The 114,671-nt window shown below is 35.4% G+C and overlaps 5 protein-coding genes across 9 annotated transcripts; 2 read left to right on the top strand and 3 right to left on the bottom strand.

Moving 5' to 3' along the window:
- Positions 1 to 2,500: 2,500 nt before the first annotated feature.
- Positions 2,501 to 110,531, bottom strand: LOC104895850 (sterol 3-beta-glucosyltransferase UGT80B1). Of its 4 annotated transcripts, none has more exons than XM_010682482.4 (13): positions 109,928 to 110,522; positions 103,141 to 103,328; positions 102,527 to 102,638; positions 101,714 to 101,881; positions 101,092 to 101,155; positions 100,108 to 100,165; positions 99,845 to 100,022; positions 99,553 to 99,683; positions 97,803 to 97,905; positions 97,539 to 97,615; positions 97,119 to 97,166; positions 96,753 to 96,902; positions 96,185 to 96,647 (listed from the first exon to the last, which is right to left on the bottom strand). In XM_010682482.4, exons 1-13 carry the CDS (start codon positions 110,136 to 110,138, stop codon positions 96,450 to 96,452), a joined length of 1,686 nt encoding a protein of 561 aa, XP_010680784.1. In that variant the 5' UTR covers positions 110,139 to 110,522; the 3' UTR covers positions 96,185 to 96,449. The 4 variants fall into 4 exon arrangements, with proteins under 4 accessions (XP_057249252.1, XP_010680784.1, XP_048499970.1 ...); XM_048644013.2 differs by lacking the exon at positions 109,928 to 110,522 and adding an exon at positions 107,435 to 107,765; XM_057393269.1 differs by lacking the exons at positions 96,185 to 96,647; positions 96,753 to 96,902 and adding an exon at positions 2,501 to 2,536 and having other exon boundaries at positions 109,928 to 110,531.
- On the top strand, positions 43,372 to 56,095 carry LOC104895811 (glucose-6-phosphate 1-dehydrogenase 6, cytoplasmic). Its single transcript, XM_010682427.4, has 16 exons — positions 43,372 to 43,643; positions 43,779 to 43,967; positions 44,548 to 44,633; positions 45,293 to 45,359; positions 45,449 to 45,635; positions 46,771 to 46,928; positions 47,009 to 47,077; positions 50,062 to 50,120; positions 50,340 to 50,376; positions 50,787 to 50,858; positions 52,058 to 52,205; positions 52,406 to 52,501; positions 53,015 to 53,085; positions 53,968 to 54,083; positions 55,517 to 55,562; positions 55,668 to 56,095. Exons 2-16 carry the CDS (start codon positions 43,785 to 43,787, stop codon positions 55,833 to 55,835), a joined length of 1,563 nt encoding a protein of 520 aa, XP_010680729.1. The 5' UTR covers positions 43,372 to 43,643; positions 43,779 to 43,784; the 3' UTR covers positions 55,836 to 56,095.
- On the top strand, positions 68,676 to 69,195 carry LOC104895821 (histone H4). The gene has a single exon (XM_010682441.4). The coding sequence runs from the start codon at positions 68,743 to 68,745 to the stop codon at positions 69,052 to 69,054; it is 312 nt and encodes a 103-aa protein (XP_010680743.1). The 5' UTR covers positions 68,676 to 68,742; the 3' UTR covers positions 69,055 to 69,195.
- LOC104895826 (uncharacterized) lies at positions 71,216 to 73,018 on the bottom strand. 2 transcript variants are annotated; one of them, XM_010682452.4, is made up of 2 exons: positions 72,027 to 73,018; positions 71,216 to 71,933 (listed from the first exon to the last, which is right to left on the bottom strand). In XM_010682452.4, exons 1-2 carry the CDS (start codon positions 72,190 to 72,192, stop codon positions 71,320 to 71,322), a joined length of 780 nt encoding a protein of 259 aa, XP_010680754.1. In that variant the 5' UTR covers positions 72,193 to 73,018; the 3' UTR covers positions 71,216 to 71,319. The 2 variants fall into 2 exon arrangements, with proteins under 2 accessions (XP_010680754.1, XP_010680761.1); XM_010682459.4 differs by having other exon boundaries at positions 72,048 to 73,018.
- Positions 78,863 to 81,546, bottom strand: LOC104895841 (early nodulin-like protein 14). Its single transcript, XM_010682471.4, has 4 exons — positions 81,209 to 81,546; positions 80,962 to 81,077; positions 80,442 to 80,837; positions 78,863 to 79,138 (listed from the first exon to the last, which is right to left on the bottom strand). The coding sequence occupies exons 1-4, from the start codon at positions 81,339 to 81,341 to the stop codon at positions 79,058 to 79,060; spliced, it is 726 nt and encodes a 241-aa protein (XP_010680773.1). The 5' UTR covers positions 81,342 to 81,546; the 3' UTR covers positions 78,863 to 79,057.
- Positions 110,532 to 114,671: the final 4,140 nt, after the last annotated feature.

Raw genomic sequence — 114,671 nt, 5'->3', positions numbered from 1 at the left:
TTCTAATTATCAGAATCAATTATTATATAATGTTGATGTTAGGAAAACATACATTCAGACACGTCTAAAAAGATTCAACGTGACTAAGTTTTTCTTGAATATTAATTAGAAAAAGATAGTCAAAATATGTGAAAATTTTCAAATACAAAATCTGTCAACTAAAAAATGAAGTATATCATAATACTTAGACTATATATTAATATTATTATTTAATATAAAATCTTAGGCAATCACGCATATATTTGTCCAGTTACACTAATGGAAAAAAAGCTAACTTATCTAGTTAATTAAAGTCGGCTTAACTGATCCAGAAATATATTTGATCAATTAGGGGTGGAGCAGTAGAAAAAAGTAACTGACTTGTTCATAACTGGATGAGTTAGCACTTAACTGATCCAGTAGGAGCTGAAAACCCGATCAATTATTGTAGTTAACTGATACGATCTTCTTCCATCCATCGGATCAATTGAGTTAAATATGAATTAAAAACATTTCTTCCACCTATAGAATAAAATTCACATATTACACTACCAAAAAAAACCTTATCCGGTTCAACATTAACAAATAGTAAAAATAAAATAACAAACATATTCGAAAATGCTAGTAAATTAGCAAAAACACCAAAAAGATAAACAACATTCAACATCTACAACATTACAAATGAATTAAAAAAAATGGCAGTAAATTAATCTAAACGAAAATGATAGTATATTAACAAAAAAAAAATTATAAATCAATTACAAAACTGCACATTTGGTTTCGCAAATTTCAAATAAATAACAAAAATACAAAATTAATATCAAATAGAAAAAAAGGATGGATAAACCCTAAAGTCGCAAATAAAATGAAAAAGTTTACCAAAAAGTTTTAAAAAGATCCTGACCTTGCAACTAATTAAAACGCGAAAGATAACCCTAAATTTGCAATAATTTCCAACTATATTCACAACCATTTCAACTAATTAACCAACTAAATCTCAAATGAAGTAAAAAATATCCAACCCTAGATCGACGACGAAAATGGTGGTGGCACATGTAGAGGAGAGAGATGGCGGCTTTAACGACAAAGCCATTAGCTGAAGCAACTGAGGAGAGAGTCTGAAGCAACGGAGGAGGGGGAGTGGAGGTTTGCGCAAAAAATGAAAAGAGAGAAGATGAAGGAGGGAGTCTGGATATTTGCACGAAAAACAGCGGAGGAAGAACGATTGAAAAGAAAGAAAGGTTGTGGGATGGGGCGTAAGATGGTAGGGTTTAGGTGGTGGCGGTAGTTGGACTGGTTGAGTGTAGATAGAAGAAGGAATTCCTAACTGATTCAGGCTTAATAATCGGGTCAGTAAACAAAAACAAGCCTGGTTTTTAGGTTAACTGGATCAGTTACCTCATTCTCCATTTTGCACCAAAAAAACGCTTATCTAAAGGATCTCATTTCGTGAGCACCGGATATGTTATTTGTTTCATTTAAGGTTTTCTCCACTAGTATTAGCATCTCATCCTAAATCATAGTGAATATGTTGTCATATATCAAACATTTAAGTCCATAGAAAAACTTTGGTTAGTCCAGATTTATTGGATAAAGATAAGTATCATAATATCCTAGGTTTGCGTGCTCACAGAATACCATCCCTCGATAAACCCCATACCCTACATAAGGGATGAATAATTGAACATATGCATCAGACTCACAACATATCATATATCGTAATACTCAAACTATATGTTGATTATATTATTCAATATATCCTATTCAGTAACACATTCTTTTTTGTTGGTTAGCATGCATGTTTGTCATCCCAGAACATAGTGAATAGGTTCTTACAGTGGCGTATCCAGGAATTCATGAATAGTTGGTCACTACCGACTAGGTTGCACAGAGACGGATACGGCTACGGATTCGGATACGCGTATCCATATAAGATAGTCCATGAATTTTAAAAAAACTACTCAAATCACTAGTAGAATAATTGCTCATTGCTGCGGTGATATTGCTGCGGTTTTACCCATACGCAGCAATATATCACGTAAAAAAAAAAAAGAATATAAAATAAAGATATTGCTGCGGTTTCGGCCAAAAACCGCAGCAATATGATATCAACAGAGAACTTTTTGAAAAAAGTTGACTTTTTGACCAAATCTATTGCTGCGGTTTTTGTGCAAAATCGCAGCAATATATTAAAATAATATTAAAAAATAATATTTCAATATATTGCTGCCGTTTTTTACAATAACCGCAGCAATATTGTTAAAAAAATATTAAAAAAAGGTATAAAAACCGTGCAATCATCCGCTAGGTTTTTTTTTCCAAGAGCCTCTCACATGTTGTTTCTCATCCTTCACCCTCACTCCTCTCACCCGCCGTTTCTCACCCTTCACCCTCATTTCTCACCCTCCACCTTCACCCTCACTGTAACACCCCGATTTTTGAAACAATTTATTATTTACTTTATTAACTATATTATATATTTTAGTTTATTTAATAATTAAATTCATTTATCTTTAGGAATTATTTTGTAAATAATTTATATGCTTATAGTGGGACAAGTTTAGTAAGTAATTTAACTAATAATAATAATGAGAGGAAATATACTCACATATATGTAAGAAGGGGGAAAAGGGAAAAATAAAACAAGAAAAAAAAAAGGAAAGAAAAAAAAAACAAACCGTACAAAAGAACGACATTCAATACGGTGCTTCACCACCGTTCACCATCTTCTTCTCTCAAAATCTTAACATTCTTCCTTCATCACACAACCACCACCGTTGCCGACGACACAACCACAACCGCCACTAGAGGTGACACCATAGAAGTAGGCGGCGCAAGGGAGAGCAAAGGGGGTCGTCGTTGCTGTAATTTGGAGCATTTAGTGCTCGAATTAGGGGCGTTTGCAATTATTTTTCATCCCCAATCTTCTATATTAGTGGGTAAGATGAATTCCTCAACTAATTTAAGTTTTCTTTTAAAATTATGAAGTTAGGGTTTTTAGATTGAAATTGAATTGGGGTTTTCGATTTTTAGAGTTTGGGTGTGGAATTTATTGAGTTGAATGTTCATTCATGAGTTTAATAGTTAGATTAGAATAGTAGGAAGCTTGTTAATGTTCAAGTGAATATAGTGTGCTGTAATTCGTAGAATTACCAGTTAAGTTTCGTGTTTTGCGTTTTTAGGCAATTTACGGGCATTTTTAGCAAAAATACTATTTCACAAAAGTTATTCGTATTGAAATTTTACTCAAGATAGGCTCAAGAGACGCTTAATTTGGACTTCGTAGAAGAAAGTTATGCTCATATTAAGTTTCTGTTCAAATTTCATATTTTAGATAGTTGATTTTAAAACTCTACTTTTTCATATAATTGTTTCATAATGAACTTTTGAGTTGCCATATGAACATATGATTCTTTAATATTGATTTTATATAAAGTAAGATGATTTTGATTAATTTGGTAAGGGTTTTAGTTAGACGGTTTGAGTTAGACGTTAGAACATGAAAGTCATTTATATGGTAAAAGAACATGATATGTTTGTTTGATGTTTTATGTGAAATTAGAAAAGGTTGATGGCTTTGTGAACTAGAGTTAGTTGTATCCAAGTCTTTTACTTACGAAGTACACACATTTATATTGTAGATTCCGGTTTCATTGAGGAGCCGTATTGACTGAGCTAGTTGGTTTGATATAGTTTAAAAGGTAAGATTCCTTACTCAAATCTTTAATAGTTACGAGAAAGGTCTACAAAAGATAAGATTTCAACTAAAACTTTCATATTTACGAGAAAAGATTATAAAGGTATGTATCTCTCTTGAGTTGAGATTGGTTTGAATAGGAGGATGTTCCTCCTAATACGGATAGTTTGTTTTCAAACCTTGAATTATAGAATAGTTACTGAAAAGATTTATGGATATTTTTATGTTTTTAAACTGGTTGGGATTGCCTTTATGGTGTCTCAAGGAATTGGAACTTTGTCGGGATCGTCTCAACATTACAGAATAGTTGGGGGAGTACGTTGATCAATACCTCAAACTTAGATCTTCTGCTACGGATTGACCGTTTGTGGGGTGTACACACTAGGGGTCTTTGTCTAATAGTTACCCGGAGGGCCTAGCTAGCCCAATGGGAAATAAAGTTCGTTCCATTCCATAGATTTATGATTCTAAGATTCTGAAAGAAATTGTTTTAGCAGAGAAAATAGAAAAGTATTTGGTTTGGAAAAGAAATGAAGAAAAATATTTTACAATGTTTTATTTAGTATTGGGGTTGCAAAAGTGAATGATTTGTAGGACATAATTAATGCATCCTACCTACACATGTATTTGGCTTTACAATATTGAATCTTGCTCAGCCTGTTTGGCTGATACTACATGCTTGATATATGCAGGTACGTGAAGGCTTAGAGTCGGGGTATGGGCGGAGAGCAACGTCCACTAGTTTTGCGTAAATAAAGTTATAATAGTTCTGTTCTGGTGCATTTTATATTTTGAGACTTAGGGTTGTAAATATTAATCCACCTAAATCTTTATTCGGTTGGGTTGTAATAGTTTAAAATAAGCTATAATTTAGTTTTGGTACAGGTAGTTCTTCCTTAGCGATTATTCTCGTAATAATCGTAGAATAACACGTTTAGATTTCGAGTAGTTATACAGGAATTTCGTTGTATTTGAAATGGGTGGAGTTGTTGGGAATTTGGATCTTGGATTGCTGATTTGTTGAAACAAGTTTAAAATTCGGACGCCAGTCCTAAATTAAATTTTAGGCATTCCATTTTTCAAAAGGAACTCTGCCGAATTTTCTATAGAATTTCAATATTATTTAATTGAATTAATCACTTGAAATTCAGGGGTGTTATACTCACCCTTCATCTTCGTCTTCGACCATGATGAAACAAGCAATCCGTCGACCTCTCTCTTTTATTGATGACGAATGCGAACCGAGTGATGAATGACGAACGCGAAGCGCGAGTACTGATGATGAATAACGAACGTGAAGCGAGTACTATGAATGATGAACGACAGCGAGAGGCCAGTGGTTGATACGCAAGATCGGTTCACAAAATGCCATTATCACCGTGAATTAGAGGCCGGCTGCAGCTACACCACCACCTTGTCGCATTAACTCAGGTAATTCTTATTTTTTTTGCAATTTGATATCCTATATGTCAGTAATTACTTAGAAGTTTACAATTTGGTGTAATTTTTTTGGGTCAGTAATTTATTGGAAATGAAGGGTTTCATGTTATATTAGTCTGGTTTTCGCAATTTTCGCAGAAAGCGAGAATGTTTTTTTTATTCTTCATTTTTTCGTCCTATTTTATTTCCAGGGTTTTGTTAATTTAATATTTGGGAGCACTGTTTCTAGACTCTGGTTTTTTTATTTATTATAATGTTTATTGTTGATTTATCCATATTGATCTGAGAACTTATAAATGCAGGGAAAGTTTACAAGGAACTTGTTGGAAGTGCATATGATGTAGCACAAAGAAGTGCATATTTTCACTTGAAGAGCAAGAGGCTGTCGAACGCTAACAAGAATGGAGATCTGTTTTTTTTTTCCCCTTTTTGTTCACTTTTTTATCCTTTTTTTAGATTTAGATTTTTTGTTTTTATTTTTGTTTTTGTAGTTTCAGATTTGTTTGTTCAGTATAGTTATCTCATTTTCGTTTGTCCTTGTAATTCGTTTGTATATATCTCAGAATTTTTTTTCAGTCGTTTCATTTTTGTTTTTTTAGTTTTCTTATTGTTGTTTTTTACTTTGTTTAGTTTTCTTTGGTAGTTTCATTTCATTTTCTGGTGGAAGTTTATGATTTTTTGCTATTTTTCTTATTTTTTTCATAGCAAAATGCAAAAAAAAAAAAATTTTTTTGCTTACACTTGTACCTATTGCTGCGGTTTTCCCAAGAAACCGCGAAAATATGTCTATTTATTATTATTTAATTTCGCAACACAACCATTTGTCAATTTCGCATCCTATTCTAATTCCTAAATCACAACACAATCACAATGAAATCCAATTGACAAAAATACAAAAATACACAAATACAAACCCATTTGTCAATTTCGCATCCTAATATAACTCCTAAATCACAGCACAATCGTAATCAAATCTAATTGACAAAAATACATAAATACACAATCATTTGTCAATTTGGCATCCTAATCTAATTTTCAAATCACAACACAATCGTAATGAAATCCTAATGAAATCCAATTGACAAAAATACACAAATACACACACAATTTTTAGCAACAACCCAACAATTTTTCAATGAAGAATAATTGAAGAAGCAATTAAGCGAAGATTAAGAAGGTTGAATTAGAAGAATACCTGAAGATTGAAGTTTGTCGCCCGCTGCCGCCTATAACTAGAAGAGCCGCGTGGGTACAACAAATTAAGGAAATCGAAATTTAAAATTAAGATGCTGCAGAATTTTTATATATGCGAAAAGCAAACACAAGGAAAGCCAACATTCAGTCCAATACCCAACAAACCTCCAGTGCTATTCACGCACAATTAAGATGGAATTTCATCCAATTTCTAGTATAATCTTTTGGGAATTCTCTTATCTTCTTCTCACCTCAAATACTGAATTTGTTTGGGGTATATATTACCCGTATTCTCACGACAAAAACCACACGCATGATTTAGCTAAGAAATACTGAGAGTTGAGCGAGGGTTTGATTGACTTGGACATTCTTTGCGAATAGATCGAACAAAACCCTAACAAAATCAAACAAAAAGAATAGATCAAACAAAACCCTAACAAAATAAAAAAAAAAAAATCAAACAAAATAGATCGAGAAAAATGACAAACTCACCGGCGAGTCGGCGACGAGTCACAAGTCTGAACTGTCGCCTGAAGATCTACGTCGCCGATCTGAACTGCGTCGCCTGAAGTTTTCGTGTTGGATTCGCAAAGGAGAAAGAGAGAGAAAGAGGAACTGGGTGACTGGGTTAGTTCGCGTGTGAGAGAAACGCTTCAAATGAATATTTTTTTTCCGAAATAATAGTTGGTCACGTGACCAACAATGACCCTAAGTAAATTCGCCACTCGGTTCTTAAATATCAAATTTTTACTATCCTTGATGATTGATAAGTAATAAAAAATATCATGACAACTTACTTGAATTAACTTAACCATTATCTAAAGAAAATGTTTATTTAATTAATATGTGCACTATCTTAATAAGGCTATATTAAGTTCACTTTAGAAAATATTCCTTTGTGTTTTTTATCTTTCTCACTTGGAATATTGTCACTATTCCCAATTAGATAGCATCTTCTAAAAATATAGTCATGTGGGTTCTAGTTTGATTGGTCTCTATAGATATACAATTGTGTCTCCCTATTTAGTACCCGATGATGGTGCATATCATATCATCATCCTAATTGGTTCGATCTGAAGGAGAATAATATGAAGAACTAGGTCCAAAACCGTTTTTAAATGCATAAAGCCTATTTATTTGTTCAAAATGATTCTACGCCTAATTTTGTAAGGCCGATTAATTATTCTGCTTATTAATTGTCTTTGAGCTTATTTCTTTTATGGATTCATATTAGTTATTCTTTTTTTTTTTTTCCTAAGCAAGTAAGTGTATATATTAATGCCCAAAACATTACAACCAAAACCAAGCTAACAAGATGCGAACCAACTAGGTTGGACCCCATCAAAAGTTAGCCTAGTAATACATAATACAGCTTCAAACAATTACAGCCACAACATTACAGATTTTCAAACCATTCATGATCTTCTCTAGAAATTTTCTGAGGCATTACACTTTGTATTCTTGCTCTAACACTGATTTTTAATTTTTTCATCAATTGAGTAGGAGTGGGAACCCAATGTTGCCAATAAGCATTATTCCTACTACTCCAAATCAGGTATATCAAACCTGCACATCCAGCAAACATTACCTGCTTTCTAAACTTGGACTTCTTGCTTCTCTGAATAAACTTCACCAGCTATGGAATATGGCTGATGCTTGTATTACAACCTAGCCAACTTTTGAGCTGTTGCAAACATTCACTGCTCAAATGACATTGGAAGAATAAGTGTTGATGAGATTCTGAGTGAGTTGCACAGATCATACATAGCCCATTAGTGTCCAATCCCATGTGTCTCAATTTTTCAGTTGTCCTCAGTTTCTCCTGTATTGCTAGCCAAAAGATAAATCTATGTTTAGGTAGATTTAATCTATTCCATATTGCTGTGTCCCAATACACCTTGAGTTGTTCACCTTTCATCTTCTCATAAACAGTCTTCACTGAATATTTCTGCATTGTACTGAGTTCTCCTTGTGTATAATACTGCTTCATTTGCTCTTTAACATGGCAAATTTTCTTCCAGTACCAGCTTGCACCTGATCTGGGCTTGTAGTCCCACCAATCCACATCTCTAAGATATACAGAATGGATCCATTTTAGCCAAATACTATCTTGCTTACTAGAGATAGCCCAAACATATTTGCCTAAGCTTGCTTGATTCCAAGTGATGACATCTCTGAAGCCAAGACCACCACTATTCTTAGGAGTACAGACCCTCTCCCAAGCAATGAGTCCAGGTTTTTGACTAAAATACTCCTCACTCCATAAGAAAGCTCTACATATTCTGCTTATTTCATGTAGAACTTGCTTAGGTAAAACAAATACCTGAGCCCAATATTGATGAAGACTTAAAAGTACTGAATTAATAAGCTGAGTTCTGGCTGCATAAGACATGTTTCTTGAGCTCCAAACCCTTATTCTGGTCACCATTTTCTCCACAAGTGTTTCACATTGAGCTGCTGTAATTTTCTTTACACAAATAGGAACCCCTAGATACTTGAATGGTAGATTCTGGTAGGTGAATCCAGATGTATCAACAATTCTCCTTATCTCTCTTTCATTCATACCACAAGTATACACTGCTGATTTCTTCACATTGGCTTGTAAACCAGTAGTATCAGAGAACAATGAAAGCTCTTAGAAGAAGGTAACAGGATGGGAAGTCCCCTTTGCAACACATGATTAAATCATCAGCAAAGCACATGTGTGTTAGCTTGATTTCTTTGCATCTGGGATGATAATGAAACTGCTCCAATTCTCCAAGCTTGTTCAAAATCCTTGATAGATATTCCATACACAATACAAAAAGAAGAGGGGAGATTGGATCTCCTTGCCTTAGCCCTCTAGAAGACTTGAAAAAGCCTTTCATCACACCATTTATCATCAATGAAAACTTAGGTGTAGTAACACTTTCCATAATCAGAGATGTAAAACTTGTAGGGAAGCCCAATGTTTCAAGCATTTCTTTCATAAATTCCCAATCAACTGTATCATATGCTTTCTGAATATCAATCTTTAGTAAACAACTAGGTGTATTGTTTTTTCTACCATAGTGCTTAACTAAATCTTGAATGACCATAATATTATGTATGATGTACCTACCATGTACAAAGCCCCCTTGATTCTCCATTATCAAGTCTGGTAACACATGTCTTAGTCTATTACACAACACTTTTGTAATAGCTTTATAGATAGTGTTACAGTAAGAGATAGGTCTGAATTCAGTGACATTTTGAGGACATTTTGTTTTAGGAATTAAGGTAATGACAGTGGTATTTACCTCTTTCAATAGTCTGCCTCCATTCAATGTATCCAGTATATCCTCAATTACATCCTCTCCCACAATTGCCCATGCATCTCTGTAAAAAAAGGTCCCAAAACCATCTGTTCCAGGGGCTTTACTACCTGGAATAGAAAATAAGGTTGTCTTCACCTCCTCAGCAGTGTATGGTGCATTCAAGACTTGCTTATGTTGTTCAGTGAGAACTGGCCCTTCATGTATTAATTGTTGTATTACTGGGGTCCTCCTATCCTGCCTTTCACCAAGTAATTTCTCATAATAAGACAAGAAAGCCTTGGTGACAGCTTCAGGTTCATCATGCCATGCTCCTTGTTCATCATATATGCTATAAATCTGGTTCTGTAACCTTCTTGCTTTAATGCTTTAATGAAACAAAGTTGTGTTTTCATCCCCATCTTTGATCCAGGCTGCCTTTGACTTTTGTGATAAGAATTGAGTGTAAGCCAAATGCTGTGATCTATAGTCCTGCACTGCAGCCAATTCATTAGCAGCTAACTGTGTATCACCAGGGTTAATATGCATTAATTTTTGAGCTTCCATCATTTTCTCATAAGCCTGTAGTTCTCTAGCTTGTATGTCCAGAAAACCCTCCTTGTTCAGTTGCTTCAAGGCAACTTTGATCAACTTCAGTTTCTTCATGATCTTGTACATTTTAGTACCTTGAATATCTTGTCTCCATGCATTCCTTACAATATCTTCATATTTTGCTGAAGACTTCCACATAGTAAAGTATTTGAATGGTTTTTTTCCTCCATGCTCTATAGGATATACCTTTAATATGGCAGGTGAGTGATCAAAATCACCTTCCATCTGAAAGGACACTTATGCAGTTGGATATATGTCCTTCCAAGCTTGATTGGCAAGCATTCTATCAAGCTTGGAAAATACTCTACTACTTCCTTGCTGCTTATTATTCCAGGTATAATAATTACCTGAATACTTGATGTCTTGCATACCACACTTATCCATGCAGCAAATCATGTCATGCATTTCACTTTCTCTAACAGGTGCTCCTATTCTTTCTTCAGTATTCATTACACAATTAAAGTCACCACATAGCATCCAAGGCTTATTAACCTTAATTTTCACCAGATCCTCCCATAACTCCATTCTCCTATCTCTCTCATTAAAAGCATAAATGAAAGTGATATAGAAGCTATTGTCACCATTCATAGGTTGTAGATGACAATGAATGAACTGTTTTGTACATTCACATATTGTGAGATGGAAACTATTAGGTTTCCAAGCCAACAAGATTCTACCTCTATCAATTTTACTTAAGTTAGAAGTAAAACACCACCCATTAAACACTCTTTGATACAACCTCCCTAGATTCTGAGCATTCACCTTTGACTCTAACAGACCCACAACACCTGCAGCAGTCTGGTGAATATAATTTTTCACATCAGCCTGCTTCTTTGTGCTGTTAAGGCCTCGTACGTTCCAACATAAGATTCTATCCATCACGAGAAGAAGGATCTCCCCCTTCTTGTCTCTTATCTGCCTGCTGTTCATTATCATTTTCTGAATTCAAAGGCTGAAAATGATTCTGTGTACTTGTTGTAGTACTCCTGGAATTCCTTACTCTGATTGGTTTCAAAGCCTTTTGAAATCCATCAGGGTCCACATTCTCCTTCACATTCTCATCCACTGCTACTTCTTGTACTGTCCTGGCTTCACTGGTTACCTTCTTCTGTTGAGGTTCCTTCTCCAACAAGGTTATATTCTGTTGAACCTGTTTAGGAGCCCACACTTGCTTCACTTTCTTGTTTTTGCAATCTTGTGTTGAGTGACCTATCCCCTTACACTGCTGGCATTGAGTAGGCCTCCACTCAAAAACAATAGGCACATGAGTGAGTTCGCCTAATTCATTCCAGAAGTTAACATGATCCGGCAACTCCTGCTCAATCTTAACTTCAATGAGAATTCTAGCATACTGCAACTTATCTCTATTTCTCGTTGCTTCATCTCTCTTAATTGGATCACCAATTTGTGAAGCAATCTTATGCAATGACTTTTCTCCCCAATATTTCAAGTTCAATCTTAATTGCACCCATATTGGCACAGTTTTAAGATCTTCCTTCTCAAAATCCATCTCAGGACTCCATTTTTTCATGACAAGAGGTTTTTTATTAAAAAAAATAATGGCCAGCTAACACATTATCTCTAGTATCGATTGCCTTAAATCTGACTAAGAACATACCCTTTCTGACTAGAGCAACCTTATCCACTTGCTGATTCTTCTAAATTCTCCTCAAAAACCCCTCCATTACCTGAATAGGAGGATTTGCCCCTACTACATAGCATAACAAAGCAGAACTCCAATAATCTACTTCCTCTTGAATATCTTCCAGATCAATGTGAATAGGATTCATAGTGAAATTATCCTTCTGCACTCTATTCTCATTCTGACTATGAATTTCAACACAATCCTCATCTACCACATCATGAAATTGCTGTAGTATAGGGATAGAATTACCTCTTACAGGGGACTTATCACAAACAGTTGCTACATATTCCTTCCTGGAATTGTGAATGGATTGTAACCATTCATTGAAGGTATGTCTGATCTCAGATTGCTTCTTCAATTCCTGAATCGATGCTTCCGAAGTCATCGGCTGTCCAATGCCTAATCCAAAATCCAATGCCTCAATACCAAGGATTTCCTCCATTGATCTCGTTCTCAAAGCTTGAGAGTCAGATGAAGGTCCTCTTACTTTCTCCTTACCTTTTCCAGACTTACTTCCTTGAGAATGTCCACTAGCTTTCCTTGCCATGGCAACAATGTGAAACACCGAGAGAAAATGCAGGTAAAAGTTCTCAATCAATGGAGGTTACTGTTCCATTGAATTCTAGTGAGAGGAGAGAGTTTCTCTCACTAAAACGGAATTTGGCTTTGTATCATATTAGTCATTCTTGATAATTAATTCTAATCATTATTTTTTTAACAAGTATTTTTCTTATATAAAGGATTTTATTAAGGTTGGATTTTATCCTCTTGGATAATTGATTTTCTAATTTCAAATAATAATATTTAATAAAGATTGGATTAAAAAATAGAATTCGACTAGATCTACGGATGTGCTTTGCGCATTCCAATGTGTCTGGCGCAGCTTGTAGCTCGTATGCAACTATGAGACCATCAACAAATTTTAGCAGCGCATAGCAGAATATGTTAGCGCACAACCATGTGCTTGAGGCATATTTGAATTAAACATCTAAACTAATCAAACTATAAATATCAAACTAAAAAGGATCTAGGGAAATGGTTATTTATATAGATGCTTAGAAGTTAGATTAAAACAACCATCTATATATGGATTCAACCCTACTATGTTGCTATTAGGCTTTGCAGGAATTATTTTTGACAGTTGTACGACAACCTATCAAATTTTGTCGCCGCTGCCAAGGAGACAATATAGTTTTATTTAGTTTTTATTGTTGGTGAGACTAAATTGTATTTTTTTTTTCCTTTTGTGGATATTTTTTTATAAATTTTTTGTGTCATGGAGTCATGCTATATTGATGATGGGCATGATTCTTTTGCTAGGCAACATAGTAATAATTCTTGGGATTCTCGTGTTTACAATTTTGATACATCACATCAAAATCCTCCCAATTGTGGCATGAGTTCTCCTGAATTACCTCATATGTTGTGAACCCCGTGCATATGCTAGTAATTGTATAGCAATTTCTTCTTTTCCTCAGTATGAGTGAAGCTTTCTGGAAATACTATCATAAACTTGGCGATTATAATGGTCCTAATCCTGGAATTGAACTATGGGATATGTGCTTAGTGATTGATGAGGGTTAAATAAACAGACTAGGATGGTAGTAGAATCTATTTCTAATGGGGAAATACTATTCCAATCGCTTGATTATTGTTGGGATTTAATTGTGTGGCTGGCTAAGAATACTTATGAGTGGGAGATGTCTTCATCTGCTCTTTCACCCCAAGCCTACATGACACCACTTCCTTATTATTCTAATTATCAGTCTAATTCTCATGATAGATCTTCATGTGATGTGACATCAATAAATGGCTTTAACCCCTCCTCCCAATATGAATGTCAATCTGCTCAAAATTTGCGCTCCAAACTGTTTATTTATGATGATGATGAGGGTTGGATGATAAATGAGAGTTATTGGGATAATGAAAAGATTGAGAGAAATACCAAAAATATGGATGTTTTGCAGGAAGAAGAAACCATGGTCGGCATTTCCACTTTTGAGGAAAGTCAAGTCGGTTGTGATGTGATTTATGAGTCTTTATCGGCATTAGCTATTAATTTTGAGTCTCATATTCCATTTTCTCAAACACTTGACCTAGCTCCTTCTTATCCTATAATATTTCCTCCATTTTTCCTCCTTTTTCTCCTTTTGAATGACTTTTATGATCATTTTGTACACTTAGTTTCTTTTCTTCCTTTTGAGTCATACAAAAAGAACAATGTTTTCTCTTGTATATATAACTTCTCCTTTAATTTTTGTTTATATAGTTTTCATAGTTATTTAGAATTAACTTATTTTATTTTCCCTTTCCACTCTTATACTTCCTCCGTTTCACAATATTTGCAACACTTTTGCAATTGCAGACTCCGAGGTAATTTTTCTTAAGGGATGATCAAAGTGTTGGAGAGAGAATTAATTAGGTGGTGGGGACCAAAAGTAAAGGTGGAGTTGGAGGGAGAATTTTGGGACCAACAAATTTTTTATAGGGAAACAAACCCACGTGGGGTAGGGGATTTTTTTTTTTGGTGTCAGTATAAAACTACTTGGAGGGATAATTTTCCTCTAAAACATTTTACCCAAAAGTTGCAGCCATCTTTTTTCATTAGCTGCGTGGGTTTTTGTTTTGGAGGAAAATGTTACCTCTAAAATAGAAAATTTTTGCTGATTAAGCCCAAACTTGTCCAAAAATTAAGGAGGGAAATTTTACCTCCAAAACATAAATTATCCCACCAAATTCCTACATTTGGACATTAAGTTAACAGCCTTATATAAAGACCACCCTAAGGAGGCAGCCATTAATGTTTCACTAACCTTAAAAACCACCAAATGTTTAAAAGGGTGTAATCCAAAAAAATCAATCCCCTTAATTACATAACATTGATGCAATAATCCAGTCACGACCATCCCAAATTCAGCCAAAAAAATGACAAAAAATCATCTTCTTCATTTCCATATCTGCTAGGGGCAAAATGAAGAATCGAGACAGGTTATGGATCAAATGGCTGCATGAATACTATATTAAACAGCAAAACATCCTCCTCATGGCAACAACTAATAGGTTGTCATGGTCCATGAAGAAGGTGCTAGAGAGCAGAGAGATTTTTCATGACCTGCAGGCTACACACATGCTTCAGGCTAATGTGCTTTCAATCAAAAAACTTTATTTGTTAATGCAGGGTGAACATGATCATGTGAGATGGAAGAGAATTGTATGCAACATTAAAGCTAGCCCTAAAGCTTTATTTGTTACTTGGCTTATTCTCCATGATAGATTGGCTACCAAGGACGGGTTATTCTCCTGGGGGATTACAGATGATGACTTATGCCCCCTATGCAATGTTGCTAGTGAGAGTATACACCACTTATTCTTTGACTACCCCTTCTCTCAGAACATATGGACAGTATGCCAGCAACATTTGAAAGTTGTGGTGACCAGAAGAAATTTGGCTGAAGAAATTCAAGTTGTTGCCTTGAGGAGTAAGAGGAAAGGAGCAAAAGCCCAACTATATTGTATGATGTTTGCTGAAGCTATGTACCAGATATATATGGCTCCAAAGAAATGCAAAAGTTTATGGGGGTCTTATGCTGGATGCTAAAGCTAATTTTAGGCAGATTTGTTTTCGTGTTGCTAGTAGGTGTAATGACTGTACTAGACAACTTCTTCTTTGGTAATGGTTTGTGTGTTTATGTGTCTATGCTAGTGAGTAGAGTTAGAAGGGTAAGGCTATTGGTTTGATGCTCCCAGGCCTTTCCTAGAAGGTAAGGGGAGCTCTTTCCTTTGTTCTTGTCCCTTGGTGTTGATAGATTGTACCACTACTCTCTCTTTTTTTGTTATCAATAATAACTTTGAATTGCAAAAAAAAAAATGTAGAATAAACAAGATGATAGGTTCTTCAGTGTTGATCAGTTGTTAGAAGAGGGATGGCATGCTTTTCTTGATGAGACCTCTGATTCAGAAGATGTGGCAGTAGAAATTTAACATGTTGCAATACAAGAAACAACAGAGGTCACAGTGCATAGCCCAACAATCAATGAAAAAATTAACTCCAATGAAGAAAAGACACTTAGTGGAGAAACTGTTTCAACTTCAAAGTGGTGATAAGTTACTTTGGGGTACATAAAGAAAACTTTCTACATAATTTGGGATACACAGAACTACTGTCCACAGACTTTAGAAACTTGCAAAAAATGCGAGAATCAAGATGTTCCACTTGATGTCACCTCAAAGTGAAAAGACAATTGTGGAAGAAAGATCATAAAATATGATGAGGAATGGCTTCAGTCATGTCCCCTAAGCTACAGGTCAGTTGTGAGGGCATTTGCAGGGTACCTTAATGTTTCACCCAGTATTATTTTCAGGCTACTTAAGAAGGGAAAGCTTAGATCACACACTGCCAACAACCACCCAGCCCTCACAGAGGCACATAAGCTTGCTAGGATGAAATGGGTTCTTTCCCACATCATACTTGCCACTGCAACTGAACCAACAATGTTTGAGCCCACTACACTAATGAACCAGCAATGATAGATACCAAATTTCCCATCATGGATCATAGAATGTCATTCATATTGATGAAAAATGGTTTTATTTAAACCCAGACATGCGAAGATTCTACTTACTGCCCAGGGAAGAAGAGCCACACAAATGCACATAGTCAAAGAGGTTCAATATAAAGGCTATGTTTATGGCTGTAATTTCAAGGCCATTGTATGACAAAGAAAGGTCATATGATCCATGATGGGAAATTTGGTATCTATCATTTTGTGGAAAGGGTTGCAGCAAAAAAAAAAAGCAAAAACATAGTTACATGTACTATTGAGACAAAACCAATAGAGAGAATAACCCAAGTGGTCATCAGGGATGTGATTATCAACCAAGTTATACCAACAATCATGAGGAAATGGCCTGCTCATCTCTCAAAAAAAATTATGATACAACAAGATAATGCAAGGCAACACATAAGTCCAACTAATCCAGCTTTCATTGAAGCAGCCACAAGAAATGGGTTTAACATCAAATTGGTATGTCAGCCCCCCAGTCCTCTGATTTAAACATTTTAGACCTAGATTACTTTAATGCTATACAAGCATTGCAGTATAGCTCATTTCCTAAGAACATTGACGAGTTAATTGAAAAAGTGCAAGCATCATATGAGTTCTTTGACCCACAATTATTAAAGTTTACATGGTTACAACTTCAATACTGCATGGTTGAGATTTTACAAGTAAAAGGGGGAAACAACTACAAGAACCCTCACCATGGGAAGATCAAATTAGATAGGTTGGGCTACTACCTAAGAATGTGACAGTGGATCAAGAACTAATTGATGATGCAATGGACTACTTGAATGACAAGGTGATTTTGGTTGAATATAATCCAATGGAGTTTTTTTTGAAGTGGATGCAGACTAACGGGTGTATGTGCAATGGTGTGATGCATAGAAGAAGAAGTACATGTAAGTTTTTTATTTTCACTGCTACACTACATGGTTGACTATTGCACAAACCTTATTCTTAGTGTGAAATCTGATACGCATTTTTTTTTTTTTTGTAAACTGAAATTGGATGGACAATAACTGTTTGTGTTTTAAAATTGTTTAGGTTGATGCATACTAACTTTTATGTTGTTAATGGTATGCATCCAAATATAGCTAAGGTAAATCTTTTGTATAGATTACAGGTATGCATATCAACCTAGGTTTGTAGATGCAGTCAAGTTTATACGGTGAACTTTATTCAATTTAAGTTTTAAAAAAATGTTTGGTCCACTTTGCTCCTACTTTAATCCATCAGGGATATGGTTCTTTTACTCATTAAAAACAGGATATGTTACCTCAAAAGAGTTAACTCTGGAGCCAATCAGTCCCTGTTTTAAGAGTTAATGAGTCCCTTCATCATTTGGATGTACAGGGGACTAATAACTACAACTCTAACTAAGGCAGGGTGAAACCAAACTCACATCATGGATCATCATTTGACCTGTAATAATCCATCAGGGATAACAAAAATTAACTCATTGAATACAAGGTTTGTTACCTCAACAGAGTAAACTCTGGAGCAATTCAAACCTTGGTTTAGAGTTTTGAGTCACTTCATCATATGGATTGGGTGGCTATAAGGGACTCTAAAGTAGTGCATGCATTAGGGACAATTAAAAGCCAACCATTTATATCATTAGCCAACAACCTTAGCACACAATTCATGGACTCATCACAATTGGGTCAATAATAAAATTAGGAACAGTCAATAATGAACCTTTAACATCATAAGCCAAAAACCCCAGCATACTACAAGCCTTATCCAACACAGTGAGGCACAAAGTTCGGGGAGTCATCACAATTACAGCCACAAATATTAGGGACAGTAGAAACTTAGGCTTTAACAACATAAGCCACAAAGTTCAGGGACTTATCACAAGTAAAGCCATTCATATTAGGGACAATTCAATATAATCAACCTTTTAACAACATAATCCAACATGTTCAACATACTAACACAACCCTAACCCACACAGTGAGGCATAAAGTGCATGGAGTAATCACAATAAAAGCCACAGAAATTAGGGCAAGTAGAAATTGAAATTTTAACCACATAATGAACCTTTTAACAAAATAACCCAACATGTTCAACATACTAACACAACCCTAACCAACACGGTGAGGCATAAAGTTCATGAAGTAATCACAATTAAAGCCACAAATATTAGGGACAGTAAAAACTTAACCTTTAACAACATGATCAACCTTTTAACAACATAATCCAACATGCTCAACATAGTAGTTGGGGACTCATCACAAGTAAATCCTTAACCAACACAGTGAAGCAGAAATTTCAGGGACTCATCATCACAAGTAAAGCCACAAATATTAGGAGTAAGAAATATTATAAAAAGCATTAAAGGAGTAAGAAATCACCAAATTAGGATGTTGTTTGATGTGGGACTCATCACATGTAATGCTTCCTGAATGAAGGGACATAACCCTTCATGAATTGCAACACTGTTGGGTCACATGCATCCTCATCAATTCCACTCCATGGCCCAACCCTATTCTTCCGGGGGCTGCTGTTTTTAACAGGAGGGAGTAGAGTGGCACTCCACTTTATTTCTTCTTTTTATGGCAAAGACGCCAAGGTTAGCTTCCTCTTCAATCTACCTGAGCCCAACAGTGGTTGTAGGGCTGCCAGCGCAAACACAACAACCCTTCTCCCACCATCAACAACAACTCCCTTCCCTTTACCCACAACTAACTCCTTCCTTTTACCCACATCCTCACCCCCCCATTTTCATTAACATGCAGATCTCACTGCAAGTGTAACATCCCGTCCAAAACAAAGAAGAGAAAAGACTAAAAATAAGGAAAATGGAATGAATAAAGGCAGCGGAAATACAAATGGGACGGAGATGCTACTCTATGGAGTAGAACATGAACTATAAATAGAATAAGCCATCATAACCATAAGCCAACTCCAAGGTGAATATATAAAAAGGGAAAATCATGTTCAAAAGTCATGTTCGGCTCAATAGAGACCGACTCTATAGGAATGACATGAGACGGATCGCTGCGATACCTCCGCAACTGCGACACGTGGAACACATCGTGCACCCTCGACAACTCAGGGGGCATAGCCAACCTGTAAGCCACCTCCCCAATCCTCTCGAGAATCTCATAGGGGCCAACATACTTCGGGCTTAACTTGCCTTTTTGCCAAATCTCACCACTCCCTTCATCGTAGATACTTTCAACATCACCTTATCTCCAACGGTGTAAGAAATAGGCTTCCGACGCAAGTATGCATAAGACCTCTGCCTATCTTGAGAAGCCTTCATTCTAGCCTGAATCACCTTTACTTGCTCAACAGTATCTTGGATCAAGTCTGGTCCCAACACTAACGAGTCACTTATGTCGCTCCAACAAGTAGGACTGCGACACTTTCGCCCATACAAGGCCTCATAAGGAGCCATCTGAATGCTAGCATGGTAACTGTTGTTGTAAGAGAACTCCACCAAGTTCAATGACTTCAACCAAGACTCTTGAAATTCCAAAGCACAAGCACGGAGCATATCCTCCAGAGTCTGAATAGTCCTCTCAGTTTGCCCATCCGTAGCAGTGTGGAAAGCGGTACTCAATTTCAACTTAGTACCAAAAGCTTCTTGCAGAGCAATCCAGAAATGAGACAAAAATTTCGGGTCACGATCAGATACTATATCCTTCGGAACACCATGCAATCGAATGATTTCATTAGCATAAGCTTCCGCTAACTCCTTCATAGACCAAGTATTCTTCATCGGAATAAACCGAGCCACCTTAGTCAATCGGTCCACAATCACCCACACAGCACTCTTACCACCAGCAGCTCTTGGAAGACCCATAACAAAGTCCATCGAGATAGAATCAAACTTCCACGCGGGAATTGGTAATGGTTGTAGCAAACCACCTAGTCTTTGATGCTCGATCTTGACCTTTTGACACACCAGACACCTAGCCACAAATTCGGCCACTTCCCTCTTCATGCAAGGCCACCAGAAGTTAGCCTTGAGATCCTTGTAAAGCTTATCACCCCCAGGATGAACAGAGTAGGGAGTACAATGAGCTTCTTCGAGAATCTTCTTCTTAAGCTCTAAGTCATTAGGCACACACCAACGACTCATAAACTTTAGACCTCCCTCGGAATCGACTTCGAAATTTTCGGCTCGACCCTGAGCCTGAGCTACGTGGATCTTTTCCAACTTAGGATCATTTTTCTGCTTCTCTCGCAACTCTTGGAACAAGGCAGGCTCGACACTCATAGCACAGAGAGTTTCTACCGAACCCTGAGGTACCACCTCGATTTCGAGCTTCCGAAATTCATCACATAAGTCTCTCGGCGGAATTCTAACCGCATTAAGAGAATGCTTCGACTTACGGCTGAGAGCGTCCGTAACCACATTAGCTTTGCCCTCATGGTAATCAAGCTGCAGATCGTAATCCTTGATCAGCTCCAACCATCTCCTCTGCCTCATATTCAAATCTCTTTGAGTGAAGATATACTTGAGGCTTTTGTGGTCGGTAAAACCCTACACGAAACCCCATACAGATAGTGACGCCAGATTTTAAGAGCGAACACCACCGCAGCCAACTCCAAATCATGAGTAGGGTAATTCTTTTCATGCACCTTCAACTGCCTGGATGCATACGCCACCACTTTTCCTTGTTGCATAAGAACACAACCCAACCCGAGCTTCGATGCGTCACTATATACTTCGAACCCAACCCCTTCAGTAGGCAAGGTTAGAACAGGAGCGGTAGTGAGACACTTCTTCAATTCTTGGAATGCTTTTTCACACTCTTCGGACCACAGGAACTTGCTCTCCTCCTTCATCAATTTAGTCAACGGCTGAGCTATCCTTGAGAAGTCCTTGAGAAACCTCCAATAGTAATCAGCAAGACCAAGGAAACTCCAGATCTCGGAAACATTTTTAGGACTCTCCCAATCCACCACAGCTCTAACTTTGGAAGGATCCACCATAACTCCATCCTTGCTGATAACATGGCCTAGGAACGACACCTCCTTCAGCCAGAACTCACACTTGGAGAACTTTGCAAACCATTTCTGTTGCCTCAGAATACCCAAGATCAACCTTAGATGCTTCTCATGCTCTTCTTCATTCTTAGAGTACACCAGGATATCGTCGATAAAAACAACTACACACGAATCCAGGAACTCATGGAAAGAGCGGTTCATCTGATCCATGAATACAGCAGGGGCATTAGTAAGACCAAAGGGCATGACAACAAACTCATAGTGCCCATATCTTGTACGGAAAGCGGTCTTAGGAATATCCTCCTTCTTCACCGAAATCTGGTGATAACCTGACCTCAAATCTATCTTTGAGAATACTCTTGCACCCTTTAGCTGGTCAAACAGATCCTCAATGCGGGGCAAGGGATACCGGTTCCGCCTAGTCACCTTGTTCAATTCTCGATAATCGATGCAAAGCCGCATACCCCCATCTTTCTTTTTGACAAACAGAACAGGAGCACCCCACGGCGAGACACTTGGCCTAATAAATCCCTTATCAATCAGTTTTTGCAACTAAGTCTTCAACTCTTGCAACTCGGCAGGCGCCATCCTATACGGGGCCTTTGACAGAGGAGCAGTTGCAGGAGTCAAGTCAATGCTGAACTCAACTTCTCTTTCAGGAGGGATACCCGGTAGCTCATCAGGAAAGACGTCCGGATACTCACGGACAACGGGAATGTCCTCTAATTTCACCTCTTGGGTCAAATCTTTCACCATGCAGAGGAACACTTGCTCCCCTTTTTGACGGAGCCGTTGCATTTTGAGAGCAGATACGATCTTTACTCTCTTCTTCAACACCACTCCACTATAGGAGATACGCTTGCCACACGGACTACGAAGAGTCACTTTTTGATCGCGGCAATGAATCTAAGCACGATACTTGAACAACCAGTCCATGCCCAAAATAACATCAAACTCGACCATGGAGAAAGCCTTGAGATCGGCAGGAAGATCAATACCCAACACAGAGATAGGCACTCCATAATATTCGGCCAAACAAGGGTAATTCTCACAGAAGGTAGAGAAATAAGAGTTCAAATAGGAGAAGTCGAAGTCAATTTAGCTTTCTTGGCAAAAGAATTAGACGCACAAGACACGGAAGCACCAGAATCAAACAACACAGAAGCAGGAACAGAATTAACAAGAAAGGTACCAGAGATGACGTCGGGATGAACATCGGCGTCGGAATGAGTCATACTGTAAACCCGATTCTTTGGCGGAGCAGAATGACTAGGAGGAACAGGGGGCTTAGCCGTAGCCCTCGGATTCTTGGGACACTCATAACTCTTGTGACCCGCTTCCCTACAATAGAAGCAAACAATGGCAGCACCCTCACAATCCTTCCCCGGATGCACGGGCTTCTCACACCTTCGACACTTGGACGAATCAAAACCCTGCCTAGAATTGGAGCCTTGGTATCCACCACGGAAACTCGACGCAAACCTCGGCTTCTTAGCCGGACCAGGAGCAACAGACGGGAAAGGCTTCCTTACAGATGCGGCCTTAACAACTTCTTCCTCTCTCACTGATGCATGAACACTCAGTGCCATCTCATAAGCAGCTTGGAAAGTGGTAACCCCCGAACACAGCACCAGAGTCCTTACCCTCGGATTCATTTTCTTTATATACCTCTTAACCCTCTCATCCTCGGTGGGAATAACAGTACCAGCGAATTTAGACAGCTCTGTGAAGCGGTCGGTGTACTTCTGGATATCCATATTCCCTTGAGTCAGAGATAGAAACTCCTCCTGTTTTTGCCAGCGCAACTCATTAGGGTAGAATCTCTCTTTCAGCTTGGCGGAGAACTGGGTCCACCCAAAACCAGCTGTAGCCATAAACACATCCTTCAACGTACCCCACCAATTATCCGCCTCTTTCTTCAAATAGTAGGTCCCAATAGGTACCATTTCGGCAGCAGAGCAGTTTGTTGCCGTGAAGAGCTTCTCCATCTCCCTTAACCAATTTTCTAGAGTCACAGGGTCAGCAACACCATCATAAGTAGGGGGCCTATGACGGTCAAACCGTTCGAAAGCAGACTGCCCACTACCAGAAGAAACAGCTCTATTAGCCAAAGAGATGAAAGCATTTTCCAGACTTACGCGACGACGACGCGCAGCTTCCTTTCTAGCAGCTAACTGTTGTCGTGGAGGCATACTACAAAACAAAAACTCTCACATTAGTCTATCAAAGTCACATAAGCAAGCATTAAATCGATAAACATAGTAAACAAAATGTTTCCCCAGGTTAGCTTTCCTACCCAGGTAACTCTCATACACTCTAGACTTGAAGCCTAAGACACTAGTAATCCTAGTCACAAGTCTACTCATTCTCTAGGAAGTAGTAGCAACTTAAACAGAGCTTCTGGAACGTTTTGCTCTGATACCAACTATAACATCCCGTCCAAAACAAAGAAGAGCAAAGACTAAAAATAAGGAAAATGGAATGAATAAAGGCAGCGGAAATACAAATGGGACGGAGATGCTACTCTATGGAGTAGAACATGAACTATAAATAGAATAAGCCATCATAAGCATAAGTCAACTCCAAGGTGAATATATAAAAAGGGAAAACGAGGTCCCATACCCTCATCTCCCACAAGTCTCAAAAGAGTCATAAAACCACCAAAGAAATCTCAAAACCGAGTAAAACAACTGAAATCTGTAGTTCCAAAACATAAGTCAAAACTAGAAGTAGCTACTTATAACCAACTAAGTAACTAGTCCTAAATCCAGCTTTGGAATGCTCATCCACTATGACAAGCCCCACTTCTTTGCGCACACGGGTAAAACACACAACCCCGATCCAAAATTATGACCACTCTAAACAGTGTCGCCATCTGCATAAAGATTCAACAATTTTCACAATCAGTGGGGAGTAACTAGCAGTTCTCCCAGCTCATATAGAAACTGATAAGAACTTAAATAATTAGAAACAACATCAGAAATACAATATCAACCACCATACTCGCCCAAAGATACAAACGACCGTTAAAACAACTAGACACTCTACCAATACAACCAAACCCCGTCAACCATGCAACAAATGCGGTCAACGAGCTCAAACATAACAGACCATACCGTCTGTGAGTAGACTCATTGGACCATGCCGCCCAAGGCCTACGTTGCATATTTGAGGAACCATACCTCCCTTTTCGAATAGCTATATTACTACGGATCATACCACCCGTAGGGAACCAATGGACCATACCGCCCAAGGTTAAGTAACCAAATCCTAGGACCATACCACCCTTAGGAATTCAAACTCAAGTTCCTAGAACCACACTATTCTTAGGATTACCTAATGAAGACCTCTAAAACCATACCGTTCCTAGAGTCACACTATCCAACAACGTGAAGCATAAATATCAAGCATACATCAACCAAATCCAACCGTCAATATAAACAAGTTATAAGCGGAACTCAATCAATCTTACCCATCAAGGTTCTATCATGAGTTTGCATAGCCAACACTAACAACCGGCACATTTCAAGACTCATAATCAAGAGCTACCCGTCACAAATGGGCACCTACCCTTAATGAAGCACTTTAATCAACCAAAGATTACTCATACACCCTTAGTATACATACCTAAGACCAACCAAGCCAAGATACACAAGCTGTAAGCCAAAAAGGAAATTAAAACACAGCAGCACGACCCAGGGGACAGACCCTCGTCGCAAGGTGCGACGAGCATCGCTGGTCGCGACAGCCAGCTGTCGTGAGTCGTCGCGAGTCGCGACGAGGCTAGCGAGTCGCGAGCAGCGTTCTGCCGTGGCCTACGAGCTTCGTTCGCTCGCCCACGAAGGCTTCTCCGAGGCTTGCTCCACCCACCCACGCCTATACCAACACCAAGTCTCACCCACACTCACACCAAACACCCTCATACAAGTCCATGACTCATCAACAACCACAACAATAACAACAAACTTCATCAATCACCACAATGACAACCAAGAGTCCAAGACACAAACCAAGGAAATCAACCAAATGAACACCACCATACCACCAAGAGAAAACAACAATTTGACAAGTGCTAACAATAAGGTTATAGTAGAAATTCCAAACACGAAAACAATACCAACAACTAAAGAATCCACATGAAACTTTAACCATACAAACCTCTAAGTTCCACCTAACATGATACTACGTTCTCTAATGCATTTCTAACAACCTAAGTTCAATATCTATACTCTACCGAATTAAAAAAAAACGCTAGTTACCTTTTTCTTGGGAAGATACGCAGTAGAAAACCTCAAATATACTCTAAACACCTTGGGAAAAATCACCACCTTCAACTCCTACGAACACAACACAACAATCTTGATACGTGCTTGAAAACCGATGCAAAGATAACGTGAAACTAAGAAACGTGACTGATTTATGTGTGAGAATAATTGTGGAAGAAGCACAAACTTTTTCCCTCTCTTTCCCTTTGATAGGCGTGTGAAATGAGGATGGCAAAGGGCCAAGAGTTGCTGATTTTATTTTCAGAAATTAAGGTGAAGAGTTTGTGGTTTATGAGGTGCATTAAGGAGGAAAAATGAAGAGGTTGACCTTTTGTTATCGCAACGTTACAAGAGGATCAAATAAGCTGTCCAAAACTCTTCGTATATTATGGCAAAATATCATAAATTTGGACACACACAAAATACAATGTACAAAGCGCTAGTACAATGTACACTCCAGACACCAAGTAAAAACGTTCAAAAATAATATGTACAAGCATATACTTTCAAAACTAAAAATTATCATTACTAACGAAATACAAATACGCACATACTATACTACCACATTATACACTCGGCACACAAAAAAGTACTACATTGTCTGTTTCATAAAAACAATGTGGACAACTGTATTATACGACTAACACAATGCCACATAAATAAAACGCACATTATAACCATTGCACAAAGTCAATTAAAATAATGTAGGTGTAAAAATATATACACATATATATATACTTTCCGAAAATAATTTAGTAGAAATATAATTTATCACATCAGATAATAATAATTAACACACGAAAATTTCAGAGAAATTTCGGGGTGTTACAGCAAGACCTGAGCATATAGGGCCTACGCACTGAGCATCCTTTTTTCTTGTCCTCCACCGCATCATGCATAACTTCATCCTCCACGATTTGTTCTAACTTCACCATCCTCTCTAAAAAACCTAATTTTTCTTCTTCCTCCTCCTCACTATCAATTTGAATAATCTCCCTCTCACTCTCAAAAGACAAATCATCAGAATAATTAAATTCCTCCAAGATCTGATAGTCACTATCCTCTCTCACGTTTTCCGCAGCCAAATTGGGTGGTAACTTGGGCCTTGCCTCCCCCAATTCATACCCCTTCGTATCCTCCAACTGCTCATCCAACGCAAATTAAAGCGCCTTCTTTGCGCTTGGACCCATATGATGTCCTGCACCCCCATACTAAAAAAAACAAGTCCAAGGAGATCTACGCTCGAATGAATCACAGACGTCTTTAATTAACAGCGTCTCCCCATAGTCATCAGTATCGAATAACGCATCAGTCAAGGGACTCAAATTGGGGATGAATTTTTCAGCCATAATCTCAATTGAGTGTTTAAGGAAGAATATTATTGGAGGAGATCTAGGTTTGGGTGTGAGAAAATCTAGGGTCACTGATTTAGGGTTGAAGAACAATGAGGAGAAAATCGGTTTTCGCCCTCATGTTGCACACTACGTATGGATCGGTCGGGTTAGATGCACATCTTCCAATGCTTTCCTTTTTCGTCATTTAATCCATGTATTCACTATTTCGTGTATATTTATAAGGATTTTTTGTCCCAAACTACCTTTAACTTCCAAGCTTTTGCGAGAAACTACCTTTTAAAAAAATAATTGTCCTAAACTACCTTACTTTACAATTTTGTTGTTGACAACTACCTTATGCCGGTTTCTGCCGTTGACTTTTGTTTTTTCAGTTCAAATTTGTGGGAAAAACAAAATTACCCTTGTGGAAATTGAGGAGGGTGATTGTTTCAATTTTAGTTGAAATAGGAGAGGAATTTATTGGTGGTAGAAAGTATCACATAGATATGAGAAATAGAACGCTCGCACACAGGAAAATAGGGGAAGTAAGGTGGGAAAATATGGGTTTGAAGAGGTCAAGTGATATAAGGTGACACTAAAAAACCGGAAAAAACAAAAGTCAACGCCAGAAATTGACATAAGGTAGCGGTGAACAACAAATTGGTAAAAGTAAGATAGTTTGGGATAACAATTTTTTTATAAGGTAGTTTCTCGCAAAAACATGAAAGTTAAAGATAGTTTGGGACAACAAATCCTATTTATAATAGCTATTTTGTTCAATAGGATCGAGGTTTGTTGACATGCCACAATCGAAGTGATCAGTTGTCTTCGTGGACTATAGAATAAGATGATGTTAAACTTCTGCTTGCAAAAACACAATTAAAACATTTATCAACTTGTATGTTTAAGCACGTAAACCTGCCTCTGATTTTAGCTTTCGTTGAGAGATGGCATCCTGAAACAAATTCATTTCACATGCCATTTGGAGAAATGACCATCACTCCTCATGATGTATCTTATATACTCAATGTACCTGTAGTGGATAACCCTCTAATTATTGAGAATACCCGTTTGAAATGACGACAGCTTTTGCAATACTTGGATGCACGTGCTTATCCACTCCATCCAGAGATACGCGATAGAACTGAGAAGGAGACATATTATCGATGCCTCAATGAGTTGATTATTGCTTTGGAGGATTTAATGCCTGAACTCGAAGAAGATCGTCGTCGGAGAAGAGTTAGTCATGCATATGGTCATGGCGTGATAGTAGACATGGTAAGTGATGATTGTATTTTTATTTTCTTAATTTGTCGTTATGAAATTTAGTAGTTTTAAATGTTAGTGTTCGGAGATATATTCTTAAACATGTGTGTTTGATCTTATATATTTCGTTCCATATGTTACCATCTTGAACATTTATTTGGTTGATGTCGCCACCTATAGATTGAAGGTTAGATCTAAATCATGACTTGCAATTATAAGCATGGTATATGCCAAAACATAAGAAACTATTATATATCAAAGTGAAATAAACTAAACAATGAGGGATAACACAAACTTTAAACGCATAAGTGGAGTAACTACGAAAGAAAATGAAATCCTACTACTTAAACCATGCCATGAGAAATGAAACCTATAAATATTTATGTTCTATCTAAAATGTTCCATTGATCAAACCTTTCCCGCAAATTTGTTCTCCAAAAATGAATGTCAAGGTTACAATAATGATCCCATCTAGGATACAGTGTAGGCAACGGAGCACGATCATGCATAAGCAGGACTATAAAGTGACGACCAATAAATCCCAGGTTGATGTGCAACATTGGAGGTTGACTCCCGCGACGATATTCTAAAGGCAAGATTGTAAGACTACCAAAAAGAGTATAACATGTGACAATTTTCTGATACCTAGTTGCAACCACAAACCCATGCTCTAACATACTCAATCACTTATCCTCTAGAGCAAAGGAATTGGGTTGAAAACAGTCAAGCCCACGAAAGGATCTATTAAAACCCATGATGGAACTAAAGAATCATGAAAAAGCCCTCAGTGACTCGGATTGGATAATGGCCATGCAAGATGACCTAATCAGTTTGAAAAAAAGAAAGTATGGTACTTGGAACCACATTCCAAATATCATAAGGTGATCGATATGACTTAAATGGGTGTTTAGGAATAAATTGGATAAATATGAAACTATAGTATGGAACAAAGATCGTCTAATTGTGAAAGGCTACAATCGACGGAAAGATATTGACTAAAAGGAGACTTTTGTTCCTGTTGCAAGGTTAGAATCTATTTAAATTTTAATTACCTTTGTTGCTTTCATGGGTTTTAGGTTGTACCCAATGGACGTCAAGGGTACCTTCCTAAGTGGATACTTAAATGAGGAAGTTTATGTGGAATAACCACCTGAGTTTGAAAATCCTCATTTTCCAAACCATATTTTTAAATTAGACAAGGCTTTATATGGAATTAAGCAAGCCCCTAGAGCTTGGTATGGAATATTGTCTAAGTTCCTACATGAAAATGATTTTTAAAGAGGTCGGGTTGACAAAACATCATTCCTAAAATCCAAAAATATTGATTTACTAATTGTCCAAATCTATGTTGATGACATTGTATTTGGTGTTACTAACGAATCATTATACAAGTATTTTGCATATCTAATGAATAATGGATTCGAAATGAGCATGATGGGTGAGTTAAACTTCTTCCATGGATTAGAAATCAAAAAAAACTGTAAAAGGTAGTTTTGCTTATAAAAATATCACATTAAAGAACTAGTTAATAAGTTTGTTCTTGATAATTCTAAGATCAACCATATACCTATCAAAACCGCAACTAGATTAGATGGAGATTCTATAGGAACAATGGTGGATCAAAAGAAATATAGAGGTATGATTGGTTCCTTGTTAAATCTAACTGCAAGTCGACCATACATTGCTTTTAGTGTTGGTTTTTGTGCTAGGTTTTAATCTGCTTCAAAGGAATCTCACTTAATTGTTGTAATGAGGATCTTTCGGTATTTAAAGGGAACTGATGATCTAATCGTGTTCTATCCAACATGTGACACATTTGAGCTTAAAGGATTTGCATATGCTAACTATGCTAAAGATTTTGTAAATAGAAAAGGCCCTTCATGTATGGTACAGTTCCTAGGTCATAGTTTGGTTTTGTGGAGTACCAAAAAACAAAACATTGTTGCATTATCCACAGCATGAAGCTGACTGTGTTGCTGTTGTAGCATGTTGTTCCCAAATGTTATGGATAAATCAACACCTTCATGACCATGGAATTAAACTTAATTGTGTTCCTATGTATTGCAAATACAAGTGTTATAGGTATTTCTAAGATCTAGTGCATCATCTAGAGTGAAATATATTCACATAAGACACTAATTCTTAAAAGACAATGTTAAAAATTGATTAATAAAGTTGGAATTTTGTCAAACTGGTCGCCAAATTGCTCATATACATCTTTGTGTAGTGATAGATTTGAACAATTAAGATTGGAGCTAGGTCTGTTAAAATTATGTTAATTGTATTTACCATGAACTTCCCCTGTAAATTGAATATTGATATGTGTAAGGTAGAATCGATAAAAGAAAATTTAAGTGGATCCAAGCACAAGTTCACCATGTTCCTAACATGGACATGATCGGATTAGGAACCATTCACTAATGTCTTCTAATATCTCCCTTATTGCCTAATGTGCCACTTGAAATTGTGACTTAAGGTTATGTGCAAAATTTGGTTCCTATTGAAATAAATTGTTGCAGATGTTGTACTTCTTTTTTTTCTGAAAATAATTTTTGTAAGGATATATATTATCATTAAGCTTACAAAATATATATCCTTATCTTAATTCCTTTATTTATTTTGTATCTCACGATTTCACCTAACCGCCAATTTTTATTTCTACCGCCATCTTTTTACATTAAACTGCATGTCTTTTCTTCTTCTTTCATCCCCCTTAGTTCCCATCTTTCTCAAACAACACTTCCTTCCTTATTTCTTTTTGAATCTTACTTCTCTTCCTCCCTTATAAATTCTCCACTTCAATCATGTCAAGAATCAGTGCAAACACCAACCCTAGAACTAATCAACCAATTTTTAATCAAATCCTTCATCCTCTCAACCATCAACTACTCCAATGGACTCCTTAGTCCCTAAACCACCTAACATAACTCAAGACGTTCCTCCACTATATTCTCCAAAAATATCTGAAATTCAGCAAGAACAGGTACGGAGCTACAAGTTGAGGGGGAACCTAAATTGATTCAAAAAGAATACAAGCAAGTTCAATCGGTTTCCACGAAAGGAACAACAAGAAAGTTTCGGGGAAATCATCTCAAGAAAGATACTTCTATCCAACCCAAATACATTCTTGTTATGTGCATCAATCATTCTTGGTGTTGAAAAGAAAAATTCCTTATTGTAGTTAAAACCATATAGAAACGAAATTGGAGAAAACTATATGGGTCTAGTTTTGCAAATGTGTTAATCCTGGAAGCCCTAGATGAATTTTGTGAAAATTTTGAGTTAATTGATTGGTTATGTTCCTTTGAAGTTGAAGATACTGAAATAAGTTTGATGAAGCTAAGCTAGGCTCCTTACTCAATGCTCCTACCACCGGAGTTGATGTTTATTTCAAATACAAACCTGCCTTCCCTTTCACTCACATTATCCAAGATGACCTTGTGTGCAGTTTCAAAGGATCCAAAACGTGTACTACTTTGGATCACAATCTTCTTAGCCACTTTCACAAAATTTTATATAATTTGGTGAAAAAAGTCCCTCTTCCCTAGACAAGCCAAGAGGAAAAAAGTGTTTTTACTTGATATGGTTTATATGCACTGCTTAGAAACCTAAACCCAAATAAACTTCTCTTCCTTTGTGATTCAGCATCTTCACCATGGCATCTCCAACAACACTGTTGTTAGGTTTGGTGCACTCCTGACCGAAATTCTTAAATTCTTTGAGGTACTATTTGGGTAGCTTTGTCTCACAAGGATAAAGTCATGGAAACATAATGAATGCTAAGGCCATTAAATATCTATGCTTATCTTTGGTTAATGGAAGGTCGGACAAGAAATTAAGAAGGGGCTATAAAAGAAAAAATGGAAGAAGAAGAAGAAGAAGAAGAAGAAGAAGAAGAAGAAGAAGAAGAAGAAGAAGAAGAAGAAGAAGAAGAAGAAAAGAAGAAGAAGAAGAAAAGAAGAAGAAGAAAAGAAGAAGAAGAAGAAGAAGAAGAAGAAGAAGAAGAAGAAGAAGAAGAAGAATCGAGTTTCAAAGTTTCTAAAAGAAAGATAACTCCTAAAACTGCTTTGGTTGAGGAAGCATCCAAGAAAAGTCTCCCTAAGGAGAAAAAGGAACATGGTCATGTGGAACCTCAAAAGTAAAGCTAAAGGCTCGTCAAGCAGTTCTTTTCAATGGAGGAAGAAGAAGAAAATTTGGATGAGCTATAAATCCTGGATGTTCCCTCTTCACCTGCCCATGTTGAAAAGAATGATGTGTCTATCCCTCCAATCTCCTCTCCTACTAATATTAATGTTCCTACTGCTGACTATGTTCCCCCCTCTAATGATGTGACATGGTTGATGCTCCCTTATCTTTGCTGAATAAAGTTCATCCCTCTCCTCCTCAAGCACCAATTTTACCTCCAAGCACAACAAGAATGTCACTCCTTTCCCTCCGCCAAAATTAGACGCTAAAAACGCGGAATCGGACGCTAAATTCCATAACCCCCTGTTTCTCTTGCTCCCACAACTATTCTCATTACTACCACCATGACAAAAACAGCTCCCTCCACCAAAATTCCATAACCTGTTCCTAGCACTACTATACCAGAACATGTTTCCACCTATACTACAACAAACCCTCCTACTCCTCATGTCTCTAGAAATACACCTCAACCCTCTCCCTTAAAAACATCCACCTCATACTTACCACCTCTCACTGGTCCTCCTTTTAAGGAATAAGAGACTCTTGTCCCTCCAATTAACCAAACCTACGCAGTAAGCATATTGAGAGAATGGAGTGCCTCTATGAACTTATGTATGACATGGTCCGGAACCAAAGTGTTTTCACCAAGGTATACAAGGAGTCCATACCCAAGCAAATTCGCTTCACATTTAGTTGGCTACTATTTTTAAGGGAACAAACAATGTGATTAACTCCTTCAATAAATTAAACTCTGCGTTAATCCAATTGTACACCAAGGTGAAGATTATAGAAAATGGACATAAAGGACTCGTTCTTGGTGAAGATTATAGAAAGTGGGCTCAATGGACTTGTTCAACAAGTGGTTGCAAATCATGTTGAGGTTTTGGGGAAACTGGAAGAAGTAGTAATGGAGGAAACCCTCACTGAGTATGTTTCTACTTCATAACCCTCATTGGCTCCTTAGAATTTATTTTGTTTCCTCTTGATCATCTCCTTAGGATTTCTCTTTTTTTTTATTTCTTTGTTTTTCTTTTGCTTTTCTTTTGTAAGCACCTGCAGTAATGAATGGAAATGGACTTGTTTTGCATTATATTTGGTTTCTAATTTTCCTAACTTGCAGTTAGATGACTCATATTATAAGGTTGCGGTTTGAGCAAGTTTCATTCCCTACTCTTGCTAATAAAAGTTCCCATACTTTAGTATTGTGCTTGTATTCCTACTTATGCTGACTTACTGTTTCTTTTTGAAGATGAGAAAGGGGAAAATACATAAGGCAAATTATTTTCACAAATTTTTTGCTGGATCATGTGTTTCACTTCTTATTTGTTTTAGTAAAAATCGAAGATGCCTTTATAACTCATAAACTCTTAAGTTTTTTTTTTTTTTTTTGAAGTTTGCATTTGTTGTCATCCTCAAAAAGGGAAAATTGTTGACTCTAAATTTTGAAGATGACATATAACAAAGACAAGCTTAGTTGGACTAATATTCTACAAAGTGTTTATGAGGACGAAACAAGTTTGTCAATGACGATGAATAATTCAAGGAGTATTGGACTTCAGAAGACTTGATGAATCTGCTAGAAGTAGAGTTCGGAAGGTCACCAGGGGATATTAGGAACTTTTATAAGTAACAAGCAATAAACTAGAATGAATTGTTCCTAAGATTAGGAACATAGCAGTTTTTGATCGAAAGAATCAACATTAGTATAAGAGTAGTTAATTGGCACTGTGAAATAAGATGCTCAGGATAAGGTCAGTTATTTAGATTTATCTTTTGGTTTAGATAAAAGTTAATGATTTTCTCTTAAGTACGATTTAATATTTTGTGGAATATAAAAATCTTATCTTTATCTTATTTATGATATATCTCAACTAATTTATTATGAGAATAATTTCTATTTTATCTGATCGGATTTTGATATATATTATTTATTGGGTTTGTTAAAACCGATTTTACCCAAAGATATTTAAATAAAAAAAACTAATTTTAGGCTTTGAAAAGAATTACTTTATTTTTGGGAAAAGATAAGTAATGATGAGTTGCTTAGAGATAATTATTAGAGTTTACTCGTGTAAACTTACTCATCTATAAATAACTCATTTACATATCATTCTAGCATCACTAAGTTCATGTTTAAGAGAGCAAATGTTTTTCGTGTCAATGCTTTTGACTATTCTCATACTTGTTAATGTTCCTAGCCTTGCTGTGAGTTTCACTTAGTGTTTTATTCATTGATTTGTATTAAAAAGAGGATTTTGAGTGAAGTCAAGAAAGAGAAAGTACCAACAGTTGAAGGACTGTTTGTGCGATTAGTGTTACTAGTGGAACGAGAGAAGGAACTCTAGAGAAATAGGTTTACCGAATTGTTGATGTATTAGTAGTGAAAGTTTTATTTAAAATCCCTTAAGGTCGAGGTTTTTACTTCCTATAAGGTCGAGGACGGTTTTCACTACAAGAATCCGCATTTTTAACGACTGGATTTTACCAACCGCTCTATCATCAGTAGGTAATATAAAAGATACCGACTGCTTACACTACCGTAGGTATTTACCTACCGCCTAAAATGATTACCGGCCGTTTAGCGGTAGGTAATTTTTCAGAATAGACGACCACCAACTCTAAACGGGCCCAAGTAAAACTAATAACCCTAAATTCAATAAACTCCTTCGCCTCCCTTATTCTGATCCCATCTATTTTCTTACTGTACTTCTTGTCGTACTCTCCTTTTTAAACACCCTGTTTCTTACTCTCAATCACTTCATCACCTTTTTTTTTATTCTTTGAGAAAATTACTTCATCAATTTCCCTTTCATCTTATTTTCTCTTTTCATTGTTCACTCCTCTAACCCTCATAAACCCATAAGGCAAAAAGATGGAAGAACTGAGCCATGAAACAAAAGTAGAAAAAAGTAGTGACAACAGCACCGACCAACTGACGGCGAGATATTCTCGACCACTTCCTTTAGAAGACAGCAGAATTCGACGAATACATCCAAGACAGAGGAGAATGGTTTTGTTTCCGAAAAATGATGTATACAAGGTTTTCATATGTTGATTTTATGATAGGTTTATATCTAGATTTTAAGAATATTTAATTTTCTTTTTCAGATTTAGGTGATATTGAAATTTGTATATTGTTTTATTCTTTTGCTTTGATTTATTTTTTGTTGGTCTTAACATCACTTGTAATAAGTTTTGTAGATATTATAACTAGAAATCCATACTTTTTTTTGGTTGGATTAAAGATTTATTTACCTTTTTTTTACATAAACTTTAAATTTAACAATTGTATCAATATTCATCTTGATTTTTTTCACTTCGTTGGTGTAACTGCTTGTGCTAAGTTATGAATAATTGTAAATCTTGTTATTTTCGAAGGTAGATACTTAGAATAAACTGCTAATATTATTTGTAGTTTGTTTTAGATTTGTTTGTAATTCCATTAATTGGTTATTTTGAATTTTGAAATTTAAAATTCAAAACTCAAAACAAATCTAAAATTCAAAATTCATTAACTGGTTCTTTTTTTTATTTTTTTTCTCCTGAAATTTACCTACCGCCTAGCGGTAGGTAAATTTCAATATTACCTACTGTTAGATGGTAGGTAATTTTGTTGACCGCTAGACAGTCGATAATCTCGAATTACCGACCAGTAATATACCAATCGAAGCTTGTCGACTTCTTAGTGGTCGGTAATTTAATTACCGACCTTTTTCATTCATTACCGTCTATTTTGTGCGGTCGTTAAAAACGCGGATTCCTGTAGTGTTTCCTTGTTAAATCTCTTGTCTCTCTACTTTAGTTTTCTCGTTGTTCTCTCAATTCCGCGAAAGTTCATCATTGTTCCTAACAATACAAGTCAACCCCCCCCCCCTTCTTGTAGTATTCCTACTTAAATAACTTTGTGAGTTGTCTTATATCGGAAAAAGAGCAGAAAAAATAAAACTTTATAAGCTAGAGGAGCTACTTCTACTATTGCCAATTGATTTTATTATGAAATCTCCTTTAGACTTGTAAATGTGTTGAACTCTCCTCCTCCTTAATGTATTGCCTAGACCAATTTTCAACTTTATCAAATTTATCATTAAGGGTTATTCTTCAAGGTCTTAGAGGTTACTTTATGTTCGTTTACTAAATTAACCAATGTTAATCCCCTACTTCTAATCACTAGTAGAATAAATGTTTATTGTTGTGGTCATTAAGTGGCCTATTGCGGCGGTTTTGGCTGCGCAGCAATTAAGGGCGCAGCAATAGACCAACCTATTGTTGCGGTTCCTAGCGCAGCAATAAGTTTATTTTTTATTAAAAAAAAAAGTACAATGTATTGTTGCGGTTTTGACCAGGAACAACAGCAATAGGTCCTGGTACAGGTAAAAAAAATTTGCAATTTGCAATCAAATTTGAAAGATTAAAACCAGACAACTAACCCATCCATTATCCACCAAATTCGTAGACAAACTGAAGATGAAATGACATATGAATCTCATTAATATATAAAGATAAAAAAACTAGTTACATAAATAATATAATAAAAACAAAAAGAATATAATTACAAAAGGATCAAAAAGTAAATGAAAAAGCAAAAATAAAAAAACAACAGTTACGACTAAATGACTTATTACAAAAAATATATTTAAAAAAATAACAAACTAAAAAATCGAAAAGAAATCCTAAAAAAATCGAAAATAAAAAAAAAAACCCAAACCAACAAGAATCTCGAAAAACTTTTAAACGGCAAAGTGTGAGATCCGGAAAAAGAAAAAAAATTCAGATCTAAGATTGTTCCCTTTAATGGAGATTGGCGACTGAGATTGTATATGAGCGAAGAATTGTCTTCTCCGCCGACAAGGTTAGGGCGAAGAATGATTCGAACGGCCGACAATGTAAAAGAAAGGACGACGGATGTTGTGTGGCGGTTGAAAGTGGCTGGTGAGGACGAAAGATGGAACCAGTTTATCGCACAAGCCTGCTGCTCATATTCTCCATCGGGTTCGCCGTCGCCGTTGATTTCTTGTCGAATGGTGGTTAAAGCATCACGCGATGAGAGGGTCAGAGCATCATTAACCATGAGTGAAAAACAAGGAAAAAAAAGGGTCTTAATCATGATTGGAAAAAAGATCATGTGTTGAATGGGAGTGATTGGGGCAAAAAAAAAAATGCGATGGGGTGAGTGAAATGGTGATCAGGCGTGGGAGTGGGACCCACTGCCTGGTCAGCATTCCACTAATTTTTTTTGCCTCACCCAGCAGCAAAACGCCGCGTTTTGCTGCTGGGTGAGGCAAAAAAAAGAAGCCCGCTGACACGCATGTCAGCGCCAACTGCAGCGTGACATTTGTCATCCACGCCAAATGTCAGCTTCTTATGGGTTTTTTAAAATATAACCGTTGTAAATTTTACAACGGTTATATTTTAAAAAATATAAATCAAAAAAAAAATACCAACGGCTCTATTTTTTCGAGATCTATAAATAGAGACCCATTTTGCTATATTTTGGGCACACTTAATTTTCTCCATCTTCACTAAATTTCTTCTCTTTGTTCTAACTCTTCTTCCATTGCTCTTTATTTTCAAATTCTTATAATTATGGATCCTAATTATCCTAATTATATAAGAAATCAACCCCAAAATTGCTCAAAAAACCAAATGCCTAGGCAACAAAATCGCTTAATTAGCTCTCAAAATCAGTCAAATTATCACCAACCTTCTCAAAATCAATCAAAATATCGTCAACCCTCTCAGATAAATACCAATCAAAGGGGGAAAAATTCTCAAAATGCTTCTCCTCAATATGATAACCTCAACCATGAATCTCCATCTAATGCCAACCTTTCATAATCGTCAACTTGATCCTAATTATGGATTTTCTCAATACCAAGAAGATGCATCTCCGAACAATGATGTTGATGATGATGGTGGTGAATACGAAGAAGGTTGTGATGGTGATGATGTTGGTCAATACCGTGAAGATGATGATTCTGATGGTTTTGATGAATTTGTTAAGGGAACTCAATCATTTTCGCAATTACTATCAGGTAATCGATCTCAGCAACCACCGCAAAGACAACCCGTTCAATCACAAAACCCACTTATCCCAGCCACAAGTTCTTGTGGTAAGAGGGTTTGGAGTGAAGATGAAGATGAACTCCTGATCTCCGCATTTATGAACACGACTCTTGATAAGGTAAGTGGGACGAACCAAAAGAAAAATGTCTTCTGGGGAAAAGTTTGGGAAGCTTTCGAGGCAGGAAGTATAGCACACCCAACAGAAATTGCTCCAAGAAATGCTGATATGTTGAAAGGTCATTGTAGTAGACTTGCCAATATATGGCAGAAATTTGGTGGCAATGCTAATTAAGAGCATTTTATGTATTTCTTTCTTAATTAAGTTTTATGTTTTTCTTCTAGTTAAGTTTTATGCACTTTTTTTCTTAATTAAGTTTGTAATTGTCGCACCAATGTAGCATTTTATGTATTTCGTTCTTAAAATTATTTTTAAAATGCTAATTGTGTCTCATATCATTAAAAACGCTAACTAGTTTCGTATTTAATTACTTAATGAAAACGCTAATTACATATGCTACGTATTAATAAAAGATAGATAACTTGATTATTAAAATGATAATTATAATTTTAAATTTATTAATTTAATTAATTAATAATAAAACGCTAACTAATTCATATCATTAAAAAGTAAATAATAAAAATATTGTATGATGGTGGTTGGGTGATGAGAGAGAAAAAGTAGTTGGATAGGGTCAAAAAGTAAGAGAGAGAGGAAAAAGTAGTTGGGATGATTGAAAAATGGTTCATGGTTAAGGAGATGAGTGAGAATTGATTGTGGGATGTTATTTTTTAGAGAGAGGAAGTTAGAAAGAGAGTGGGATGATTGAGTTTTTCACTCATGAGTAATGGTGCTCTTAGAGGAAGCTGAGAGGGTGAGAGGGTTAGAGGAAGAGAGAAGGAGAGAAACTGATGATGAGAGGGTTAGAGGCGTGAAACTGATTGAGAGGGTTAGAGGAGGAGAGAGAGTGAGAGGGGGAGAGGGAGTGAGGAGTGACACCCTGGCTAGGTAAATGACAGAAGTAAATGGCCCACACCATTTCAATATTAATTCTAAAAGACTATTGTTACAGTTTTTTGTAGGAAACGCAACAATAGGTTCAAATAATATTTTAATATATTGTTGCAGTTCTTGCCAGAAACCGCAGCAATATTGTTTGGTCAAATAATCAAAAAATTTCAAAAAAATGTTGTTGAAACCATATTGTTGTGGTTTTAGGCCAAAACCGCGGCAATATGGTTATTTTATATTTTTCCTTTTCTTTTTACATGATATATTACTGTGTATGGGTAAAACCAAGCAATATCACCGCAGCAATAAGAAATTATTCTACTAGTGAATATATTTTTGTTATTATATTAACTAATGCCAATCCCTAAGTATAAAGTTTTAGTGGTAATTCGTCAAGGTTTTAGAGGTTAATTCGTTAAGTTCATGGGAATTGAACAATGTTGTTTAGTTCGTTATTCATAAGGAAAGTAGAACTTCTCATGAATTTCTACTTACCTGGGGGGGTAAGTAATTTATAGGAAGTAGAAATTCATGGAAGTTCTACTTCCACCATTTCGCAAACGTTTTGTCAACCAAAATCTCATCTTACACTTCCTAGGAAATAGAAATACCAATGATTTTATCGGCCTAACCAAACGATTTCTAAGTTGACATACATATAGAATTAATTTTTGTACATCTAACAATTCTCTAAAGATCTCAGACGCAAAGTGTTAAGGGGTGGTTGTGTGAACTTGTGAAAATAATTGATGATGATTTTAATATAATATTTTTAGATACGAGTGATTTAGAAACTAGCATAGGCGTGTTTTTATTTCGCCTACGTACTCGGGATGAGCATGTATTTGTATTTGGCTACCCCATTATAAAGGTTTTTATATTTGAAATGTTTCAAAGTCGCCAACAAGTCTTTAAAGAAAGACTCATAAACTTAATTGGATATTGAAACTGTAGGGACATCTTAGGTACTTATCCAATGTATATTTTCCCGTCTACACACCATATATGGTCAAAGTGAATCAAATATTGAGTTCGGGAGTGAGGGTACAAACACAGTCAAGAACCATGTTCCCCATTGCTGATCTCTACTTAATATCGATTCATGTCAATGTTTATGCAATAGAATAACCAAATAATGTTTTAAGCACCCTAAAAATATTTAGTATAGGTTGGTTCATGAAACACATAAAAAGACTATTTTTTAGTGGTATGTCATTATGCAATCAATTTACTAGGTACCTAGTAGGTTGTCCAAAATAATCTGATTAATATTAAAATAGTTCCTCAGGTCTTTTATTAGCAAAAATAACATATGGGTGATAAAAATAATAAATCACGATAATCATATAATATGTACTATAAAACGATCAGGTAAGCATATAATTATATATATATATATAAATAAATAAAAAATAAGGAATGATTAGAATACAATAGAACGCTTTTATATTAAAGATCTACATCATAAAAGAAAAGGTTAGTAACTTCAATATAAACATAGGAATTTATTCAAGGACCCTTAGGATTATATCGTGGCTTGGGTCTGTGAGATTGACTACCGTCGGAACGAGCAATCGTGAAGCTTGAAAGTATGAATGTGTATATGTATGTAGATTGATTGTCTTTATGTTTGAAAGTATGAGTTTTTTGTAGGTTGGTTTTGTGTTTCGTAGAGAGGTTCGTAAGGTATTTGTAATATAAAAGTTGAGTGTTATGTGTGAAAATTTGTTCTGAAATCTGTACGAAAATCATGTGTAATTATAGGAAAAACGAAACTGCGCTTCACGCGCCAGCTGCGCCAAGCACAGTTTGACGTGTCACGTGCAAATCCACGTGTCACATGCAAATTGGTGCGCCTGACGCGGCATTCCCACTAGAAAGCATAAATGTGGTATGCGCCTTGAAAAAGATAAGAAAGAAGAACTTGCATCCCACTCTGAGAAGTGCGCTTGACTCAAGACTCTGTGTGAGTCACAAATCCATGTGTTAGGTGCAGATTAGTGCACCTGACACAGGTGGACAATGGTGCGCTTGACACACCAACGTGCGCTAGGTGTAAGCTAATGCGCTGACACGTCTTTGCCAGTTTTTCTTAAAACGCTGTTTTAAAGATTTTCTTTTATATTTTAATTATGAAAATCTGATTTTACGAGATAGAATCCAATTTTTACTATAAAAATATCTTTGAAAATATTTATTTAAAATAATTAATTTTCATTAACAATTAATTGAACTTTTCCAAGGATTGAGCTTAACATGCAATTAATCATCATGAATAATTAATTGAGTTTTAGAATAGGATTTTAATACTTTTCGAAATAGTTTTGGGATGGCGTTTCGGACTTTCTGACCTAGGGTCAGACCAATTAAGACCGTCGTAGGCTTTAACATTGGATCCTTAAATGGGGAGACATGTTATGCAAGACATCATACTTAAGAGTATATTTGAATAAAAATATCTATTTTTTAGAAACTGGTGTATCAACTAAAGACATTCAGGCTATCATGGTGTTTGACAATTAGTTGTTGACATTTTCATTTAGCTGGCTTGACTGACTGCTTTGGTTGGTTATTTGACAAAGTTTATAAAGTGTTTGGTAAAAATCAATGATAAAAGTGTTGATTGTTTAGTGCAAAATGAATGTAAAAGCCAAACGCTAACTAAAAATTAGCTTTTAGCTTTTGCTTGAAAAACTGGCTTCTTAATTATTCAAAAATTCATTAACCATACCTTTTTCTTACTGCTAAATTATATAAATAAAAAAAACAACTAAAAAATCAATAAGAAAAAGCCACTCAAAAACCATTTATCTTGCTAGGAACAGGCCCGGCCCTGGGGTGCCTGTCCAAGACCCCATAAATCTGAAATCCTATAAGTGTGTAATTAAGCATTAGCATTGCAACTAGTTATGTTGGCAAAGATGGTAGATAGTTCTGTGTAGGGAATGTTGAAGTGTAAACGCGGGTTCGAATCTCCATTATGACATTTACCACTTTTTTGTTTCTTAAATGGTCTCGTTTGTTACTTTTATTTATACAACTCCAACTTGCTTCTTTATTTTCCTTTCTACCATCATTTTATTTTATTTTTTTAAGTTAAAAAGAGTATGGTATTATATCTTATATACCTTTAGATTCTAAATTGTTCAAAAATAATGACAGTTTATTAGATTTCTAATATTCATTTTAAGCGTTGCGTGATAAACAGTATTCTATTTATCGATATTTCGATTTTATTCGTTAAGCTATGAGTTTATATGTTTATTACGGACTATTCCATCCGTCCCAATAGTCTGATGACTTTTTTTTGTTTGTTTTATTTCAGTTTGAACAATTTTGTTTTTAAATGGTCCCACTATTATTTATGATTTCTCTCTTTTTTTAATGAACGATATCATCGACTCCTACCACATCTAATTTTTTTCATAAAAATAAAATTTGAGAATCATATTACAACTTATCACCTTAAATTATGTGACCCAGCAAGTGTTTAGATCTTTATAGGACAGAGGAATATTAAATGGATATTAATCATATAAAAAAGAAAAAGGTCTTTTTTTTTTTTAAGAAAGAGTTGCTGGTAAATAATTAATTTTTATCCCATAAACGTGCATATTTTATCAAATTTCTTATACGTTAGGAACCCTTTTTTATTATTGTCATATGCTCAATAATATTCAGGAACAGTCCTAGCTAGGAATTTTAGAATGTGTGATGTTTTGACGAAAAGCAGGAGAGCCACTGTGGACTTTTGAAAATGGACATCACATCCCTCCAACATGCCGGCTTTTGCAAAAAAAGAAAAAAAAAAAAAAAGAACTTCCGTCAAAGTCAAACTTGCTGTCTGCTTTAACCTTCTATCTACCAACAACGTTTGGTGTTAGGTGTGAAGACCGTTCAACAATCACATTTCACCGGACAAAAAAAAAAGAATCATTCCCTCTCGAATATATTTACATAAATGCCACCTTAATTAATTTGCAAATATCACGATTTGATAACTGAACTTTCCAACAACCCCCACATTTCTAAACAAAAACGAAAAAAGAAAGTTGACAAAAATCAACACAATTCGCATTTCCATCATCAAGTTTGAGGAAGAGTGAGAAAAAAAGAATTTGGTCATCAAATTTTGACGATCTTCCAATAAATTTGAAGGTTTGTTTTGCATTAATTTTACTATTACATGTTGAAAGTTTCAATTTTGTAGCATACCCATAAAAATTTGAGTAAGAATTCATAGTTGAGCTAAAAAAAATTAAGATCTGATAAGAATTTGTTTGTGGGTTTTAGCTAAAAATGGCCTCAGGTGATGTTTGGCATATGGAGAAAAGATCAAGTGTGAGAAATGACTCTTTTGGGGATAAAGCAGACACTGAGAGTTCCCTGGAAAGTGGGTCCCTTTCAATTATTGTTCTTGGTGCTTCAGGTGATCTTGCAAAGAAGAAGACTTTTCCTGCTCTATTCAATCTCTATCGTCAGGTTTGATCACCTCGATTTTCGCTTTATGAGATAGTTAATTTAACTTCATTATTGGTGAGGGAATAGTTAAGATTGATATTGATATGTATTGAGCTAAAATTGTGGATATTTTGATAGAGTATAAAACTATTCCTGCTACTTCAACTATCAGCTTAAGCTTTTGGTTGAATTGGTCTTTTGACATATTTCATAGGGTTGATTGGTTTGGATTGCAAAGGTTGAGTTTAAAAGTCGACATTGTTAATGTTGTGATGCAACGAGGTCCAAATTTGACATGGTGTAATGTAGTGTATTATTATGAATGAAGTCATTCAAGTATTCAACTAGATGAGTTAATGGTTTTTTAAAAAAAATTGAAATAACTCATTAAGTTATTGAATATTGGGAGACAATGCCTAAGGATTACCTTTGAGAATTGTATTTATGTTTGGTTACCAAATATGAAAAGCAGAAATACGAGGTTACCAATGAGAATTTTCTTTACAGCATTGACCTTGTATGTAGAAAATGATCCGCTTGATTGTGTATCTTGGAAAGAGACTTTTGAATTAACTTGAATTGTTGATGATGGTATTCTTAGGGATTTCTTCCTCCAAGTGAGGTCCATATATTTGGTTATGCTAGGTCAAAGATGACAGATGATGAATTGAAAGATCGTATTCATGGGTGAGATTTTATGACTTTTGTTGAAGTTTTCTTATAAATGTGGCTTATGTCATGTTAACACAAGGATTTGCATCTTTTCACTTGATGCCTTTGATTTATGGCATGTTTATGCTTAATTTTTTAAAAGTTATCTGAATTGCCTAATGGGCATAAGGGTAGGGTTAATCTACAAGGTTTTAATCGTACAGGATCGATACTCTAAATATTAGACCAATTAGTTTTGTACACGTGCTCTTTTCTCTCTTTCTCTCCTTGCTTTTCTATTGGCCCGCTCTTTACTCACTTGCTTTTGAAACCACAACCACCATAGCCCGACCCTCTATTGACCAGCTAACCCGCCTAATAGCCAGGTTTAATTGCATTATTGCAAGCTGTGAGTGGAAGCTTATTTATGCATTTCAATTCATATCATATTGTAATATATCTCTTTTGTTCTTTTCAATTTATCCTTGATTTTTTTTTTTTTGTTTGAGACTTGTACTGCAATTTCCTTGTGTCAGACGTGAAAGGATTAAAGGGAAACACAAACACATTTTTCTTGTGCATGAACTTGTTCCAACTTCCATCTTCTAAATTTTTAGAAATCATTTTGGATAAATGTCATAGTTCTACTATTACTTACAGTCTTACAGTGAATAGTGCTGTCTTCATGAATCCAGATATCTGGTTCCCTCCAAGAATGCAACCCCAGAGATGTCTGAAGATGTTTCTAACTTTTTGCGTTTGGTTAGTATCACTTCTTAATGATCATTTTGCATCTTGCTTCCTGGTTGAGAACATGTGATTTATGCTTGCTTTCTTGCTTATTGTTCCAGATTCAATATGTGAGTGGCTCGTATGATACTGAAGAGGGTTTTCAATTGCTGGATAAAGAAATTTCCAAGTATGAGTATGAGCAGAATCGTCAAGAAGGAATATCTAGAAGACTCTTTTACCTTGCTCTACCGCCTTCAGTATATCCACCTGTCTGCAGAATGATAAGACGCTACTGTATGAATAAATGTGAGTTCAATGAGTTTTCTGCAGAGTAGTTGTGACTTGCGGTACTGGAAGTATAGTACTGTTGGATTTCCATTATATAACTTCCATAACTAGGAAACAGTAATTCCATTTTGAAGAGTACATATCTAAGAAGTTGGTATTATATGTGACAAAACAACTTTTTGTAACTTGCTATATTTTTTTATGGAAAATGCACAAATGTCTCATTAAAAAACTTGCTAAATTATGTATGCTAACTTAGTAACTTAATGAAAGAAGAGTAATCATAGCTGGTTTCTTGATATTCTTCAGCTATATGCTGTTGCTTTGAGGATATGTTTAAATATTTTCTGATAGGCCGTTTAGGTGATGTGACTCTGGTTTTATTTGCACCCATAATCGAATGTTCCCTTTGAGTTTCATGGGAGATGAATAGTTTTAGAATTTTGACTTAACGATACAGCCAAAGTAGAAAATCACAGAGGTGGTCATGTGTGTGGTGATGGCTGCAATGTCGCGAAATCGACTTGCAATAGATGATAGGAACAGATTTGCCGGCGTGTTTTTTTTTTTTTTTAAGTTCACATCAATGGATTCTTCACCTCAAATTTGCATTTTTCTAGTTTAAGAAGTATTCTCTCAAGTCTCAACATAAGTTCACCAAGCCTGTCATATGATTTGGTCATATATATGGTGAATATATAACTACTTAGAGCATGAATGCGATATTGTATTATATAAATGAAATAGAAACACCTCATGTCATTTTCCAATTTAAAAGCCCGCGTCACTTTCTCTCCCTTTTTTGGTGTGTATTTGTTGCTTTTTGTTACAATGTATGTTTTCCCTTTCCTTTTTTTCCCCAATTTGGACAAGGAACAAATGTAACGAGAAAGGAACATTTTACGCGTTGAGTCATCGTTACATAACAGACAACATGACAAGAAGGGCATGATGTTTATCACACTGTTATTAACGGCATTTCGCAGAACGACAAGATCAAATCCGTTAAACAACGATTTTTTACGTAATATAACGAGCAAGTTTTGATCCGAAAATTCAGACATGCTGCTTGATCAATATTGTGTATTTGATGATAGTCATATTAGTTTGTTGGTGCACTGATCCTTACACTGTTACGACTATCATGTTGCAGCTGAAAATGTTGGATGGACACGGATGGTTGTTGAGAAGCCTTTCGGGAGAGATTTGCAATCAGCAGAACAACTTAGTTCACAAATTGGAGAGTTGTTTAATGAGTCACAGATTTACCGTATTGATCACTACTTGGGAAAAGAGTTGGTTCAGAACTTGGTAATACTGCACGAAGAACTAATCTAATTGTTGCCCACTTCTATATGTTTGGATACTGATATCTCCTTGTGTTTTTGCAGCTTGTAATGCGATTTGCCAATCGCTTTTTTCTTCCCCTTTGGAACAGAGATAATATTGATAATGTACAGGTAATATTGACTTGTTGAAGTTAAGAAACCATTTATTTTTGGGAAATTTTACATGGTGACCCTGTATCTTGGTATCTTCTATATGGTGGAATAAAAAATTTGCATTCTCCCAAATGACCCTATACTAGTGTTTTGATTAGTAATGTGACATTAATTACCTTATTTTCGTTAAATAGTATGGACTCATTAGCTTTTTTCCGTTAGACTCTTGTTCTTCCTCATGAGTCACACCAGACCCTTCACTCTCCTCTTATTCATCTTCTTTCTGCATCGTGTACCACTGCTACTGAAAAATATTATTATATCTCAACTGGATTTTGCGTTAATTCTACTGGTTTCTTTATGAATCTTAATTACCAAACTAAATATCATTTAGCTTTTCAAAGTTTCTTAATTTCACCAACTGTATATTAAGAAGTAAGAAGTAATATCAGACTTGAAGAGAAAGCATTGACTTTGATGGTGGGGTAATGAACGATTTCAAAAAAAGAAAACTCAACTTAAGACCCAGTATTGTATCATGTACTTCCTCCATTCTTTTCTGCGTGCAACGTTTCCCTTATTTGGAAGTTTCTCATTAACCGTAACGTTTCCTTATTTGGTAATATATTCTCTCTACCTCTCTCATGTCATATGGGTCCCACTTTATCTATATCTCACTCCTCTTCACATAGCTTTCTTAAAAAATGTGTCAAAAGGTGATGTTGCAATTAACAATAGAACAAAGGAAGTATACCTATAAAAAAGTAAAAGTAGGATATTAGTGTTTTTCTTTTTCTTGAAATTTCTGTAAAATTATTATGCTTGCAGGTTGCAGCAACATTTGACTTTGGTGCATAGTCTGCCTCATCAATATCTGAAATTAAATGCTAAATTAGCTTGATAACCTGTTTAATTGGGTAATTATCTATTCGAATTTTAAAAGGGAACAGTTAATAAAATCAGGAAAAAAAATAACAATTTTCTCTAGATCTCTCTGAAAAATTGAATTAGGATGATGATGTATTTGTGGGTCAGTCTCATCATGTTGGTTATCGAATGAAATTAATGAAAGAGATAGGAGTTAAAGAGGTATTTCAGTAATTTCAGCTTTTTTAGAGTTTAGCACAACTTAACACATTTATGGTTGTTAATGTCACATTAATCGAATCTGCAATAATACAGGGTCAGTTGGGAGAATGTAAAAAAATTTCTCACACCATGTAGAATTTCTCAAAACATATGGTCACCATGTAGAATTTCCCTCTAACTCTCGAAATACGGGCTAATATCTTCTTTGAGTCAAATGTTTTGCTATACAACAACTACACGATAAAATGGCCTTTTGGTATATAAAGGGAAAATTTCACTGGAGCATGTTTGTTCACAAATATGCTCTCTAGTTAAGCGTGTAAGGCTTTAGATGCTCTACATGTCGCTACTTCAATTGACTAGTAACCCTACTAGAAACCACATTAGCGGATAAACCACTTTCCAGGATCAAAGTACAACTGCAATCTTTGACTAAACAAGTACGAAATAATATCTCCCTTTTCCCATTTCTCTCAATATTGAGATTCTTCTTCCAAACCCCAATCTCCATTCTTATTTCTTCAGGTTGTAGAAACAATGCATTCAAAAACAAAATTTTCTCGGCTTTCAAGTTGTGTTGCAAACACACTTGCTTTTTTTGGTTCTCCTCTTCAATATGTTGTGTAATAAGCAAGTGTTTATGCTGTGAGTAATCATGACCATGTGTGGACATTGAATAGCAATGTGTTCATGCCCTTGACACTGAAGCAGCTTTTATCTTCAAGGGCCTTGTTTCCCTTTTGCAGCATCTTCTTTAGGTGTGAAAGACACACTGTGTTCCTTGTTTAAATTTTCATATCTATGAAAGGGCTTTGAGATCTCACCCTTTGATGGATTATTAGGGTGAAAAAGGTCTAGCCTTTGAAGCTTTTTTCCGCCTTTCAACTTTAGTAGCAAAAACACAATCTTCAGTAATAGAAAACAAAGGTTGTGAATATGTAGTTCAACTTGATTATCAATACTTGGATTCGGCTCTCACAAAAAATTTGAAGTTTCTATTTCTTCCTATAATCACAGGCTGTAGACAATCTTTTAAATTCTGCTACTTAAGTTTTGCAAGGATTACAACCAATGTTACCTAATTTGCGAACTGCTTCAAATTACAGAAGTGATACTAGTTGGGAGATTTTGGGGTTGTTTGAGGGGTTTTTGTTTGGGTGAATATTTGGTGCATAATTCTTGCTAATATAGAACTTTATAGAAATTATATTATATACAAAATTTGTGAATGTAATAAGCTTCTAATAAACCTTTTTTTATGATTCTAACAACAAACATCAGCAATTAAGCACTTCTAATCACTCCAATATACGCCCAAGTTAATCCTAATAATTCAAATAGAATTCTAGTTTTGCAAGGATTACAACATAGCACTGAAAATGTAAAAGAATCTTAACATGCTTTAAACACAAAAAACCCCAAGTAGGATAGTGGACACGTGTATGTAAGCCAACTTTCAAACAAATACAACTCTACTTAGGATATATAAATCCTACATGAAATAGAACTCTATTAAAATTCAAAAATTCGCCATGGAGTCAAGTAAGATAAATCGGCTGTTCAACCACCTTTTTAAGCTTGAATCCCAAGTAAACTCCATGCAAGAGAAGAACCATGCATGCACACACATCAGTTACCCTTTGATTTTAAAACAATTATTATTTCTTAGAACTCTATGAAGATCCTTGAAATTTTTAAATAACTATATTTTTTATTTTTTTTTACTTAACATGTCCTTGTGTCATGTGCTACTTTTATTTTATTTTATGTGTCACCCTATCTTTAAGTTAAACGTTTTCTCATGTTGGACCCTTGCATCCGTACTTGAGTCCAACACCTGTTCCTAAATCTGAGCATCATAGCCTTGGTTTCTTTATGGACATGCTTGTCTAATATTTGCATATTGAACGCAGATTGTCTTTAGAGAGGATTTTGGAACAGATGGTCGAGGTGGCTACTTTGATCAATATGGGTATGCTTTGAAACTTTTTGCTAGTTTGGAGAACTTCCGTACAGTAGAATTTTTGTTTCGTTTCACTTATCGCCAATAGTTATTCCACCCATTATTAAAACTGTCTATATAGTATGATTATCTATTGCTTAATGATCAGAATGTTAATATGGTATGTATACCCTGATTACTTTACTATTCTTATTAGTCACATTAATTAAAAATTTCGTACATTTGCAGAATAATTCGTGACATTATTCAGAACCACCTCTTGCAGGTAAGATTACATATCAGTATGCTGCAAATCAATTACAGCTGCCTTCTTTTTCCCTCTTGATTGTTAATTGTTGGTGTATTCAAAAGGAAGATCAAGCACTATTTAGAAATTAGAAGTGGATACATCCTGAATACTTCCCCATATTTTATTTGGCATATGGCATTTGGCATTTCTTGTCCATTCAATTGTGTAAAACATACCTGAGATACAATCGTCATGTTTTTTCACTTGCATTCTTTAAGCTACTTGAAGCTTCTCCAATGAAAAGAAAACAGAGTTCCTCACTTTAGTTCCTCGTTTTTCTTGTTAATTTCTGGCAGTGAGGGAGGCTGGGCTACTTTGCATTAGTCCAGCACTCCAGCTGCTAGTGTTGATTTCTGGAAACATATATTAAAGTTATTGCCTTTCAGGTTCTCTGTTTAGTTGCCATGGAGAAGCCGGTCTCACTTACACCAGAGTACATTCGTGATGAAAAAGTGAAGGTATATACTTGTACTTCTTCACCATCTAAAAGCTTTTTGCAAAGCATGACCCAGATTTATATGAGATCGCCCCTACTCCCTCCCGTCCATACTTTTTGCTCACTTAATCAACTTTCTTATTGCATACTATCTGCTACTTTCAAATATCGTTATAATGTTACTTGTCATAGATTACAAATAAAAATATTAATAGTCTGTTTTTAGTACTAATGCAATGCCTAAACGTCCTTAGTATGATGATGGCATTACCTTAAGCGAATGAAGTAGTCTTGGCTAAGACCGTTTTCAAACCCAGTTTATATGTGTTTTGTTATCAGTTTAAACATTGTATATGTTAATTTATACTCCCTCCGTCCCAAAATATAGTTCCCATTTCCATTTTGGGTGTCCCAAAATATAGTTCCCATTTCCATATTTAGTTCCACATTTTTCCGTAATTTGTCTAGAAAAATCGTGTCCCATCATTTATTTGCTTCTTGAATTTTGTTTTTTCCTTTGTTTATTGAACCAAAATGTTACAATTAATGCTCTTTTACCAATTATCTTCATTCTCTCTCCTAAAATCATCTTTTTCCATACAACATTTATTTAAATAAACAAAAAATCTTTACTATCCCAACTTGCATAAATTACCGTGAAAAAAGGGAAATGGGAACTATATTTTGGGACGGAGGGAGTACATAGTTGCTATCAGCTTATACATATTTTACAATAGTTTATAAACTGATATGATATATGTATAAACTGGTATGAAATATGTACAAGCTGATTTGAAATATTCATAAACTGATAGCAAATACGTATAAATTGAACGTCTGATGTTAAATATGTGTAAGCTGAGAAATATGCATAAATTGATAACAAATCTTTTCTCTTTATTTATTTATTGTTTTAATTGAAAAGACTATCTAGTTGTATTGATGTTAAGTTACTATCCGAAATAGTAGTTCCTCCATTTTTTAATTGTACCCAAAGGAATGACACATATTTGGGGTAATTGTATAAAGTTGTGATAAACAATTTAAAAAAGAAATCACGTGTGAGGAGAATATGGTACAACTAAATAAAAGCAAATGTAGTAAATTGTTGAGCAATGAACTCTATGAAGCTAGATAATAAATTTAGGTGGACTTCCTCCCTATCTTATTATGTACATGTGGATTTTCTTGTGGTCAGTTTGGTTTTTGTTTGTTTTTAAGGTTCTTCAAGCAGTTGATCCGATTAAGGATGAAGAGGTTGTTCTTGGGCAATATGAAGGCTACAAAGATGATCCAACTGTTCCAGATACCTCAAACACACCAACATTTGCAACCGTGGTTTTGCGGATACACAATGAAAGATGGGAAGGTGTGACTTGTCAAGCTCTTGTTCGTGGTTCCTTTTTAAGAAATTTAGAACTATTGATGTTTCTTTTTGTTGATCGCTTGAAATTCCTATTCATACAACTCCTATAATATAATAAAATCTCGTCACTATCACCCTGATTTGGGAGTCCGTGTCCTCGAGGCTAATTTAAGTCATTTCTCTAAATATCACTATGCATGCAGGTGTTCCATTTATACTAAAGGCAGGGAAAGCATTGAATTCAAGGAAAGCAGAAATTCGGGTTCAGTTCAAGGATGTCCCTGGTGATATATTTAAATGTATGTTGTCTTCCCTGGCAATCGTCTGCCTTTAAAATATTTCCCTATTCTAACGCATCTAACTGCATCATTAGTAAGGGTTTCATGATAATTATTGTTCTATCACACTTAATGTTACATGAATAACATTGTTCTATGACACTATCTAGCAGCTTTTGCAATATATCTATATTTTGTTCTTTCAAAATAGGATCACTAATTTCATTAGTTTGGAAGTGTAATCCTTCACTGTATTGCTACCTTTTAATTTCAAATACTCATTTTGCATGTTTGATGAATCTAAGCTTATTGATCCCTCTCTTATGAACAATGTTACTTTTCATCACCTTCCTGAACAATCTTACTTATTACCCGATCTCTTTGATAGTGTTCTATTAAGTAAGAAGTTAGTATTACTTTACTAGATCTACTTCGTTGGTTGAAGTTTTGAAATCTCAATTTTGGTCTGATATTCTGCAGTGCTCACTGAGATCTCTTATAATATTATTCAATGTTTCTTTTTGTTGTCTTCAGGTAAAAGGCAAGGAAGAAATGAATTTGTGATGCGGCTACAGCCTTCGGAGGCAATCTATATGAAGCTTACGGTATGTGAATTGATGACTCTTCTGTTGTGTATTATTGTTAATAAATTTACGACTGATGAATTGACCACGAACCCTTCAAGTTGGGCTTCACCAGTATTCGAGGGGATGGCTGACGTAAGTACGAGTGACTTTGATGGGCTTCTATCACAGAGTCACCTGTCCATACTGCTTAAGAGTTCCAAACTTCTGCTCAAAATCATTGTCCACCTTTCTCCCTTGCATAAACATGCCTACTTCAACCGTATGCTATTTATTTATGGATTTATTAATAAACTCTGTCCTCTGAGACCTAGGTAAAGAAAATAACGAAATAAGTAGGGACTTTGACGAGATATGAAATGAAAATAATACCTTGCTTATTAGCGAGTAGAGTTTTCTGTTGAGCTCCCACATTGCAAATTGCAATTGCCTTCATTTTGTGGTCTGAAGTACACACTTGGAAGTGAATTCCAGTTTTAAGTTTCATCAAATATTGAGAAATACTATTATCCAAAATACTTCCTGATGAGATAAAATTTAAATGGGCATTTTGTTTACTTAGGTGTTTTCCTGATCAATTGTCACTTATTGTCCTGCTCAGATTGGAAATTCTTGATATTAAACAATCGACATCTTGCATTAAAAAAAAGTTATGAGCTGGAAAATCAAAGGGGACTGACCCATATGAATCTTGATATGGTTTTGGGTTTTTAGATGTGAAGCGTTTACTGACCCATGTGATGTGCTCATGAACATTCTAGGTCTGCAGGAATTAGTCACCCCATCTTTTGACTGTGAATGTTCCTATATTAATCTGTTGTATTTAGAAAAGGTATTACCATCATTCAAAAACTTGACTAAAAGCTCATTCTTGTGGACTAACAAAATTTTCACCCTCAACAGGTGAAACAGCCAGGGTTGGAAATGTCGACTGTACAAAGTGAACTGGATTTGTCATATAAGCAGCGGTATCAGGGAGTCGTTATTCCAGAGGCCTATGAACGTTTGATTCTGGACACGTACGATCTCTCAATCAAAATTAATATACTTACTTCTGTTGGTACTGAACATTCTTGGCTCGAGCACATAAGTTTCATGAACCTTTTAGTGTTTTATTAAGTGCCAATGAAGCAAAAAGTCATGACTTGTCCTACAGTCAGGTGATTAAAATGTGGGTTGAGTGTATACAAGGTTATGAGTGGGGTGTATAGTGGTCTAAAACATGCAGTACACATCAGAAATAGCATAAAAGGTGCTATCTGAAACATAAAGCTTTAAATGTGGAATATTGGTGTATACATATTTTAATATGGAATATGAGTTTCCCTTTAAAACATAACAGCCTTAAATGGTGCTATTTCACAAAACTAGCAATACAAGGTGATATTTTACATTAACAATAGCATAAAAAGTGTTAACAGACAAAAATTCCTAACAAATAACATATTTTGTATTTCTAAGGAGTTCACAAGGCTATTCCTTTAGTCTTTATAAACAGTTCCTCATTCACATTTTTTGTGTTTTCCAAAGTTTAGCTACCTTGATTGCTAGTAGTTGATTGATTTATTAGATACAAATGTTGCTACTTTTGATTTTGAGGTGCCTTAATAAACTAATTGATAGTATATCTGCCTTTTGGCATGATACTTTCTATTTGATTTTAGTATAATAGCACATAACTGTACATGTTAATAGAATACATAAGGTTATAAGGGAATAAAAGTTCTGATCACAGCTATCGTCTTTCTTAGTCCATATGTTTTGCCAATTGAGGAACATATACTCAGGTTAGGCAGAGTATTGGTTTACTTCTTTCATTTCTAGTTATAAGACAGTTTAGCCAAAAAATTCGTTTCAAATTGCCATGTTATGATATCAGGTAGCAAAATCCATCTCTTAGTGGTAATGGTTACCATTCCCTTTTCATTTCATGGCTTGAACCAAACATACAATAAAGATAACAATTAGTGTTACCATTTCCCTCCTCTATTTGATTCCACTCCCTTTCCTTTCCATAGCTTGAAGCCTTGAACCAAACAAGAACTTAAAAGTAGTCTCAAGCCATGATGTTTTAGCATTGAGGAATAAGGTTCATATCTCCATTGTAAGCAAAGATCTTAGGGATTGAGATCGTGGCGATCTTATGGGTGATCCCAATGATCCTGAACTATACTATGGCCATTTCTACTTGGGTACCATTCTTACATCGATCCAAGTCTTCTTGTTATATCTGAAATAGTAGGTTTGTATGGATTGTATGATTCTAAATGCGGGTCGCCAATTTAATAACATTGGCTGAAATTCAATATAAACAATCGTTTAGGGAGGGTCTAGAAAGGCAAGACAGACGCCCTCTTTGTCCCCTTCTATTTCTAGAAGCACGTTTTTTCGAGTAAATTATCACAGTCCTTGCACATTACATTATTGATGATCCTCCTACTTTCATTGACAGAATTAGAGGTGATCAACAGCATTTCGTCCGCAGAGATGAGCTGAAGGCAAGAAAAGCATAAACTTTCACAAAAGCTTGCTTTTTTCTTGATGTTTAGCAAAATATTCAGTGTTTGCCTTAGTGTCTCAACTGATGGCCATTTCTGTTTCAGGCTGCATGGGAGATCTTTACTCCTCTTCTACACAGAATTGACGAGGGACTATTGAAGTCTGTTCCATATAAGCCGGGAACTCGAGGCCCAGCTGAAGCAGATGCCCTACTTGAGAAGGCTGGTTATGTTCAAACTCATGGCTATATCTGGATTCCTCCTACTTTATAGGAATGTGGAAAATCCATAACAAAGAACACAGCTATTGCTGGGATATGTCGGAGTAGCTATGTGCCCATTACCTCGATGATCGCCCACTAGTTCATTACGGTGTATTAATGCAACTACCAATACAATAAGATTTACTTTGGATGAGTTTTCAGTATGAACAGGGCTATTCTTGACATTTATGGGCCTAAGGCGAAATTCAGATAGCCCTTTCTAAGTCAATATTATTATTGTGCAACTATAAGAAGTAACTTTCTATTGTAGCGATTTTGTTATATTGCAAGAGGTTTTAAAAATTCTACCTTTATCCCAAATATTTTTGGTACATATGCTATTACACAAATTATTAGAATAGGTGGTTTATTTTAATATAAAATTAGATGAAATTAATACTGAATTTTTCTAACAAATTTATTAATACTGGCCTTCGGTAATTTTAAGAGAAAAAATAGAATAGGTGGTTTATTTTAATATAAAATTAGATGAAATTAATACTGAATTTTTCTAACAAATTTATTAATACTGGCCTTCAGTAATTTTAAGAGAAAAAATTGACCTCAATCGTTCCAACTTCCAAATATAGTTGATTTAATCGGGATTTGATTTTAATCGGCCAATTCGTATTATCAATCGGGATTTGTGTTGATTCGAGTCAGTGGTGGAACCAGGATCTGATCCACGTGGGTTCGGAGTACTCCGAAGAAACGTACGTAAGATAAATAAAATTATAATTGTTTATGCATTAGCAATTATATAGCACTTATTTAAGCATTAAAACAAAAATTTTTTGATTTTAACACCTTCTAAGTAGTCACTTTTACAGTTTACCACCAACTCATTAAAAATCACCGCCTAACTCGTGCTTCGGGTCAAATTCCGACGAGGAGGTACACATTTTAGGATTAAAAAAGTTTTCCCTTTTTTTACTCTCCCCCCCCCCTCCTTCTTTATCTTTCTTCCTTCCCCATTCTACTTTTCATCTATTACCTTCAATCTCCCTAAACTATTCAATTCTCTCCAGCAACCTCTCTGTTTTTTTTTTATACAGAAAATAAAATTAGGACAAGCCCCCTAATCTGGGGGCCAGCCTAAAACATCCTTACGGATGATAAGAGAGAAATCAACAAAAAAAGGAGGAAACTTGTAAATGAGGTTGTGAGACGCGTGCCCTTCATGAGCCAGGATATCCGCAGCCCAATTTGCTTCCCTGAAACAATGAGAAATAGAAAAAATGTTAAATTTAGAAAGTTCAATACTGGCATCTTTCAATAAGGCATTAATGGCCTAACTCCTAAGGAGGTTTCCAAATTTTTTGCATAACTTTGATAACAGAAAGATTATCGCCTTCTAAAGAAATATAGTTTAAATTAAGAAATCGAGCAGCTTTAATAGCCTCCCAAAGGCATGTAGCTTCAGCTTGAATAATAGAAAATTCATTAGGCAGAGAGTTGCAACCCGCAAGAAGAACGTCACCCAAATGATTTCTAATGACAAAACCAGGTCCGCCCATCTTGATATTTCAAACCATCAAAATTAATTTTAAACACATCCTCATGAAGGGGGACCCAAGCAGCAACCCTTCGAGCTTGGGAATTCATCAAAGAAAAACAATTCGGCTTTCGAGGATCAAGGCATGATTTAGAAGACAAACATAATTGCCACTCCTTAATAAAATTATTAACAAGCACATTAATCTTACGAGCAGTAAAAGAGTCCTACGAAAAGATGACTTTATTACGAGCAAACCACACAAACCACCAGACAACAGCGAGCAAACTAGTCTGGGACTGCCCTAACATAGCAGAACAAATTTCTAAGTTTGCTCGAAAAGAACCCAAGGTTGCATAAATCGGGATTTGGGGCAACCCATAATCCGCATCAAGCTGATGAAGAATATCAAAAACAAAGGGACATTGAAAAAAGAGATGAGAAGCTGATTTCGAAGCACAACTGCATAACTCACATTGTTGAGGAGTGAAAATATGAACTTGTTCTAATCTGACCTTTGTAGGGAGACTATCGTTACAAGCTTTAAAGTTTTTTATTTTGTGAGGAAGATTCGACTTCTAGATCCAATGGTATTCAACTTTCCCTTGGGAACCAGTCTTATAGTCTATAAGTAATTTGGCACCCGACTTTACTGAATAAATACCATCAGGAGACAGAGCCCAAAAAACCTCATCCTCCACATCATTAAGTGAAAGAAAAATCGTAGCTATCTGGGAGCATATATCATCAGGAAGCAGGGATCTCAATAATTGCATATCCCAAGCCTTAGATAACAAGATGAACTCAAAAGCACGAGAAGAACTATTTATAGTTGGGTTTTGAATAATCTATACAAATATATTAAAGAGTTCGTATTGTGTCGGACTCGTCCGACACAATCAGCCCGTCGGACCACTTCACTTGAGTTTCAGGTAGTCTTCATTTTTTTTCAGGTAGTCTTCATTTTTTTTCAGTTAGTCCATTACTTCTTTCAGTTGGTCCATTTTTTTATTTCAGTTGGTCCATTATTTGTTTCAGTTGGTATACATATTACAAAACAAAGTCCAACTGAAACAAAATAAAGTCCAACTGAAACAAAACAAAGTCCAACTGAAACAAAACAAAGTCCAACTGAAACAAAAAAAAAGTCCAACTGAAACAAAACAAAGTCCAACTGAAACAAAACAAAGTCCAACTGAAACAAAACAAAGTCCAACTGAAAATGGAAAATAGGAAAAGAATGAAGACTGAAATTAAGAATTTCATTAAGAAAACTTCTAACCTCAGTCAAGGTCTTCATCATGGCAGGCAATAAGTCCTGAAATCCCTATCAGCGGAGGTTTCAAGACACTGGATGAAGTTAATTACAACATTCAAAGCGACGATTCGAACATCAGAAGAAGAAGATAATTGGTGAGGCAATTGAAGAACACTTGATGAAGTTCCTTAATATAAGGCACCAAAGTGTCGCAAGTTGAAAAAAGCAGACTCTTGCAACTTGGAGGAATGAGATGAAACACTCTGGAACATAAAAGGAAGAAGTTCAGGCCATCCATTGTCAGGAAGAATACCAGAAGCAAGTTCAGATATGGTGTCGCACATAGCTTCTTTGAGACGGTTTTGTCGTCCTCACGATGGTGTGTGGAGGTCTTGGAAGCGCGGTTTTTTATTTGGGTCAGCCCCGTCTGACGGAAACTATTAGGTCAGACGGTCTGACCCAATAGTTTCACTATATTAAAAGGCGTGCAAAAATAAGAAATTGTGCCATGTGGCGCTCTCCCTAGGGAGTTTTAGTTCATGTAATCCATGTACAATAAAAAATTAAGAAATAACATAGTATAGGGTTTGATCCCAAGACCTCAAGTATATATACTAAAGTTCTAACCACTAGGCTAAGTTGTATTTAGTGTTATTATCATAAAGTATTATATTAATAAATGAAATTTTTTCTTACCCGGGGCATAGCCCAGGCCTAATAACTAGTTTTACTTAAAAGGTGAGGCAAGACCCAATTAACATGCCAAAAATTAATTCTTTTACCATTACCAATTTGCCACTGGAGGCTAGATTTGAAGATTGATCTCAAAGACATAAGCTTTTTCCATTGCCAAGAGGAATTTTGTGACACTTTATAAGTCAAGAAATCCCTGTTCTTACAATACCTTTTTTTGCCAAAGTAAGCCAAAGGTTGTTATCATTTCGGAGAAGTTTCGGCAAAAGTTTCATTTCATTAGCAATATTATTAACGCGTGCTTTTCTAAAGCCTGAACCGCTATAAGGTTTTGAGGTACAAATTATATCCCAACCTATCAAATTGGGAGCCTTAGAGTCTGGACCCCTATTCCAAAAGAAATTACGATAGTTACTATCAAGTTTCGATAGAATATTTTTTGGAAGAAGGAAGCTCTGCATTTGATAGTTGGCTTTAGAGGCAAGATTAAGTTGAAGTAAAATGGCTCTCCCTGCTTGAGAGAGAGAGTTAGCTTTCCATTTCGGTAATTGAGCCTGAACTTTATTAACTATAGGCATGAAAGTCTCCTTGGTAACCCGTCGTTCGATAATAGGACAGCCCAAATAACTTTCCAAAGACGAGGAATAAGCCATACCAAGAGGTCCCTGGAAGTCCTCTACTTCAGTTGCAGAGACATTACCCGTACATTTGAAAGCCGATTTATTATAATTAACCAGCTAGCTAGACATAAGACATTATTTATCTAGAATCGAGCGAATAGCCTTAAAGCTAGCCACATTGCCTTAGCAAAAATCATAGTGTCATCTGCAAAGGTAATAAAAGGAACTTTAACCCTCCACTTTCCTATGGAAACTCCCACTAGTTTGCCATTAGATATACTATTATGATGCAGTCGGCGAGCTAATAACTCAGCACATAAAATAAAGAGGTAGGGAGAAAGCGGATCCTCCTGATGAATTCCTCCAAAAGGACAAAATCTTTCCCCTGGAATACCATTTGCCAGAACAGAGAAGGAGACTGAAGATAGACAAGCTCGGATCCAACTAATCCAAGTCGGGCTAAAACCCAGATGACTAAGCATAGCATAAATGAAATCCCATTCCAAACGGTCATACGTTTTTTCCATATCAAGTTAATGGCAATCCAGCCATCCTTGCATGTTTTCTTTCTAAACAAATGGAAAACTTCATGAGCTATCGGAATATTATGTTGAATAAGTCGTTCTTGTTGACCCTTGAGTTTTGAAGATGACCTAACCACAAAAGACATAGTGTATTTTATTTATGTTGTTGCAAGGTTATTCATGCTCGAGCTAAGAGAATATTTGATTGAAGATTAAAGCGGAGAATTAATCAAGATCGAAGTAAAGATGTTCGAGAGATGAAGAATCAAGCATGGAATGAAGATTAGAATACATTAGGGTATTTATTAATCTTCTTGTTAAGGTTGAGTAAAAGCTTTATTAAGTTCGTGGTGAATTCTCAAAGGAACTTGGTTCTGTTCCCATGAAAGGAACAGACCTGGCACTATAGGAACAAGGCTAAGGAACAAGACTTAATAATTAGGGAACAAGACTTAAAACTAATTTAGGAACTTCTAAGTGACTAATATTGTGCGCCTAAGTAATTGTGTGCCCAATATAGTTGTTAGAGTTTTTAGGGATATTTGACTAAGATCCATTATTTTAGGAAGTTAGTTTAAGTTTGTTAGGAAAAGATTTTAAAAAGATTTTCTGATTTTAAATTAACTGATTTTCAAATATTATCTTTTTAAAATATATATTTTATCTTTTATATTTTATTTAAAAGATTTAGTTTTCGAAAAATTATTATTTCCGGTTTTTAAAATGTTTCGGATTTTAAAATTGTAAAACTGTTTTCCGGTTTTATAAAAGATTTTGAAAAAGATATTTTTCCTAAAAACTAGCTAAAGTATTTTATTTATTTATTTCCTAAAATCTAGATTACACGCCTAAGGTTTACTGCTACACGTTTTATGTAGTTAGTGGATTTAGTGGCTTAAGTTAATTATCCTCCAAGTATTTAATTAAATTAAATAAATTTAATTATTCTCCAAGTTTTGCAAAAACCACGTAATGTGTTACTGCTTCTATGAGTTGAAGTAGTGGATTAGTGGATACTTTACATGACATGGAATAATTAATTTAATTTAATTAATTAATTAAACATCATGGAGAACATGTGATAATGGTCTAAGTTAGGGAACATGTTTTGTCTTAATTGTCTATAAATAGGCGCCTAATTCATTTGAGTAAAATGTGTCTGACTTAGTTAATTTGTCCTAAGTTATCTAAAGTGTCAGTGCCTTTTCCTTAAGAGAATTCATACTTACATTAATCGAGTTTATTACTCTTCCATTATTTTATAAAGTGTATTTTTGAGAAAAAGGGTTTGAGTGAACTCTTGTAAGTGTGAGAAAGCTTTGAGTGAAGCAAGAGAAGAGAAAGAGAAAGAGAAAGGAACTTCGAGTGAAGTTTGAGAGAAAACGTCAGTTGTTGGGAACTGTCGTTGGGAACTTGAGTTGAGTGACTTAAGTTGAGAATCGAGAGAAAAGTAATAGGTTGTAATCAAGTTGTTTTGGCCTATTATAGTGGAAAGTTGTTTAAAATCCCTTGTGGTCGAGGTTGTTTCTTCCTACTAGGCCTAGGAAGTTTTTCCTCGTAAAATCTCTCGTGTTCCCATTGTTTGTTCCCAAGTTTACTTTTAATTCCGCAAAAAGTAGAGCTTATTCTCTCACTATAATTCACACCCCCCTCTTATAGTGCTCATATTATACAACAGTTCTAGAACAAAAGCACCTTGCAGAGGATGAATTATTTTCTCAGGACAACTTTCAGTCGATTAGCTAAGATTTTTGCTATAATTTTATATGTAGTAGAGCATATACTAATTGGGCGAAAATGAGAAGTTTTAGCCGGATTTTCTACTTTAGGGATGAGCGCGAGAAAAGTATGATTAATCTCGGTCAAAATTCTTCCAGAATGAAAGAAAGCTCTCATAGCTCAAATAACAGATTGACCAACAAGCGTCCAATACTTTTGAAAGAAGAAGGTAACTGCACTTTTATTTTCGTCATTAGAAACAGTAGCAATAAGATTCCTATTATCCTCCTCAGATATGATGGGGGAAATAAGATCAAAATCTAAATCATTGTCGAAAACACACCTTGAGTCCTTAATGAATCTATCATGAAATTCTTTTGTTAGAATTTGAGAAATCTCATCCGAATTGGAAGTAGATTGTCCAGAAACATCAACAAGCGATTTTATTTGATTTCTATCTCGCCGAATAGCCGCAAAGGCATGATAATATTTTCTATTTTGATCCCCTAAGGAAAGATGTTGATCACGATATTTTTACTTCCAGTAGGTATTTTGGTATGAATAAAGTTTTTGTTTTTTCAATAAAAGTCTCTGTTGTTTTCTTTGGAGAGAAATATTGGCAACATCTAAGAATAGTTGAGATTGGATTCTTTCTAAATCTATATCCACCTTACGTTGTTGAGTGAAAATATTACAAAATCGAGTCTTATTCCAAACTTTAATATTGGATTTGAGCAGCTTTACATTTTTGCATAAACAAAATATATACTCCCTCCGTTTTTTTTTTAGATGTAACATATTGACTTTGGGCACTATTCATCCATTACACTTTGACCACTAATTGTTATTTATAAATAAGAAAAAATATAGTCATGTGGGATCTTGTTTGATTCGTCACGGTATACACTTTCCAAATATATATTTTTTATAATTTTTACTTTTATACAATTGGAGATATTATCAGTCAAAGTTGTACCTCGGCAAATGTGAAAAGTCCAATGTTACATCTAAAAAAACGGAGGGAGTAGGAACCACTAAATCTAGTACACCACGTTTTCTTAATAAGAGTATCAAAATCCTTCCTTTGGCACCACATTTTTTCGAATCGAAAAAAGGAGGCTTTTAAAACATTGGAGATGTCCAAAGAAAGAGAAATTGGACAATGATCCGAGGAGGAGAAAATATGGTTAGTAATCTGAGCATTGGGGAATAAAGATAACCAATCAATACTTGCAAATCCATGATCAAGTTTTTCATAAATATTATCTATACTATGACTTTTCTTTCTCCAAGTAAAAGGAGTGCCCTTAAAAGGAATCTCCTTACAAGAGATTAATGATGTGAAATTTAATAGTCTTTCAAATCTTTTAGAAGGTGTAAGAGCACCCCCTAATCTATTACTAGCCTTACCAATTTCATATAATAATAAAAGGAATGGATAAAGAATTACAATAATCAAGAAGTTCTTTCCAAAATTCGTTTTTAAAAGCGTTATTAGTCGGGGAATAAATAAAGACCACAACGAATTCCTTTAAGGACTTTGTGTACGAAATATGACAAGAAATAAAACGACTACTTTTATACAAAACATCAAGCTTAAAAGGATTTACAATACATGCTTTCCACACAATCCAAAGACCACCCGCCATCCCTATGGTAGGAATATGGTCCAAAAAACTAAATTAAACCCACACTGTTGGGCATAGAGATTTAAGGAAGGAGACTTATATTTTGTCTCACAAATCATGAAAAGACTAATAAAGTTGGCTTTACAAAAGTCCCTAATCTCATCAAAAGCGTTTTTCCTACGACAACCCCGAATGTTCCAACATGCAATCTTCGTTTACAATGGACAAAAAAAAACAGATTACCCATTTTTGATAAAACCGGAGCTGCAGAGATAAGTTTCTAGGCCTCTTCAGGGAAGAGGAGGCACTTTCTTCCTCAACCTTCCTCTTGGATGACTCAGATTGAGAGGTGTGCTCCATAGGGGAACATTGCTCAACACCCAACTGCTCAATCTGTTGGACAATGGAATTATCATAATGGAGAGACTGGAAAGAGTTGTTAGTGAGAGTTTTGATCTCATCATCTTCATTAACAAGCAAATCCAGGAAGAATGCACCACTATCAGTCCTCTCAGCACTGTCATGGGGAGAAATAACTCTAGCAAATTCATCATCACATAGCATATCATCATAGTAAGATTCAGAAAAGTGGTGGGAAGTGTGAAACACTTTGATAGGAGGGAGAGCAGGAACAAAAGCTAGAGCCATGTCCCCCATGTCTCCATCACCATGCTCAATCTGATATGGAACATCCACAGAGGGAGGGAGCACTAAGGACAACCTCATGAGTCCTCATCATCAGAGGAGATCTCAACAGTAGGGGGAGCAATAATAAGCTTGCCCTTACCTCTATCAAGATCAGAATCTGTAACCCCTATTTTCTCACCACCAGCAGGAGAAACCAAGCCAATACCAACAACATTACCAACTGACTTAAGGACCTCAAAGGACTCCTCAATAACAATACCTTTACCAGCTTTCGGAATAGCATTCTCAGGAACAACACTTAAAGGAGGGACAAAATCATCAATGCCTTCAAGGAAGGCATTTGTTTTCTTGGAAGATCAAGAAGATCTAATAGGATTGTGACGTTTTTTAGGAGGCACCACCTTTTTTGCCAACTTACCTATGGCAGCAGTTCTACATGCTTAGCCTGAGCTTGAACTACATAAGCTTGCTCACTATAGATTCAAGATTAGCTTGACCAACTTTAGCTAAATTGTCATAAAGACACTTCTATTTAGGATTTTTCATGAGTCTCACTTTCATATCCTTTTTAGGGAGGTTGAGAGAGGGCAATAACAATCAATAACATAGTCATCAGACCCACATAAAATGCAACTTGAAGAAACGTCTTCATACCAAATCACATAGCCTTGAACAAGGTCACCATGTCTACATACCTCAACAAACTCTAAAAGAGGGGACTTACTATTAACACGGACACAAGCACGAGCAAACCTAATCTTATGCCTAAGCAAAGATCTAGGGTCAAGCTTAATCAAAGCACCAATACCATTAGCTGACAATATACTAGCCACGTAATCAAAGTTAAGTAGCTCAGCAAGGAGTCTATTCGAATCCACAAATCTACCCACTTAATGTCCTCAAGATATGGGTCAAAAGATGAGCGCCAAGGATAGATAACAAATAAATCTCTCTGAACATGCCATGACCTTTCACTCCAAACAAGTGAAAGGTCTCCAAGGTTAGAGAATTTTAACATGAGCCAGCCATTACCCATTTCTAGGTATTCTACCTCCCCCTTATAAATTTCCAGTCAGCTTTGGTACGAGAAATAATAGTATGAGTATCAATAACAAAACTAAGCATTTTACCTATCAGACAAGATTTTGCGAGCTCCATGTTTTACCTGAGAGAGTTCATCCAACACCACATTGGCTGAAACAAACGGAGGCACATGTCTGGCAGTCCTTCCCCTTCAAGCAAAGGATCAGCAGGAGCCTAGTCTCACTAGGAACATCCAAAATATTTTCAGAAGCATTAGGGTTAGTAAACAAAGGATGTGAAGAGAGAACAACTTCCTTGAAAGAGGAAGATTTCTCCATGTTGTGACTTATCAGAATTAAGGAATAACAAAAAGAGTGAAGTGAGAATACCAGAACCAGATAACTGAGACTCTCTTATATAGAGAGGTAAATACTTATCAACCCCACATAATTGGGGGAAGAAATACTGTAACAGGGAGTTCGAACCAACTATAGCAATAAATACAACACCATTATTCAGACGCAATTGTAGAGTCACCTTCACCTGAACACTCATTCAAATACGAAACGACAAAGTAATATACTCCACACCAAGGTCGATTAAATCACTAGCATTAAATGCACCCAAATGGCAAACCCTATAAAGAGATTTTCTTTTGTACTTGAACGAGAGAAAACGAAAATCATGGAGCCTTAGATAATTAGATCTTTGCAAAAAGAGTGAGAAATAGCTCACCCAATCTTGATTAGACTTAACTAAGAGTAGTTGGGTTAATTGATCTGGAGAATTTGAAAGGACGATTTCTATAAATTACCCCTATTTTCTACAACTGTACCCAAAATCAATCAGACACAATTGGAAAGTAACTAATGAGATAATCAAAATTGCATAAATCGCATTCAATGGATTTCCATGATGATGGCTAGGACTGACAAAAGATTTAGGAAAATTATGGTGAATTTTCTGAGAACTCATTCTAGGGTTTTGCGAGTTTAGATGGGGGGATTTTTGGGGGGTCACCTTCGCTCTCTTCTTTTTTCTCTTTCTCTCTCATCTTTTGTTTGGACTTATTTGTTTTGTGAACAACTCACCTCCAACAACCTCTCTGTAAAAATCATCAATTCCTCTTTGATTTTTGTTGATATTCTTTTTTTCTCTCCTCCACCTCACCCAAAATTCCATAACCTCACATCTCTCTGCCACTCTGTCTGATCATCATCAATCCACCTAAAATAACATACCTCCTTCTATTTGTTCCTTGTTCCCATAACTTGCAAGTCATAAATCTTCGGCCTGGGTTGTCAATGGTCCATGATTTCAGTCTAGCAACAAGAATTTCACAGTTGCACTTTTGGTTGTTTGGAGAAGAAGTTTGAGACATTATATGCCTATAATAATGAAGATAAATGAGAACTAGAGCAATCATGATGATAAATAAGACCCTAGATGCCTCAATTTAGACCTAATTTACCCAAAAAATCAATAATCAACAAATGCCCAAAATTTAAAAAGAACCCTAACTACGAAAGTGGGCTGAGAAATCATACCTTTAGCAGTTGCGGATTCTCCAATTTCTCCTTTGATTGAGGTCGAATTTTCCAAAAAATGATAAATCCTAACTTAGTTTGGGCTTCTATCAAAGAATTTTGAAATTTTAGTGGAATTTGGAAGCAAAGTTAGGGTTTTAATTAATGACAAAAAATTAAAAATCGAAGCTCTTGGAAAAAAGGTAAACTAAACTTAAAACAGTAATGTGGGCCCACTATCGGATTCTTCACCGGAACTGAGTCTAGATGGTGATTTTTAGCGAGTTGACAAGTTAAAGGTGGTAAAATTGAAAAAAATGTGGTAATGTGTAAAAGTGACTGCTTATAAGGTGGTAAAAATTTAAAAAAATCCTTCAAAAAATATAGATGTACAAAATGACAATTATTAAATCCTCATTTTTGGAAGAAATATGAATCCAAGTAAATAAGTATTAAATAATTGCAAACTAAAAATTGGAAGGCAAAAAGTTTAAAGATAATATATTGAGTGACAGTCAGACATTAGTTTGGTATCTAAAAACAATTAAGAAAAGAAAACTTGATAATCCAATTTTATTTTTATGTATTGTGATGGTTCTCATAATAACCCAAAACTCTTATTTCTTTTTGGCGTCACAACGTCATTAATACGTTTTGGGTATATTGTATGTAGCAAATTAAAGAGTTCATATTATTTTAGTAAGATAGTACTTGAACTTGGGCGTTTTTAGAATAATAAAAAATTGAGAATATTATAAAATGGGTAAAAGTTGGGTATTTGGGGAAAAAAATTTACAAAGAAAAGAAATTGCTCTCTACAGCCAAAAGAAAGCTAAAATAAAATTTAAAATTAGAGTTCTATTTGAATCAAAATGAAAAAAAAAGTGAAGTTGTATAGAAAGAAAACAAAATGGTAGATGAGAAGGGACAAGGAGACAATAAAAACATAGAAAAAGAAACAAAAACCCCTTCGTGGGAGTTGAACCCGCGTAGAACAAGGACAAAAAATGACCGACCCAAGACGTTGAATAAACCACTAAACCATAGAGCAATACAATGATATAATACGGTGCATAATAGATATATCTAAAATTTTTATCTCGATTTTTTCCGCTAATTTTCTTGTTTTTTCTCCAGATTTTCGTGGGTTCACTTGAAATCATTGAACCCATATTGGACCCGCCCCAATGACCCGAGTTGGCCAGGTCATGATCGAGTATATTCCCTCTCGTCAGGTTCCTAAGTTGGGTCACATCCGAGTCAACGTATATTCGAGTGTACGTTAGACCATTTTCATATCATGTAACCGGTTTCAGGTGACGCTCGTAAGGTTTTATGTGAGTTTTTGCGTAGGTACAACAATAGTCACCCTTGGTTGGATTCAAGTTGATCCATTTAGATAAATGGCTTGAATCTCTGAACTCAAACCCAACCTGTTAAGGTAAAAGGGTTGAGATTTTTAACTTAACCTAACTTTATCATGTACAGCGCCATATAAAAAATTACAAGGGAGTACCTATGAAAAACACAATCTTCAACAATGACCAAAGTAAGAAAACAACCGTAGATAAAAGAAGATGGACGATCCATAGCAACTAACATTATATCACACGGATCGACATCCTCATCCGTTGGATGCAAACAATCCAACGTATTTCATAAACGCGGGACAAACCCCTCCAAAACCAAATCTCAAAAATTTCCCCTTATAAAACCCACCTCTTCTTTCTCCAATCCCACAACAATCAACAATCACAAAACTGAGCAAAAGAGGAGAGAGAAAATGTCAGGAAGAGGAAAGGGAGGCAAGGGTTTAGGAAAGGGTGGTGCAAAGAGACATAGGAAGGTGTTGAGGGACAATATTCAGGGTATCACTAAACCCGCCATTCGTCGATTGGCCAGAAGAGGTGGAGTTAAGAGAATCAGTGGTCTTATTTATGAGGAAACTCGTGGTGTTTTGAAGATCTTCTTGGAAAATGTTATTCGTGATGCTGTTACTTATACTGAACACGCTCGTCGTAAAACTGTCACCGCCATGGATGTTGTCTATGCTCTTAAGAGGCAAGGTCGCACTCTTTACGGTTTCGGTGGTTAATTTATTTTATTTTTAGTGTAGTTTTGTTTCTATATATAGTAGGTTCAGTTGTTTTAGTGGAATTAAAAGAGAATTTTACTCTGTTTGATGTAATTGCAAAATCCATGATGATATCAAATATTAGCTGACTTTTGGTTATCATTTACGAATTATAGACTGATTTTGGTAATTTTATGTTATATTAATCTATGTTAATATGTCTGTTTGAGTTGAACTGTTTATGTTGAGATATTGGTCCTTTGGTGGTTGATTACTTGATTGTAAAGATGAATATATAATTCAAATAGCTATCATGATTTCAGCTACAGAGGATTGGTAAATTTTGATTCTGGATTTGCAGAACTTCATGTCTCGTAGATCCATTTTTTATGTAAAGTGTGAGTAAGATCAACTTCAGTGTATTAATTAGTCTTCACTCTTCACTCTTCACTCTTGTTTAGTAAGCAATGAGAGCCTGAAGCAACAATATGTTATTTGGAAACTCTGATAGGATTGTATTTGTCATTATCTTATTATTGAGCCAGAACCTTAGGGATTTGTTTAGACAAAATCGGGTAGTTTTAAAGTGTGGAACCTTAGAAAAATCAGTGTTCTAACAATTGACAACAATTGACATGGAAAGCAAAATTATACAAAGAAGGAAACTACAAGAGAGTAGTTACATTCCCCTGTAATTAATGGGGTAGTTTTCTGGAACATTAGTATATTCAGTTTCTATCAATTTCACAAAGGATACTACTCTTTTGGGTTAGGTCAAGAACAAGTCAGATGAACTCAGGTATTTGTCAGATCTAATTTGGGTTCGGATGACTTTGTGTTGGGTAGAAGTTGGATTCAATTGGTTACATGCTCAATTTGGATCAGCGCAAGTCAGGTTGCAATACTACCTTCTCAGGTCTGATTGTTTTCCGGTTGATTTTGGGTCAGGTATTAGGGGAGTGTCGCCCTCGAGCCAAACCAGATCTTGGTCGAGTCGGTATTGGATTGACAAATAGGTCGAGTCGGTATTGGATTGACAAATAGGTCGGGTCAGTTTTTAACACCTCCAGTTGGCTTATGGCTGGTGTAAAATGTCAACTTTTGATTATCTTATAACCTACCTAACAAGTTGGGAGTTGAGACCCACCCAACAACACTCGTATATAGTCATTTCTCTGGGGCGGCATAACCTGCTGGCATGGGGTCCAGCCCGTGGACAGGCAGCAGCAGTGCTACTGCTGCCCTTGGTCACTCGTTATGCTGTGGGCTGCTTGCTGCTCGTTGCCATGCTTGCTTGCCTTGTCTCATCGCAAGGCTGTGCTACTTGACACAATGCCTTGTCGTTGTCGCTAACATTCATCGACTTGCGCAAGCACATGAGTGCATGACTAACGCTAGAAGCTACCATCCAACCTTCTATCGTTCATGCTAACAATCTTAGCAGTTAACATACCATTCCTAACTGATGGGATTTGTGGAATAGTGAGTTTAATTTAGGAATTCAGGTTGGTGGAAGAAAACCGTGAAATTCACATCTTTTTGATCTGGGTTGATCAATTTCGATTTCAAGTACAATCAAATTATTGCCTTCATCACACTATAAAAATATTGCTTTCACCGATAGCCTTTTAAATTATTACATATGATTTATTATGTGACATTTATAGTTCATACATGATAATACCAAAACATGGAGTACCAAGGATGTCTTGGCCTAGTGGTTAATATTGAGGTGCTGTGAACGATAGGTCACAGGTTCAAAGACTTTGTAGACTCAAGAGTCACGCCCAAATGAAGAATGCAGTACTACATTCTTGAATCTACAATACTTTACAACTTAGGCTATGTTCAGTTCACCTTATTTTTGCTTATTTCAGATCTAATCAGATCAGATCAGAAAAAATAAGTTCAGATCAGATCAGTTCAGATTATGCTTATATTTAAAAATCACTATATCTTTCATTACATATTAGTAAAAATTATAATAATTGAATATTAATAAAGTACTCATTGAAACGAATCAAACAAGACCTCACATGACTATATTTTTTCATATATATTGAGAAAAATCTAAAAGATAAGATATTGTTATCAGATCAATTCAGATCAGATCAGATCAGAAAAAATAAGTTCAGATCAGATCAGATAAGTTCAGATCAGAAAATTTTAGGTGAACTAAACATAGCCTTAATCAAAATTATAAATGGTGGAGAAACACTGAAGATAACAATTTTTCACCTAGTAACATAAACTTTAAGTTCTAAATGACTTTAGATACACCAATGCTTATTTCCTTTTTGATCTAATCAAACTAACAAGCATCATTACAGAAGATGCAACTAATGTGGATCCAATAAAAAAACAAGGTGCAAATAGCTTACACTTATTATTATTGCTCTCTTCCCCTTCATTTTGATCATCACCTTTCTCTCCTTGTTCTGTTTCACAACCATTTCCTACATTTTCCTCAACTATTTTCTCCTCTTTGATTTTATCAATTGATGATACTTCTTCATCATTAACTTCTTCTTTGTCTCTTTCATGCCGAATTTCCTCTCCTTGATCAACATCTTCACTTAGTTGTTTCTCTTGAAAACTTCCTTCACCAACTTGCTTTTCATCCTTAACTTCTTCAATCCCACCTCCTATGATTATGCCCTGATTTTGCTTCGGCATGTAGATTTTCAATGTCGATTCATCATCATTGTAACCGGCCTTGATCTGATCCAGTAAAACCGCGCTAGGAATTCTGAACACCTTCCTGAAGTCCTTTACACTTGGTTCTTTTTGTTGCAACACCCATCTGTTCATTACCATTTCTTGCACCATCTTCGCACCACTTATTGAAATTAGCGTTCCATCTTCGTTGATGTCAATCATGATATTCTCCTTTTTATAGCCTAAAACAACAAAACAAAAATAGCAGAAAACAACCCATGTCTTAGAATTTACTCATCCTATGCAAAAACAATCACTAGAGTAGAGGTTATTACCATACAGTGTAATACTTCTACCTCTGAGATGAGCAGTAAAAATAAACATCGTTACGGTCTCTCTCCATAGAAAAATCTGGCCAGCTCGATCTTTAGAGATCCGAAAGTCAGTAGAATGAAGATCGTCTAAGGTTTTAGTTGTCATTAGATCAGAATCAAGCTCCATATTTTTTATCTTGCCAAATTTATGGTATATTTTGGTGTGTATCACATGTACATGATTGCAATATAGCAATCCTGTAAACTTCTATTTTAGGAATTCAACATAGAACTAGAGGATGTTTTGAAAGTACTTCTTCTTTTTATCTTAAATATAATGAAAATGTCATTGTTGATATATTCTACTTCCTCCGTTTCAAAATAAGTGCAACATTTCCCATTTTAGGAAATGTCATAATAAGTGCAACATAGCTTAAATTGGAAAGATTTTTTCTTTTTATTTACAGAATTGCCATTACTTAATTCTCCAACAACATAATCAACTTATCATTTACCAACTTAAATAGAACTAATTAATCAACTAATTAATCAACCCACCCAAATGACCCAACCCCTCACTCATCTCAGCCACCCCACCACCCTCTCTCTCTCCTCAACTTAACCCATCACCTCTCTCTCTCCTTAACCCACTCCCACTCTTGTCAACTCAACCCACTAAATCAACACCACCAGCACCAACCTGGCCGACGACACAACCCGCCGACGCCACCGCCAAACCAACACCACCCTACCGGCACCACCACCCTACCGGTATTGCCTTCTATTTTCTAGAATTTTCAACTATCCTCTTCTCTTTCTCTTTCCTCTCCTTCTTTTCCTCCAACTCCTCTCCTTCCCTCACCTTTCCCCAAATTCGACGTTTGATTTCAACACTTCGACGGTAGTGTTAGATCTGGTGGTTTTTTGTTGTTGTGATATGTTGCTACGATGGTGGTGGTGGGTAGAGAGAGAAAATGACGATGGTGGTGGTTGTTGAGGTTGAAATGGCGATTTTGGGGTGGTTTCGAAGGGATGTTGGTGGTTTTGGTGGTTTTGAAGGGGATGATGGTGATTTCGAGGGTGGTTTCGAAAATGATGTTGGTGGTTTTGGGGGGTGGTTTCGAAGGAGATGGTGGTGATTTGGGGGGTGGTTTCGAAGGGGAGTTGTTGGTTTCGGGAGTGGGGGAGGAAAAATGGGTGTTTTCCGGTGGGCAGAGGTGCCAGAGAGGGAAAGAAATCATCTGCTGGTGGTGGTGGCGGCGGCGGCAGAAGCGGCGGTGGCGGTGGCGATGGTCAGTGGTGGTGTTGTTGTGGTGTATGGCAAATGAAAGGGGTTGGTATATAAAATTACTGGATAATTAGGGTAGATATTTTATTCAATTAAGTGGCCTAAACTCTTTGTTATTGTGGTCCCCAACTTTCTCTCTCTAGGAACATTGGTCTGTGTGCCACTTCTCTATGTTGCACTTATTTTGAAACGGAGGTAGTATTTGCATATCACATTGATAAATTAGTAGTTTCTCGAAAGGTGTGTGGAAGTAGAAGGGAAAGGATGTGAAGGAGACAATAGTAGTAGTGAAATTGTAAGCAAGGAATATATGCATTGCTTAAGTTGGCTTTTGTTAAAAACTGAGTTCAAAACATCGGGTTCAATTTGGTTGCCTTGGCGGGAAGACCACGCCTTTTGCTGATGCAAAAATTAAGCTTTTACTCTACTTTTCTTAATTCTCGTTTTTAATATGAGACTTCTTGTAATCGTAGATTAAACACAAGTGAAATTTGAAAATGGTTGCTTTTTGCATAAACTATGAGAACTGAAAAGCCCTAAATATAAAAATATTCTTTTCACCAATGCGAGTAAATTAACGAAGAAGAGCTACAAAGCCTACAATTGAATAGTCCTTTTTGGCCCTTTATACTTATTAGATATTCATGTCTTAGGGATAATTTTAACATATGTTAGTATGTTACTTCGGTCTCCTAAATATTGACACTAATTGGATTTAAGATTTCCAGAACATACGGTGGACTATTAAGGGTCTGTTCTCCCTAACTTATTTTCAGTTCAATTCAGTTCAATTCAGTTCAGTTCAATTCAGTCCAGTTCAGTTCAATTCAGTTCAGATCAGTTCAATTCAGTTCAGACCAGTTCAGTTCAGTTAGCTCTTGACAATACTTTTACTCTCACATATCACATATCATTATTCATTTCATTTCAGTTCAGTTCAGATCAGTTCAGTTCAGTTCAGTTCAATTCAATTCAGTTCAGTTCAGTTCAGTTCAGTTCAGTTCAGCTGTTTTATGCCGAAGAGAACAGGCTCTAAGTTCTTTAATTAGGCATTGATAAAAAAAAATTTAAAATTTTGAAAATCCACTTCCAAACTTAAAAGAATCTCATATGTTGATGTTTTCTCTTAATTAGTCAATAAATATGGTCAAGTGTTTAAAAATCTTGAACTTTTTTTTTTTACCTTCATAAAGGCAAATATGGACATATGGTCAAAACATCCCCATTCATCAAGTAAAGTTATGCCAAAAATCATTTAGGTTTCTTTGTTTGCTCCTCAATCTAGAACGAATATAACTATATTTACTTAGCGGGTAGATTAAAGGCTTCTAATAAACTATTAAAATAAATTTATAATGGTGAATTAGATTTCACTGTACATTAAATTTCATTAGTAATAGGTAAACTACCCAGTGGGTGAACCGAGCTTTTTATCTGTCTAGTACTACAACTTTTATCATACTCTCAGGTATACCATGATCATGGTACATTCGATGCTATATTTTTTTGTTCATTGCTCATTTAAAACATTCAAATAAACAAAATTGGCACAATAGAGAGAGTTCCAAATGAGCAAATAAGCAAATGAGCAAATAAAGTTCTAGCTATACCAGGCACATAATATACCCGAATGTACAATAAATCTCTCTACTACCATTAAACTCAATTTTGATTGTTCTTTCATAGATAATTCGACTTCAAAATAATTCTGCTTAGAGACGACAATCAAAGTTGTATAATATTGCAGCTTACACATGTAGCCTTGCTGATAGACTGATAGCTCCAGTTTTATTTGTTGAACTTACAACCCTCTAGATTGGCCTACTATTAACAATTGAAAAAGGTTTTAAACATGTTTTTATCGAAGGTGTCAATCTTATCATTCTTAAATCTTACTATTTGGGGTGGAATTTTTCCAGTGATGATAGAAAATATTTTTCCTTTTTTGTTTGCAACGATTTGACTTTACTCTATTTGTTTACTTTGACCGCGAATTTGTGACTAACATATAATACAAACTTTAGCATGACGTTGTTGGATTCAGTCGGAACCGAAAATCAATTGCAACGATTCGATAGGTGGCTCATTGGGATAGATTCCATCAACAGTACCCCCTAGATCTCCGACTCATCGTTACTTTAGACGGTGAAGATGTTATTGCCTCTGAATCAATAGTGAGTTATTTACACATGGGTATGGAAAAAATGGCGGAAAACCGAACAATTATACAATATCTTCTTATGTGACACGTTGGGATAAATTTTGATTTCTTTCCATACCTCACAAGTAGCAGCTAGTTCAGGACTCCATTTGCTAATTTCGCGAATGATTGCATTACCCTCGGTAGTAAGATCATACTAGCGAATATAACTTCCTTCCATTTTTCTCTTTCTTTTGAGGGGAATAGGCAATGCATTAAAATCTTTTTTACAATTTTCTTCCATGGCATGCTTCATATGCTGTCTTGTTTAGCACTTCCTCCTTTTTCGATCAAGCTAGGCGCGGCCTAGTATAACCAAAAGAGCTATAAGGTTTGATATATATTTATAAGATTTCAAAATTTTATAATTTTTATGAATAGATCATTAGAGAGATATTGTCAAAATTGTGTATTGGCAAGTATAAAAGTTAAAATATTGCAAGTACAAAACATCGAAGGAAGTATAAATCTTCATGGAAGAAGTTGATGGGTTTTAAAATATACTGCAAGTGCACGGTGTATGTTTAGCAGAAATTGGCAAATACGGGCCGATCCACAGGGAGAGGAGTTCTACATATTTATGCTCAATTATTTAACTACTTCAAGAGAGAAAATTGATTGGAGAATTAATAACTAAACTAGAACACAAAATGATGCTTATACCAATTTAATGATTAGTCCACCATGCTTATACCAATTTAATGACTACAATATAGTTCAGCAATGTTTGGATTGATGTTCGAATAAATAGAGTATTTCGTTAATCCTTGGTCAGGCATTTATAACTCTTAGATTAACATATGCCAGTATGGTCGCTCAACATAATCAAATCTACCTATTGTAACAAGCCTCTAATGAATACGATCTTTCGATTATAATTCTTATTAGCTAAACATAACTCATGATGTTGCGCAATTACGTGAATTAAACAAGCATAACAAATCAATAGGAATTATTCTAATTCAATCCAGATACGAAGAACTTTAAACCACAATCACAAAGGTATAAACATGGCTTCCCTCTCTAAGCCCTAGAAAAAGTCTACTCACTCATGATAATAATAAACTCAATAAGCCCTAGAATTTGATATGTATCTCCAAGTTTATTATGAATTATCGTGTTCTTGATATTGCTAATTAGTTGCTCATGCCATGAAAATAGGTAGTGACTAATGGGGCTTCCCTAATTAGCTAGAGAGAGTAATTAGGGTTCTTATTTGAAAGGTTTTTTTCCCTTGTGAAATTCCCTATGTGATTCCTCTTGGTCTTGATCTTGGATGTTTAGATTATTTAATTGTGAATTCCAATATGTTATTCTAATTTGCTTTGATTTTGGATGTTTAGATTGTTTAATTGTGAATTTCCTTAATCCCCTTGTTCTTTTATCCTTGATTAATTTTCCTCATTTTATTTTTGTCAATTTGAGTTATTGATTTTCTAGTTATTTTAGAATATAGACCTTAGTTTCTAATTATTTCAAAAATAGGTTTAGCTCATTGTAATTGACAATTCATCCTTATTTAGCATCTACTTCCTTGTGGTTCGACCCTTTGCTTGCCTATTATTGGTTAGTTTATGTAACACCCGACCCATACAAAGTCGAGTATATTGTCACCAATGCATGCGCATCCAGGACCAATAATTGTCCTTACTAACACAAGTTCTTCCGGCATATCTTTGTCTCACTTATGCGCACCTTGAGAAACTTCCCATGAGATCACACATCCCAAGACTACTCCCAGCCAAGCACACTTAACTGTTGAGTAGCTAAGGTATTAAACTCCCTAAAAGAAAGATGCATATTGTTGGAATTGATAGCCTGCTAAATCCCTTTAAAGCAATAAAAAAGGGTATTACAGTTTGAATTTATCTTTGAGAGCCACAACGAGCGCATCAGGTACCAGATAGACTTTTGGTACTAACTTACTGTATTTTGGTACCAACAATATGATACCAAATAGAGTCAATTTGGTACAAAATTATACTTTTCTCTATTTCTTTTGATGTACAACACTTTGACTTTTAACTATTCACACACCTCATTTTGACCGTAATTTTTTTTACTTATATATAAAAACAAAAATGATCATAAAAATGTTATTTGATTTGTTTCAATGAATATTTTCATAGTATCAACTTTCTATAACTTTTACAAATACATAATTAGATATACGGATTTTTCACCATATACCTCCGTCAAATTTTTTTTTTCATCATATACTCTCGATGTTTCTAAAATTCACCGTACACCCCTCAATTTCTTGATAATTCACCATGTGTCCTTAATAATTAACGATTATCAATTTTTTTTAATCATTGAGCCTTGATTTCCTTACTAAACCTTATTTCATCCATATTTCACTCATTTAATTAATAAATTATCATTGAAACAACACATAACACCAAAGAAGAAGCAAGAGCTTTATGGAGGAAAACAACTAAAAGGGGCCATTTGTCGTGTTTTAATGATGATCAACTACGACTAACGACTCAAATAGGGGTTAACTATGATTTAGTAATAGAATTAGAGGTTAATGATAAAAAAAGTTGATAATTGTTAATCATTAAGGGTACATGGTGAATTATCAAGAAATTGAGGGGCATACGATGAATTTTGAAAACATCGAGGGTATATGGTGAATACAAAAATTTGTCGGGATATATGGTGAATAAAAAAATTTGTCGGGATATATGGTGAAAAATCCGTTAGATATATATTATTAATTAAAGTTATGCGTTGATAAGCGTAAAAGTTAAAATATTACACTTATTTAAAAACAGGGATATACCAAGGATGTCTTGGCCTAATGGTTAAAATTGAGGTACTGTGAACGATAGGTCATAGGTTCGCATCCCCCCTCCCCTTCTTTGTACTTTCTACCGCCTTCTTGGCGGTTATGGATAAAAAAAAAATAAATCAATATAGAGACAAGTTGGTACTTGTACCAACTTACTCTCTATTGTGAAATTATTAGTAGGTGGAGTTTTTTGGGACTCAACCACATCGTCAAAGACTCCACCACATTATTTGGCGGAATAATATTGCTGGACACAACATAGGATACCATTCCCAAAAACATCAAAAAGATGTGATGTACTGACTACTGATGTTAGTCTTTTATTGTCATTCTATTTCTCGTGGATCACAAGTTTGAATAACAGCTCGTGACTCGTGACCACCTACAATGGCTAATTACTAGAAACCTTTGGTCATCTACCTCAAATTTTGCTCGTGATTTCATCATTACAATGCTCGTGGAAGTTGAAACTCACAACAAATTTTTGCATCGATAATTTAGACAAGATAGGAGCATGATTATTAAAATCCAAGAAAGGTAACTATGGGTTGTTAAGAAAAGACTACCAAAAGTGCTCATAATAAATAATGATTCCAAAGTGAAAGTTTAAAAGAGCAAATTATCATAATCAATCTCTTCCCCTCCTTAAAGCTACTTTTGCCACACTCCTAATCTAATTTAACCCCACACCATTTTAAACAACTGGCTAATCCTACATATACTATGTTCCATTTTACATTACACAGTTGACAGTACACACTCTCATATTATATTATTGTAATCATAACAATAATTACATAACATAAAGATAATAGTACACCTTCAATACACCCCACCACCTTCACTCCCTGTAAAACAAAAACAAAACAACCAGATACCCGATTAGTATCATTACTTAATTAACTTAAAGTATTACTTATAATAGTGCTTGCAGTATTTGAGCAATCCAATAACTTTGCCAACAAAATTGGATTCCTTGTGCTATTTTATGGCAAAAATTTGAGTTATAAATATTGCTGACTTAAGAGTTGGTCTAAGATATGGGAGTATGTAATTAACCCCATGAGCCAACTTGAATGTAATTTAGGGCCTGTTTCCCTATCATCTTATGTTTTGAATTTTCTACAAAAAAATCACAAAAAGTAGCGGTTGCTCAAAAATAAATGGCCAGTTTATGAAAGAAAAATATGAAAATCGGAAAAAGCGGTTTAAAACTTTTCTTTGTTAGTTTTCAAAATAGATACAAATCATTATCGATAAGACTACGATTTATTATGCGGCCTACTACTACTAATCTACTATATCATATGATTCTTATAATTTTGTCACTGAAAACTGGAAACTAGTAATAATAATACTGAATAGACCGATAGTTTTCAGTTTTCTCCTGTCAACAAAACTTGATAATAAGGAGGTTGAGTAGGATGAGATTTGAGTTCAATATATAAGTTAGTAAGTCATAGGACTTTTTTTTTTTTTTTTTTTTTTGGTAAATAATGTCATAGGACTTTAAAATCATAAAAACGTAGCTTCCAAACTAACAATGCTCTACCAAACAAGTCCCTAAAGTATAATAATGGACCAAAGTTTAGCAAGCTAAAACAAAATCACCAATAAAATTTAGTACTTGTAATTAAGATAATCTACAATCTATTCTCTAAACAAAATCCTTTTTGTCCTCTAACACACTAAAACTTAAAACAAAAAGTTGACCAACATCAAAATCACAAACTACCAAATAGAAACGAAACAAAAATAAAAAAAAACTCCTCATCCTGAAAACAGAATGTCCTAGCTAAACTCATCAACAAAAGGAAAGAGAAGAGCTATAACATATTCCTAAATTTTATAAGTTACTCCCCCGTCTTCTATTAATTTACCCATATTCCTTTTAAGGATATCCCTTATTAGTTTACTCCTTTCTTTTTTTTGCTATTTTTAAAATAAAACATCTGAATTGAACTGAAATGAAAATGATATGTGAGAATAAAAGTATTGTTCAGACTGATATGAAAATAAGTTGGGGAGAATGTCTTCTTTTATTGTAGTTGCAATTTGGAATATATTTGTTCAGGGAAATTGGTCAAAGTGGAATAACTTCCGAAAACGGAGTGAGTATAAATTATGAGTTTGTCAAAAGAGAATGTATACCTGAGATTGAGCAGCATGATCAGCTGAAGTAGGCAAAGGTCTAATAGTAGCAGAATCAACTTCACCAGTGGGTAAAGGAACTGCTGGATTACTATTAATGAACGGTATGCTTGCCAATGCCGGTGATATCGCCGGCATTGGCGAGATTCCAACGTCGGTGTAAGCCGGTCCAGCCGCTGCTCCTTCCTTCTCTCGAGGCTGGAAAGGCCATGGGTACGCCGGAGATGATGACACCACACCACCTGGTGTCGCCGGCGGCGGAATTTCCGGCGCCGGAGAATTTGGAGCTGTTGATGATTTTGTGATTTCGACGGCTAGTTTTTGACCTTGTTGACAGAGATTGTTGGTGCCATTGTAGAAGGCGAAGTAGAAGTACCCTGTTCTTGATGGGTGCCACTGCAAAAATTGGTGCACGCTAAGTGTTCGATGAAATGCCTCAATCAAGAAATAACGCAGGATATTGTGAGAGAGTTGTATTGCTATTATATGTGAGAGTATGCTATGGTACTTAGTTACTTACAGTGTAAGAATTGGAACTGGGGTTGGAGAGAGGAATTGCTTGAGTAAAGTTGCAGGAGTTGAAGGCTTCTTTGGTTCTAAAAATATAGAGATTGTACTCATTCTTGTGCTTGAAAACTGTATAGAAAACAAATTAAGCACAAGTAACAAGACAAATAAGTATATAAAAAAAAAGTGTGAGATTAATAATTAGCATGATAATGAGATAAAAAAAATGACCGGAGATTAAAGCAAATAAAAATGCTTACTGATGGTGTCTCCAATGGTGGCAGAGGGATTTTTCCAGTGTGTAACTCCATCAACAACTACAGTTGCAGAATATGACCTTTGAAATGCAAGTAAGAGGAGAAAGGAGAAGAATGAAGTATGAAAAACTCCCATTTTTCTGAGTAGGAAAGGAAAGTAAGACAATGCAGTCACAGAAGTGGAAGTGGGTGTGTTGGGTATGTAAAAGAGTAGTAGTGCTCACTTTTTATGAGTGAAGGTATAGTCTTGTGAAGAGAGAGAAAGAGAGTGTTGTTGTTGTTGGTGGTGGTGTCAGTGTGTTTGCCTTTTCATGGCAAGAGTTTAAATGGATGACAGGCATGAAACATTGGGTTCTGTAAATTTACTTTCTTCTTCATTTATATGAAATTATCAACTAATACATGGTTAGTTAAAACTTAAAAGAGTGTTGTTTTAAACCGAATTTGATTTTGAGCCTTTTTTTTTATAGTTTAATTTCATAACATGTTTGTTTACTTTAATTCAGCTTTATTAAATATAGTCAATTTAGTTGATTTTAGCTTTATTAAGTTTAATTTAGTTTACTTAGCTTTAGATATTTTCATTTAATTCATTTCAGTTTAACAACTTTAACTCAAAAGAACAAGGTCTTACCAAAACTTATTTGAAGTCATTTTCAAATTTATCTAACTAATTACCTCAATCAAATTTTAGATTAAAACTACAGTGATGTTTGGTTATGAGAGTTTTTCACTTGTTGAGATCGACTTAAATACAATTTACTCGTACTCACGTTCAAGTTTGAAAATTCATAATCAATCTCAGTATCTCATAGAATTGTTTCTTTGCACAAAAAATGATACTATATACCACTTATCTTTTTATTTTAAACTTAACATTAAGTACTTTTTGTAACTATTCAACTTACCAATATTTTATTATAATATTACTTCCCTTCAAAAAAAAATATTATAATATTACTTTCTATTTATTTGTTCCAACTTTTACTAATTTACCTTAACAAAGAATAGTAGGATTTGACTCTTAATAAGGGTTCTAATTGATTAAGCAATAGTGAGCATAGCCTTACTGGATTTGACTTGAAAATCAATCTACTCTACTAAAAACGTATTTGTTACTTATTAAAGTCCATATATCTTGCTTGATTCGTGCTCGTTAAGATATATACATAATGCAATTTGCTAGAATTGGCCTTACAACATGTTTTTTTTTGCCATTTTGAATGAATTACCAACTTAAATCACATTATAACAAAAACAACTCATTTTTTTCCGAGCCATTTACAAGTTTATGGAGTTAAGTCGAGTCTTACTCCAGTGGATTGTTAGGACCTAATTCTCAAGTCAAAATAGAGTAAATTAAGTAGAGTTTAGTTCTAACTGAGTGATATACGAGTTACTCGCCAGCACCTTAATCTAAGTAGAAACTAAGTAGGAATATATATAATAGAATTACTGCTACTAGTGCATTACTTATTCGAGCAAAAAGTATGAATGATTTTGTTTGATGGCCGAAAAAAGGATTTAATTTTTGGGAAGAAATGAGTGGTTGTGATTGATATTATGATAGCTACGGTGATTATCATTCAAAAATGATTACAACCGTGATTATCTTTCAAGCTCTGCAGTCCTTTTGATTACTTTCATTAATGCCTCAATGGAGAGTATGGTTTTCTTTTTCATTTTTTATTTGGAGATAAGATTGAAAGATGAGTCTCCACTCTAGTGCAGTACTACAATATTATTTTTCACTGCTTTGCTTTTTTCTTTTCTGGTAATCTTTTTTCCTGCCGTGCCTTTTTCTTTTTTTTTTCACCCATCTTTTGACTTTTTAAAAATTCTATGATTCTCGAGTTTTGAAACTTGGGGACTATATAATCCAACTTTTTAATTAATCAAGTGTGTATTAGTTCAATGCTACTTAAGCAAAGTGGTGAACTGAAGATATGTATCTGACACAGAATATACCCGTGAAAAAAGTAATGACATATTTTATAGAACATGTAGGTCCTATTTTTTCCCAGCTTATTTTCAGTTCAGTTCAGTTCAGCTCATTTCAGTTCAGCTCAGTTCAGTTCAGTTCAGTTCAGATCAGTTCAGCTCCATTCAGTTATAACCATTTTGTTAAATATTATTATTATGTTAGTATAATTTATTTTACTAATTACTCTTATTATTATTATTTAAATATATATCATTACTATTAAGTATTATTATTGTTGTTGTTTCTATATATTATTTTGTTTATTATAGCTTTATTCATTATTATTACTATTATTATTAGGAGGAACATGGTTTAGGTCAAAACACAAATAAACCCACTTTTTTTAGCCCATAAACCAATCAAATCGCGTCAAGACGGTTTATGATGTAATTTTTGCGGTCCAACCCAATCATTATTTTTATTCTAAATATTTTATATTATTAAATTTAATTATTAAAATAGTAATATTAATTTACTTATTAGATATTATTGTTATTATATATATTCAAGTATTAATATATTAATACAAATAATATAAATAATTATTATTAATTATCATTATTATCATTAATTATTATTATTATTATTAATTTATGATTATTAATATTATTATTATAACTATCATTTAAAAATATCCAAAATACTATTATTATTATTATTATTATTATTATTATTATTATTATTATTCATTATTACTTATCATTATAGTTATTATTTAATATTCATATGTTTATTGTTTAAAATATTATTTATATATTTATTACATTCAGTTTATTTCAATTTAATTTAATTCAATTCAATTCAATTCAATTCAGTTCAGTTCAGTTCAGTTCAGTTCAGCTCTGATAAGTTCAGTTCAGATCAGTTCAGTTCAGTTCAGTTCAGCTGTTTTATGCCGAAGAGAACAGACCCGTAGAATAATCATTATCTATGACAAAGAATGAACATACATCCACCCACATACTAAGGGCCTGTTCTCCCCAGCTTATTTTCAGTTCAGTTCAGTTCAGTTCAATTCAGTTCAGTTCAATTCAGTTCAGTTCAGTTCAATTCAGATCAGTTCAGTTCAGTTCAGACCAGTTCAGTTCAATTCAGCTCTTGACAATACTTTTACTCTCATATATCACTATTCATTTCAGTTCAGTTCAATTCAGTTCAGTTCAGTTCAGATCAGTTCAGTTCAATTTAATTCGGTTCGATCAGTTCAGTTCAGTTCAGTTCATTTCAGCTGTTTTATGCCGAAGAGAACAGGCCCTAAGTAGCCGGTACTCTATCCGTTTCATTTTAATCTACACACTTATACTTTTTACGCATGTCAATGCAAAATTTTGAGGACATATATCTTCAGTTTTGTATTTGTAAAAATTATAAAAAGTACATGTTAATAAAATACATGTTATGATAAATCTAACAAGATCTCAGATGACTATATTTTCATTCGCTTATAAATCACAAATGATGGTCAAAGTGAAATTTATGAATAATGTAAAATGTCAAAGTGTGTAAATTAAAATGAAACGGAGGGTATTGGCATCATTTTTTATCTCAAAAATCCTGGGATTAAGTCTAATCTCTTGTAAGGAGGAATCGCCATTTTTCCCCTTCCTTACAAGGGACTTCATATTACCTTTAAAAAAAAAGTAGCACCCATATATTGATATACCAAATTAAGCTTGGTCTAGTGATAAAGAAATAACCTTCCGACCTCAACTCCTCAAGGTTTTCCCTTTACCATTTCTCCCCCACTCTGCCCGCAAACTTAGGGAGAGTTGACTTGCGAGAGCTTTCGATCTGACAGGGTATTTCTTCTTACCATGAAGTTCTCAGTTCCCCCCCCCCCAAAAAAAAGTATCTAACATCCATATACTCTTGTGATGTACTTCATTTGTCTTTTTTAGTTGCTACATTTTGTCATTTTCGAGTGTCTCAATTTACTTACTATATTTCTACTTTTAGAATGTGGTACCTTACAAAATTTCGAGTATCTACTAGGAATTGAGATTGGCTAAAGTGGTGAGTTTTACAATCTTTTATATAGAAGTCTGCGATTCAATTTCTACCCCCACCATTTGCTTAAGATTTAAGAAGGGGGAGAGATTGGGGGTGTATGGTTGTAATGGGCCTCTAGGTCCTTGTGCGAAGAATATATATATATATATATATATATATATATATATATATATATATATATATATATATTATTTATTTATTGTTTGACTTTTTATGTCTATTTGCAATTTTGCACTAAAAAGAAAAGAGACAACAAAGAAACAAGAAAAAGTGAATTAATCCTACTAAAATTCCAACGTTCTTGTTAATAACTCTATTATTTTGATTTAGCTTTTTTTTATCATCACTGACTATTATTATTAGTAGTTCACTTCTAACCTTAGATTAATGGAAGCAAACAAGCACAAAACTCGCAAACCATAAACATGAAAATTTGTCAAAATACTCTTAGTCCTAATGAAGGCTAGAAGTGTATCTGATCTATTATATAAGGGAAAGAGGATGAGGACATCAAAAATGGTAATTCCTTTTATATCCTTTAAGTAATAAAATACAAATTCACCATCTCTTATCACTATATCCTCAATTAACAAAATATTTACACCATCATTGATTTCTTGGCTTTCAAAAAATAAAAGAAAAATATACAATGAACTTTATGAATAATTTTTCGTATATATTATTACGCAATTGACCTTTTATTTGTTTTCGCACGCATCGTATGCATATAGGACTAATATTTATAATTTTAACATTTTTTAGTTCATTGTTAAATTAAAACTCAAAAATATCTTGTCGACCTGAAGTAATGATCTTGAACGAGTTTAACAAAATGATCGTGGTGCAAAAATGTATTCCTTAAATAACCGAGCTATGATTTTAACACTAAATTTGACACAATAGTATAATAGCACATTATGTTTCTTAAACGTAAACCCTCCATTGCCATAGTGAAACTTCCCATGAGCCACGACTTCCCCTGCCCTTGCTTCCCAAACTCAATTCACTGCTTGTTTCACCCTATCATCTAACATCAATGCGAAAATTCGAAGGTGCGCAAGGAAGCACCTTCCTAATAAATGCGAATGGTTTTCAATGAACATTTGTAGTTTTGGAATTTCATTTCACACCTCAATTCCTCTTTTCTCAACTTTTTTTACTCCATGTGCATTGTAAAACCAATAAACATCCATTTTATTCCAATGGATATTGTAGTATAATAAACACATACTATTATTGATTGAATATTTTCAATTTCGAAATGAATATTTGAGGGACTCACCTCATTTCCTCAATTTTTTACTCCATATGCGTTGTAAACCAATAAAATCCAGTTTATTACATGGACATTGTAGTATAATGGACACACGCTATTGTTGATTGAACATTTGCAATTTTATAATGAACATTTATGAAAATTTTAGAGTAATAAACACATTCTTTCTATTGAATGAACAATTGCAATTTTGGATTGAACATTTTTCAATAATTCCAAAATTCGATATGTGAATTTTCAAAATTCAAAATTGCCGCTAATATTCAAATTTCAAATTTTTAAATATTTTTCAAATTTACTATTGTTTTTTTTTTTTTTTTGACGCCAAAATTTACTATTGTTCATTACTCACTTAATTAACATACTGTTGATTCAAATTGTTAGTTTCTTCATCCAAGTTCTTCAAAATGTTCTTTCAAATTACTTATATGTTCATTGTGATGGATATTTATGTTGTCATTATTATTATTATTATTATTATTATTATTATTATTATTATTATTATTATTATTATTATTATTATTATTATTATTATTATTATTATTATTTGTAATGAACAAATATGATTCTGCGATGAAAAAAATACTATAATGAATAACCCAACTGAATAATTATATAATTATCAAAAAAAACTAAGTAATTACAAAAGATGGTTAAAGAAAATTTTAGTATGCACCCATATGTAGATATAAGCAAAATAATACAATATATCGTGGATGAACACCAGTGTCTTACAAAAGAACATGTATTGTTAATTAAACACTATTGCCTATTGAGTTCATTAAGAAGATATTCTTGCTTTTGAGCTTCTATCCATTTTTTATTGATTTGATTTGTGATATATTATATCGACACCGTAATGTATCATTAGTTGTCTTTGGACTAGTCAAATTGAACTGATACAAGAAAGGAAAGAGCAATAGTTAAAATAAAATTATTCAAGTTTATATAATACAATGAACATAACTTTTCAAACATACAATTAACACATTCTAATAATACAATGAATAAGCTCCCACACACAATAAATATATGACCAAATATGATTTTCATGTAACTAAAATGAACATGTTAGTAATACAATGAAAATCAGCCTAAAAATGTGCATCTTGTATATGTAGATAGTGCAATAAATATCATATAACCATACAAAAAACATTTGAAATATCACACATTTATAGACAAATATATGATAACCAACCTATCATTAATTCATATCATTTCATTGAATACATAATGAACATATGTCTGAAATGCAATAAACATCTGGCAAACATGTCTTCTGTGAACATATGCTAATAGGACAATGAACGTAAGCCAAAATTCATGTTATTAATGTCTCAAATATACAAGAAACATATGAACAACTGTACCTAATTTAACATATGAACAAACACATAATAATTAAACATATGACGAAATATAATAAACATATAACCAACACGAATTCACTGAGTACATCATAATAATACAACTAATTAACATATATTTACAGTATAATGAACATTACCTGATTTTTTTTCTAGAAGTTGAACTCGTTTATCTCCTTTGTTCATTGTGCTCTCGCCTTTGTTCATTCAGATATCAATTGCAAGGTTGTTTTCATTTTTTCACAAATCACTATTAATATTTTCACTAGAAAAGAGGGACAAAAATAAGAAATGAAAGTGCAAAATGTAATAAAATGTTCTCTTTTTTATCAAATGCATAGATCCAATACCTTATATTGTCGATTTCGCTTTGCACGCAACTCGTTGTGTTCATCTTCATGTACGAAAATTGTGCAAAACAATGAAGAATTTGAAGAGTTTGATGAGGGAGGTTAGAGAGAAGTTAGAGAGATGTTCGAGGATTTGGGGAGAAGAGAGATAAAGTCTCTGAAAATTTGTGTGGGAAAATGAAAGTAATAAATTAAAAAAATAGGTTTTATGTTATTCGGTGTTCATTGGAGATCAACATATGTTCATTCTTGTGTGTTTTTGGTTTAATGAACCTGCGTTTTATGATTTGGGATATTGCGTTTTGGATGGTGCACACCTTCCTCTACCTACACCGTGCGCACCATCGACGAATTGAAGATCAATGCCTTTATAATGATCTTCCAGCCCAACCTCTCGAATTGAAGCCAATATACTCTTTGCCTTGGAGACCACAAAAGTTTATCATGCTACGTTGCGACATTGATGTTGTGGTAAGATGGCAATCTTAGTAGTAATGAGCTCAATAACTCTAAGTCCAACTAATTTACGGTACTATAATTCTAGGGAAAATATATATGTACCCCTAAGGGCTGTATATAAAAAGCTAAAAATGAAAATAAGTTGTATTAATTGATCATTTATTACATCGGTTAATGCAAAAAAAATTCATAAATTGACAACTTATTTCCATTTTAAGTAGTGTATATATGTCTTATATGCAACCCTAAGGGCTGCATATAGCATAACCCATAATTCTAATCTGTTTTAGACTTTTAGTAATAGAAGACTTTGAGCTTGGGTCTTACAAAAATTAACTAAAATAAAACTAAACCAAAAAGAAAGAAAACTCTAATTATATATAAAAAAAAAATATACATTTGACAAATCTAATTTGTATATAATTAGCAAATCATAACTAGGTTATTGTTGTTCTTGTTGACTCGAGGAAAGACCTGCATGTTCTTTTCCAAATAGGCTTATTCATCTTTATTCTTTAGAGTATATAATTTGGCGCTTTAAGGCTAATTACGCTAGTTAAGCCTAATTTGGCATGTAAAGACGAGATTCAAAAAGTATTGTATATGTGACAAATAAAAGAAACACCAAAGCAAGAAAAGAAGCCAGAAGTTAAAAAAGAATCCACCCAAGAAAAACCTGAAAAAACAGATTGTTGCATGAAATACAAGGTTGGCAGAAAAACTAAAAAAATTGAAAGTAACGTATGAATCTGAAAGAAGATAAGGAGTGTGCTAAGAATTTCACCCTGAAGTGGAAACAAGAAGTAGCAGAAGAAGAGATCAGGCCATTAACGTCCAAAAATGGAGGGCACATTTGTTGATGGTCTTGGATTTGTAGGAATCCATGGCATATGCATTTCGTATGTCACGACAAAAGCTAATGGGTAGAGAACGAGGACAAAGGCGACAAGACAAACGAATAATACCAACTACCTATGAAAGTGAAACTCAACCAAATATTAACATATAAAAATTATTAAAAGAAACGGTCTAATTTTAGTATAAAAGTAGATATAGTAATTAAATAGATTAAATTAGTCACCGAAAGAAATTAATTTAGTCATTATTGAGCTAATTCTCTTTTAAATATTGAGCTTACCATTGCCTAATTTTGATTTAAAGTAGGCGATCTTTTACAAGACAAACTCATCAACATAAGCTCATTTCTTATTAAGATCAGATGTATAGTTATATTCTTATTCTAAATTCGTCCTTAAATAAAATTAAACACTTGACATTTTGAAACGTTAATCTAGTAGGTATGTAGTTCTCTTTACCTCTTTTTATGACATCTCTTCATCAACACAAGTTCCTCTTTTTATTTTTCTCTGTTTCTCTCATCTTCTTAATCTCCATGGATCTCACGTACTTTCATTTATTTTATAACATCATTTGTTCAGAAAGTGCTGCTTTGATTTTGAAGCGGAGGAAGTATTACTATATTTTGTAAAATTAAGCGTATTATTTTTCAAATTTAAATGTTGCAAAAATCTCCAAAAATGAAGGAATTACCGTGATAGTTACTGAAAGACTAGGCACAAATGTCTAAGATTTTTGTACGTATGACGTAATTGTTTCTGAAAGAGTAAGCCTAAAAATTTTAGACATCTTATTGTAATGGAATATTATCTCAGATAACCCTAACATATAACCTTTTTTACCAACTAACCCCCACATTGTCACCCCTATCGCGGATAACCATAAATTTATAATTTGTCATTAAACTTGACGGAATTACAAACGGCGTTAACTTGGTTTGACTTTGCATGGGTTTGGCGCCATTAAGAAGGTGGTTGATGGCTATGTGACATAATGTAATTAGTTTTGATGCACAATTCAATGGTTTTATTGATGGCAACAAACCAGTAATAGGGTATTAAACCACCTTTTTCGTAATGCCATCGACCAGCTTCTCAAATGGCACTAAACTCATTAAAGTCAAACCAAGTTAACTCCATTTGTAATTCCATCGGGTTTAATGACAAATTACAAATTTAGGGTTATCCGTGATATGGGTGATAATGTAGGAGTTATTTGGAAAAAAGGCTATACGTCAAGGTTATTTGAGATAATATTCCTATTGTTTTTTTTTTTTTTTTTTTTGTGAAAGAGAGGGAGCAAGCTCCTAAGAAAAAAAGGAAACTAAAACCAAAAAGTATAAAAGACACAAAACAAACAGACTCAAAACAAACAAAGAAAACAACAAAAACTCAAAAAGTACACTATACTACCAACAAATCTCAAAAACTACGGAGCTTCAGCAGCTACGGGAACCATTCGAACCAGAGCTAATCCACCCAAGTTCTCCAATAAAATAGTATGAAGGTCCTTAGGGACCGCCTCAATAAGAACCAACCTTTTCAGCTTACTAGAAACTCATAATTTGCTAATCAATCCGCAGCCTGGTTAGCTTCTGATCTATAACAATGGAAAACAACAACTTTCCATCCATTACGGCAGATTAGAACCTTCTATTTGCGAATAATATGCAGGTATGGTGAAGATGTTAAGTTAGGCTTACAAAGCATATTGATAACCAACTCTGAATCCACCGAGAGACGGACTTTCTGATCACGATCTCCATTCCAACAAATGACTCGCAGAAGCTTAGTTGACTGCATAGTATAGTAGGGGATAGAGGGGATGCAAGATTGAACTAGCGTAGCACGCCCCGCCAAGGAGAGGGTTTTCGCCTTCCATCCCGCAAGTTTAACATTAAACTTCTCTACAAGATATTGATACTCATCCATGGTAGTCCTACAGTGGATTGCCGGGACTCCTATATACTTACCTAAATCTGTTGTAGACTCCATATGTAACTCTGTGCAAATACTGTCTCGCAATTCAACATTCGTATTTTCAGAAAAATATACTCGAGACTCCTATAAACTTACTTTACTTCCGGGAGCTCTAGAAAACCGGTCTAGGCAACTTATCATCACTTGTGCTTGATAAGTCGAGGCTTCACAAAATAAAATCAAGTCATCGGCAAAAGCTAAGCTAAAGACTTTTGGGACATCTCTACTCACACTAATTGGCTTCCAGTTACCCAATCTCACTTCATAGTCAATAAGATGGGCAAGTCTCTTCATACATATCACATATAAATAGAGAGACAAAGGATCTCCCTGCCAGATACCACGATTTGGCTCTAATGCTTTCATATGCTCTCCATTCCATAATATTTGAAGCTTAGCTGAGGAAATGCAATTTATGACCAACTCTTACCATGTATTATGGAAGTCTAAGCTCAAGAAGTGAATTTCGAATGAAGCTCCATCTCAACCTCTCATAAGATTTTTCAAAATCGATTTTAACAGCCATTAACCCCTTCTTGCCTTGTTTTCTTCTCATAGAGTGCAACATTTCTTGGACAATAATAATTTTATCTAGTTATCTGACGATTAGGCACAAAGCTGCATTGGGTTGGGATATGAGATTTGGTAGTAAAGGTTTGAACCTATTTACTATCACCTTTAATCTTGTACATAATGTTACATAAATCGATTGACCTAAAGTGTTTCGGTAATTGGAGGGAATCGACCTTATGGATGAATATTAAGTAAGCATCATTCAACCCCTCTGGAAACTCCACACCTTCCAATACATTTTTCACCAGCATCGTAACATTAGGATGCGCTACATCCCAATAGTGTTGATAAAAAAAGGGGTTGGAAATTGTCTGAGCAGGGAGCCTTGAACGGTTTCATCCCAAAGAACGCTATTTTAATTTCACATTCAACAAAGGGACGAGTTGTAATCCCCCACAATTTTAAAGAATTTTCATAAATATATTAAAGTATTTATGTAGTTATATTTAAATCCAAATGAGTTTGGAAAATGATTTGACTTTTAAAAAGGGTTGACTATTTATAAAATTTGTAATGTTTTAATTAAGCATGTTTTAATAAGAGTTTTAATTATTAAAAGCGTATTTGAAAATGAAGCTTAATGGAATCAAAAGCCCAAAAGTGATAAAAAGGGAAAGGGTTATTTGATGACTAAAGTCCTAATGAGCCCAACTTATTAGTCATCAAAGTTTTAATTATTAAAATCTCTTTTCCTAAGCCCAAAAGGAAAAGCCTCTATTTAAATATCCTAAAAACCCAAAATTTTACCCTACACACTATATTTCTCCCTCTCCTCTTCCACGTGATCTTTCTTTCTCTCTCTACCCGGCGCCCTTCTTGTTCTCTCTCCTCTTTGTGCGTGTTCTTCATATTTTCTCTCAAAAGTTTGTTTCTTCTTCGCTAAGTAACGTTTCTTGTTGAACAAGAAACGTCACAAATCTTTCTTTGAGCCAAGAACTTGCTGCCGCCAGTCCTGTTCGGTCCTTGCTGCTATGCGGCGCCTTCCTTCCTCCTTGTTGTGGTTGTTTTTTTTTCTTCTTCTCTAAGATTCCATTAAAGTATTAGTTTTTATATTATTTTATTATTTATAAGCATGTTTATGATTTAAATTATTGTTTTTTATGCAATATATATTTCGGCTAACATATGAATATTTATAATAAATTCCAGATTTTATTTTAGTAAGTTATTTTCAGTTTTTATTATGAAAGATATAGTTTTTAGGGTTTTTAATCACTAGAAACTATATTTATAAAATATAAATCATGAGATTTGGTTAGCATATAATTTTATATGTACTAAATATATTTTCAGAAGATTTATAAAATTTTATAAGTGCTGTAATTTCAGAAAATACGTATTTTAAGGGTTTTAAATGATTTTTAATCACTAGAATAGTTGTACTATACTAGGGATTAAAATTAACGAAAGTTTGATATGTAAAAACGATTTTAAAACATGTTTAAGGGGTTTGGGTCGTTTTTAAAGTTGCTGTAAATTTTTAGTTCAAGGTATTTATTTCATTATTTTATTTTCTAGGCGGAGATTTCGTAGTAGGAGACTTTTAGAGCGTAAAAGTGGCCTACAGATTTGTTTACACAAGGTACGTACATTGTCTACGTGCTATATGATTTAGAAACATGCTTTAAGGATGTTTTATTTATTAGAATCATGTATAGGACCCTGTCGTTCATATATATGATTTACTGGAATTGTTTTACATGTTATTTGCCTGTGTGTTACATGTAAACTAGAAGTATTTATGAGTATGAATGTTTGTATGGAAGTTTGATGCAAGCAGATAAGTCAGGTTTATTTATTAATTCATGAGTGAATTAATGTAAGTAAGATTGAATCATGTGTTACATGGATTCGTGAGTATTATTTATTTATCTTATAAGAACCGTGGATCTTATTTGGTAAGTACAAGTTATACCTATATAGAGGTAATTGTTATTGTTGACTGAGTTCAACAAGTAATTTGGTAAAGTATAAAAAGAAGTTAAAGGAGTCTTGATTGATAAGTTGTGAACACTTGTTAATTCTAAGATAAAAAGGATTTCTGTGATGATTGTGTGATTATTAGTTATGTGTTGTTTGCTTGGTTGGTGTCAACACAAGTATTAAAATGTATGCAACGTAAAGTGAAATGAGAATAGGTTATAGACTTTAGACTGGTGCACGTCTAGAGTTGGACACTAAGGGTTGGAGTACATGGTGGTAGCCCATGGCTTTCCTAGGATTGGATTGATCACCTTTCCTCATTAGTTTAAAGGTTTCTCGATATCGCAGGTCAATTTTGGAATATGTGGTAGCTCCCATATTTCCTATTTTCTGGTATAGACAACTCGTCCAATAACTATTCCATTTAAAGAAATAAATAAAGTTTAGAGTCTAGTTCGGTAAGAGTTGTCTGCAGATTATTATATGTTTTATTATTTTTTATCCCTGCAAGTTATATTTTTTGTATATGTTTAGGGTTATGTATGTCTGATATGTAGTACTCAGCTTTGCTGATTACGTGCTTGTCTGTGTTTGTGATCATGACTTTGCCTATTGATCCTGTGGTGATCCTTTGGGGGAGCAGAGTTGAGAGGGCATTGACATTACAGGTTCGAAGATGCATATCATTGGGGAATCTGGAATGGAGAGGCTCTTGTGTTATTAGTTTCATTTAAGTTGTTTTCCTAGGAGTTTATGTTTTCAGACAATAGTTTTAAGTGGGTGTGTTTAGTTCTGACAATTGTTATTGGTTTCATAAGTTTTTAATAAAGTTGTTTTTAATAAGTTATTTTCCGCTGCAAAATTCTGAGTAAGCCGAAACGTTATCACACGGGCGATGATGCCTGGGTAATTCTCTAAGGTTTATTATAAAAGTATTTTCTAGAAAAGAGAATTATCGGGGTGTTACACGAGTGAGAATACCCTAGTCATCACCTTAGTAGGTGGAAGATAATCCAGCAGAAGATGGTCCCTGGTGAAGTTGTTCGGTTCTTCCTGGAATAAATTGCTCCATTATTAAAAAATCAGCTCCTTTACTTCATCTTGACAAAAAAACCCAATTTACATCTCTACCTTGCAAGGCTTCAATAGATTTCGTCTTCTACTAATAATCGTAGACAAATGAAGGTATTTCGTATTGCGATCTCCATCTCTAGCGGCATCCATTCTTGACTTTTGAAACCACAACATCTCTTCTTGATTAAGAACATCATCCTTTTTTCTTCTAAGCTTCGCTTCGAGTTTGATCATATGAGAGTACATTCCTTTCGCAAGCAACTTTTGAACACCCTCCAATCGAGCAAATAATCCCTATTGTGATTGTAATAGCAACCCATTTTTGAATTACTCATTATATATTGTGTATATAATCATGTAATTTTAAGTTACTTTTTATTTCAACACAACATTATGCACTAGATGTAGTTAAAAAAATCCAGGCTAGAAAACTTTGGAAAATAATTCTTGCCCCACCACACGGTCACATGTGGTGTGATGGTGATCAGACATAGTCGATTAGTCGTCGATGGAGTTTGTAAATGATGGTGAATATGTCGGTTTGAAGAGATCGAATTGGAAGGTGGCTTTCACAAGGGGGTAAAAGAGCTCATCTACAACCGTACTTGGGACAATAGTAAAAAAAAACACAGCGTGATGTTTAACTTTGTCAAGAAAAAATGGACTTTATCGTTCGAAATTGGTTGGGTGATATTGTTATCATGGGTGCTATGTCAATCCATAACAACCACTTTATTCTTGTTGCGGAAGCCTAGGGTATAAGTGAAGGTATTAGAGCGGCGCTCGCCTCTAATATTAAGAATCTGGTGGTAGAAGGGAATAATTTGGCTATCATTAATTCTCCCCAAAGGACTTGGAAGATTCCTTGGGAAATCAATGGTTTAATTAGTGATGCTCGTTCTGATTTGTTTTGTATTGGGAATGTTGTTTTTTCTCATTGTTTCGGAAAAGCTAATCAGGCGGCGAACTTCCTAGCTCACAAAGGACATATGTGTAGTTCTCTCCATCAGTGGTTTGAACTTCCTGATCTTAATTTTCTCTCTATCATCCGAAATGATGTTTTAAGTTGGTCCTATTCCAGGACTAGCCTAGGTTTCTCTCTTATTTCAAAAAAAAAAAGGCATGTAAAAATATATAACCATAAATCTTAAAATACAGCATGATGTTGTAACATTACCAAAAGATGGACAAGTAAATATACAAACCAATAATCTTGCAACCTATTTCCCAAATGAAATCAGCCCTCTTTCTTACCCTCTTAGATAAGACCTTCCTATGTTGCCTAATACAATGAATAAAATGAATGATTGACTACAAATAAAATGCAAATTTGAAATAAGATAGGAATGCTAAAGCTGTACAATCCCACTTGTGAAACCTACAGTCTACTATGAACAAACTTGGCAACATAATGTTCCCATTTGAACAAAGAACCACTGTATAAGATTTGGACCAACGTTTTGCACTGATGATGCCGGTGGCACCGGCAACTCATCAGGTAAATGCCGATGAAATGCATCGACAGCAGCTGCAGCACCATCTTCATTTTCTATCAACTGCGCTATCTCCATTGCACGACATTTGACCTGATAGAAAGGAGATTATGAGTCATTCGACCATGCATTTATGCAAATTTGCACCAATTTACAAATAATATCAATATCTTAAGTCGGTCCCTTGAAAGATATTACCTCTGGTTGGAGCATGAATCTGATAGCATTAGAGAGCGCTTCTGCAGTGAGCTGATTAATAGGAATAGGCTCTGGTCCTAATCCTTTCTCATAAATTCTATCACCCCAGAAGAACTGATCTCCGAAAAACGGTACTATTGTAGTAGGACACTGCAATTATCATATGAACAACCAAATTATCTCATAACCTGCAGTAACCAGCATAATGTAAAGACTCTTATTTGGCATCAACTTGTCACATGCTAAGAGGTTTGCATAACAATACATATGTGAATCACATATTTTGTATTGTTGTAAGGAATTCCATTGTTCATATGGTTGTATACATCATTATTATACAAATAGAGCACCATCTATTAAACATACCCCAGCTCTCAATCCAGCCGCTGTAGTTCCGCCACCACCATGATGAACCTTCAGAATTTTCAAAAGAAAGTTAATAACACTAAGCATCTAGGTTAGGAACTGTTACTCGACTCTTCATTTCACCTCATTTACTCGCGTTGGATCCAAAACATGGAGAGTATTCATACAGGGAAGTCTTAACAACTTAAATACCAGTGTCTCACATGAGTACCTGAATTTAAGTAACATAGGTTGGAGAATATGAAGCATAGTTACTATGATGAAATAGATAAAGTTTTTAAGGGTGAATTTTTCCAGCTAGTGAACTTCATTGCACTCATCCGTTGATAAAAGTAAGTGATATTGATATGGATACTTTGTAAAACATTACAGTTTTTATTGCTCTAAACATCTACATGAATAGCAATGCCAGTTACTTACCACAGCAGAACATTGAGGGAAAAGCCAGTCATGAGGGCAATTCTCAAGAAGGAAGACGTTATCTGGAAGTTCAGAAGCTGCAAGACATATAATAGCTCACTCAGATACCATGTACATATATAAAGTCCATCCTTATAGAGAACTTATACATCATTCATAAAACATATGGTAGCACTATGACAATTCACAAAAGTTGAGGTCAAAGTAAATGGAAAAGCCGATGAGTGAATAAAAAGAGAAGAGAAAGTAAAGCAAAATACTCACAAGCACCAAGGTCTCCCCAACCACGATCAATTATTGCACGCTGTCCTGTATGTTTCAGTGCTTCAAGAATGATATCTGTAGTTTTCCTCGAGTCATCAAGAAGCTAAACAAGGAAAATAATTACGCATATGATGGGGTATTACAAAGGAAGCCAAAGACTACAAATCAACCGCAACCTTAAGAATTCGAAATAAATCATGTACTACTACTACAGCTAACCACCATCAAGGCATCAAGAGGGAGAGGACTAGAAAAGGTTCTCCATGAAACCCTACAATAATATAGGAACATTGAATATACAGATAATTTGAACTATGATTGATCTGACAAAAAAGACCTAACCAATTTTACCGAGACCATAATACTACCTTGAAATGGTTAATTAATTAACATCGAATTCTAAGAATAATATCCAGGTCTCCGCTATCACAGTTAGGAATTAGGACCACAACGATGTCATATTGAGAACTGTGCAGATAGTTAATACAATTCTTTTTTTTTTTGGTTTCTAGAAAGGCAAATATATAATTTTTATGAAATTTAACAGGGACAATATCCTTGAATCATAAAGCAGATAATATACCATTAAATAAATACAAAATGCTATGTATAGTTAGCTAATCAGCGAGAATTGATTTAACCTAATATGGATATTATTGTTTACTTCAAATTAGAACCCTAATAGTAGTATTGACTATCTCGCAAACATAAAGATCCTAAGCCTCTCACAAGGATTTTAAAAAACCGCAGATCAGACTATCAAGATATATGGAAACAATCCAAACCTCGTAAGTAAAAAAATAAGTATGGGCTCGAGCATAACGGGCTAACGGCCTTTATATGACCCTTACACTTACTATTGTTCAATTTTGTTGGATCAATAACAGTTTGAATCGCTTTTGCTTGAGTTCCCAAACCGTTTTCAGCCACATCTTCAAGACTACAGTAATGTTGTTTAAGCGTTTATGTTGTTGCTCCCAAGTACACTCTTGTTGAAAAAGCAAAACTTTGGGATTTTTGTACAAATCTACATAGTTAGGTGGTTAGGCCTATTTCCATAATATTGGGATTAGAGGTAATCAATTTTCCTATTTTCGTGTGCTAAAGAATTTGAACCTGATGAAAGAGTAGAAAGCATGCTAACATTAAAGTGTTTTCAGTTGCACCTGAGGTTTTAAATATATAAATAACTAAATATGCCTACAAGAAGTGGTGTGCAAGAACCAAAAGATGAGGAATCAAAAGGTACTGATTGAGCATTCTTTCCTTGTACTTTGAACGAAAAGTATTCCTGAGAATTCACAGTTTGAGTAGTAGGAAGTCCTGATGCTTATGGTGATGACTTGGGAAAAGGAAATGATGGCGAATATAAGAATTGTGAAGCTGGTTTAATAGGGAAAGAGGAGAAAGGCCAGAGTTAGAGATAAATTGATCAATTCTAGCAGTGACAGCTTCAACTTATATATTCAGTAGACATCAGAAAAACTTCTTTTTTGTTTCTTTTTTTTTCTCTTCTGACATGTAGCAAAACTCAGTATATACGATAAAAAAAACAGATTCTGCATGGGAAAAAAAGTTTGAAGACATTGTGTCAAAGCCCAGTACACATGCAAGTTATAGGAGCATATAATCAGTTATAAAGGAGAAGAGAGAGCCTAGACAGTCCTTCTAAATATACGTGTGTGTGTATGTGTGTGTGTGTGTGTGTGTGTGTAGTATATAGGACCGGAGAAAGATAAAGATATCTTACCATGCTTCCAAAGCCTACATAAATTGGCCTTGGCCCTATCTTTATCCAATCCACCAAATCTTTTTGAGGCTGATACTTCGACCCAAGGTTTAAAAAACAATAACCAACAACATCAACTTCAGGTCCCCAGTCTGCAGGCGCATTAGATTTCATCAGAACTATATGTCACGAAGTCAACCACAATAACTCTGTAAAAGTTACCATTTTTTACATTCACCAGTAAATTTGCCTTAGCAAGCTTTATTGGTGCAGTAGCTGATACAATATCACCAAAGGAAGTTCCTATTCCTACCTTTTGGTTTGGGTAAGACATGACGACTCCACATGTATGTTGTTGGCAAATGATAAATAGATCCATAGTACGTACTAAAGTATGGAATGGGAGGGAGCTTCAAGATTCTGTTTCTGATGTCATTTATCTGGCCCCTTATGATCCACCAAATTACCAGATCAACCATTATATATGACAACTGCACAAGTTCCGCAGATAAAGGGGACAGTGGATTAGCCATGTAATTGGTGTATTGAGGCGAATAGGGGGTGGCAAGAACATACCCGGTTGCCAGGACTTTGAGGTAGATGAGCTATTGGGTGCGGGAATTCATAAGTTGGCCTGCCTATTAGAAGGATTTGTAAGAAAATATTTTTCAAGTAAAAAAAACAAAAAAAATCTTAATATGGGCATTTAATCAAACTGAATGGATATGTAATGTTTTAAATAAATTAGCAACAAAATGCTTATACCACCTAAATCATATCTAAAGGCTCGATTAACTTCTGATTTTCAGGTTGCTCCACATATTATCAACTTCTACGACATCTTATATTTTAAGTTCTTCTTTTCCTCCTTTTTTCCCCGTATTCCAGCCTTCTTTGCCTAAGATTCAAGATAAAGCTCTCATTTCTTGACAAATTCATAAGATGTGTTTTTGTCATTTTCTGTGGAGGTGCAAGGAAGGGATTAACATCTAATCCAAATCAGGTCCATAATACCTCAATAACGGGAGAAAGATGGCTCAAAGACCTTGAGAGTTACTCTCAGAGGTTAACCCCACATCCTTGAGTAGCTCATGCTGCGCATTTTCAGCGTGTACACATCTAATAATAGAACTTTTTTGGGTAAATATAAATGCCAAAATGACCCATTTTCAGTTGTTTCTCTCTGCCAGTTGGAATTTACAAATCCCTCTATCCCATATTAACCAGATATGAATCTTCCATAACATTTTAAAAGGCACGAGGTCTACCCTGTGGTTATGGGGCTAGGTGCCTTGACATAAGGAAAGAAGCCAAGTCATGCGCTGAGGTAAAGCTAACCTTACAGTTCTTAGTTGAAGATATAGTGATTCATATAAGAATGGTTTACTTAAAATCGAATATTACTAAAAATAGTTATATTATTGTCCAATCACTTCTATTTGTCACCTTATAAGTGCACAACTTAATTATCGAGCAGCATAAAACCTATTAAAAGAAGGAAAACTAATGATGAAAAAACATTTTAATTTGATAAATATTGAACTTTGTGAGAGAACTCACGTCCATGGCACTGTGAAGAGTATGTGTAGGGGTACATTAAGAGCTTCAGCAACATGTAATTGTCCTGCATATATAAGATACCAACTCATCAGGCTAAGTTAGATGGAATCTAGAAGGGATAAGTACATGTAATTGCCAAACAAACCCCACTCATTCCAATAACAGAATATACACAAATGAAATTGAAAATAAGGAAAAATAGAAGATAAACAAAATTAAGGTAGAACAAATCACACAGTATACATAAATCCAAGCCCCCTCTCTATGCTTTTTATGCCACATGATGTTGCTGTTCGGTCTAGTCACCACATAAGCACAGTTGTGAGCTGTTCTATGCGGACGTGTTATTCTTCTCTCCTAGTGAACACATAACGAATAGGAGTTATGGCATGCAAAAGAGGAGTGATGGTGAAATATGACGCATAACCGCATGAGCATGGAACTCTTCATTCTATCATTTCACTTGATCCCAAACCACAGATACAAAAGGAGGACAATAATTCATGGAAAGGCTGGGATATTTAGCAATGCAAATTTATAATGAGCTTCAGAAAAGGTTCAAATATCGCAATGGTGAAATTGTAAATCAAGAAACATCTCCACTTAAGCATCATAAAAGTACCATAAGCAGGAGGATTTGCAATGATTGCTTGAGCTCTAAATGGTGCACCAGTCTTAATGTCTGGTTCCGTACAAGCAGGTAGGATAGTCTCAATAATAGCTTCCAGCTGTTTTCTCTGAATTGATAGCTCTCCTGGTGCTAAGGGCAACCCTTTATTTCTTGCCATATCTAATTTTATAGGAAAGTAGGAAAACATATTAGTCACTGAAGAGATCCAAATGGATTGCTTTCTGAAAAATCATGAACTCATGAATGTTAAATAACTACATAATCCAAATAGACATGCTTTTAGTCCAATAGACATTGCTTTGCTAATTGATTGAAGGGTGACAGAGAACCATTTTACACCTCTAGTACCATATCCATATAACTAAAAGCTCTAGCTTCGAGTGAAGGTCATGATTGATATCGTCACTAGCATTGATATCATCACTAACATCAATGTTGTCACAATCATCAATAAGAGAGACCTCTAAGCTAAACCAGGAACTGGATTAGAAATATCTATATTATAAAAGCAACTCTTGAGGAGTTTGATGTCCAACTAAAATACCTTAAATGCCCTTTATTTATTTTACTGTTTTAAAATTTAATGTTAATAATGTACATTATTTTATAACTTGAATCTAGTTGTAATAAAACAAACATGGGAGTTTGTTGTTTGATCAGATAGATTGTTCTATTTTTATAGTATATCAAAATCATCTCCAACATAGTAAATGATAGATATGAATGACTCTACATTGAAACAAATTAAACATAAAGAAAGCAGATAAGGAGCTTAAAAGAAGTGAAAGATGCAAGTATTCTTACATCCTGCTAGAACCCGTGGATCACCACCCAAAGGATAGAACTCCACACCAGCCGACTTGACAAAGTTACTAAAATTAATATGTGTTGCCAACCGAACATGATGACCAAATTCCTGCACATATAGAATTCCAACTTAGACATGAAATCACTCCATACATCTTATTGAAGAGAGCTGTTGGGGATTCTGTCTTTTTTACACCCTTTGCTACTGAATTAGCTTAACAAGCTCTACCAAAAGTGAAACTATCAAGTAAATCAAGGTATATAACAATAGGCAGATGTTCGTGATGCAGTAATCTCAGCAATGACATACAACCTTTTTTTTTGTATAAGTTACACTAGAGAAATCATATGGTAGGAAATCTAACACATCTGTAGTATAGATCAACTTTTTTATGCATCTTTATTCTGATGAAAAAGATAAGAGTCTCCACTAATTCTTAATTGACATGACTAAAATATGGTGACCCAAATTGTGACATTTGCTGACAATATTGATAGCCTGGCTGAATGCTGATACCAATTTCATGCTGAAGAATAATGGGACCAATTCTATGGAAATACAAATATGAAAAGCAACTAGAAACATAATAGTACAAAGTTTCTGCACATGCCTGAAGTTTCTTGGCAACAGAGACAAAAGGTTGAACATCTCCTCTTGTGCCAACAACAAGCATTGCAATTTTTAACCTTGGACTAGATTTGCTCAGATCAGGAGCAACGCCATCAGCAGGTGCAGAACTTTCAGTGGAACGAAGCAGTGACAGCTTTGTAGCTACTGGATCCCCTTTAATTACCTCCGCTGCTCAATCAGAAAATAAGTTAACTTTGACGAGGCACGTAGAATTCACTAAATAAGATTGAAATCTTCTAATTGTTTATAAGACTTGACTTAACTAGTACGTTCCTAAATCAGCCTTTCTAAAAAGAGTTTATATATTACTAGGAAAAGTATGATATATGATGTGCGTTCCTTCAATTAGTTAAGGTATGCTTTGGTTGTAATCTCAACAGGACATAGCATACAATAGATAAAACAACGTAGCAGATGTCAGGGACGTAAAACACCTGGTCGTGGAAGTTGGAACTGCCGGATACATCCCTTAAAATACAGGTATGATAAGCAATATGCTCATCGACTTGTTACATAAAATCCTACCATCTGGAAACCTAACAGATCACTGAAAAGATCCTAAGATGAAGCTAGCAAATTAGTACTAGCATTTTGATCCTCCCAACTAACAGTAATGCACATATTATGGTTGTACCACATGGATTGTACAGTCTGTATAATAAGACTCAAATATCACAAGACTCATCTAATACGTGAAAACTCTTTTAGGTTGATAAGCAAAAAGCAAGTGCAGTGAGCTTATGATTCGGCACTCTTGTAAGTTAGTCTTGTGGCTTAAGTTTCTTCACTTTATAGCTTTGCCTCCCTCTATAAGGAGATTTTGATGTAAACCCTCCTTAAATTTGATTACTGAAGAAATTTGTTAGGATTTGTTAATTATAATCTAATTCGTACCTTCGTAAGCATGTTGGAGTCAGTTGAGACTCCTGGTGCTATTTGTCCTAAATTTGTTCCTTATTATCTCAATGATTTGGAAAACCAAATCAGATACAACTTTATTTTCTTCAAATTCCCACATAAAACCCTGAAAAGCCTCTTTTTTGTAGTATGCAATTTACGAGCAATAAACATAGATGCTTCAAGACCTACCTCACATCTTTCACCATAGTTTAAAAAACTTTCTTTTCAAACATTTGCAACACAAAACACTAATTTTGGACATTCACACCTCTTAACCTAAATCCCGAACCCTATCTCATGTTACGAAAGACTCTAAAAAGCCTTATCCATAAGAAGTCATCATCGTTTTAAATGATATTTCTTTAAATTGATTTTAAAATGATTTTTTAAATAAATCTGTCCCTATTCAGATATTAATAGGGTGGCGACTTCAAAGTTTTCAATAAAAACCATAGTCCAATGAGAGACTCATGTGGGGTTCATGTAATCCCCCACATTTTTAAAGGATTTTCATAAATATATTAAGTTATTTATGTAGTTATATTTAAATCCAAATGAGTTTGGAAATGGTTTGACTTTTAAAAAGGGTTGACTATTTTTAAAAGTCAACTAAAAATATTTTGCATGGCTTAACAAAACTTGTAATATTTTAATTAAGCATGTTTTAAATAAAAGTTTAATTATTAATAGCATATTTAAAAAGAAAACTTAATGGAATCGAAAGCCCAAAAGTAATAAAAAGGGAAAGGATAATTTGATGACTAAAGTCCTAATGAGCCCATCTTGTTAGTCATCAAAGTTTTAATTATTGAAATTCCTTTTCCGAAGCCCAATAGGATTAGCCTATTTAAATATCCTAAAAACCCAATTATTTTGCCCTACATTCTATTTTCTCTCTCCTCCCTTGCACGTACTTCTGAATTTTCTCTCTCCCCTCACTCGACATTTTCTCTCTTCTCTCTCTTTGTGCGTGAATCATATTTCTTCTCTCAAAAATCGTTTCTTCTTCGCTAAGTAACGTTTCTTGTTGAACAAGAAACGTCACGAATAATTTCTTGAAGCCGAAACCTGCTGCCGCCACCTCCTTGCTGCTGTCACAGCCGCCGGCGCTGCCTTCTTCCTCTTATTTTGGTTGTTTTTCTTTACTTCTCCTTTAAGATTCCATTAAAGTCCTAATTTTTATTGTTATTTTATTACTATTTACATGATTACGATTTGAGTTATTATTTATTATGAAGAAATTTGTTTCGGTTCTCATATGTATAAAAGGAAAAATTTCAGATTTATTATTTTTAGTTTTAATCATGAAAGATGTGATTTTTAGGGTTTTAAATCACTAGAAATCGTATATTTAAAGTATAAATATGAATTTTGATTGGAATACGATGTTTATATGCATTTAAAATATTTTCAGAAAGTTTAGAAAATTTTATAGATGCTGGAAATTCAGAAAGTTAGTATTTTAAGGTTTTTTTAATGATTTTTAATCACTAGAATAGTTGTACTATACTAGGGATTAAAAATAACGAGAGTTTAAATTATAAAAACGATTTTTAAAGACGTTTAAAAAGGTTTGGGGCGTTTTAAAGTTACTGTATTTTTTTTAGTTCAAGTATTTACTTGATTATTTTATTGTTGTAGGCGGAGAATTTATAGTAGGGGACTTTTAAAACATAAAAGTGGCCTACCGTTGCGTTTATACAAGGTACGTACATAGTCTACGTGTTATATGGTTAGAAACATGCTCTAGGGATGTTTTTAATTTGTAGTATCATGTATAGGACCTTGTTGTTCATATATATGATTTACTGAGATGGCTTTACATGTTATTTGCTTGTATGCTACATGTAAACTAAGAATATGTATAAGTAAGATTGTTTGTATGGAAGTTTGATGCAAGCAGCTAAGTTTAGTTTGGTATTAATTCGTGAGTGAATTAATGTAAGTAAACTGGAATCATGTGTTACATAGATTCTTTGAGATTATTTATTTATCTTATAAGAACCGTGGATCTTATTTGGTAATTTTGAGTTATACCTATATAAAGGTACAGTTTACTGTTGGCTAGGTTCAACAGGCAAGTTAGCAAAGAATAAAAGAAGTTAAAAGAGTCTTGAATGATAAGTTGTGAACTTGTTAATTCTAAGTTAAAAAGGAGTTTTGTGATCTTATGTGATTATTAGTTATATATGTTGTGTGCTTGGTTGGTGTCAACACAAGTATAAAAATGAATGCAACGTAAAGTGAAACGAGATAGGTTATAGACTTTAGACTGGTGCACGTCTAGAGTTGGACACTAAGGGTTGGGATACATAGTCCGCCGTGATATGTATTTTCCTAGGATTGGATTGATCACCTTTCCTTTTTAGCTCAAAGGTTCCTCGATATCGCAGGTCAATTGGAATATGTGGTAGCTCCCATATCTCCTACTTCAGTATAGACAACTCGTCCCATAACTATTCCATTTAAAAGAAGAAATAAAGTTTAGAGTCTAGTTCAGTAAGAGTCATCTGCAGTTTGTTATATGCTTATTATTATTTATGTTGTAGTATCATGTTTAGGATTATTTATGTCTGATATGTAGTACTCAGCTTTGCTGATTACGTGCTTGTCTGTGTTTGTGATCATGGCTTTGCCTATTGATCCTGTGGTGATCCTTCGGGGGAGCAGAGTCAAGAAAGCATTGACATTACAGGTTCGAAGATGCATACCATTGGGAAATCTGGAATGGAGAAGCTTCTGTGACATTAGTAGTATTTAAGTTGTTTCTAGGAATTTATATTTTCAGACTTTAGCTTTAAGTTGGTGTGTTTCAGTTCAAACATTGTTTGGTTCTTATTTCATAAGTTTAATAAAGTTGGTTTTGTTTTAATAAGTTTTCCGCTGCAAAATTCTGAGTAAGACGAAACGTTTTCACACGGGCGATAATGCCTGGGTAATTCTCTAGATTTGTTATAAAAGTATTTTCTAGAAAGAGAGAATTATCGGGGTGTTACAGTTCAGACCGTTAACTAAGACGGTAAAAATTACGTAACAAATCATTAAAGGGGCAACATGATAAAATGAAGGTGAATTTGGGTGGTAGTAGAAGACATGACGCTCCGCGAATCCACATATTGTTCACCAATGATAGTGAGCGCCAGATTCAAGGAATGGAACTTCCCCACTTTGGCACCATTCCTGATACCCCCTATTGGACCTTTCACCCATCACGTAAATTCGACTATTTCTTTCTCTCCGCACAACAGGAAATTCATAGCACGAACCCCCGGTTCCTTTCGACCTTCTTTCGAACTATGGGATTTGACATCATGCCTAAATGAAAATTTTTTATCTGGAAGCTATGGCACAACGGTATTGCGCTCAACACAAACCTGTATTGCCAAGGGTCCCAGTTTGCTTCCAGAGGGATGCTCATCACCTTTTTCAAGTTTGATTTTTGGCTTATGTGGCTTGCTTCATCCTTCAAGCTGATAACGATCACGCCACATTCCGCTATTGTCTGATCGCCTAGATTCAGTTTTTGAGGAATGAAGATGGGATCCATGGCCCCCGCTTACTAACTTTCATTGCAACATTATGGGGTATCTGATGCACGAGGAACGATTAGGTGTTTCGCCCTTGCTACTTTTGAACAAGTCCAACACGCTCTCCATCTAGGAATGACTGAACACCAGGTTTCACACAGTCACAATCACATATTCCTTTTCCTCACCGGGCCCGCATGGCTTCATTGCGGGGCATAATCCCTTATTGTCGTCCCCGAACTGCACATCCAGATCGATGGCTTTTGTAATCGGGCCACTCGGTCAGGTAGTATTGCATGGATTCCTACTAATGCTCAGACCTCCATTTGTCAAGGTCATGGCCATTGCATCCATGGTAGCTAAGCCCTCTCGACGGAAGCTCAAGCTTGTCTGCATGCAATGATTTGGGCCCGCCAACATGGCCATGAGTGCATTTCAATGCACACAGACTCGACACTACTTGTTAACTATCTCCGTTTTCCCAAAAATAGCGACATCTCCGTCAAATGGGTCATTCAGGATATTTTCGACGCATTGCCAAGACACCACGTTGGTGTTATATTTCTAAGGTTTCCCGACTGCAAGTCCAACAAGCACATGATTTCGCTACCTATCTACGTACTAGTAGTATTCCTTCTTACACCTTTCAAGTTACTTGTGCAGTTTCATGATGTAAAAAAAAAAGGCATGAAATGCGCGGGAGAGATGGATGTGCATTAATGATTGATTGTACGTTCTTCGACAGTATGACTATTGCAATTAAGCAGAACAGACACGGCATAAAACTCAACAATCCTGCAGATTAGCATAACACTCAACATTCTTGTCCCCTGTGATTTCATAATATTCCTTGCTTATTGTAAGATAACCGATGGGGTAGTCCACAGAATCATCTCTACAGTATTTTCAAGTGGCACAAATATGTGCTCTTCTAGTCAAGTTGCTGAAATTATCAGTCATATGCTTCATAACCCAGGTGCAATATGACTACATTGTAGCATCATTTCTAATTCTAGCCACATGAATTTAAACAAAACAAAACAAAATCAAATTAATGCTTAAGCTTAGTCCTATTCTAGCCACAACTGAAACTAAGTGCAGTATGACCTCGTTAGGTAGGTGATAATAAATGGCGATAATGGTAAACAAGTTTTAGGCCCTGTTTGGCACTAGCATTTGAGGTAGCGGTTAGCGGTTGGACAAGATTGAAACGCTACTTAAGAAAATTATGAGTGTTTGGTAAGGTAGTGGTTGTAGTAGCGAGTAGCAGTTGAAGTAGATTATGAGTAGCGGTTGTGGAACGTTACTACAGGTAACATTTGAGATTTAGAGGTAGCGGTCTAGCAAATGAACCCTATATATTAGCATAAGGTAGAATTATTAACTAATTTCTTTTTATCTTTTACAATTCCACCAGCTACTTTTGCCAAACACTTCTAATTAAACAACTAATTTAATCGCTGACCGCTGACAGCTACTAGTAGATAGCTAGCAGCTACCCCCAACCGCTACCGCTACTAGAACCGCTAACCGCTACTAGAACCGCTAACCGCTACTAAAACCGCTAGTTTTGCCAAACATGCCCTTAGTGTAATTTTGTACAGGAAACACCATGTCAATAGCTTGTCCATCCCACAACATTTGTCAAATTTCCAATTTTTATTACCATCTATTACCACTCTATTAGGCGGATTTTTTTCTTTTTATTCGAAAGTGGGAAAGCAATTCCAAAACAAAGCAAAAAACAAAGATAACTACACAAAACTAAAAACACTGAGGAACAAGACTTGATAAGGCATGCCACCAATATCCTCAACTAAGGGGTCGTTTGGTTCAAAATAAGGAATGGAAAGGGAATGGAATGGGATGAAAGGATGGAATGGAAATGGAATGTGTTACTTTAGACACTTGTTTGTTTTGATGTAGGAATGAAATCATTGGCCTAATGACTCCCTTACTTTTGTTTCCTATGGTGTGAGGAGGGTTTCAAGATGGAGGAATCAAAATTGGGCTAGTAAGGGAGTGAAAAAAATGGATAACCCAACCAAACATAAAATAAAGGAGTGTGTTACCTCAATCCGTTTCCAAGCCTAAAATATTTCCAACCAAACGGACCCTAAGATACGAGCTAAGTGGTAAGGTGGTAGTAAGTGGTAATGCAATTTAGAAAAAAAAAAAACATACGAAAAAAAAAAACACAAGTTAAAATTTGATGTTTGGCATTAGGTTTTTCTTACAAAATTACACTACATTTTTTTTTTTACCATTATCACCATTTATTAATATCTACCAAACGGGTCATCAGACGTCAGTAGTATAAATGAACTAGAAAAGAGATACCTTCTGTTAAAGAAGAATCGGCAGAAACTTCAATAAGAGATGACTGCTTCACACAAAGCATATGATCCTTTTTCTTTGACACGTTCTCTCTATAAGACACTTCTAAACTTGTATCAGAAACCTTATCACCTTCTTCAAATGTCTTAACTTCCTCATTACATCCCTTCCCATCACCAATTTCTTGTATTTTTTTCAGCAAATTATCACCCATTTCAACTCCTCAGTACTACACTCATTCAATATCTTGAAAAATCCAATACCCAGTTCAAGATTCAAACCTGACAGCATAAATTTGCAAAATTCTGAACCCAAAAAAGTGTCAGAATCTGAAATTTTGCCCAAAAGAAGAAACACCCAGAAAAAATAAAAATTGAATCTTTACTAACAGATAAGACTAAGATCCAAATTACCCTCCATTTAAAAGTTCTTTCCCCTTTTCCTATAAAATTAAAATTTTGAGAAGACTATCTTGTAAAAGAAGACAGAGAGAAGACCAAAAGTTTGAAGCTGCAAAGAAATTGCCCACTAGGACCCCAGACAGGTTGTTTACAACGAGAACTTAGGTGTCAAAAATCGAATCTTTTGTCTAAATTTTCTCCAATTAGAGCATGTCACATGTGATTAGAGCAAAAAATTAAGAAAGAAGTCAAGGCAAAATCATATTAGTATACATGCAGTCCATCATGAATCATGATTTGGCATATCCCACTTGGTATTAATTATAGGATTCTTTTATTATTAAAAAACTAGCCGTTAATCTGTCAACGTTGTTGGTAGGATTTCGTAACGGGGGAATGGTAATCAACTAATCATAGGAAGAGATTTACAATCTAATAGAATTTTCTTGAAAACAAAATCCTGTTTTGCAACTTTGTGAGTGTGTTATCCACTTATCCTCAACTTTAAAAAAGTACGTTTTGGAGTTGATAAGCTCTAAGTAGAATTGATAATGTCTAGCCTCTAGGGTATGTTTTGTTCGGCATAAAATAGCTGAATTGAACTGGATTGAATTGAATTAAATTAAGTTGAATTAAACTGAATTGAATGTAAAAAATATATAAATAATATTTAAACAATAATATGAATAATAAATAATTATTCTAATGATAAGTAATAATAATAAATAATTAATAATAGTATTTTGAATATTTTTAAATGATAGTTATAAATTGTTTGGGCCCATTAAACCCTTCTAAGAATGTCATGCCATGTGGCACCGCCACCTAAGCACCGTGGGTCCCACCAACTACAGCATGACTAATTCAGGCTTTATGGGTCCCACCAGAATCATCCTTTGAACAGGTATCATCAATCCCTAAGTGAGCTGTCCTGTCCAGCACACCACTTTCTAGAAATTCTCACCACTATAAATACCTCTTGTCCCATCAATGCAAAGGTATTGAATTCTCACCTAACTAACTTGAGTTTCTCACTCTAGACTCTCTCTCTACCTCAATCATCAACTGACTTGAGCGTTGGAGGGGCGATCCCGAAACAACCCCCGGGTAGTTTTTCTGTGTTTTGCAGGTTTCCGGTGAACTGATAACCAGCCCTGCTCAGACTTAAGGACTTGCTCAGCACAGATCGTTAACCTTAATTTCTAGACAGAAACAGTTTGGCGCCGTCTGTGGGGATAGTACAAAAAGTTGCTTCGCCACCACTCAGAAGATTTTACTTGCTACTCAGCAGAATTTGACCCTAGTGCTAATCAGCTATGGCACCATCCAAAAACGCCCGTAACAAACAATCTACCCAACCCCAGCGATCCGAGAGGGAACCTTCACCCCAACAGAGGAGATCAGCACGGACTCGATCCCCTTCGGTTCATACACTGGACCCTAACTTGGAACTCTCCCATCGGTTCATACACTGAACCCTAACCTGGAACTCTCCCAGGAACTGCAACCTTCCCCCTCTCGGGAAATACAGCGTGTTGACCCCCAACCTCTGCTCACAGCTGACATAGCACTTATAGCAGCTCAGCTACAACAAACCTTGCAGCAAAGCATCATGCAAATGCTGACTACCCTCCAACAAGGACAGGGCCAGAACCAATTCAGCCTCCAACAACGTGATGACAATGTCCCGAGGCCATCTCATAGGGAAGAGCGTAACCCTCGCTCCAATCATGACCAGCCTAACCGGCAAAGGTCAGCGGCTCGGGAGCCTGTTCGGTCTCAAAGGCCCCCTCCCGGCAAGATGAGCGTCCTCCACAGGGTGAGAGGTCGGCACATCGGGAAGCTGCTCTCCGAAGAGAGGAAACCCACGTCTCCAGGTCGCCAAGGGGGAATCCTGGCCGCAAGCCGGAAGATGCTCGAAATATTCTTAATGAGAAGCGCCGTAGTCATGGATACGACGCTCGTCAGTTCCTAGATCGCAAGGCCGCTCTGCGAGAAGGACATGGCGACTCGGCTCAGTCCAAACCGCTAAGGCTCGGTAATGGAAGCCTAAAGTTCATGACCCCATTCAGCCGAGAGATCATTGACACCCCCACCCAAGGGAAAGTCAAAACGCCGCTGATTGAACCATTCGCGGGCCTAACCGACCCGGAAGATCATATGGCCACATATAAGGCTCAGATGAGTGTGCAGACTAGCTGCGAGGCCACATGGTGTCGGTTCTTCCCTACTACGCTGAAGGGGTTCGCACTGAATTGGTTCCAAGAGTTGCCAGCCGGAATTATCACCGATTTCGCGGTACTCGAGGACATGTTCACTCACCAATTCGTTGCCGGAAAGAGGCAAAAGAAGATAGCTTGCACCTCATGGGGGTCAAGCAAGAGAAGAATGAAAGTCTAGCCGACTACATAAAAAGGTTCAATGAAGAGTCCTTAAAGTTCCGACCTGCAAGATGCTGTTGCTTCGCTGCTTCATGTCCGGATTGCAGCCTGGCCGGCTCAGATGGACATTGGCGGAAGTGAAGTCAAAACTTTTTCCGAGGCCATGGCAAAGCTCAAAGATTTATCCAAGCGACGATTTGCCGTCACTCGGAAGAAGGAAGTAAGAAGAGAAAGGAAGAAGGAACAACAGAGATCAGCCCAAACAGCAGAAAACGGGCGGTAGGTCGGACAGATTCACTATCATGGAAATGACCCTCGTTTCAATAAGAATCGAAGAGAAATTACCTGGACATCAAGCACAAGTCCATGCTGCCCAACCCCACCCATCAGGACTCAGCCTACCGAAGAGACAAAAGCCAGTGGTGCGGAGTACCACCGAATGTGGTCATACCACAAAGGATTGTAGAGAGCTGAAAAAGGATTGGATAACCTTGCACGACCAGGGCAAGCTGAACCGCTACCTCAAGCACACAAGCGAAGAGAAGGGAAAGCAGAAGGTCGGTCAGTCCAATAGTGGGGACACGGAAGGGTACATTGGGGTCATCGCAGGGGGCTTCGCCTCGGGAGGCCTAACCGGTCGAGCTAGGAAAGCCACCTCAAAACCTAAGCACCAAGTGCTAGAAGTCAAGCCAAGCCGGTCGGACTGTCCCATAATGACATTCGGGGAATCCAGTCGGCCGTCAGTGTACCCCATGATGACCCCTGGTCATCGAGCTCAAAGTAGCCAACTCCCGGGTCAGACGTGTCTTGGTTGACAGTGGGTCATCCGCTGATATCATAACTCTGGAATGCCTGAAGAAGCTGAAGTACAAGTGAGAAGGATGTCACGCCACTCGATCAGCCACTCATAGGCTTAGGGGGTAACTCTGTGTAGCCCGTCGGCGATAAAGCTCCCCACTCGGATGGGTGAGAAAGGCAAGGGCAGAAGTCTACCGATCGACTTCCTAGTGGTCGACATCCCTTACCATACAACATAATTATGGGACGACCCACCCTTGAACAAAAAAAGCGCTAATCTCCACGTACCAACTCCTCATGCAGTTCGAAACAGATGAGGGGAAGGTCGGAAAAATTCAAGGGGATCAGCAGGCCGGGCGAGAATGTTACATTAACAGCTTAAAAAGCAAAACTGAAATCGACGTCTAAGAGGACTCGAAGAAGAGAAAAAGAGAAGAAGGTTCCCAAAAACTTGGGGGTATACATCACAGAGAACCCCAAGCAGTATGAACGACCTCAGCCAGCTGAGGAAGATGAAGAAGTAGAGATCGGAGCAGACCCGGTCGGACTGTGAGTGGGCAAGGCCCTAAACCCAGAAACAAGAGCGCAAGTAGTGAAGTGCTCCGGGAATACCAGACGTGTTCGCCTATGAGGCCTCAGAGATGCCTGGCTTGACCCCAAAATCATGTGTCATGAGCTGAAATCAAGGAGGAGTACAAGCCAGTCAAGCAAAAGCTAATGCACCAGGGCCCGGAAAGGTGCAAAGCTGCCGCAATTGAGGTCAAGAAACTGCTCGAGGCAGGGTTCATTGAGGAATGCCAGTACTCGGAATGGTTGGCTAACAGTAGTACTGGTGAAAAAGCCGAGCGGGGCTTGGCGCATGTGGTGGATTTCACAGACCTGAACAAGGCCTGTCCAAAGAAACCATCCTCTGCCCAAAATGACAGGTGTCGACTCGACAGCTGGTCATGCCCTTTTAAGCTTCATGGATGCTAATGCAGGCTATCACCAAATTCCATGGCGGAACATGATCGGTTCAACCCTTTCACCACCGCAAGGGGTCTATTGCTACAAAATGATGCCATTCGGACTAAAAATGCCGGGCCACCTATCAGCGGACGTTAACAAAATTTTCAGTGATCATTGGGTCGGAACATAGAGGTGTATGTTGACGACATGATCGTCAAA

This window comes from Beta vulgaris, chromosome 1 (assembly GCF_026745355.1).
Source record: "Beta vulgaris subsp. vulgaris cultivar EL10 chromosome 1, EL10.2, whole genome shotgun sequence".
Lineage (NCBI taxonomy): Eukaryota > Viridiplantae > Streptophyta > Magnoliopsida > Caryophyllales > Amaranthaceae > Beta > Beta vulgaris.
This window is presented reverse-complemented; position numbering and strand designations above follow the sequence as displayed.

Coding starts and splice junctions, on each gene's coding strand:
- LOC104895850 (XM_010682482.4), bottom strand. CDS start 110,138: ATGGGTGATAATTTGCTGAAAAAAATACAAGAAATTGGTGATGGGAAG. Junction 100,023..100,107: donor CTCAAAGTCCTGGCAACCGG/GTATGTTCTTGC, acceptor GAACTTGTGCAG/TTGTCATATATAATGGTTGA. Junction 99,684..99,844: donor TGTCTTACCCAAACCAAAAG/GTAGGAATAGGA, acceptor ATGCGCCTGCAG/ACTGGGGACCTGAAGTTGAT.
- LOC104895841 (XM_010682471.4), bottom strand. CDS start 81,341: ATGGGAGTTTTTCATACTTCATTCTTCTCCTTTCTCCTCTTACTTGCA. Junction 80,838..80,961: donor CCAGTTCCAATTCTTACACT/GTAAGTAACTAA, acceptor CAATTTTTGCAG/TGGCACCCATCAAGAACAGG. Junction 79,139..80,441: donor ATCATGCTGCTCAATCTCAG/GTATACATTCTC, acceptor TTTGTTTTACAG/GGAGTGAAGGTGGTGGGGTG.
- LOC104895826 (XM_010682452.4), bottom strand. CDS start 72,192: ATGGAGCTTGATTCTGATCTAATGACAACTAAAACCTTAGACGATCTT. Junction 71,934..72,026: donor TAGAAGTATTACACTGTATG/GTAATAACCTCT, acceptor TTGTTGTTTTAG/GCTATAAAAAGGAGAATATC.
- LOC104895811 (XM_010682427.4), top strand. CDS start 43,785: ATGGCCTCAGGTGATGTTTGGCATATGGAGAAAAGATCAAGTGTGAGA. Junction 50,121..50,339: donor GGCTACTTTGATCAATATGG/GTATGCTTTGAA, acceptor GTACATTTGCAG/AATAATTCGTGACATTATTC. Junction 54,084..55,516: donor GAACGTTTGATTCTGGACAC/GTACGATCTCTC, acceptor TTTCATTGACAG/AATTAGAGGTGATCAACAGC.
- LOC104895821 (XM_010682441.4), top strand. CDS start 68,743: ATGTCAGGAAGAGGAAAGGGAGGCAAGGGTTTAGGAAAGGGTGGTGCA.